General features: G+C 38.5%; 1 long non-coding RNA gene and 1 pseudogene across 1 annotated transcript; both read right to left on the reverse strand.

Moving 5' to 3' along the window:
- Positions 1 to 6,692: 6,692 nt before the first annotated feature.
- On the reverse strand, positions 6,693 to 69,135 carry LOC135274825 (uncharacterized). Its single transcript, XR_010342553.1, has 3 exons — positions 69,016 to 69,135; positions 10,855 to 10,958; positions 6,693 to 7,170 (listed from the first exon to the last, which is right to left on the reverse strand). It is a non-coding gene; the product is annotated as an uncharacterized LOC135274825 (long non-coding RNA).
- Positions 14,922 to 49,977, reverse strand: LOC105707624 (mitochondrial-processing peptidase subunit alpha-like; annotated as a pseudogene).
- Positions 69,136 to 144,179: the final 75,044 nt, after the last annotated feature.

Raw genomic sequence — 144,179 nt, forward strand, 5'->3', positions numbered from 1 at the left:
CAGATGGGTGATAAACAAAGTCAGTGAAGTAATGTCCATACGTGTATCAATCTAGCAGTTGAAACGTGTGGAGATCTTTAATCTGTCAGTGAGTGGGAATGCTGTACACTAAGGTTTACATCAGGACAACTTTCACTGTTGTCTGTTTGCTGACATTGTCTACCTGGCATTGACTCAGTAATAATGCAGAAGATGACATCTTGATCAAGATGGTCAATAACAACGCAGAAGATAACATCTTGATCAAGACCAATTAACACATTCCTTGCAGCTGTTTATTGCTAGCTGCAGTGAAGACAGCAACTGAGGAGGCAGCTGGCAGCCATTGCCTTTTCCAAGCAAAAAGCAGCTCTCTAAACGCAGAAATCAGGTTGGCCTTAAGCCAACAAGGCTGATAGTGCTTTCAAGAACAGAGGATAATGAAGGGTTTTTTTTTTCTTTCACCCTACAATGACTGAATTCAGATCAGTATGTTTGAATAGAATAAATTGGCCAAAAAATAAAATGCCGTTGGTCTCCATGTACCTAGGGCTGGTGAACGGGAAAAGGGAGTGATTTTTGTAGAACCAAAACCCAGTGAGAGCATTTAGAACTGGAAGAATGAATTGCAACTCTGATGGCTACTGGCTATTGAAGGCCTTCAATGCATAAAATGCAGTGCCATCCATGCTGTACATTTTCTCTTTCATTCTTTCTAACAGTCCTACCAAATAGTGACTGTTGGTTTTCCTTTGAACATGTTAGGAAATTGAGGCTCAGAAAAGACGATTTGTTCAAGGTTACACAGCTGGCCAGAAATGGAGCTGGAGTCACAATGGGTCTCCCTGAAGTGAAAGCTGGCACTAGCAACCACTTTTTTTTTTTAATTTTTTGTTGTGTTTTTTTTTTTATTGTTGTTGTTTCTGGGACAGAGTCTCCCCATGTCACCCAGGCTGATCTCGAACTAGTGGGCTCAAGTGATCCTCCCACCTCAGCCTCCCAGAATGCTGGGACTACAGGCAAAAGCCACCACATCTGGCCTCATGACCACTTTAAACAAAGTTAAGACCCTTTATATTTTTCTATAATTAACCAACATGACCAGTAACTTCCTAAGGAGAAGAGGCTAAGTAAATTAGTTTTGGGATGAAGAGAGAGAGGTTTTGAGAAGGTGTTAAGTTTGTGATAAAGTAACACAAAAGCACTAAAAATAGCTCACATGAAAAAATGGGGTGAAATCAGTGCTAGTTTACAATACTGAAGGATGGGAAGCAACTTTGTTTCTCAAAACGGGCTGTATTCATGTGCAGGAAGCCAGCAGCAGCTTTCTTCATCCTTCTTCTCTTTTGACCTGGTTTCATCCATGCTTGCCCCATCTTTACTCCCTTTCCAGACCACTTTTTCCTCCTGACTGACCAACTTCTCCACAGTGTACCAGTTCTCAGTTCAAACAACCAGTCCAGATTGATGAAAACAACAGCTTTACAGTTAGAATCTTCCAAAAGGAACTTTGATCAGCTCCGTTTGAGTTAGAAGCCTATTAAATTCTGCTGCTCCTCCCCAACTTCATCTGGTGCCTGGGCTCACCAACCTGGTGGCCAAGGTCCTGCCTTCTGAGATGTACCAGAGAGTAGCCATCACTCACCTGTGTGGAGCCTTTCCTATGATTTCAAGCTAGTCTACTGACTTATTTGAGCTGACATTAATAATGGTTGAGGGGTTTAGATTCAGAGGCAGACTGAATAATTTACAGCTCTTACCAGTTCAACCATTTACCAGCTTTAACTGTATGGATCACTTACCTACACTGAGTCACAGCTTGCTTCTCTAAAAAGGAGCCAATCATCATAATTACCTTATAGTATTGTTGAGAAGACTCACTGAAATCCAACCTTTCAGGTGTGGTGGCTCATGCCTGTCATGCCAGTTTCTTGGGTGGCCAAGGGCGGGAAGATCACTTAAGACCAGGAGTTTGTGAGCATACTGGGTAATATAGGGAGACCTAATTAAAGAAAATAAAATAAAATAAAAGAGAAAGGGAGAGAGAGAAAAGGAGAGAAAGAGAGAAAGAAAGAGAGGGAGGAAGGAAATGAAGGGAGGGAGGGAGGGAAGGAGGGGAGAAAGAAAGAGAGAGAAAGAAAGAATGAGAGGAAGGAAGGAAGGGAGGGGAGAAAGAGAGAGAGAAGGAAGGAAGGAAGAAAGGAAGGGGGGAAGGTAAAAGAAAGAAAAAGAAAGAGAAAGAAAAGGAGAGAGAAAGAGAAAGAAAGGGAAGGAAGGAAGAAAGAGAAAGAAGGAAGGAAGAGAAAGAGAGAGAAAGAGAGGGAGGGAGTTGGAGGGAGGGAGGAAGGAGGGAAAATAAAAGAAAAGAAATTCAGTTTTAACATAGTATTCACCAAGTGCAGGCAATTACTGTCTTAAAAGTTAGCAGAGTAAACTACTACGAAGGTGAACAAGGCAGAGGACATTATTTCTTTTTAATAGATAAAGACACTGAGGTTCAGGGAGTTTCAGTGATTGCCCATTTTTTGCATATTTTGTAAGTGACTGAACTACAATTAGATCCCAGAGGACTTCTCATATACATGTCTTTACATGCAAGAAACTGCAGCCGAGAAAAATGTCCTTTATAGAGATAATGGCAAATAGTGAGTGGGGATGGGAGTAGGGTAGGATGGGTCTCCAGTGAACTCCTGCCCCTGACTCCAACTATTCCAAGATTCTTCCCAAGGGGAAGACTTTTACATGCCTCCTCTTGTGCCATCCTCCAACTTTGAATGTTACTATAGGCCCTAGGCCACAGGTTATATGTGACAAATCTGAAACAGTATGTTCTCCACACACAAGCCAATCAATTTTTGTGCTTCATCTTTTTCAAATAAAGGTCTTCTGAAGTGGCTCAATAGAATTGACCAAACATAAGGAAATTGGGGTATGAGGATTTTTAAATATTCAAACATTCTTTCAAAAGATTTTTGAAAATTTAATGAAAACAATCAATCCAAATGAAGTATTCCTGTGGTGGGGGAGTCATCCTGTCTCCTTTCCATGAGTCTCCCATCAGTTCAATAATTTTTTTGTGTGTGACCCACATGTTATGAAGGAGGGCAGGAGGAAGCAGTAGGTGGAAGGAAAACTGGAAAATGTGTTGAGGTTATCAGTCAAGCAGACTCTTTTCCCCACCCCTCCAAAGTTTATCACCAATCTAGCAGGTGAGTAAGCTGTATTTTCTTTTTATGCAAAAGGCTATATAATTTACCAGCCCTGGGAGTTAGGAGAAGTTCTGTGGCATCATAACTAAATATGTGGCTATAAGACATTCAGAGTTCTAAACACTAGACAGTGGTAAAGCAAAGGAAGTTAGGGCATTTGAGGGTCTGAGGTGATTTCTCTCTTGGGTTGAAAAAATAATTCAAATTGAGTGTTCCGAGGGTGGTGCAAAGCCAGGCTCAATGCATTTAGTGCAAATAGGTCCCAAGTTGTGGATGCGAGAGAGCAGCAGGCAGGCCCTGGTCTGGGCAATGATCCCCTAGTCAGGCAGTGCCTGTAGAGTAATTCCAATAAGAGGTGTCCAGGACTAACTAAGGGGATTAGATGGAACTGAAGCCAGCCATAGGGGAGGGAGTCTGTAGAACAATGAGAGATACTGAGAGAGGGAGGAACATTAGGGACAAAGAGTAATGTATGCATAAAGGAGAATGATGAGCCACAAGGCTTAATACGCTTAGAAAAGTATATACTTTCATACCCTGATAATTTAGTGTTCTACTGTACTGAGTCTTATCCTGGTTTGGTGATCTTGAGGGTGTTGGCAGATGTTCTCATTCTCCTGGGAACACGGTGGAATAAAACTTGTTTGCTTCTTTGAAGCTAGGTATAGCCATGTGATTTGAATTGGCTAATAAAATGACTAAAGTGATGTGCATCACATATGAACTAAACTTTTGAGACCCACATTTTCTTTCTACCGGTGTGGAAATAGTGGAATTACATGTTGTAGTGAAGTGCATATGATGGAGGGACCATGGTGAGTGAGCCAAGCTCCCCTGATAATCTTCATCAAATGTCATGATAGTTAATTTTATGTGTCAGCTTGACTGGGCTAAGAGATGCCCATATAGCTGGTGAAACATTATTACTGGCTGTGTCTGTGAGTGTGTTTCCAGGAGAGACAGGCATTTGAATCAATAGGATGAATAAAATGATTGCCTTCCCAATGTGAGCACCATTCAATCCATTCATGGCCACAATAAAACAAGAAGGTAAAGAAAGGGTGAATTTGCACTCTCTTCTTGAGTGAGGCATCTGTCCTCTCCTGCTCTTGGACATCAGAGATCCTTGGGACATCAAACTTACACCATTCTCCCTACTGTCCCTGTTCTCAGATCTTTGGCCACACAATGAGAATTATACCATTGATTTCCCTGGTTCTTGGCCCCTTGGAATAGGACTTAATTATACTACAAGCTTTTCTGTCTGTATTAGGCTGCTCTTGCATTGCTGTAAAGAAATACCTGAGACTCGGTAGTTTATAAAGAAAAGAGGTTTAATTGACTCATGGTTCTACAGGCTGTATAGGAAGCATAGCTTTGGCATCAGCTTCTGTGGAGGACTCAGGAAGCTTACAATCATGGTAAAAGGAAGTGGGAGCAAGCACTTCACATGGTGAAGCAAGAGCAAGCAAGAGAGAGAGGAAGGTGCCACATACTCTTAAATAACCAGATCTCATTAGAACTCACTCCCTATAATAAAGATAGCACCAAGAGGATGGTGCTAAATCATTCATCAGAAATCTACCCCCATGACCCAAACACCTCCCACCAAGCCCCACCTCCAACATTGGGGACTGCAATTCAGTATGAGAGTTGGCGAGGGACAAGTATCCAAACTATTTCACTGACTACCTTGCGGATATCATATTTTAAGAGTTCTCAGCCTCCATAACCATGTGAGCCTATTCTGATAACAAATCTCTTATATCTAGCTATTAATCTATGTATGGATGTATCATCTATCTATCCTATTTTTTTTTCTGTTTCTCTGGAGAACCTTGACTAATATAAATACCTAGAATAATTTATAATTAAATTTTGTTGTATCATTCATTGAGATTTGGGGGTGCTATGCTTTTTCAGCATAACTTAGTCCATTCCAACTGATGCTCTTGCAACTGCTAATGTGTTTCGGGGTATTTGTGAAACTCTTTTACATTTTCAAAGCAGTACCTGATTAGTGGGAAACTCCAAGGACTCAGTAGCAGATTGATAACGGAGGCAAAGAGACTTACTATCTTGACAATTACATCTTTATGCCTGGATTAAAGACCCTCTTACTCACTTTATTTACCACCTCATGTCTAGGAAAATTGGACTGGGACTTCAGGCTGGCTTTCTTCCATAAAGCTCTTTCAAGATGGTCTCCTCCATGAAGAGTCTCCACAATGAAAGCTGGAAAAGGTTTCCTTAACTCCAGACAGACAAGCTCAGGGAACCACAAGAGGACAGGTGTTCCCTAAATCAGATCTTATGGCTGCCTCCTTCAGACATTGGACTTAAAATTTAAATGCTAGTTCAAGACCAACCCTTATTTTCAGTAAAGACAACATAGATGAGCATGGAGTTTGGAATCAGAAAATAACAGTTCTAATGCAGAGATGGGTCTTTAATAAGACTGGATGAGCTCAGGGATTTGAAATGGTTTGCTGGGGATTTTTAGAGGCACCAAGGAAATAACTGAGAAGGCAAGAGGAAGCCAGAACAGAGAGAGTGTGGGTCTGCATCTCAGCTTCCGGGTGCTTCTCTGCTTTATTGTGATCTATTGTGCTTCTCAGGAAGATACTGGTAAAGAGAGGTTTATATAGCTCTAATAGTTTGTGACTTAATTATTTTACCCTTACCTGCGAAAAGCTTTTATCGGACCCTGAGCCACCATTTTTTTCACCCATTTTTTGGGAGGAGACAGAAACATGGCTTTTAAAAATCAGAACCTACCTGGGCTTGGATCTAACTTTTATTTTCGTTAAATGACTTTGGTTAAATGAAAACCCAACAAATTTCAACATGCTAGAATATCTAATCATCCCATAACTAAAACTCTGCCAAAACATCTATTGCTTGTAATTGTAGAAAGGGATTTCCAAAGGAGTTCTCTATATATTAAAAATTAGTGTCTCGTTATATATATATTTTTATGTAAATGTATATATAATGGGATATTAATTTATATATCATATATAGAGAACTCCTTTGGAAATCCCTTACATATAATATATATCATAATGGGATATATGTTATATATTATAAAACATATATAATGGGATATTTGAGATAGATATTTTAGTAAGGAAAACAATTGAGACTTTGAAATGGGCTCAGAACAAAAAAGAGTGACTATTCTGTTTAGCTCATCCGTCTCTTGTCCATAGAAATGCAAATCAATTGTGACTGGTGGAATGCAACCGATTATTGCCCCGTGGATAGACCATCAATTTGTACATTCATTTCAGATTCCTAATTTCCTATATATGCCTCTGATTTTTATACCAATTGTAACATTTTATCCATTCCCTTATTAACTAATAAGCTAATAAAGTCTTTGACACCTGTTCATTTTATATCTATATAAAATTCACAATTATATCATGTCTTAAAAATTATCTTAATAGTTTCAAAGACATCTTACTCTTCTAGGTTTGACCAGAAAAATGAGAAAATGAAGAGAGAGAAAGTACATTATATTTTTATAAGGTTTTTAGCTCTGAAGAGACATCACAAATTGCCATTTCACGTCTCTAACTCTAACAAGAATGAAGCATATAAACCCTGGGAAAATCTCAAGTTATATCTTTTGGTTTATAATGAAGATGCCTAAGGCTCAGGAAAGAAAGAGATTACACTAGTTAAAATCTGGGGGAAAAATCATGGATTTAAAAATGTTTTTCCTCTGTGTGTCTTTAAAACATAAATATAGAAGATTTATTGTGTTAATCAAGTGTTTGTTCCTTCTGACCGCCCTGCTTCTGGATCATTTTCCTATAGGATCCCACAGGCCACTGTTTTATGGATGTATTCGTGGACACATCTGGATGAGCAGAGCAGGATGGTCCAGTACGGCCTCCTTAGACAGGACAGCCAGCCAGCCTTGCCGTAGATCTTTCCATTATCCATGGTGTCCCTCTTGCTCAATGATGTGCAGCTGAAGGAATTGTTTGGGAGAAATGAGACCCAAGGGAGAGCAAAGGAAACTCAACATTGTAAATTAAGAGAGACACTCATGGCCTTTCTAACCAGAGGAAAATAAACAGGGTTACAATGAGAACATGAAAATCTGTCTGGAAAATCCAGTATACGCCCAGAAATCTAGTTTTCTTCCAAAAGACTGATAGATGAAGATTTAATCATTCCCCAATATAGTAACTGACACATTAAAATAGAATTTCATAGAATTAAAGGAGAAAGAAATTTAAAAATTATCACATACCTGTAAATGGTAACATGGAAAGAGAAAAAATATGTGGGATAAAACATTTTTTAGAGAAATAAATTGTAAGAAAAAAAAAAAAGCTTTTTACTTTAAAATTTTTTTCATTGTTAGACCAGAGAAATGACAGTTGTATTCTAATTAGTAGTATTAGTAACAAGAATTCTGTATCACTATTTCTTTTAGTTTTGTGTTTCTCCTGTTAAATCTAGGATCTTAAACTATCTCTAAAACAATTGGTCACTAATGGCCTATAAACACATATGTAGTATTCCTGGGGATATTCTTTCCAGAAGGCTAAAATTTCTTATATAGAAAGAATCTTTCACAACCATTGGTTAACGTAAAAATGCAAAACTAAAATAAAGCTCCCATATGTAAAGAAAAACTGAGATTTTATACCTATTCAATAGTAAAGACTAATTTCTTTTTGAGGCTTTAAAATATGCCAGGGCACAGGAGCACTGAAAGGAGTACCCAGTTGTTATCGATGACATTGACATCCAATGTAGGAGAGTGACCTGGGAGTCTAAATACACTTCTGGAGGGCAACATATCAATAGTTATGACAACCCTTAAAGATTTACATCATTTTTTAATCTAGCAATTTTCACTTACTGAAATTTGTCCTGGGGAAAAAAAAGTATAGACATGCCTAAGGATTTAGCAGTGGGATTGTTCAACACAGTTTAGATTACAATTGAAACTAATAAAGAAGAACAGCCCTACAGGATTAGAGTACATGTTACTGTACATCTGTATGATGAGTTTGAAACATCCATCAGAAGTAATGTTGGAGAAATATTTTAATGATATGAAAAGCAAAAGAAAAAGCTGCAGGTTCATCATTTATTTTAAGTGGAATAAAGCAGATGCAGTGTGAGTGTGTGTGTGTCCACAATGCATGTGGACACACACATTTATGTTTATTCATATTTACTTCTATGTGGATAAACATAAAAATATTTACTATATTGAATTCTGGGAGACATAAATACCGATTTTTCAAATTGTTTTATATTCATTTTGAAAAATTTGTAAAAATATTAATTGTAGCAATAAAAAATAGCTTATTTCCATATTGTAATTTATTTTTAAGGTAGAGGGACTGGAAGGAATCTTTGTAAATACCTATAGATGTGCCTAGTACTTATATTCATAATTGAATTGAAACTTTATTCAAAGCATATAAATAAGGTATTCTTATTTTATTTTAATATATGATCTCATGGTGACTAAGAGGTACTCAACGGCTTGCTTAAGGATACTCTAAATAAGTGTTAGAACTGACAGTTGATCCTGGTCTGTCTCCAAAAGCCTTTACTCTCTATTTAAACCTTAATCTTTTAAATGTCTTGGATCAATCAAACTAACAACATAATTATAAGTAAGCAAACCTAATCTGTAAGTAGATTGACTTAAACATTATAAACAGGTGTGATTAAAGTGGATATTCAAATATACCTAATAGACATGTTTCAAGGATTAGGGAGAATGAAAATATTTAGAAACTCATTATTTCACCGTGACCCCTATGAAACCCCTATACACTCCTGGCATACAAACCCACCCAAGTGACGACAACCGCATTTTACCATTCTTACCAAGAATGCAATCATATTAATGTCCGCAGTGTGCTACCATTTGTAAAAATTGCTTTAACTATTGGTCCTTTTATACTGACTGCACTCTGCAGTTGACACTGGCTAAATAAAAATGCAAATGGAAAGTGCTTTACTGGTGACATTTCCAATCCTTGACTACCATCTTCCAGTGGACCAGTAGCAATTCATGGGGCTCACTCACTCCCCTACCCATTTGTCTCCCACTAGCTCTATCCCAAATACACCAGAACTTCGTCCCTTTTATCAAACCCCAATACCTCTCCCTACTTTTCACTCTCAACTAATGACTCTGCCTCCTATTTCGCCGAGGGTGGAGAAAACCATGAGGGAAACTTCTATACTTCTTTCTCTACCAAACTTGCCCATCTGTGCTCTTAGCCCTGACTCCGCTTTTCTTCCTGTTACCATGGATAGAAATTTTGATGCTTCTAGCTAAAGCCAAATTATCACAGAAATAAGGATACTTCACATTTCTCCTCTCTACTACTAGCTAAGACACTGACCCTTATTTCCTCTATTAAAAAAATCAGAACAAAAAACACTTGACCCCACTTCTCCCTTCAACAACTCTGCCATTCTTCTGCTCCCCATCTACAACAAAACTTAACAATTTGTCTCTACCTGCTGTTTCTAATTTCTTCAGCTCATTTTCTCTTGAACTCATTCCAATCAGCACTTTCCCTCAATACTCCACTGAAGATGCTCTTGTACAGGTCACAGCTATATGGGTTGATTCAATCCTAGTCCTCATCTTATCTAGCAATCAGCACCTTTGACAGAGCCCATCATTCTTTGTACCTTAAAGGTCATTCTTCCACTCATCACTCTCTTCTGGATTTTCTTCTGTCTCACACTGGCTTCCTCTCAGTCACCTTCTCTTTCTCTATTTTTCTTGCTAATTTTTGATCTGTAGAATATACTGAGATGCTATTTTTGGCCTCATTTTCTTCTATCTACAGTAATTCCCTGGGTGAGCTCATCAATGTCATGACTTCAAATTCTGTCTATATTCTTATTACCTCCAAATTTATAATCCTTAAAGAGGTTCTCTCTACTGGACATGTTTCCTAAGTTGTCTAACAGGCACTCCACGTTTAGCATGTGCAGGGATGGAACTCTATCACTTGATACACCATCCTGCTCCTCCTGAAATCTTTCCCAGATCGTTAACGTCATCTCCAGTCTCCCAGCTGGGACACCCCTCCTTCTTGCACTTCTCTCATGCAAATACTGTTTGCTCAACCTACAGAACATTTCTCCACAAATCAGCCACATCCCATCACCTCCATAACGACTACCTTGATTCAGATAATCAGCATCACTTAACTGGAATATTTCACTAATCTGTAGCAGGTCATATGGATTCTGCCATTTCTACAGTTCATCTTCATCATAAAATCAAGAGTAATTCTAAAATACTTCTACTCAAAATTCTTCCTATTACTTCCCAATGCTATCCTCTCCCTACCTCCCTAATCTCATCTCTGCCCCTGGCTCACTTCACCCTGACCACCCTGGCTTTCTTCCGATTCCTAGAAGTTCCAGCCTTTCCCTAATCTTGGGGCTTGCCTTTGGGATCAGGAATACTCTATTTCTGGACTATCTCTTCCCAGATTCTGTGGGGCTTGCTTCCTCCCCTCCACCAGGTCTTTGCTCAAGTATGACTCCCCTATTTTAAAGTGAAATACTTTCCCATTCCGGCATGCTCTTTCCTCATTATTATGCTTCATTTTTTTTCTTTAGTGCGTGTACAACCTACCACACTATACTTTACTTACCTATTATCATCTGTCTCCATCTGCTAGAATGAACATCAGGGAGGGTGGGAACTTCTGTTTTGTTCATTATCTTGGCTCCCTTGGCTGGATTGAACATTACCTGGCAAAGTACACACTCAATAAGTATTTGTTAAATGAATACATGGGTACACGGAAAATAAAAACATGTGCATCTATACATGCAATTGATTACAATTGTATAAAGATATTTTAAAAGGTAGCAGAGATTAGAATAGGAACCTAGTAATGGAGTGAACAGTGTATAAACAAGATTTTTACTGCATATGCATATATATATTTTAAGAGACAGGGTCTTGCTTTGTCACCCAGGCTGGAGTGCAGTGGCCACTGCGCCCCTCATCATAGCCCAGTGAAGCCTGAAACTCCTGGGATCAAGAGATTCTCCTACCTCAGCTTCCCAGGTTGCTGGGACTACGGGCACGCACCACCATGTGCCACTAATTCTGTATTTTTTACTGTTTGATGCTTGAATCATGTAAATATATTACCAATTTTAAAAAGTTATCAAAGGAAGAAAAGAGGTCTACTTGTTAGTCTTCTGATGCAGCAAGATCGCCAGAGCTTTGGTAGATTGGATACTTGCCTCACCGTGTTTACATTTATTTACCCAAATCCCTATTGTTTTCTACTTCACCTTCATCATATTTTCTCTGAAACCTTTAGCCACTCCTTGGTGCATTTTCTCTGCTACTCTGACTGCACACTCTCAGTACCCAAATCACAAACTTTCTGCAAGAACATCATTAGGGCCTCTGTCGGTTAACAGTCAATTGAGATTACTTTTCTATTTCCACTTATTTAACGAAAATTGCTACTGCAGCTGAACCAAAACCGCATCAAAGCCGTTCCGGTGGATTTAGCGGAGACATTTATTTCCACAAAACACGAGATGGTTTAGAAAATAAAATAATTCAGCAAAGATCCTATTTGGATGACTAACAGGCAAAAAGGAAACCAACATATATTCAATCCCTACTATGTGCCTGGAGGTGACCCAGGCACTTTGCTATGAGCCACTTTACATCACCAAGATGTCACTGGTTTTAGCCCCAGAAATGATCCTATCTAAACAATTCCTACAGATGCTTCATAATTTAGTTTCGCTGCCACCTCCTTTGAGAGGTCTTTCCTGATGCCTGCATCTGATTTAGTTTGTCTTTCTATGAGAGAAACCTATTTTTAATTCTTAATTGCATTATTCATGTGATTTTTCTTTTGCATTTTTTTCATTCTATGTGCCTTGGAGGCAAGGATTTCCATGTGTTACTTGGTGCAATCTCTCCAGTGCCTGTCACGGTGACTTGCCCATAACAGATGGACCGTGAAATCTTTTTGAATCAATAAGTAAATTAATTAATAAATTAGTTACTATTTTCCGTCTTTTGATTCTGTAAAAAAAAGACAGAATTACCTTGCAGTGGATTATTTTGCCTTGCAATGGGTCAGCAAAACATAGCATGTCTTTAAGAACTGAAACAAATGTTAAAGAAATACTAAAACAAATGCTAAAATCAATAAAAAAAATTTCCCTATCCACAAGGTGCCTGGCACGGATGTAAAAAGGAATTCACAGCAGAACATGGTGCTTAAAAATAAAAAATCCCAGCGTAAAATGAAACATTTTCTTGACTAAGTTTTCAGTTCCATGATTAAAATACCTTTCATATCTGAGAGAGGAGAGGAGAGAAGCCAAAATGTAAATGTCAAGATAAAATTGCTTATGAAAATGTAGAGTTTAGTTTACAACATCCTATGGAGAACAAAAGTGTCTCTCTGACTAGTACCCAGCAGTGGAATTAAGTTATGGCCATTATCTCATGGAAAAGCTTAAAATGTGTCTGACAAGCAGGATCTCTCAATGAGAAGGGGCAGAGGAGGTCAAAAACCTCTGAAGGAACCTCATCAAAATGAGAGTGTATTCAAAAAACAACAAAAAGCCCAGGTGCAGTGGCTCACGCCCATAATCCCAGCACTTTGGGAGGCTGAGGTGGGCAGATGGCTTGAGGCCAGGAGTTGGAGACCAGCCTGGGCATCATGGCAAAATCCCATCTCTACAAAAAATACAAAAATTAGCCAGACATGGTGGCACATGCCTGTAGACCTCACTACTCCAGAGGCTGAGGTGAGAGGGTGACTTGAGCCTGTGAGGTCAAGGCTGCAGTGAGCTGTGATCATGCCACTGCAGTCCAACCCAAACAAAAGAGCGAGACCCCAAAACCAACAAAAATATGTGACACGCGGGAACATGGCAGTCCTTATCTCTGTCTCTTTGTGTGTATCTTCCTCTGTCTCTTTCAAACACACACACAAATACACACACACACACACAAAACACATTCATACACTCGTGCCATTTTCTTTTGGCTGCCACATAATATGCAATGCTCTTGGTATTCTAGCTGACCCTAGGTGACAATTAACAGGAGATGAAAGAGAAGAAGGAAGAGAAGGAAATGGAAAAGTGGAATGAGGAGGATGGACACACACACATACACGGCATGCAAGTGCACACATACACAGTCTCATTTGTTTTCCCAACAATATCCCTAGGTTGAAAGAAAGGATGGGGATTGCTATGATCATTGCAAGGACATAAAAACCGAAGTAGGGAAAAGCTAAAACAATGCACACAAGGTCAACACCTTGGACCAGGAACCTTCTGAAACCTAGGCTACAGATTTCATCAAGATAAGAATGTCAAATATTACATTTTCGCTGAAAAGGATTCCCACTATTTTCCATATGCAGCTGCACTGACCGTTTTAAGTAAAATAATTGTATATGTGCAGAGTTCCTGTATAGCTTTTCTAAAATTTGACAATAATACTAAAAACTTACTTGAAAATCCAATAATGGCACTTTGGTTTTTACCCAAAGCAGTGGAAAACTTATGTCCCTACCAAAATCTGTGTGTTTATAGTAGCTTCAATCCTAATCGCCATAATTTGCAAACAACCAATATATTCTTCTATAGGCAAACGTATAAATAAACTATGATATATCTAGGCATTGGAATATTACTGAGTACTAAAAAGATAAATAAGCTATTGAGACATGAGAAGACATGGAAGACATTTAAATGCATATTACAAGTAAAAGAAGCCCATCTGAAAAGGCTACATACTGTATGATTCCACTACATAATCTTCTGGCAAAGGAAAAGCTATGGAGACAGTAAAAAGATCAGTGGTTGCAGCTGGGCCTGGTGGCTCACACCTGTAATCCCAGCACTTTGGAGGCTGAGACAGGTGGATCACGAGGTCAAGAGATTGAGACCATCTTGGACAAATGGTGAAACCCTGTCTCTACTAAAAATACAAAAATTATCTGGGCGTGGTGGCACGTGGTGGCACACGCCTATAGTGCCAGCTACTGGGGAGAGAATCACTTGAACCCGGGATGCAGAGGTTGCAGTGAGCCAAGATTGCACCACCACTGCACTCCAACCTGGTGACAAGGTGAGACTCCGTCTCAACAACAACAAATTATAAGTGGTTGCCAAATTCTCTCTCTCTCTCTCTCTCTCTCTCAGAAAGATGACAGCTCTTTATTACCAGGGAAGCGGGCGTGCACACGCATGGACCATGCTCCTCGAAGCAGACTAGGCTCTCGCCTTGTCCCGTTTTTCAGAGGTGAGTCCTGGCACCCGACACAGGAACACGGCGGCCTCTGCGGAGGCTCTGATAGATTGATCCCTGCTGCTTCCCGGCTCAGGGCTTGCTCCTCTCACGGAAGATGCGAGGCCCCAGGTGTTGAGAGCCCCCGAGGACTGGCAGCGCTGACCGGCCTCCTCGTGGCAGCTGCGCCCGAGCGCTGGGCACTTCACCTGCTTCCGGGCTCGCCGTGGTCAGGGTCAGCATTGACTCCACGGATTGGCACATTCAGTTCTGAAGGAATGCTAACTGCGTTGGGTGCTCTGGCGACATTGTTTGCACTGTTTCTACAACCAGACAGCTTTTTAGATTTAATTCGTGCCCAAACTAACACACACTGGAAACGGCTCCAGCTGCAGCTCCTGGGTTGGTCAGGCGGGGGAGGGGCTCTACCGGAAGAGCCTGTGTGTCCTGCGCAGGCGCCCTTCCTTGCACAGCAGGGCGGTCTGGTTGTGCTCAGGTTTGCAGGTGGGCAGGTCGGTCAAGTTGCCCAGGGCGGCCACTGCCGGCTTCCCTCGGAGCACCTTAGAAGTAACTCTCTTCAGGTCTTCCGGCGTATCGTTGCAGAGGAGCGTGCACAGCGCCTACAGCAGCTTTCTGGAGTGAGCGGCCAGCACTCACTCACAGCCTCCCCACGTCCTCAAAATATCACAGGCCTGGACTCCAGGTTCATCATGAGCATGGGCGTCAGCTGCGTCTTGGCTTGCTCCAGCTCCACCGCGTCCATGGTTCCGCCCATGAAAATAAACTCCTTTGTGATGATTTCTACCATGTCTCCTGGGTCGGCGCTGGCATGGATGCACAGGAGGCCAGTGTCCTCGTAGCTGTGGCGGTAGAAGGTCGCGTTATACATCCAGCGGTGCCTGTTGAGCACGTTGAGGTAGATCCTGGAGGACATGCCCTTGCCAGGCCCACCAGCCAAGAAGGAGCCGCCTCTGCCCATCATCAGGTTCAACACAGTGAAGGGATGAAGTCCTCCTACAGGTAGGAGCTCACTCATGAGGTGCGTGAGCTCGGGGAGGGGGGTCGGGCCCAGGGTGACGTTGGACATGTCTCTTTCTAGCTTGGCAATCCCCCCCCACACACACACACACCCTGCAGTGTACTGGGCCACAGATCTATCAATATCTACGGCCTCCGCGCTCCCCTAGGCAGGCTGGACCCCCAGGAGGTACTTCCGGGCACATTCCCCCAGAAGCTCATGCTCCACACCCTTGCCGCCCAGCGCCATGCGGTGGGTGGGTGGGGTGGGGTGGGGTGGGGGGGCGGTGTCGTAGTTCCTCAGAGCAGCACTTCTCGATTGATCTTTGCTATGTCTTCTGTGGGGCAGAAATGGTGGAGGCCAGTTGTGTTCTGCCTGTAAGCCGCTTCATGTATCATCTTGGTGGGGAGTGGCTCTGGGTCAGACCGCATGTTCAGGTCCTCCTGCTCAAACTCGACCGCCATCTGCGTCATCTCTACTTCTTCATCTGTTAGCCAGGGCTGCAGAACCACATCAGCCAGTAAGCTAACCACCGTGTCCAAGCCTTTGCTATCAGCAGACACAGCATACATGGTGGTGTCTTTTTATGTCTGGCAGTCACAAGTACCCCCATGCTTTTCCAGTGTAAGCAGAATTTCATCTTTGCTGTCAAATCTGGCAGTAGACAAAAATGCCAGATTTTCCAAAAAGTGATCAATTCCACTTAGATATTTAGCTTAGTATCTTGATCCTGAATTAATAAGAATGCCTACTGAACAAAACTATCCAAACTTATTTTGAGATGCCATGCGAAGCCCATTATCCAATGTGGTTACTTTGGTTTCAAAGTTTTCCCGTCCATCAACTGTAGCAAAACCAGGCTTGGGTACTCCAGGTAAGGGAGAAGAGAGGGGATTGTTGGGAAAGGTGCCACCACTACTAAACTGTCTGTCCGCAGGAGGTCCAAACCTCAGCTGGCAGCAGCCCCAAGAACCCCAGCCCTGCAGCCGCCGTAGCCGCCTTCTTGAGTCTCTACCCACTGCTTCTTTCTCTGTTATTTCAAAAGGTGATTGTGACAGGACTAGGCTGTCAAAGACTGTATGTAGCCAAAATAGGCCGGATGAGATGGCTCACGCCTGTAATCCCAGCACTTTGGAAGGCTGAGGCGGGCGGATCATGAGGTCAGGAGTTCGAAACCATCCTGGCTAACACAGTGAAACCACCGTCTCTAGGAAAAATAAAAGAATTAGCCAGGAGTGGTAGCAGGCACCTGTAATCCCAGCTACTTGGGAGGCTGAGGCAGGAGAGTCGCTTGAACCTGGGAGATGGAGGTTGCAGTGAGCTGAGATGGAGCCACTGCACTCCAGCCTGGGTGACAGAGGGAGACTCAGTTCTCAAAAAGCTTAAAAAGGAGAAGAAAAAGTATATAGAAAAACAGTAATAGATGTCAGGCAGTTAATTAGAAAACACTGCATTTTTCTAAAAGTTGTGATACTTACATTTGCCAACCTTTAAACTTTATAATGTACCATGATTTATTCTCTTTTTCTAAATAAAAATTAATTTTAGTACCTAACAGCAATACATAAAAATCAAGTTGTCTCTGTATGTAGCAGACCACCTTCACGGAGCTTTGTCTTCTCCAACAGTCCACAGGATAGAAATGCATATATGCATTTGAATGATTCCTTTTAAACTTCATGTGGTATGGATAGAGGGTCACATATCCTGCTCTGTAAAATCAGCCCTCCTCAGGAAGATCTATCAGGACATAGTAATTTAGATCATCCCAACTTCCTTTAGAATCTCTTATCCCTGTGTTGTACTTGCCTCTCTTGGTTCTTGACTTTGACTCTGAATTCTCACCACATCTCTGGCATCCACTTCATTTGGGATGCGGCATCTCCTACCCTGACGCTGGTGCTGCCCATTAATTCTCTACAATTTTCTCTACTGTGTCCCTGGTCTCAGTCTCTTTGGAGGTGGCCCACTTGCTAGTTTAAGGCAGAGTATGGCTTTGCATAAGCTCAGTTTCAAAACATAAGTACTCACCAACCCCAAACCCTGAAACTTACCATTCTAAATGGTTAGATGTTAAGTCCTCTTTGTCCTAATAATGAACGTTTATAATCTTGGAATGGCCCTGGTCCACTGCCCAGAGATTATAAGAAGATATATCTGTTCAGATAACAAATTGAATTCTGTTCCTCAGAGTTCTTTAGTAATCTTAGCCTGCGGATGCCCACTAGGGTGGCAGTGGGGGCTGTATTTGTCAGTGTTCTTAGAAAACCAACAGCGTGTGTGTGTGTGTGTGTGTGTGTGTGTGAGAGAGAGAGAGAGAGAGAGAGAGAGAGAGAGGTTTGATAGATTTAATATAAGGAATTGGCTCACATGATTACAGAGGCCAAGAAGTCCCAAGATCTGCAGTCAGATCTGGGGCTGAAGAAATTGGAGATCCAGAAGAGTCAGCAGTATAGTTCCAGTCCAAATCCAAAGCCCTCGGAACCTGAGGCTGTAAGTTCCAGTCCAAAAGTCAGCAGACTCTAGCTCCAAGAAGTGCCGATATTTCAGTCTGAACCTAGAGGAAGAAAAAATGAACAGTGTCTCAGCCCAGACAAGAGGCATTCCCCTTCACTTTGGAGAGGATCAGCCTTTACATTCTATTCAATCTTCAGCTGATTGGATGAGGGCCACCGCATTAGGGTGGGCCATCTGCTTTACTCAGTCTACCAATTCAAATGTCAATCTCACCCCAAAATACTCTCACAGGCGTACCCGGAATTGGCCAAATATTATTTGGTGCCACTGACTTCTAGTAAATAACACAAACCAAATTAACCATCACAAGTCCACTCCTTGTCAGTTGGGCACCCATACACACCTTTTAAAACCATACTTAATATCTAAGTAAAGACAATAATAAGGTCGTAGTTAGACCTCTAAATAAAGACAATAATAAGGTCGTAGTTAGGCTTGGACACGGTGGTTAGCTTACTGGTTGATGTGGTTCTGCAGCCCTGGCTGACAGATGAAGAAGACCTTAATATACAACTATTGTGTCCTGAAAACATACAACTGCTTCTTCAGAAAAGAGGGTAAAGTCCTTGAGTGATATTTACTCTTCTGTTCGATGTCCTATAATTTAAATTTTATGATGTAAAATTAGCAATATTTATATACTTTGATATAACATCAATGCATCTTATGTTGCGTAATAAGGGAATAAGAGAGGAAAGATGAAAAAACACAATCGTTATGCACACATACGCACATGTACACACACACATTCATAATAAAATAAGGAGAAAATAGTCCTAGCAATAACAATCCTCCTTTCTCTAACTGGTCATGTGGTCGTAGCTGGTATTTATAACCACCTTCTTCCATTACTTATTCATTTTTTTTCCTTCTTGTTGAATTTTGTTAATTTTTAAAAATTGTTTAAATTTCCATAGGCTATTGGGGAACAGGTCATGTTTGGTTAGATGAGTAAGTTCTTTCGTGGTGAATTGTGAGCTTTTTGGTGCACCCATCACCCCAGCAGTATATGCTACACCCTATTTGCAGTCTTTTATCTCTCACCCCCTTCCTACTCTTTCCCCAATCCCCAAATTTCATTGTGTGATTCTTATACCTTTGCAACCTTATAGGATATTTCCAACGAGTTAATAAAGAAATGATGGTATATATATATATATATATATATATATATATGCAATGGAATACTACTCAGCCATAAAAAGCAATGAATTAATGGCATTTGCAGTGACCTGGATGAGACTGGAGACTATTATTCTAAGTGAAATAAGTCAGGAATAGAAAACCAAACATAGTATGTTTTCATTTCCACTACTCATTCTGTATTCATTTTGCCTTTAGCAGGCACCTCAGCTGGTCATTGTTCTTTACCTGTAGAGTGACCCAAACCATCATTCCTGAAGGGTGTGAGCCATTAGTAGTCCTGTGTGGATTGGGTTGTGGTAGTTTTCCATTGACCTTGATCACAAGGCATGGTAATACTGAGAGACACCCTAAGGGATCGCCTATATTCCAGACATACTCTTTCTTACCTCCATTATGGGGTAGTAGGCCAACTCCCCTTTGATATTCAGGACAAATCACCACAGGCAGAAGAGTAACTCCCATCTTTGCTTATTTATTCAGAGGCATGAGGAACCCTAAGTTACTGGAGGTGCTAGTCTTAATTTCCTGTTCAGTAGAATCATTGTTGTATCTCCTGCTGGGAGAATTTCTCCCTTTGGAACTAAGACCTCTAGGCCAGCATAGCATAAAGTCACAGGAACAGGGAGCAAAAATTCTGCTAGAGGGTTATCAGTAATAATAGGTTGGCAAATGTAAGTATCACAGCCTTTAGAAAAATGGTGCTATTTCTATATCCATCCTTTTATTCCTGGACCCATGAATCTTGGCTTTGAGAGAAACAGTACCATATATTGGAAACTTATACAGATAATACAGAGCATTGTGGAGACCTGCCCCAGCCCCGCAAGCTACACCACTACCTGGTATTGTAACTGAATCTTCACAAGCCCATTCCACTGTTCCATCAAGCAAGCTGCTTCAGGACAGAGGCTGTTATAGTTTGGATGTTGCCCCTACTCAAATCTCCTGTTGAATTGTAATCCCCAATGTTGGAGGTGGGGCCTGGTGGGAGGTGATTGGATCATGGAGGCAGATTTCTCATAAATGGTTTAGTATCATCCACTTAGTACTGTCCTTGCCATTGTGAGTTCTCACACGATCTGTTTGTTTAAAAGTGAGTGGCACCTCCCCACTCTCTCTCTTGCTCCTGCTTTAGCCATGTGATGTGGCTGCTTCAACTTTGCTTTCCACCATGATTGTAAGTTTTCTCAGGCCTCCCCAGAAGCTGAGCAAATGACAGCATCGCGCTTCCTATACAGCCTGCAGAACTGTGAGCCAATTAAACCTTCTTTTCTGTGTAAATTACCCAGTCTCAGGTATTTCTTTATAGCAATGCAAAAATGGACTTACACAGTGGAGAACATAGCCCAGTGAACTCCATGAGTTTGGGTCTACTGTCACTCTCCGTTTGCTGTGAAGTGAGTTCCTTGAAGAAGCAACTTTGTGGGGAATACTATGATGGTGGATAAGGCATTCTGTAAATCCCCAGATGGTAATTTTGATAGAAGTATTGCCTGCAGAGAAGGCAAATCCATATTCAGAGTTACAGTCTATCGCAGTAAGAACAAAACATTATTCCTTTCATGATGGAAGCAGTCAAATGTAATCAACTTGCCACCAGGTAACTGACTGGTCACCCCAGGAAATTATGCCATATGAGGAACTCAGTATTTGTTTCTGTTGCTGGCAGACTGGACACACAGTGGTGGCTATAGCCAGGTCAGTCTTGGTGAGGGGAAATCCATGTTGCTGAGCCCATGCATAACCTCCATCCTGGTCACCATGGCCACCCTGAAGGGGTGGCTGGGAGAGAAAATGACTTACATTCACAGAATGGGTCACCTATCCACTTGAGTATTTACAGTCCTCCATTGCTGAGGTCACCCTTTGGTGAACATTCACATGGAAACAAATACCTTCATGTCTTTTGCCCAGAGAGTTCTATCCAGATACTACTTCTCCCTTTTTTTTTTTTTTTTGGCCAATAGTTTTCTAATTATGTTTTTTCCAACTCCTTAACCATCTAGCCACACCATTGGCTGCAGCTCACAAGCAGTATAATCACATATCTGACCATTTCTTCTTCTAAGCAAAATGAACAGCCAGGTTCCATCTCTTGATACCAAAATCTACATTAGTCTACTTGGGCTTCTATAATAAAACCTCATAGACGGGTGGCTTAAACAACAGAAATTTATTTTCTCACAATTCTGGAAACTAAATGTTCAAGATCAAGGTTCTGACCTATTTGCTTTCTGATCAAGGGCGTTCCTCCTAGCTTGCAAATGGCTGCCTTCTTGCTGTGTCTTCCCATGGCCTTTCCTTGGGGGGTGTGTGTGTGTGTGTGTGTGTGTGTGTGTGTGTGTGTGGCAAAAGAGAAAAATATTTTCCTCTTCCTTCTCTCTTTTTTTTTTGAGACAAAGTTTTGCTCTTGTTGCCCAGGCTGGAGAGCAATGGTGCTAAAAATGCTGGGAATATGGGATTACAGGTGTGAGCCACCACACCCGGCCTCTTCCTTCTCTTATAAGGCCACCTCCTATTAGATTAGGGTTCCACTCTTATGGCCTCATTTAACCTCAATTACTTCCCAAAAACTGTATCTCCAAATACAGTCATGTTGAGGTGAGGGCTTCAACATAAGAATTTGGGGGAACGCAGTTCAGTCTATTGCAGGAGCATCCAGTCCTAGAACTCTCCCTGACACCTGAAATTAAGCCAAGATGTGACCTAACAACCCTCCACTTTTCCCCAGCGATTGGAAGGGCAAACTGCCACATGCTGGGACTCAGCAATGACCACAAGGCTAAGACTGTTACAGGGCTGTAGGACTATGGAAGAACTGGCTGCAGTTGCCAGGGCCAGGGCCTATAGGTGTATCTGTCACCTTACCCTCAGAGCTCTGGCCTCTGGGTGTCCTTTCCTGCAGGGACCTTGGAGGTCAGATGCCAGATCTGTGACAACTGAAGAACCATGAGAGGAGAGAGAGTTGCTTGTAGAGGCCACATAATCCTCAGGCCACAGACAGAACTGTTGTCTTTTCAGCTGACATGCATACAATTCCTGCTATAACAAATCCCATTTCAGTTAAAAGTAATAAATCTCCTTTGTTTCAGAAATAGTCCTTTGGGATTTCTGCTTTTGCTTTCAGAAAACTCATATGAGAAAAATTGAAACCACATGGTTTGTTGAGAAAAAGATAGGCTAAATAATTAGATGAGACTTGATCATCTAGCAAGCAGGCTAAAGACAGGATAGCGGGCTTGTGTTTCAGACTAGAAACACTTTTGTTTGGTGGGGATACAGCAGACCCAGACACGTTCATTCTTCTCTTTCCCCGGGTTTTGCCATACCTATTTCTCCGAGGTGCTGGTCCTATGTTTAATTGTCTTCGGGCCTCATTCTCAGTGGCAGATATCACATTCCAAGTGTTTACCACTTAAGATTTAATATAAATGTGGCCTCCACAAATAAAGGGGAAAGGACTATTGAAATAAACTTCTAATAATTGTAAGGCCAGTCGCCTCGCCAGGAGCTCGGACACACCTACCCCTCTCCGTGCCTAGAAACTAAGTCACCACTCCACACCCAGCACCAAGCCCCACACTCAGCACCTAGCTCCGCCATGTAACTTTCTCCCGCCCACTTCTGCACTCGGCACTCAAATCTGCACTCAACACTAGGCTCTGCACTCAGCACCTAGCCTGCCATTGGAAAACCCCGCCAAAATTTAAAAGAAGCCCCGCCAAAACCTGCCCAATAGCATTTTGCCCTGTCCAGGTCCCCCTCCCCCTGGGCAGCCCGCTTGCCGGAAATCCCGCCTACCTGCCAATAGCAACTTGTCACGTCCACGTCCTGCTTTCCCACAACCAATCAGAACGCCTCCACTCCTTATGAAACCCCGTGACCACGAGGAGTCAAGCGAGACTTCTCTGGCCCCTCTTGTCGGACCACAGAACTTCGCCCAGGAGCCGATTAAATTTCTTTATTTCAATAACTGGCCTCCGTTTCCTCTCATTTAAACCTTACAATAATAGGCTGATAAGGAAAAATATATGTATATATAATCATATATATGAAAATGTATTTTTTTAACCAGAAACTACTTTTCTGTGTTTCCCATAAATGATACACTACATACAGCTTATTTTTCTCACTTTAAATTTGGCCTCTCTTTAGGCTCTCATTAACATTCTGTTCTATTATCTGTCTTCCAGGGATACAGCATAATGGTTGCATACATGACATCTACCCTGTGACCTCCTAGTTCATAAGAGGCTTTAGCTTCTGCTGGCTGATCTTTGGACAGTTAACTCACTAGATCTAGGTTTTCTGGTCTATAAAATAGACACTAAAATAATACTTACTACTATGTTTCCTCTGAGGCCTACAGATAACTGCTGTTCTGTAATTATTAGGGTACCTGCTATGCAGTAAATGCTTAATAAATGTTGTTATTATTTTTACCTCCCCATGAATGTATTCCCAAGCTGTAAAACAAGTATAATATTTATACTTATATCACAGAATGATGTATAATTACATGGGTCAATACATGTATAGGTATCTAAAACATTTTTGGACAAAGTGTACATTCCGTAAGAATTCACTATTGTTTTTCTCTCATTTCACCTTGTTCTTAGCCAGGCGATTTATTAGTTTTTAACACACCCTGTTTCTCTTGAATAATTTAAAAAGGAAAATATTTATCGTAGTGAAAGGGCTGCTCAGGTTTCTTTACCCAGATCTCTCCAAGGCAGTGAATATCAAACCTAAGACCTTGCAACTAATGACAGGAATTAACAGCTCTTGCTCTGAACATAGTTGACAGAACATTCCTCACACCTAGATCTCACTTCTATCCTCAAATACTTACGTGGGGCACTGCTTACTTCAGAAAAGTAGGTTATACTAGAATTGAAGTGACTTTTCCTTGTTTAAAGACAGTTCACCAAATATAATTAGAAAGATGAATTTAGGAATTATTAACAACATCAAAAGAGTTTTATAGTGCCTCAAGAACTAGAATTGACTTTATTAAATCTTTGCAACTTAGCTGGGTTTGCATTATTAAATCTTAAATTCTGTGACCAGTTGGTTTTAGATTTGCAAAGCTAAGACAGGCAAATTGGTTATTGTTTCTCCTGGAAGGCAAATATGCAGGATTGACTAGATGTGACAGATGAATTCTACTAAATTTACAAGTGTAAGTGAAACTGACTAGTTTCAATGGAAAATCTCAGTAATTTGAATAATAAATGCTATTTTCATCAACTATGAATGAAAAGGAATTTAGAATGTAAATTATTTTAAAGAATCATCATCTCAAGAGCCATGCACTGGTGCACTGGTACATTAAAATACCTATTCTAGACAAACCTTCCAAAGAGCAACTATTATATTTCAATCATCTTGATTCTCTATAGTTTTATTAATGTTCCTGCCTTGATTGAAAGAGTTAGGGAATGGTGGTGGCCAATCTGACAGATGTTCCATAAGGTCAAGGCTGGGGCCAACTCTCACCTAAAACCATGGACAATTCTTCAATGGTTCTTACAAAGCAGAAGGTAGAAAACAAAGGTTAGAAGGGAAATTCGAACAGATCACTCCCTCAAAGAGACAGGCCAGATGAAGTATCAATATTTAAACCTAAAATGCAGAGCTGAGGTCATAGACCTGGAGAGCTAAAGAAGCAGGGAGCAACATTTCAGGCAGGGAGGGCTGACTTCGATAAATTGTAAAATGTGCTTTTGCCTGTGGAGGCTCCTGGTGTTGTAGGTAAAGCTCACATGTTTAATGAACCAGAAATGAAACTGAGACCACCTTGTAAATGTAATCTTCTGAGTGGTAGACATCGTGTATCCATGTTCTAACCAGGATCTGTCATGATTCCATTTCTTTTTTTTTTTTTTTGAGACAGAGTTCTGCTCTTGTTGCCCAGGCCAGAGTGCAATGTTGCAATCTTGGTTTTCTGCAACTTCCACCTCCCAGGTTCAAGCAATTCTCCCGCCTCAGCCTCCTGAGTAACTGGGATTACAGGTGTCCACCACCATGCCCAGCTAATTTTTTGGATTTTTAGTAGAGATGGGGTTTGCTATATTGGCCAGACTGGTCTCAAACTCCTGACCTCAGGAGATCTGCCCGCCTCGGCCTCCCAAAGTGCTGGGATTACAGGTGTGAGCCACTGCACCTGGCCTTCATCTCTTAATTGTGTTAATTTCTACTGCAGAAATCAAGAATTGGTCATAGACACACACATAGAAAAATGCATACAATTTTATCTATTGTTAATAACCTCTCCTGCCATTTTCACTTTAGAAACCATACTTTTCACAGTAGTAGACCCCCACCCAGGCGGCGCTGAAGGTAATGAGAGGCAGACACCCAGATAGCACAACAGAGTGAATCTATCCAGAGGGCCAGTTTCCTATTGAGCTGAGAGCCTCCAGGGCTGACAGCATTCCAGGATGAAGGCCCCGAGCAGATTCTCATCCACGTAGTTATTCTCTCTTAAACAGGTGATTCTTATTAATAAACAGGTGTTCTGCATTTACTCATAACGCAAAAATATACCAAGTAGGCAGCTGTTACCCACCTACCACTAATTATGAACTAAAAGGTATTCTCCACAAGGGAGCCATGGGGGCAGGGTAAACTTAATGTTTCTCAACAGTAGTCACCTGTGTAGATGCCACAGTCCTAAACTATATCTGAATTGTATTTGTTAAATAGAAAAAGAAAAGTTATAAGTGGTAGATATGAGTTAATGTCAATGAATGAGTCATTTTATTGTGCCAATTATTTTTTATGAATAAAAAGCATATACTAGAATATTTGCATAAAACACAGCATATGCAAAATATAGTTTATACAAACTGTATGCAAGTAAAATTCTTTTAAGAACTATCTTGAATATATTGTTATGGTTATCTACTATAGACTATTTTTGCTTGCCATTGTAGTCGACCCATAAACCTATGTGAGGGAGCCTGAGAGAGTAACATCTGACAGAAGAAAGATTTTTGTGGTCTTTGTTGGCTTGGCCTGGAGAAGGGTTTTCTAACTTGACATGGGAAAGTTTTCATGAACATGACAACAGAAATATGACTCCATGACTGAGTGAGATTGCCATCTGTAAGAACAAGACATAATGAGGAAGGGACAAGTCACACAGGAAGCTGAGTTAATTAATTATATTCACATGGAACAGGGTAAGAACTAAATTTATTTTGAAAAATGCAAATTTTAAAGATAGTCGATACTGAACTTTCAGGTATTAACTTTCTGTTGTGAGTTTTAAAATTTCTCTTTGTTACGTTCAAATATCTTTTTACCCTAAAGCTATTTTTTTCTCCATTTCTTAATAGAACACTGGATTCTTCATAGGCCCATGAGATCACTGCTCCTCTGATAAAATGCAGGAAAGGCAAAGAAGGAGGCATATGAACACCTTCTTCTCATTTTTCAGTCCTGTTTGCAGACTAATGAACTTTATGCTCATTTCCCCTGTCAGTATTAAATCTTATCAGTACCACCATCTCTAAATGATTACTGATCTCATTTTTGATCCAGAACTCTTTCCACCAAATACGTTAAAGTTAGTGATTTTCCTTCTACTCTCCATTCTCTCAGCAGGCTCTGGATTCAACAATCACATTTGTAAACATCTGAAACCCTTTGACTTAGTTCTTTCTTTATTCTGCCCCACACAGATTCGGTTTTTCATTTTTTCAACATTTACCTTATACTCTGGACATGTAGTCTCCTCTTCACCCTGAAAACATGCAAGCTTACTTCTGATTTGATGCATATTCTCAGCATTATTCCCCTTTGCTCTTCTTTTTTCTGCCTATATATTATTATTATTATTATTTGAGACAGAGTTCACTCTATTGCCCAGGCTGGAGTGCAATGGCATGATGTTGGCTCACTGCCAACATATTAGATTTGTCAGACAATGACTTTAAAACACATAGGTTCAATGTGTTCAGTGAATTAAAGGAAAGCACACTTAAAGAATTAAAGGAAAGCTTGTTAATAATAATTACTTAATGGCTCAGCTGTCTCAATAAAGAAACAGAAGTTATAAAACGAATCAAGTGGAAATATAAATTGTATATAGCAACATAGGATACAATGTAAGGTTATATGAAGCAATAATTATGCACTGCATTATTGGGTTTATAAAATGCATGTGTACCTGTAGTACTGCATGTGAAAACAATAGCACAAAGGAGAGTGAAGGAAGAAGATGGAATAGATAGGAGTTTCCATGTTTTACCAGAATTTAGATAAAAATTATAACTGTAATTGAAAAACTAATTAGAGAGGCTCTATAAGAAATTTGATCTGGCAGAAGAATCACCAAATTAGGAGAAAGATCAATAGAAAATACCAAATCTAAAGAATACAGAGAAAAAAAAATGAAGAAAAGTGCCCTAAATACCTGTGGAACAGCTTTGAGCATAACAATTTAAGTGTAATGTTATTTCTAACAGCAAAGGAGGAAAAAGAAGAAAAATATTTCAAGAAGTAATGGCTGACAACTGTCCAAATTTGATGAAAATCATTAAGCTACAAGAAGCACCAAGCATCTAAGAAAAAATAAATAAATAAACACAAAAGGAGTCACACCTATATACAACACAGTCAAATTGTTAAAAGCCAAAGACAGAGAAAATCTTGAAAGCAGTGAGAGAAAACACAGGGGAAGAAGAATATATATAATTGCTAACTTTGTCAATCAGGAATGCTAAAAAAAAAAAAAAAAAAAAAAAAAAAAAAAAAAAATTTCTTTTTTTTCTTAATGAAGGTGAAATAAAAACCTCTCCAGACAAAAACTAAGATAATTCATCATTTGGACACCTGCCTTACCAATTTTTTTTTAATTACTAAAGGTATTTTCTAAATATGTAGGTAAATATATAAGACTTAATAAATATGTTTTTTCTCTTCTTCTTTAACAGATATGTTTGTATAAAGCACATTTATAATATTGTTAAATATGTTATATGTCTATATCTATCTATGATACATGTGATAATAACACAAGACCAAGTATAGGGAAAAATATATTAGAGAAAAGTTTTAATAGTTTATCAGAAATTTGTTAGTATTATTTTGAAAGATACTGTGAGAAGTTCATCTTTATATTATCTACAAGAAAAGACAAGTATGAAAATGGCACACTGAAATATTTAACACAAAGGAAAGCGGTCAAGAAGAAACAGAGGAACAGAAAGACATGGGATAAATAGAAAACAAGTAGCAAAAATAGCTGATATAAATCCAATTGTGTCAATAATTACATTAAATGTGAAAGTACCAAACTCTGCACTTAAATAGCATAGAATGTCAGAATGAAGTTTTAAAAATTAAACAATACACTGTCTAAAAAAGAAATATGTTTGATTTTAAAATATAGGTTGGAAGGAAAATAATGAAAAATATATATCATGTAAGCAGTGACTATAAAAGTGCTTGAGTGACTATATTACTGTAAAATTTTTAAAAAAGGAAATATTACTAGAGGCAAAGAGGGCTATTTTATAATGATAAAAGTCTCATTATATCAAAATGATTTTAAAATTATAAATATATTCATACCTACTTCAGAGCTCCAAAATACATAAAGAAAAAAATTATAGACTGAAGAATTAGAATTAGACAACTTAGCAATAACAGTTGAATATTTAAATAAGCTCATCTCAGAGATTAATAGAAGAGCTAGACAGAAGATCAGCAAGTGTACAGACAGCTCAATTCTAGCAACCAATTTATCTAACCAACATATACAAAATATTCTACCAAATGACTGTAGAATACTTATTAAAGTACACATGAAGTATTCTTCAGGATAGAAAAAAAAGTCAGAAAATTTCTAAATAAATTTTTAAAAACTGTCATCACACCAAGTATCTTATCTGATCACAATTAAATATCCATTATAGAACCTCAATAACGACAAAATAAAATGCCAAATATTTGGAAAGCAAACAAACTTCTAAATAATCCAGAGGTTAAAGGAGAAATCACAAAAGAAATTTAAAGATATATGAAATGGTACAAAGTAAAATTCCAGCATATTAAAATTTACGGAATTCAGGAAGCAGTGCTTGAAGGGAAATGTTTACCTTTAAATACCTATATCTGAAAAAATGAGAAAGTTTTTAAATCAATAAACTAAACTTCCACCTTAAGAAACTGGAAGACAGCCAACTAACTTAAAAACAATGAACTAATAAATATATTAGAAATATAGAAAATAAATACAATAGAGAAAATCAACAAAATAAAAAGTTCTTTGAAAAGATAAACAAAATTCACAAGACTTTAGCTAGACCAATTAAGAAAGAACAAAAAGAGACACAAATTAACCAAAATCAGAAATGAAAAAGAAGACACCACCACTAACTTTACAGGAACTAAAATAAGAGAATTTTATGAACAACTTTATGACACCAAATTAGATAACTCAGATGAAATAAACAAGTTCCTACAAAGATACAAATTACCAAAACTGATGCAAAAATAAATTTTTAAAGTTTGAATAGCTTATACAAAAGCTTATACACAAATTTTTTCAGCAACATGATTTCCAACACTCAGAAACTAGAGACAATTCAAATATCCATCAACTGGAGAATGGATAAACAGAATATATATACATACAATGAGCATTACTCTTCAATTAAATAGAATAGTATATTAATGCATACTACAATATGCACAAACCTCAATTATTATACCTATTGAAGTTTAGACTTAAAAAACACACATATTGTATGTTGTATTTATATGGAATATCCAGAAAATGCAAATTTATGGAGATAGCATATTAGTGGTTGACTGTGGCTGCTTATAGGAGCAGGGATTGACCATAAACAGGCTGTAGAGAATATTTGGGGAATAAAGAAAGATTCTAAAAAACTAGATTGAGATAATAATTGTATAACTCCATATAAATTTACTAAAACTCATTGAATTATGCATTTAAATTGAGTGGATTTTATGGTACATAAGTTATACTTTCATGAGTCAGTAAAAATAAGCAACATTGATGATGTTGCATTTTTTCCTATTGCAACTAGTCAGGAGCTTATGATGTCCGGTTGTTTCCTTATTTTGGTTGGCCACTTGTTTCAGGTGGTGTCCGCTAGATGTCTCCATTGTAAACACGTCTTCCATGGTCTGAATGTCTAACTCCTCCCAAATTCATCTGTTGAAATTCTAACCCCCAAGGTGGGGCCTTGAGGGGTAATTAGCTCTGAGGACAGAGCCCTCATGAATACAATGAGCCCCCTTATAAAAGAAGCCTGAAGGAGCTTGTTTGCACTTTCTACCATGTGAAAACACAATGGGAACACATGCATAAACCAGAAAGCAGCCCTTACCAGACACCTAATCTGTTGGTGCCTGGATCTTGAACTTCCTTCACCTCTAGAAGAAATAAATGGCTGTTATTTATACACTATGCAATCTACAGTATTTTGTTATGGCAGCCTAAATAAACTGAGACAATATCTTTTCCATGCATAAATAATAAGTAGTCTGTGGAGCAGTATTTTGATACTATATGAATGCTCTATTTCTAACAAATGCTTGTTATCTTATTTTATCATTTCTTCTTCAGCTTCATTAGCTATCATCCTTCACTAAAATGAGCTCACTCTCCACTCCATTATCTTTGCATATCACTATGGACACCTGTATTCTTTTTTATTCAATATGTTGTTATAATTTATCTGTCTCTACTTTATAGATGTATTGCCCTAATGCTGACCAGGTGGAGTCCCTTCAAGTTAGTTCCTTTTTCTTTTGACATGTCTGCATCAGTCTTTGAGCACTTCATTGCTTTCCAGGAAAGCAAGATGTTCCACATTCATCCTGTCCTTTTCCTGACCCAGCCATTTCTCCATGTATTCCTGGTAGCTTTGGGTGGTTAATGGTGTTTAAAATCAGAAATGATATCTTCTTTATCCTCCCTCCTCTCCACCCAATTGGAACTCTAAAGAGTTGGTGAGTCCATAATAAATATTTCCAATAAATGCTGGTGAGATTAAATCTCATCATAATGATCTGGGAACACTTGAGAGTCCTGTGATGGATGTGTTGGTGAGCAAGAGGAGGCAAGGGGGTGGACTCGAGCTCTAGCTGGCATTGCTTCATCTGGTGGCCTCTGCAGGTCAATACATAGTCAGATTTATCCTCTCCAACTGTAAAAATAATTACCTGCTTCATAAGAGTTCTGGGAAAATTAATTTGCTAATGCCTTTAAAGAGGTTTGAAGATCAAAAGTTCTATGTATATGCTAATATTATTATTTTAAATGGTTCTCTTGCTCCTGACTGAAACTGAGATGGCTAAATCATGGTGTCATTGTAAAACCACTTACAATTCCTCATCACTTTAATGGCCAAGCAGTGCAAATGTGAATGGTGGCATTGAAGCAGCAACAAGCAAAATGCACAATAGTAGGAGTGGCTCTTGAATCTCAAAATTCAGGCGTGCATTTAGTTGAACCAATATCCATGAACTCTCCACTATGCCTATCTACTAAGCATAAACTATTAGGTAGGCACAGTTCCACTTTCTAATTTTATTTCTCTTCATTCTTCTCTGAAGTTATTACTTCTGAACTTGCAAAAATTCCTGCAGAGACCAGATAAAAGTGTGTAAATCCGATAATTATGTTACATTGAAGAGAAGCTGTCATGAGAAAACCTAGTTTTAACCTCTGCTAACAATAAGATCTGACACTAGGTGAGGCAAGTCAGTTCTCTGTGACCCTAGTCAGTGGCTGCATTCAGAAGTCGTGATGCTGTGATTCTGGCTGCTGAGGCTATTGATGTTGCATGAACTGCAGAGATCCACAGCAAGGGCCAGGATATAATGAACAATGAGAGAAAGGGAGGCTGGACTGTGTGAACTATACAGGGTGATACTGCAGCCTCTATTAGTTGATCTTCAGTTGCTCACTACCTACATAGTCATGGGCATAGAGAAATAACTGTGACTTGGGGCTATCAGATGTTTTACTAGTTTGTCTGTAAAGGCGGTTGTGATAATTCTACCCTTCCCAGTATGTACACCTATTTTGCAATGTGATCTTGCCACTTCTCCCATAAAAAAATAGGAAAGAATGTTTTCCCTTTTCAGGAATCTGAACTGACTTTGGGATTTACTTTAATCCAGAGAATGAATTTTAATGAATCTTGTGTGACTCCCAAACCTTGAATTTAAGAGGTGTGTAGCTTCTGTTCTCACCTGTTGGACACTGAGACAACATGCTATAAAGAAATCCAGAAGGAAAGAGCACATGCGGAGAGAGACCCAGCCAAGGCAGCCTGTCCTGCCATTCTGCAGAGCTGAGCCCCCCGTAGTATGAGTGAGCTCTAACAAGACCAGTCCACCCCCTTGTCTCTTCTTCCTAATCCACCAAACCAACTCACAAAGTCATGAGAAGTGATAATTCATTGTTAAGTACTAGAATGGTGGAAAAAGAAAGCTAAGCCAATAACAGAACTATTTATTGAACACTTACTATGGGTCAGTACCTATTCAGGCCTTTCAATGGTAATAACTCATAGAACCCTTTTAAGAAGCCTATGGGATAAGGACTATTTTTACTTGAATTTAACAGATGGTCAAACTGAGTTAGGCAGGGATTAACCAACTTGTCAGTGCTTTCACATACATTAAGTGGTGCAAAGAGGATCCAGTCACAGGTAGGTTTGACTTTGAAGGCTGGGTCTGGAGACAATGCTACGTATAGTAGGCATTTCCCCAGTGGCCTGGGGGCACCCTTATGGTGTCTGATTTTTTCCGGGTAAATGAGCAGCACAATGTTTCACTCACTAAAGTCTGTCCAGCATCCCAATGTCAAAAGAAACCACTCATCCTCCTTTCAAAAGGTCATTGGACTGTGGGTGTGTTTTTAGACCTTTGAAAGACCATCATAATCCTAAATGTTTATTCTGGATAACACTCTTAAGCTATGAGAGGGTGCAAAGTCATAGGGTCCAGACATGTAGTTCTGGGATAGAAATGAGAGCAGAACTTGTATCATCAAATGTGATTTGTTTGGGATTTCGGGACAGGTCACCTTAAAGTAGCAAGCTGGTTAGGAAGGGAACAGCCATGCAGTTTACCAATGTACAGACCAAAGAGGGAGTCAAGGCTGTAACATGATCGTATCTGACAACAGTACAAATGAAGTGCCAAAAGAAATTACCTTTTATACACAGGTAGATAAACAATCTTCCGCCTTGCCTTCAGAAACGGGTCCAGGCATTCAAGAAGGAGAGACGCTAAAAGAGACGTGGCACTAATATGTCAAATATGAACAATGAATTTTTTGCTTAAGGCAATGACAAAATAGCTCCTGATAAAGAATGAAATTAACATCACATGGGAATATTTGCAATGAGTAATGTCTCACTTTTCATTGAAATATCCATGAACATCATCTTATACACTATGAAAAATAGAATTACAGAACTGACCTGGACTGGAAATGTGAAGAAGCTACGGCTAAAGACTGGCTTATTTGGATAAGTTTCCACTATTTGTTAATCGAAGAAAATTACCACGAAGTATTTTTGTGTCTTCTGCAATGTATCTTATTTTAAAATATTGGAATATGCTTTGAAGACTATCTAAACTTCTTAAGGAATTGCCCTGGTTGTGTTTTTTAAACCTCTGACTATTGAGGATGTTACATTAAAGACCAAAAACACTTCCTCAGATAAAAATTGAAGATATGAGAAAAAAAAAATAGATGCATCAGCAAGGGTATTTCCAGCCTACTACATATGTTGTGATTCTGTTCAGTAATAACCAAGCAACCTTCTTGATTCTCCATATGAATATGCCTGTGCAAAGGGATACATCTAGTTCAGCAAGGATTCTATGTGTCTATGACACACGTTCCTTTAGAATCCCATATTCCATAAGAATCTTTGAAAATATTCACTTCAGAGAAGTGAATAAAAGTAATAGCAGCCAGGAGCTATTTAAGCATGCAGAGCTATTCAGTGCTTATTAATATATGCTAAGCAAAATATGAATAATATCTTACAGCTCACAGAACAACCTAATGAGGTAGGTAAATTTTACATTTTTGTAAAAAAAAAGAGGCTCAGAGAATAAGGAAGTTGTAGATGTTCAGAGCCAGGTGCCACTTTGTCTCCAAAGCTCTTGCCTTTCTAGGATACATGTAGGAAACCAGGCTCTTTAGCCCCACCCGAAACCAACACACCAGGTTTAGCTCCAAATATCTTGATCACTACAAGGCTCTCATTTTTCCATGCCTCCCCTCTGAGTCATCAAAACCATCAAGCCCTGTTTTGTTTTAGAGCCACTGTTTAAAAGAGTAGGAATATCAGTAGCAAACTTAGTCTACTGTCTTGGGAGATGTGAAACTATTCTTGTTTCTATATATTGAGGAACTGGCATATTATGTCTTCTCATTTTTCACTTTTAACCATTCACTTTATGTTTTGAATAGAACAACTATTATGTGCAAGGTGCTAGGCTATGTATTAAAGAATCAACAACAGACAAAATGTAAATGATGCTTGCCTTAGACAAAGAATTGCAGAGATAAATACAGAACTAGAAATGTGTATTAAATCTTACAGTAAATTTATGATGCTATAGAGCTGCACTGTCCAATACAGTAACCACTAGCCAACTGTGACTACTTACTAGAATTAAATAAAATGAAAAATTATTCTGTCACACTAGCTACATTTTAAGTGCTCAATAGCTTCTTGCAGCTATTAGCTGCCAGATTGGAATGCACAGATATAGAATATTTCCATTATTGCAGAAAGTTCTATGGAACTACTCTTATCCTTGTCTTTTCTTCATATCATTTATAACTACTCTTTAGCTTACTTATATTTATTTCTGTTTGCTTCATGGCTATCTATTTCACTAGATTGTAAACTTTTCCATGCTGGAAATTTTATTTCCTTTTTGTTACTAGAGGTTTACTCTAAACCATGGCTGGTTTATCTAGAGGTCGACATCCATCTATCCCTTGCTAGGTGCTTCCTTTACCCACCTAGCATGTGATTTGCTGGAGCAATGCTACTTGTTGGCCAAGGTCTTCACAACAGTGTCCCAAACTGTATCTGGGCTCAATGCATGCTTTATTGACTAGCTTAGCTCCCTGGAAGAGTCATCCCTTGGAGTTGGTATTTTCCCCATCTCTCATTCTACTGATACCATCCCCACTCCCTTCTGTTTCCTACTTGTAAGTTGTGCTGCATGACTTGCTCCTGAGCATATGTGAGTTATAAAAGCCCTGCAGGCCCATTCCTGTGCTTCCCAATGGCACAGTGGGTTGCATGAGTGAACCTCATATACATCTTCTTATAAAAGCACATGAGCTGAACTTTCCACCTTAAACTCTTTTCATCTCTTCAAGGACAAATGAGATGACTCTGCTCTGAGAAGCCCAAAGAAGAGGGCAGAGAATAGAAATCAATATGATGCTTAGAGAGATTCTCTAAGTACTTGCACCCTGTGCCTGATGGAGGTTAAATAATGGCCTTTGTAGCTAGCATGGATTGTGCTATACTGACTTGCTCAGTGTTTTTAGTAATTTGGACACTTGGTTTAAGACTTTAGGAAAACAATTTAGAAATACATAAAAACAGCAATAAAGCTGTCACAGCAATCTGACAGAGATAGATTAGATAGATAGATAATAGCTAATAGACAGATATAGGTATAGATATAGATATATGTAGGTAGGGATGGATGGATAGACAGATGATAGAGATAGATAGATAGAAGATAGATATGGGTATAGGTATAAATAAATGGATATAGATATATGTAGGTAGGGATGGATGAATAGATGATAGATATATACATAGATAGATATAGGTATAGGTATATGGATATAGATATGTGTAGGTAGGGATGGATAGATAGATAGATAGATGAATAGATAGATACATAGATTAATTAATGCTCCTGTCCTCTTTTACCCTGAATTAAGAAGAATACACCCCTTTGCTTCTCAGCCTCCTCCCATCCATCCTGTGAACTCCCTCCAATGAGCCTTTGGTAGATAAGCTCCTGTGCTCATATTAGATGCAAACAAGGTAACAGCTAAACTTAGAAAGACCAGAAAGTTATTGGTAAGAAGGGAGGACATTATAACATAAGCTTCAGTAGCAATAAGAAGAAGGGCTTGAATGGGGAAGGAGACTTTGAGGTTACAGTGGGGGTGGGGGTATACATTAGGAGGGAGAAATAGAGGTTTGCACAAAGAAGATGTTATGTTTTGTTGCTTAACAGAAATATTTTTTTAAATAAAGCAGTAAACATTTATGTTTCTTTCCATTGTTTTTCTATGCTGAGCTGTGCTGGGATGAGGACACTAAAAGAGATTTACATGGATGTATTTCTGATGTCCAACAGATAATTTGACCAGGAAAATTCAAAGAAATTTTGAAAGAGAAAGTTACGTGCACAAAAATATGTACCCAAGCCTTACTGGCAGTATCAGAATTCAGAGATATTAATGTTGCCATCAAATAGGAAAGGGATCAAGTAAACTATGGTTCTCAACTGGCTAGAGACAACCACCACCACTGCCACCACACCCTGCTTAACCTTTACTGAATTTCTCCTTTGCACCATTTTTCTAAGCATTTTGCATATAATAACATGTTTTTTTGCACAGTAACTTTATGAGGTAGATGCTCACAGTTGCCATTTTACAGATGAGACTATTGAGACACGAACAAGTTAAGTAAATTAATCAAGCTCACCAAGCCAGAGTCTTATTCAGCATCAGTGCTGTCTCAATCAATATTCCATACGACTGTTAATAGTATGCATGAAGGACACGAGGCAATACATAAGAAAAGAATCCTTTATGACAAGCTATATGAAAATGCAGAACTAACATTTTGTGAATTGTTCTAACCACAGGCACTCACACGTTTATGTGGATATGAGCTGGACCTGGAAAGGAATTGTGTTCTGGCGATGGGCATATGGCCAATCTACCTGAATCTATTGAACTTTCATAATATTATAATATGACTTTTACAAACAGAAGCACGAAGCCAGGGTAATCACACAAATGCTAATTTAAAAGGCTATTCCAATTATTTACATTTCTTCCATATGATTAATTATATATATTTATAAATATACAAGTAAGCAAGGTTTTTCCTTGCTACTTTTCCTCTTTTAAAAATGTGTCACATACATCTTCTTCAAGAGGATTTTTAAAGATGGTAATTAAATCCACGTATAAACATATGGTTATGTCTGGTTACAAAATTAATGTTAATATATGGCATGTAATCATCATCTAATTGGAATTATATAGCATGTGGTGACATAATTATAACATGTAATGATGGGAAGATCCTTATTTAAGCTGAGTGTAATGACTGCAGTTTGAATTAGATGATTCTTAAATTATAATTTCCTAGTTGCTTTAAGAGTCCCTCAGGGACAGGAACAGGCTGAGCTACGTCTATTGTTAGGAAGAAAAAGGAAAACAATTTTAAGTACCTAAGAAAATAAGGTAATCTGAAATGTGATGTTTCCTGTTTTAATCAGACAGAAAAGACAGGGCTTTAACTAAAGCATATTTTTATATTATTTGTTAAATAAAACTTGCTTTCAAGCTGTGACCAAAAAAAATGTGACTTTAAGATTCACCTCATTGGTCCACAGAGAGTATCCATTAATCACAGAATGGGGTACAGAAGGAAACACTGCCATCCTGGTGATGTTCACCCCCATCCACAAGTCACTTTACTCTCATCCCCCATGAGTTTTTTTCTGCACCATGTTACAAATGTCGTGCCCTTTGCAGAAAGTTCTGCTTCTGAAAAGGGCAAAAGATGACATCCTCAAACTCGCAGCAATAATTGGAAGGAGAGACGCAAACTCCCTGTTGCTCTGGAGAAAGTGATGAAAGTTCCCAGGGCTCTGGCTAACGACAGGAAACACATAAGTGGACAGAGTATCAGGTATCAAGAAATGAGTCTGGGAGTAATAAAACAAATTAGGGAAGGGAAAATGTAAGCTAAACGTGGAAGTGTGTCTCTGAGCTGAGTTTAGCGCAACAAGAGAAGAACTCTCTGAGCCGCCCATGTTTAATCAGTCCAAACCCCACAGTTGAGATATTGGACATGAGAAGCGCAGGACCTGCTGAATCAGTAGCTATCAAACATGCAGGTTGTGGAATATTTTTGTTTTGCTTTGTTGCCTTAAAAGCTGTAAGCATGCTTCAGCATTGGGGCTTGGAGGCTTTGGAGTGGGTATTCTTTATTTTTAAGTTGTTTTTGCTGAGTTTTTCTTTCTCTCTTTAAGAGAACTGTGAGAAACTCCATTGGGAAACTCATGATTCTGGCAGAGTCCTGTTTAGGAACTAAACACAAAGTTGCTGAGGCCTTTGCTTTTTCTACAGGGAACTATTCCTGGAGGGTGGTAAGGTGGGCTGTTTCCAGGGGTGTTGGAGTTGTGGCTCTGTCCCTAACCTTCTCTGATAGCGTGGATGAACCACTTTATCCCTCTAAATTGTATCCTCCTGTGTTAGATGAAGGTGTGAATAAGGAAAGCTCTAAGCAATCTTGGATCAAAAAAACCACAGACCTTTCCTGTTAGAAGCCTCCATGATTTGAATTCTAAGCCATCAGAAAGGGTGGCCTTATTGGGAGGGACTGATGGTAGCTTCAGCCTGGATCAGACTTGGGATTCCAGCCTCTGACTCTGTTTAATTCCTAACAACAGTATTCACTTAACCTGCAGGTTTGGGACAAATTAGAACACACCAAACCTGCAGAATAAAGTGGAATGTGGCTTATGGTTATGTTGAAGTAGGAATTGTCATGATTTTATAACCAGGTGAATCAGTCGCAATTTGGGGGCTCTTGTGGGCTTAAACCCACCAGGACAAACCCACCTAAGGAAGTGCAATTATTTATTATTTTTCCTTTGACCATTGTCTCAAAGAGTGGCCCTTGTCCACTGGAGATCCTCCCTCAGGTCCTTATGAATTAGAAGAACCATCATTAACCAAGGTCAGACTCTTATGCAAGCAACCAGGGAAGGGAGAAAGGGTGTGTCCTTCAGGTTCCTTGGGGTGCAAAGGCTGAAAGAATGGGGGCTCTGGGCATTCTTGGTGGGCTGCTGTTCCCTGTTCTATCTGCCACAAAGAGGGTCCCAGAAGCAGAAGTGAATCGGGCTTGAGAAGGTTTAGAGGGAGGTGGAGTATGGCATATGGGTCTACCTCTTATTTATCTAGGCATCCTGGTCCTGCCAGACCTAGCATAGTGGTGTCCCAATTACTATCCCAGATCAGCCCCTACTTATAGAACAGAGTGAACCCTGTGTGCCCTTGAATTCCTCCCAGATTGTTCTAGGAGTTCCATTAGGTCTCTTTCAGGTTCTATGGACACTAACCTTTCTTGCAATCATTTTCCCTTCTTCTGATTTTATCACCAGCTTCTGGGGATCACCAGATTACAGTTCAAAGGCCAGCTTGTCTGCTCAGGAGTTAAGGGGTTCCTGCTCCTGCTTCACCCTTCAGGTATAAGAGGCACTTTGACCCTTCATCATTCTTCACCCCAATGTCCTCTGATCATTTGTTGTAGTGCGACAAACAGATGCACAGAAACACAGGGCTGTACATACTTAGTTCTTTATGCACAGAGCAATGCCATTACTCTTTTGTGCAGTTGTCATATTCTTTTATTATAAGCCTTCCTATCCATCTGACCATCTACTTAAACTTGGGGGCGTAGCCTAGAAATCAGTCTCAGATACATACTTTCCTTTAAGCCTAAAGTATCTCTAGTCTTGTAGGCGAACACCTGGTCTTTGGAACAAGCTCTATGCATGAACTCAGGCATGGAGGCCCCTACTAGACTTCCCTGTGGCTCCCCAACCCATGATGAAGAAAACCTGAGAGTTCCAATAACAGGACTTAGGGCAGATTCTTGGTCTCCAAATACAAGGGTCAGAGCAAATGATAAAACTGCAAGTGGATTGTATGAATTGACATGATGTTAAAATTGATTTCTTCACTGGGTATCAAGGTAAGTAGACTTTGTACACCCACTGGAGGTTGCAGATTTCTAAAACAAATGAACTAGAATGAGTTTTGCAACTCTTGAACTCCCCAAACAGAGTCCCCTGGGCCAGTTTGAGACTATAAAAGCATTGGAGAAGTTAAAGAGAGAGAATTTTGAAAGAGGATTTTTAGAGAAAGCTGTGGAATCTGTCAGTGCATCTCCCTGCACCCCATCCCAGAGCCAAATCCAGGATGGATTGGGGAGAAAGGCCTTCTTACCTAAACTTTAGTGACAGGAGTTTCAAACAGGCACCTTGGAACATGATATGGATTCTGGCTGTAAGCAGACGAGGCAGTGAAGGAGAAAGAGAAAGGGTAGAAGAGAGAAGGAGCTGTAGGAGGGGAAAGGATTTCACATTAAAACAAGTTTTGGCAATCCAATTTCTGAACAGAAACCATGTTTGCTAGTTAAAGTCACTTGTATGTCTGTCTCTGGTCTAAGAATGAATTGAATATTCTGGGATATCCGCTAAGTCAGCTGGAGACAGCAATCAAGTTAAGTTGCTAGACAAACTAAATATGTCCTGACCTTACTTGCAAGAAGCTTATGTTGTGAAACAGGGAAACTTCATGATAAATCATTAGCTTCTTATATACATGGATAACACACTGAGGGAGGATGGACCAGGGTTTGAATTCTGCCCCTGTTGTAGTCTTTAGAAAAATATCTTATCTTCCCCAACCTCAGTTCATCCATATGTTATAGAGAGATTTCAATGCCTCCTTTGTTTGGTTATCATGAGGACTTCATGAACCGTATTAGCAAAGTGCGATCACTTAATCCAACATCTGGCATATAGCTAGGTGGTCAAGAAATGTGATTTCTCTTTCTCTTTTTTTTTTACTTTTATTTTTTGAGATAGAGTCTCACACTGTTGTCAGGCTAGAGTGCGGTGGCGCAGTCTCAGCTCACTGCAACCTTCCCGGGTTCAAGCAATTCTCCTGCCTCAGCCTCCTGAGTAGCTGGGATTACAAGTGCAAGCCACCATGCCTGGCTAATTTTATGTTTTTGGTAGAGATGGGGTTTCTCCATATTTGTCAGGCTGGTCTCAAACTCCTGACCTCGTGATCCACCCTCCTGAGCCTCCCAAAGTGCTGGGATTGCAAGCGTGAGCCACTGCGCCTGGCCTCTCTTTCTCTTTTTACAGTAAAGGAGAGGGGAATTTTTTGTACCAAAGATCTTGCTGGAGAGTGCGTGAGCATCATTGAGTTCTTAGAATAATCTAAGGCTGAAAGGTTATTACTTGGGAATCATTTAATCATGTCAAATAATTAGATGAAACCTATGAATTAGAATGTGAATAAGCACAAATATGAATGTAAAACTCAGTCTTATGGGAAAAGACATCTGTCCTCATAAGCTTTCTCAGTTAAGAAAGAAGGTTGTCTCAGAACTTCTGTTTAAAAGCTAATAATGAATATATAAGGAGCTCAAACTATTTAATTCTGTTTTAAAGGCTAATTGAAATATATAAGGAGCTCAAACAACTTTACAGAAAAAAAGATCTAATAATCTGATCAAAATATGGGCAAAAGATTTGGGTAAATGGTTAGATGTTAAATCTAACCATTTTCTTTCCAGGTGGCCTTGTTTCTTCCACCTGCACAGATGGAGAAACTGTGGTACAGCCAGGTCCAGGCACTTGCCCCAAGCAGTCCCTCAGTGTCAGAAGCAGCTTTTGAATTGAGATAAGCCTATGCACTAATCTGCTAGATACAGACCTGCCTTTTGAGACATATCGAGCCAAGATTGGCTTTGTCTAGTGGGCCAAATGAACGAGGCATTGGAAAATTGCTTAGCAGTGACAGTCACGTCTCAGGAACGGCTGCTGAATATGAACAGAGACTGCCAGACAGCTGCTTCCTGATCTAATGGCCTCCCTTTCTAAGGGCTGTCTTCCACATCTACTACGTGGATCACATTCAAAAGCAGGGCTATGCTTCTTCTGGATACAGCAGCTACCTGGAATACAGAAAAATATTCAGGTCTTTATTGCCATCGTAAATTACTTGAGGCCTTGTGAAAGGCTGAGGATGTCGCCAAGCAGGAAACTGTCAATACACCATCAAAGGCTCCCCACCCCATCCCAGCCCCTAATCTGTGCATTGATTATTGTTCTATAAAACCAGTAAAAAATAAATGTTTAAACTAAGTTTAAAAATGAAGCAAAATAATACCACCTAAATGTATGTCTCTGTGTATATGTTTAATATCAATTTATAGTCAAAAGCTAGAAATTATCTACCAAGGAGGCAACTTATACAGTATTTTTTTGTCCCTAGAGGAAAAACTGCATGCCTTCTCACAGAATAGCACAATTTGCAATGTGATTGTTTTATTTTAGGCCATTTGTGCAACAAATAAAATATTTTTAAATCAACCAGAAACAAGTCATGTTTTGTAGTAGTATTAAAAAGTAGAATCTATTAGTTACATGCCTCATTTAAAAAGACTGAATTGTTGGTGGACAGTTTGAGGATACTAGTGGCATGGAAACACTTGCTCTGGATAGTTGATCACAATTTTATGTTTTAATTCTATACAACATTAGTTGTTATTTTGATTTGTCCAACTCTAATATCATAGAATATTAAATCATTCATTTTCTATTTCTCATTTTTTATTTTGATAATGAGGAAGATTTTAAAAAATAAAAATGCCATTCAGAAACAGGACTGTCTTTCCTATGTTGTTGATACAGTTTTCTACTATATAATTTTTACTACATTCTGCATGTATAACTAATGATGTTTGTGAATCACTCATTGATTCATTCATTAAAAATATATTTATTGAGCCAGGAATTTATGTCTGGAGCTATATTAGCTGTAAGGGGACAAAATGATGAGCAAAATGGTCATATTTCCTGTTTTAAAGAAGCTTATGGTCTTGAGCAGGTGTTAGCAAAGCTTTTCTATCAAGAGCCAGGTATTTTAGTGTTGCAGATCATACTGTCTCTGTTGCAACTACCTGACGCTGCTGTTACAGTGTGAAAGCAGCCATGAACAATATGCAAATGAGTTAACGTGGCTATGTTCCAGTAACACTTAATTTTGCAAAAACAGATGGTGAGCTGCATTTGACCCGAGGGCTATAGTTTTCCAATCCCTGGTCTAGAAAGGAAAGTAAATATTTATCAAATAATCAGACAGATTATTTGCCATGGTAAGTTTGCTAGTTGTAATTCACAAGTGGCTTAAGGGCCATGAATGAGAGCTGCCTTTCCCTGTAAGCATGAGCAATAGACTGGTTCCTAGTGGAAAAAAAGTTAAGAGAAGTATCTCCTGGGAGAGGAATATCTAAGCTGAAGTTTGAATCACGAAGTAGATGTTAATTTGGTAAAGAGTGAAAGGAATAGTGTTGCATGCAGTGGGAACAGCATGTGCCTTATGATGCAAAGGTATTCTAGCTTTAGGGAGTAAAGGAGTGACTCACTATAGTGATTGAAACAAAGTAAATAGGAGGGAGTGCCCTAAAAAATGGATACATGAACAGAGCTTTTCAAAAGACTAGATATTCAACAATGCTAAAGTGAAGGGTGTTTTGTTAGTTCTCCCCAAAGAGCCAACTCTCACCTTCCATTTATAAATCTGGACTGGGAGCCCAAAGCTAAGGTCACTTCCCCCAAACCAAAGCAAGGCTGTATGGTTCAGTCATGTGTCTCCTGAGAGTGGAAACTTGGCCTTAACTGACTTTACTGCTGTGGGTGGACACATGGCTGGAGGCAGTGAAGGATAAAGGAGCCAATTTGGGTGGCAATCAGAAGACTCAGCTAGTCTCGGCTTCCCCATGTGATCTTCATGAAATCATGAATACTCATGATGTAACAACATTTAGAGATCATCCAACTTTGCAATTTTCACCTTGTATTTCCAGGATCCCCAGATTTCTACAAAAATACTCTGGAGGGCCTGGGTAGGTGGGGAAGACAGTGGACAACCAGGGTTTCAAATCATTCTGCTCTATTATGCTCTATGAAAAGATAATTGAATCCTGGATAAGATTCCAAATTCATAAAGGTGGCAGAGGGGAGGAAAAAAAGTTTGAAATCTATTACCCTATAGACACTTCTATTACATTATAAACACCTCCCATGAAAACAAACTAGCTCCTCTCACTTTCCATGGCACTTGCTGCTGCTCACCTTGAACTACACCTCCTGTCTGATTTCTTATGCAAGGTTCTGGACATCCAGGAGAAAAAGCTCCTCCTGGGAGATTTTCTCAGATGGCCTTTGGCTGCATTGGTGCCTCTTGGGAAAACCTGGGGCTTCTGCTGACCGGCCATACATTGTGCACCATAAGCCTGTCTTCTGAAGTAGGTATCAATCTACCCCCTCCTCTTCTTCTGCCTAGGCCTGTGGTCCCATTCAAGGGCATCAGCTGGGTAAATGAAGTAACTCTGCAGACACTGAACTGCAAAATGTAAATGGGACATGGAAACTGAAATGTCCTATTATACCTAACTCAATTATTTCTTTCAACATTTATTTTAGATTTGGGGGTACATGTGCAGGTTGGTTATCTGAGCATATTGTGTGATGCTGAGGTTTAGGGATCTGAATGCTCCTGTCACCCAGGTACTTAACAGAGTACCTAATAGTTTTAAAACCCTTTCCTTCCCTCCCTCTCACCTCCAGAAGGTCTTCAGTTTTCATTGTTCCCATCGTTATGTCCATGAGTACCCAATATTTAGTTGTCACTTACAAGTGAGAACATGTGGTACTTGGTTTTCTCTTTCTCTATTAATTCTCTTAAGTTAATGGCCTCCTGATGCATTCATGTTGCTGCCAAGAACATGGTTTTATTCTTTTTTATGACTGTGGAGTACTCCATGGTGTATATGTGCTACATGTGCTTTATCCAATCACCTAAGTTAATTTTCATGACTTTGCTATTGTGAATAGTGCTGCAATGAACATATAAGTGCATGTGTCTTTTGGTAGAATAATTTGTTTTCTTTTGAATATATACCCAGTAACGGGATTGCTGGGTTCAATGGTAGTTCTGTTTTAAATTCCTTGAGAAATCTCCAAATTGCTTTCCACAGTAGCTGAACTAATTTACATTCCCACCAGCAGTGCATAAGTGTTATCTTTTCTCAGCAGCCTCACAGCCTGTTGTTTTGTGAGTTTTTAATAGTAGTCATTCTGACTGGTGTGAGATGGTATTTCATGGTGGTTATGATTTGCATTTCTCTGATAATTAGTGATGTAAAACATTTTTTTCATGTTTGTTGACCACTTGTATGACTTCTTTTGAGAAGTGTCTGTTCATGTCTTTTGCCCATTTTTGATGGGTTATTTGTTTTTGCTTGTTCAATTGTTTAGGTTTCTTGTAGATTCTGGATACTAGACCTTTTTGTCAGATGCATTATTTGTAAAAATTTTCTCCCTTTCTGTAGGTTATCTGTTCGCTCTGTTGATAGTTTCTTTTGTGCATGAGACCTATTTACTTTAATTGAGTCCCACTTGTTAATTTTTGTTTTTGTTGTAATTGCTTTTGAGGACTTAGTCATTCATTATTTCCCAAGGCAGATGTCCAGAATGGTGTTTCCTAGGTTTTCTTCTAGGATTCTTATAGTTTAAATTTTTAATCAATCTAGGGTTAAATTTGCATATGTTGAAAGGTAGGGGTCCAATTTTATTCTTCTGCATATGGCTGGCCAGCTATCACAGCACTATTAATTAAATAGAGAGCATATTCCCTATTGCTTATTTTTGTTGACTTTTTGAAGATCAGATGGTCATATGTGTGTGGCTTTCTTTTTGGGTTTTCAATTCTCTTTCATAGGTCTGTGTGTCTGTTTTTGTTCCACTTCCATCCTATTTTGGATAATTTGCAGATGCTATAAATCTATACCTAAAAAACCCTAAAGCCTTCACCAGTCAGCCATCAGACATGAGTTCTAGGCTCCAGAAAACTTATTAATGACTTTGGTAAAATTTTAGGATACATATTGATGTATAAAAATCAGTAGAATGTCTATACACCAATTACATTCAATCTGAGAGCCAAACAAACAAAAAAAAAAATGCAATCTCATTTAAAATAGCCACAACCAGAAGAAAATACCTAGGAATGCATTTAACCAAGGTGAAAGATCTCTCTAAGGAGAGAACTGCTAAGAGATGTAGTAGGTGACACAAACAAATGGAGAAACATTCCATGTTAATGGATTGGAAGAATCAATAACATTAAAATAGCCATACTACCCAAAGCAGTCTACAGTTTTTCAACATTATTCCTCTCAACTACCAACATCATTTTTCACAGGATGAGAAAAAACTTGATTTTTTATTCCTGTCTTCAGTGTAGCTCTAGGGTTCGATTTTAAAATTCAAAAGTTACTGTTATTTTAAAGTGGGACAACTTCTACTGGAATCGATAGGGCTGCATTCTTATCTGCCTCCTCATTCTATTGCTTTTTTTTTTTTTTTTCCCGAGACAGTGTCTCAGTCTGTCTCCCAGGCTGGAGTGCAGTGGTGAAATCTTAGCTCACTGCAACCACCACCTCACAGGTTCGAGCAATTCTCTAGCCTCAGCCTCCTAAGAGACTGGGACTACAGGTATGCACCACCATACCTGGCTAATTTTTGTATTTTTAGTAGAGGTGGGGTTTCACCACATTGGCCAGGCTGGTCTCGAACTCCTGACCTCAGATGATCCACCCACCTCAGCCTCCCAAAGTGCTGGGATTGCGTGAGCTACCATTCCTGGCCTCCATTGCTTTTTAATGACATCCCATGTTATAGTTGCCATTCCTATCACAATTTTTCTTATGTGCCCCTTGAATTCAGTTTGTTGCTTCCAGATCCATGTCTTTGGTGCACAGGTCTGCCAATTCTTGCCTCTACTTATTTAAATGCCAACATCAAACAGAATCTGGTAAATAAAGGAGCAAATTCATTCCTCATTTCTGAGGTTGGGCTTAGCTGTGTTAAGCTTGTTGTGTTCCAATTTGGAAATGTACTAAATCTAACTACACTTCTCCCAACATAGCCTTTGGATCTCTATTGGCAAATGTTTCATCAGACAAGCTGCAAATAGTTTTGACTGCTAAAAATCTCCACAGTGGATGTTCCAAGGGCTTTTTAGCCAGAAACTACCTTAGATAAGTGATGGCCAAAGTGCACAGGTGACTCAGCAACTTTAGCTACTTGGTACATTCTAAATTTATACAACCTTATTCTCTAGTTCTTCAACTGAGCATATGGGAGAGAGACACAAGATGTCCAAATAGCCACTCCCATTAAAATCCCCATGTGTATGAACTCATAAAGCCCCACGTCCCTGTTTCAGTCTGGGATTCTGCATTTCAGCTTTGCTGTTGGCAGCAAAACGCAGTCAGGTCCCCACAACTGGTTCCCAAATGTGATGTGCTCTTCTCCTTTGGCCATGGAATTGGACTGGATTGTTATGATAAAAAGTGTGTGCTATTTGGATTCCCGGAAGACAATATTATAAAATATCCACTTGTCAAATTTTATGTGAGTTGATTATACATTTATCCTTTACTCTTCCACTGCCCTCAAAGAATAATAAGAAAAAAAAAACCTTTTTGATTAAGTTTTGAAATAATTGTCCATATGGGTATTCTTTTTAATTTATGAGACCATTTCAAATATTAAAGCTTCAGAGTAAAGAGAATAAAGATGTACTTTGTAGAAAAGCAAAAAGGCACAATGAGAGCTGTAGTCTGGAAGAATTTTTAAATTGCTGCTAATGGGAAAAATGAAATGAGGCATGTTCTTGAGATTATTCTTTAAAGATAGAGACTTCTAATGCCCATAGAAATGTGTATTGCAGAGACCAGAAAAGTGGATTTACTTATTGTATAATAATCTACATTTTCTATAAGTATAAATCTCTTATGTGGTAGCATTCATATTTAGAAAGGCTTCAGTATAGCACTTTTGAATGCAACAAGATATTACATGGCAGAGAAATTCACAAGGGGTTTATTGATGCTAAAAAATCAAGATACAAAAAGGTACACTGAACTAATGAAAAAGTGTCATTTAAAAATTGGAAAGAATATATCAAGCATTTTGCATGCATTTTCAAAATCCGGTCATCCTCTTTACATAATAAGGAACACTAAAGGCCAGTAGTGTGTTGGAGTCAACTTTCACTAAATCATGATGGCTAATTTTTAATTTCTAGGGATCTTGTGAAGTAGTTGCTGAACTTAACCATTATTTTAAAAACATAAATATTTAATAAACTTGCTATTAAATACTTTATAATAACACAAAGGCAATATTCAAAAATTATCAATTTTCATTTTTCTAATATTTTTGTTTTTAAATTTACTTATAATTACTATATGGTGTGAAGATTATAGATTGATATAATACTGTGCATCTCTCCCTACCTTCACATTCAGTGGGACAAACTGTCACTTGAAATAGACCACAGTAAGAATTTTTACACCACCAAAATCAGCAAATAATGTAAACTACAGCTCAATCCATTATTTTGTTGTTTGTCTAGACCTACTTACGGAGAAAATGTTTATGAGGCAGATATAACTTAAGAGAAGGAGGCCAGGTACAGTGGCTCATACCTGTAATCCCAGCATTTTGGAAGGCCAAGGCGGGAGGATTGCTTGAAGCAATCAGGAGTTCTAGACTAGGCTGAGGAACACAGCCTAAAAAAAATTTTTAAATTAGCTTGGCACAATGGCACACACCTACAGTCCCAGCTACTTGGGAGACTGAGGTGGGAAGATGGCTTGAGCCCAGGAATTTGCGTCTTCAGTGAGCTATGATTGTAACACTACACTCCAGCTTGGATAAAAGAGTAAGACCCTATCCTTGCCTTAAAAAAAGAAAAAGAGAATTGTGTTCACAGCTATTAGATTGTGAACAGCACAAAAATTCTTTCAGAAACTATTCTTTCAGTAATCAAAAATTATTATTTGATTCAGCAAAAACATCATATAGGCCACCAAGTAATAAAAGGGATATTATTTCACTAATTAGTGGAATTCTCACGTGTGCCTTTGTTGTTTCACTGATACCTTATTGTAAATGTCAACCAAACTGCAACAGACATTCATTTCAGAACTACAGTCACTCAGTCAATCCCAACCACAGTTTAGCTGTGGGTATAAGAGTAGGCAAAAATCAATGAAACAGTTCTGCAATTAACAATTGGCTATAGGAAATTATACTATAGAGTATTATATATTATATTTATAAAATGTATGCTACACATCTTTTATATCAGTAAAATATATGATAAATTGGTGTGCGTATATTTTCAAAACACTTACTAGCACATGACTGAGTAAGGCTCAGAAACTCTCTTCCCTGAGGTCACACAGTGAGTATTACGAAACTGAGGCTGGTGATAGGGAATAGCATCTATCAGAGGAGGTGAAAAATGTCTATGACCCAGGGGCTTCTGCAACCCTTTCTTTAGAAAACTCACCTCTTGAGCCGAGATCGCACCATTGCACTCTAGCCTGGGTAACGAGAGAAACTTCCTCTCAAAAAAAAAAAAAAAAAAAAAACTCACCTCTTCTTTCTATGCAATCTCCTATTTGTTTTCTTCCGACAGTTTCTGGGAAGGGTTGGTCTGATAAAACCCACCTCAATACCATCCCTCCTTCTTTAGATTATGTAATTAAACATGCATAAGACTAACCAAACCACGTGTATGTGGATCTTTCATCAATTACATTTCCAAGCCCCGCCATTGTCAGCCCTTTGCCTTCCTTTCCTGTAAAACATAGGCACAAATTTTACGTAAATCGTTCTCTTGCCCGCTTCCGCCACCCCCACTTTTTTTTTTTTTTTTTTTTTTTTGAGACGGAGTCTCACTGTGTCGCCAGGCTGGACGGCTCACTGCAACCTTGCCTCCTGAGTAGCTGGGATTACAGGCATGCGCCACCACACCCAGCTAATTTTTGTATTTTTAGTAGAGACGGGGTTTCACCATGTTGGCCAGGATGGTCTTCATCTCTTGACCTCTTGATCCACCCTCTTGGCCTCCCAAAGTGCTGGAATTACAGGTGTGAGCCACCGCAACCGGCCCTCTTGCCTTTTTTTTTTTAGACGGAGTCTTACCTTGTCACCAGGCTGCAGTGCAGTGGCTCAATCTCGGCTCACTGCAACCTCCACCTCCCGGGTTCCAGCGATTCTCCTGTCTCAGTCTCCCCAGTTTCTGGGATTACAGGTGCCTGCCACCATGATTGGCTAGTTTTTGTATTTTCAGTAGAGATGGGGTTTCACTATGTTGACCAGGCTGGTCTCGAACTCCTGACCCCGTGATCTACCCAACTTGGACTCCCAAAGTGCTGGGATTACAGGCATGAGCCACAGCACCTGGCCCTCTTGCACTTTTTAAAGGAATGTCACTTTCAGACAAAACATGCTCTTCAGTAGTTCACTATTATGGGAGTGCTAGCACTTAGAATAGGAGCATGACCACTTATATCTGCAGGTTTTTTCTTGCTGTATAACAGCCATAAAATAAAGATCTTACTTTTTTTATAGAGTTTTAAGCTTTACAATGTATTTACCACCACTGTATCTTTTGATCCTCATAACAGTAGTGAGATATGTACGATAGATCTCATTTAACCTAAGAGGAACTTGAAACTCAGTAAGATTAAAGCAAGTATCTATGATTATTGCCCTGTCATATTGTAACTCAGGTTTTATTTTTCATCATCACAGCACCAAATACCCTGAAGTGGAAATGTAAAAAAAAAAAAAAACATAAGGTTTATTGGCCAAAGCAAGGCAATAAAGAAAATTACAGTGTCCAGATAAATTGAGCAGCAAATGCACATCAGTTCCTCATTACAGACACAGAAGAGGTAGGAAAGGAGAGGAAAGGCATTGGAGACAAAAGTTAGTTCCTTGCAAGTGATTTTTCTCAAAGAAATAGAGATTTCATCTACCTAAAAAATCACATCAGTTCTTGATATAAATTCACAGCACCAATGAGCTAATTATTTCATTATAGAATAAGAAAAATGAAAAGTCATTGGAAAGGTAATACGTATTAATGTTAGCTCACCTCTATGAGCAGTTACCATGTGCCAGATATTTTACCAAGTGTTTTAAGTCAATTACTCATTAACTTCTCAAAATAATCCTGTGAGACAGCACTGTGGTCATTCTAGTCTATAGGTGAGAAAACTGAGTTAAATAAATTTTCTAAATTTTCTCAGGTAAAAAGTGCAGAAACTTTGATTTGAACCCAGGTTTGTCAAACTCCAAAACCTGTACCCTTAACCCCTATGCTAATCCAGAGATAAAGTGGATTGCCTGTTGCTAGCCATCTTGAGGCATTTTAGAGCTGCTGCTTCTGCTTGAAAAGCCTGTGTTTACTTGATACAGGATTACGTAACTCCAAGAGCAACGTAAGCTTAGACTCTAGCTCTGGGCATCAGTGCAGAGCCTGTGCATTGGGGTCAGTGCAGACTAACAGAGGAACCCCAGCTTGCCATGGATTGGCTGTGCTTCTTTGGGCACATGGCATCGTCTCCAAACCAGCTTCTTTATGATAATGACAGGTAAACTTCTGCAAGGGCTCATTGGAATAAATGTATTAAATTGCCTCATACTGAAATGTCTGAGGTACTCAGTAAATGCTACTGCATCCTTTCACATTTTGGTTTTACATCACAGGAATGCTTCACCAGGAACATTCAAATAAAATTCCCTAGATGTGAGCTGGACCCCAAGCAGAATACATGTGCGTGGGAGAGCTACACAGAAAGGGAGAGGGCAGATGTCTATTGCTTTCCATATTCCACATCTCACAAGCATGGAAATGGCACTATATGGGGTGTATGTGTGAGCCCTCAGAGGTAATTCTGTGCATTTATTCTCATTTCTCCACCCAAGGCCTCTCAATGGTCTGAGGACCCATAAGGGCCTCCATGGCTATGAGTTTTAAAGGTTATTAAAACTAAATATCTTTCACTTTCACCATCCTGTCTTCTTTCCAAAAGGAATTTTCCTCTACTTTATTTCCTCCAGTGTACTCTTGATTCTCTGCTTTCTGCTGGGGAATTTAATTAATTCATCCTAATGAAAAAGAGAAATCAATGTGAACGCGAGTTAGCAGGCTGAAATTCAGGCCACTGCTATGTCTCATGTAGATTGTTGCTTCGTTGTTTTTACTTGGTTTATTGACTTTCAGCCTTACCCCCATTCCAGTTCATTCCATATGGTGATCTTCCTAAAACTCAGATATCGTCTTGCCCCTCTACAACAAACATTTCTTCACTGGCACTTCAAGTCATCAAAGGAAATTCCGAACTGCACTGAAAACCTCCCACTGTCCTTCAAGCTCTAATACCTGATCAATTCTTCAGCCTTATCTCACCACTTTAATACCATCTGAGATACTGTAGTTACACTGAATTATTTGCAGTTTTGCAAATTCAAGACTTTGCTCAGATTATTTCTGCCTTTCTCTCATAATTCTTCAAACCCAGATTGAGTATCACCAGTGTCTGGAGAACCTGGATTGAGAGGCAGTGGCTATTTTATGCTTTTTTTTTTTTTTTTTTTTTTTTTTTTGAGACGGAGTCTCGCTCTTGTTACCCAGGCTGGAGTGCAATGGCGCGATCTCGGCTCACCGCAACCTCCGCCTCCTGGGTTCAGGCAATTCTCCTGCCTCAGCCTCCTGAGTAGCTGGGATTACAGGCACGCGCCACCGTGCCCAGCTAATTTTTTTGTATTAATAGAGACGGGGTTTCACAATGTTGACCAGGATGGTCTCGATCTCTCGACCTCGTGATCCACCCGCCTCAGCCTCCCAAAGTGCTGGGATTACAGGCTTGAGCCACCGCGCCCGGCCTATGCTTTTTTACATACTCAGTCACACTCTGTCTATCTCTATCACAGCTCTTACCTGGCAAGGTGATAACTGGTGCTTACTTATCTCTTTCTTTCACTAGTTCAGGAGTTCCTAAACGACAAGAACTGTGTCTTTCTTTCTCTATATTACCAACATTTCTTCTAGAGCTTTGTACGTAGAAGGCACTTTGGAAATGTTTATTAAATGAATACATCTTACTTATTGAAATAAAATACACTCAGACTTATAAACATGCGTAGTCCTAACTATAATGCTGTCCACCTCTGCAACTTTAAAACAATAATGTATAAATAGAAACTGAAAATTGTAAGAGATAAATGTTAGTTTCAGCTCTGCTGCTTATAAGCTGTGAGCATTTGGGTAAGTCTCAAATCTTTTTAAATCTCATCATCAGTAAAAGGGATGGATACATCCACTCGAGCCATCTCAGAGAGTATATCATCACTAGATGTGACTGCAGGATGGATTTGGTCATACCCCAGCCAAGTCTCCCTTTTGGAGTGAAGAATCTATTGTATTTCACCAAGTGATGGGCCAGGTAATAGGAACAGACTCAGGCTATTAGCTGTCACCCCTATAAGGAGTCCCTTGCTTGAGATTAATTCCTTTTCCAAGGAAGGTTCTTATTTAGTGACTTGGTATGCGTAAGGGTACAAAGGTCTGATCCCCTTGACGAGACTTAGCACAACGCTGAAGAGCAATCCCATCTTCAGAGCTTCCCTTGGGGTCTGAGGTCTCTTCTGACACCATCACACAGCTCCACATCTCCCTGTCCCCCATCCTGCTGTGCTCCAGTACCTCCTACAAATGCTGCCCCCAGGAACTCTCTGGATTGTACCTCCTGCATGCTAATTTATTCATCTCCAAAATTCCTTTTATCAAAAAATAGTTATTTTGAAAAGGGATCTTGGGCACATACTTCTAGTGTTACTTAGTACAGATATTATAAAAATAGAGTTTTATGTGGAAAACTGTAAACATAGAGAAACAATAAAGTACATATAATCCAAGTTCTCCCATCCTATAGAAAGGTATGAGTAGGTTACACAAAGCTGAAATAGATGTATCATGGCAAATGATCCAGTAGAATGGTTATGCCTACACTCCCTACCACAACTAAAGTCTTCTATATATATGTAGGGGGAGTGTGCAGGGAATATCTATGTGACTATATAACTATGGAAAAATTACCTTGCTAGAAGGAGGGAGTATGTGAAGCTCAGTAGCTAGAATCAGCTTTTTCTTTCCTTGAGCTATTTTGCGCCTGCTGAGCCAGCTTCCGCTAAAGTACTAAAAGGGGGAGAAAAATGAGGACCATCCAGATTTGCCTCTCTTTGCCAAAAAAATTCTCAAAGATGCTCATCAAATCTCTACCAGAGTCTTTCTGAATTACATAATCATCACGAAGTTTTCTGATGATAACGTCTAACATCTACAGTCTAAAACTTATAGATGTATTAACTCATACAATCCTTTCAATAATCCTATAGGGTAGAAACTATTAGGGAGACTAGATGAGAAATTAGATGGGAAACTAGAACTTAATAAAACGTCAAAATTCTCTCAAGTTCTCATAGCTGGTAAGCAGTTCAGCTGGCGTTGGCACCAAGCCAGAAACTAAAGCTTTAACTACTCTGATCCATGACTTTCAAAGAGTTTCATCAAAAATAAATTGTAGTTATAATGATATGATGTGTTAGTATCAGTAGAGAACATTATGATATACTGTCAGATAAAACTAGGTTATCTTTCAGACAATGCCATGCTAAATAATTGGCTTAAAATATTTTTTAAAAATCTTCATCAAATTTGTGGTTTTAAAACTACAGTGTATATAGAAATGACATATAAATGCAAATTTTAGGGCCCCACACCAAAGAAGGTTTTAGATAGGCCTAGAAATCTTCCTTTTAAAAAGATTCTTCAGTGATCTTTATTGAAATGGGTCTCCATCCACACTTTGAGAGATGTTAATCTAACTGCTAGGTATAGCATTTAAAACCATTAGGCACATGGTCACTAAAATCTATGCTTGATATCATTCTACTAAATATAAAACTGAGCACTAGACACTTAGCTATAACTATTATTAACTTATCTCTACCACATTGTAGATTTTACTTTCACTGTTTTTATTTACAGCAACTGTAATGTCTGTAAGAGAGGATTATGTATGTTCAATATAGGTAAATAGTATAGTACCTACTATGTGAAAGGCACTTCAATCCATTATATCTAACCCTTACGTCAGCATGATGGTTCCTATAAATTAGAAAATTGAGGTTCAGAGACATTAAGAAATTTCTCCACATCACGCAGTTCATAAATGCCAAAATTGAGATTTAGATACTGGTTTAGCATATTGAGTAGCCAATACTGTTTTCCCCAAGACACAGTTTTTCCCAGTCAAGTCTACAAATCTGTTGAGTTGTTTCATGACCTCTCACAGATAACTCAAGTCTAAGTTCTTAAAGAGAGAACCAGGGGTAAAAATATTGGCTTCATCTTATGGCAAGTCGTCTTCAAGATACATATATATTTAGTTCCTCTTCATTTAGAAACAGAAAATTGCCTACATTTAATACAGAAGAGAGAGGCTAAGTATGTGTGTGATCATCTCAAACACTTCCAATTGTTATCACCTCAACAATAGAGGAAAAAGAAAAAGAGTGAGAAGAAAAGAGAACTAGACACATTTAAGGTAATCTAATTATTTAGATTAATGAAGTCAAATGTGCCTTCAGAATCTAGCACTAAAGTTTTGCTGCTGCTTCTTTTTTTTTTTTTTTTTTTTTTTTTTTTAATGGTGGGTGGGTGGAAATGTGCCCTATTTATCTAAACACATCTTGTAATATCATCTGGTGTAGGCACAAATTCAGTCTCCTTGCTTCTGGTCTCTTTTTCTTCGCATTCCCTCAGGGGTAGCTTTCTGGGAATTGCTAATTCATTGAAGATGCTGAAGAGGGCAGGACCCATGCTGATGACTCACATTCTTTCAAATACAAGGGTGGGCCCAAGGACTGCTTTGGTTGAATCCTGTTACACACATCCTCCAGCTCTCTGCAAGCTATTTGTAGAAGCAGACAGAAAGCTCGAGGAGAGACGGTCCTTGTCAGAGATCTGGGAACAGCACCAGAAAAACTGTTTCACCCCATCTCTGACTCAGATACTTCCTGCCCTGGCTGGAATCAGATGCTGCCAAGACAGCTGTGGGGGAAAAAAAATTGAAGAAAACCTAACTTTTCAAAAGTAAGCTTCTATTTGAATGGAAGTTAATCAAGTAGTTGAAATTGGCCAAGATTCAGGTTGTGACTGCCCAATACCACCAGAAAGTGTAAGCTCAGAACCAAAGTCCCTCGTGGCTAAATCCACCAGCCCTGGCTAGGTGTTAGTCACAGCTGGACTCTGCAGATTCTGCACAGGCTTCACCTGGATGAGAACAATCCAGCAGCCAGGTTGGGGGAGAGTGAAATCTAGAATGCATCTCATTTTCTTTTGTATTTTTGGAAGTAGTAAAGAGCCAGTTTCTACAGTATTTATTATTTGTGCTGACTCTAGAGACACTGCTTAATTAAAAAAGAATGTGGACGATTCCCTAAAGCATTAATGGAAAAAAAACCACCCAAAGTCTTACCACCCAAAGATAAGTACTATAAAAAATTATGCACTTGAAGCCGTATGAGAAAAATGCATACTCTTGTTTTGTAGTATTTATACATGTAATACTCATAGAATATTTTTGTACCAATTTTCCATATATGATGTTATTAAAATTTTTATAAACATTTTTTACAATTCTGATTTCTTTCATTTTCTCTCAAATTGTTTTCTCATATAATAATATCTCATACTAAGTGCTCACAATATGTTGTCATATAGTGTTCTAAGTGCTTTATATGTGCTAATGTAAGAGTCACAGCAAAGCTTAATTTATATATGATGGAACTGAGACTCAGAGAGGGAAACTGACTTGCTGAATGTTCCACAGCTGAAAAGAGGGGAAGCCAGAACTTACCAAGTGATCAGATAAAGAATTCACACTGACTGTATATACCTCTTGTCTCTATATAACCAATTCTTCCTTAAAAAAAAAAAAGGTACATTTTATCATCAGATAACTTTTCTCTTACCATAATACTCTACTCTAGGGAGCTATTTGTTTAACAAATAATCGCTGGGATCATACACTAGTCTAGATTCTGTGCTAGCTATTGGGAAAATACAAAGTTAAAGGAGACACAGCTCTGATTCACTCATTAATTTATTAAAGCATAATTGGCTGAACACCAAATGTATCCATTGTTCCAGAAGATAGAGGTATAAAAGGAAAATGGAAGAAAGACTTGTTTCACGGAGCTTATATTCTCACTGGGTGGATAGAAGACAAAAACTAAGCAAACAAAAATATTTTGTGCTGTCAGTGTTGTGGAGAAACAGCAGGGCAGGAGGTAAAATCGTTCTGGTGCTCTTCTCAGTGGGTGCTTGGGGAAGGAAGACCTCACAGGTGAGTGACATTGAAACAGAGACATGGAAGAAGTGAGAGAGTGAAGCACAGGGCTGTCTGGAAAAAAGCATTCTGCAGGATTCCACAATCAGAAGAGGGACATGAACATAAATATAAATAAGTGTTCCATAGCAGGGAAAGCAAGGTCGAATCCACGGAAGCAAGGCCCAGGAAGAGCAAGCTATGAAGCATGGCAGGAGGGAAGGCTGTGCATGCAGGGGTGGTGAGGCATAAACGGCCAGAAAGCAGGTGGTAACCACATTATAATGAACTTGAATGTCAGATTGTCTTAATGCAGTTAGAACCTGGTCTACAGTAAAATATCACCTCACACCTGTTAGGATGGCCATTATAACAAAATAAAACAAGAAATAAAATGAGTAGGTATGATGTGAAGAAACTGGAACCCTTGTAAACTGTTGGTGAGAATGTAAAATGGTGCAGCCGTGATGGAAAACAGTATAAAAGTTATTCAGAAAGTTAAAAATAGAACTCCCATGGAATCTAGCAATCCACATTCTGGGTGTATGTCCAAAAGAAGAGAAATCAGTATCTTGAAGAGTTCTCTGCACTCAATGCTCACTGCAGTATTACTCACAACTGCCAAGATATAGAGACAACCCAAATGTACATTGACAGATGACTGGATAAAGAAAATGTGGTAAATATATATAATAAAATATTATTCAACCATAAAAAGAAGAAAATTCTGTCATTTGTGATGACATGGATGAAACTTGAGGCTATTGTGCTAAGTGAAACAAGCCAGTAACAGAAGGACAAATACTGTATGATTCCACATATATGTGGTATTGATAATAGTCAAACTCAGAGATGCAGAGAATAAAATGATGCCACAGGGTAGAAGGAGGAAGGAAATGGGGAGTTGATGAGTAAAAGGTCTCAATTGAATGAGTATGTATGTGAATGAGTATAAGGTCTCAATTATGCCAGATGAGTAAGTTTTAGAGATATGATGTACAACACAGTGCCTATAGTTGACAATACGGTATTGTGCACTTCAGAATTTGTTAAGAGGGTAGATCTTATCATATACAGACACAAAACAAAACAAAGTAATAAAGTGATGTAAGGAAACTTTGGGAGATGTTGGATATGCCCATTACCCCAACTGTAGTGATAATATATATCCTATGGGAGTTTTATCCAAACTCATCAAATTGTACACATTAAATATGTGCAGTTATTTGTATATTCATTATACCTTCATAAAGCTGTTTTTTTTTTTATAAACAAGCTTCTCTCTCTAGAATTCTGTCATCAAGTTGTTCTCTGTTTTAATAAATCCAAATTAGAAACCTCATACATTTTAAGTTTCGATGATCAGAAACCCAATTTTTAAAAAAGGATTTGGTGTTCAACATTCTTAGGGAAACATGAACTAATAACTGTCTTTGTTCCTGGACTCTTAAAGGCGCAATGGGTCAGGTGCAGTGGCTCACGCCTGTAATCCCAGCACTTTGGGAGGCTGAGGCGAGCAGATCACCTGAGGTTGGGAGTTTGACACCAACGTGACCAACAGAAACCCCGTCCTACTAAAGCTACAAAAAATTAGCTGGGCATGATGGCACATGCCTGTAATCCCAGCTACTTGGGAGGCTGAGGCAGGAGAATCGCTTGAACCTGGGAGGTAGAGGTTGCGATGAACCGAGATTGTGCCATTGCACTCCAGCCTGAGCAACAAGACTGAAACTTCGTCTCAACAAAAAAGAGCAATGAAAGATACTTTATCATATTCAAGACATAGCAATACTTTTTTTTCTTTTTTTGAGATCAGAGTCTCACTCTGTCACCCAGGCTGGAGTGCAGTGGCCCAGTCTCGGCTCCACCTCCTAGGCTCAAGCGATTCTCTTGCTTCAGCCTCTAGCGATTCTCTTGCCTCAGCCTCCTGAGTAGCTGGGATTACAGGTGCACACCACTACCACCCAGGTAATTTTTTTATTTTTAGTAGAGACAGGTTTCACCATGTTGGCCAGGCTGGTCTTGAACTCCGATCTCAAATGATCTACCTGCCTCAGCCTCCCAAAGTGCCAGGATTACCGGTGTGAGCCACCACACCCGGCCCAGCAACACTTCTTAAACACCTTCTTTAGAACTTTCTCCCTCTCACAGCCTTATGCCACATATTTGTGGCTTTGGCCTTTCTTCCCTTCTGGTTGCATGGGACCCCCAGGGTCACTCAGGTGTCTTACTCACATCTGCCTCTCGCCGGCATCCCTTTCTTGTTCAACATTATTTTAAATGACTGTGCTCTTGACTTGGAGCATGTCTCACCCTGGGGTGTAAATCCTCCCTCACTCTTTTTTTCAGGAAGAGATACACTCATCAAAAAACAAAAGCTTTCTTCTCTTGAAGAACAAAATTATTGATTCTGTTTGCAAATTACATACATTTACAAAACCTTTAGCTATAGCTCCAACTGAAATATCCAGCCCCTAAGATGCCTTGTCCCTAAAACTGTAAATTTAATTTATCAGTAGCTGGCACCATTTCCCTTTCATCTTGAGTTGAAACCATGAAGACCAGAGGACTCCTTTTTCATTAGCTCATGCTCCCAGCAGCCTGGCTGTCATGGTGAAGATGAATGCTCTGTTTCATTCTAGAACAGATTCTGGAGACTGTATGTTAGGTCCCCATTCCCTTATGGAAGGCTCTGAAACATTACCCCATTAGCCCTGCCTTAATGCATGGCCAGGATTTTATGTCTTCTGTTGCATTCAAAAGACATAAGTCAATTTAAAAATTATTTTTGATAGTACAATATAGGTCTTGTGAATAAGCAGAGATGCACAATTACATTATATAACACATAGCAAAAGGTCTTGTTAAACCTCTGTCCCTCCCACGACATACAACAGCTCATTCTTTTCCAATGCATTACTATCTCACTCATTCTTTTTAGCCTACTAAGCATAACTTTGATAAATCTGGAACACACATTCCAAAATCCTGTGCCCTTAACAAGGCTTCTTGAAGCTCAAAATTCACTGCAGAGTAGAGTCTGTGATCTATAGTGAAGGTGTCTTGCAAGAATAGCATCCTGTTGAATTCCACTGAAGAAATTTCTTCTACATAACAACCAGCATAACATTAGTGTTCATTTTCAAAAAACAACAATGAAAATGTAAATCCTGCTAACTTTGGTATCAAGTCATGGTTATTTGTAAAGATATTAACTAAATATAATGAATTAGAAGTTTAAATGACAGTTTAACCAGAAAGTTTCAGGCAAAACACAGCAAAAGCAGTGGGAGATTAATGGTAAGGACTGCTAAGGTCATTCTCTTGCCCTGAATCGACCCTCCCCTGAGTGTCTGAGGACTGGGTTTCATTCCAACTCCTTTCAATTGCCTTGACATTCAGCCATACTTCCTGGACCTTCTGCCTTATTCTTCCCTCTCAATAAAACATTTTTGTTTCCAAACCTAAAATAACTTCATTGATTTTTTTTATAATTGTAAAAAAAAGTCATTTTAAGTCCAAATTATATAAAACTCTAAAAAGTAATAAAAATAATAGTACCACTGAGAGATGACAAGTATTAACATTTTGATATACTCCATTCAAGCCAGTTGTAATGGGTATGTTTATAAATATAGACATACATAACATGGGGAGAAATGCCAGATATAGGTGATGGGGAGGAAGGCAGCAAACCACATTGCCATGTATGTACCTATGCAACAATCCTGCATGTTCTTCACATGCACCCCAAAACCTAAAATGCAGTTATATATATATATACATATATATATATAGACATGCTTTTTTAACCTCAAAATATTTCCATGTTAATAATATATATCTATATCATCTTTATTTTCTTTTAAATTTTTTATACTATAATTTATTTGAAATTATAAAAGTAATACATAATTCATTATAAGTGAGACAGTTCAAAGATATGAATAAAAAATTAATCATCTTTGATCCTTTCATTTTTTTTGTCTCCTGAGCTAACTAAACCCTCTCTAAGGGTTTCGTTTCCATATAACAACCAGAACACTATTAATTCGTAAGATATTTTAAAAGGAGCACAAAAAATAGAAATGTAACATGTTTGGGTGTTGTTTTTCACCAGCAACAGCCTTCATAAGAGAAGAAGACATTAATTTGACGTGTTCACCTATATTCTATCGATTTTTGCTATGTATGTTTTAATGTTTATCCTTAAAATAACCAACTTTTGATTTTGTTGACTTACTCTGGTTTCATTATTTCATTATTTATTAGTTCATTAATTTTTATTCTAGTCTTTATTATTTTCTTTCTTCTATTTGCTTTGTGTACAGTTTAATTTTCTTAAAGTAGTTGCTTAGGGTAGAAACTTATGTGATCAATTTGAGATTTTTCTTAATAAATAGTTCTTCACAGTTATAAATTTCCCTTTAGCACTACTTTAGTTGTATGCAATAATTTGTGGTATGTTATGTTTTTGGGTTTTGTTCATTTCAAATGTTGATTTTCAAAGTATTTTCTAATTTTACATGTGATTTTTTTTCTTTGACCTATTGGTTATTTAAGTTTGATTTTTTTAAATTATCCCATATTTGTAAATTTTCTTCTGTTATTGCTTTCTAGATCTATTTTATTTTTGTCAGAGAACATACATTTAGTTACTTCAATTCTTTAAAATTTATTGCTTTTTTTAATATTACCTATTGTCTATTCTAGAAAATGTTCCATGTGCATTTAAGAATGTTTATTCTAGCATTTTTGGGTGAAGTCTTCTCTAAAATTCCGTTAGGTCTAATTGCTTTATAGTCTTATTTAAGTCTTCTATTTCTTTGTTGTTATTCTGCTCATTGTTCTTCCTAGTATTAAAAATGGGATACTGAAGTCTCCAATTGTTTTTGACTTCTATCAGTTGTTTCTCTCTTCAAGTCTATCAATTTTTGCTTCATGTATTTTGGGACTTTGTTGTTAGGCATAGTACATATTTGTGTACAAACACATATATGTATGTATATGTAGATATACATATATGTGAATGTCTAGTTTATAATATATATGTGATTACATATATATAGTTGATAATTTTTGATAAAGTAAATATTATGTCTTCCATTTTGCTATTTGATTTCTAAAGATCTTACTTTTTTTTCTTCCTTTAATTCTCCATATGATCTTCTTTATACTGTATAGATATTTCTAGTATACCACTTTAATTTCCTTTTTTTAAGCTATATATTTTTAGTAATTCTCTTAGTGAATTAAGATGCCCTGGGAGTTACAATTAACATCTTAAAACAATCTAGCTAAGATTAATACCAGTTTAATTTCAATAGTATGTAAAAACTCAGTTATGTATAACTTCACTCCCCGTCTCATTTATATCATTATTATCACATAAATAACATCTTTATTCATTATAAGCTCATCAGCTCAGCTTTACTGTTACTGCTTTATGTAGTTTTCTTTAAGTCAGATAAGACAATAAAAGTTATAAACAAACATATATTTACGCTGTTTTAAAAGTTGACCTATCTATTTATCTTTTTTGGTTTTCCTTTTTAGTTTATGAATTGAAATTATTGCCTCTTTATCTTGTAAGACTTATTTTAGCATTTATTTTTTTTTTGGCAGGTCTGCTAGTAACAAGTTTACTCATTTTGTTTATCTGAGAATGTCTTAATTTCTTCTTTATTTTGAATGACAGTTTTGCTGGATATTGAATTACTGGTTAAAAGTCATCTTCTTTCAGTACGTTAAATATGACATCCACTGCTTTCTTTTCTCCATGATTTTTGTTTATAAGGAAGTTATTAATCTTACTGAGGATCCCTTGTATATGATAGGCCACTTTTCTCTTATTGCTTTGAAGAGTCTCTCTTTGTCTTTGTTAAAGGACCATTTAACAGTGGTATATTTAGAATAGATCTCTTAGAGTTTATTAGGCTTGAATTGATTGGTAAACTTTTGGCCATCATTTCTTCAAATATTCTTTCCTCCCTTCTTTTCCTCTTCTTTTGGAAATTCCATTATAGGTATGTTGGTATGCTTAAAGTATACCAATGTCTCTATTCATTTCTCTTTATTCTTTATCCTGTTTCTTCCTCAGAATATATAATCTCAGTGGACATTTGTTCAAGTTTCTTCTGCTAGCTCAATATGTTGTTGATTCCTTCTAGTAAATTCTTCATTTTAGTTCTCATACTTTCCAACTCAAGAGTTTCTATTTGGCTCTTTTTTAGAGTTCCCTCTCTCCTCATAATCTCTCTTTGGAAAAGCATCATGTTCATAGTTTACTTCAAGTTTTTAGATATGTTTTTCTTTAATTCCTTGTACTTTTAAAATTTTAACTATTTATTGCGTATAACATGTGTGCTTCTTCAAGTACTGTTTCTCTTGAGTACTTTTTTACTCTTTGTGTTCCAGACATTTTTTATTTTGTGTGTCTCCTTAATTCTTTGTTGTTGTTGAAAACTAAACATTTGAAATAGTATGATATGGCAACTCTTGAGATCAAATTATGCTCTTCTACTTTCACAGTGTTTTTTACTTGTTGCTGTTTATTAGAATTGTTTAGTGACTTTCTCATACTACTTCTGTAAAATTTGTATTGTTTTGGTCTTGTGCAGCCTGTGAAATATCTACTTAGTTAGCTTAGTGATCAGCTAATGGTTTGATGAACATTTCCTTACATTACTTGTGTCAATAATGCTCCAAATCTTTGCTTCGGCTCTGTGTGTAGGTATAGGGGATGCCTACAACATTTAAGCAGCCCGTTCCCAACTCTTCCCTAGCTGTCACTTCTGGCTTTCACAGAGCCTGAAAAGCAGACAGAAATAAGGGATTAGGGTCCTCTCAGATCTTTATGGGGATGCATACAGCCCTGAACATGTGCAAGCATGTGACTATAATGCGTAATTCTATGTGTCAACTTGAATGGGCCAAAGTGTACCTAGATACTTGGTTAGACATTACTTCTGGACGTGTCTGTGAGCATGTTTTCAAAAGAGATTACCATTTGAATTTGTGAACTAAGTAAAGCAGCTGGCCCTCCCCAACGTGAGTGGGCATCATTTAATCCATCGAAAGACTGAATAGGTCAAAAGGACAAAAGAAGTTTAACTTTTCGTTCAACCTGACTGCCTGTGTTGAGACATAGATCTCCTGAGCTTGGTACCACTGATTCTCAGGACTTCAGACTTGGGCTAGGATCTACACTATTAGCTCTCCAGCTCTCATGCCTTCAAACTACACCACTAGCTTTCTTGGATCATCAGCTTATGTATGGAAGATCATGGAAGTTCTCAGCTTCCATTATTCACATGAGCCAATACCTTATAATAAATCTATCTATCTATCTATCTATCTATCTATCTATCTATCTATCTGTCATCTCTCCTGTTTCTGTAGAGACCCCTGACTAATATAGTAACTTCCTAAATTTCCAGGAGTATGCCAAAGCTTTCAAATCCCCTATAATTCCCCAATATTTCTTTTAAGCTTTTGATTAGCTTTTCATTAGCTCCAGCTATAATTCTGCCTCAGGCAGCTGCAAAGGTAAACAATTGCCACTGCTTGTTTTCAACCAATGAACTGCAAATAAGGCCATTCACACAGAGTAGCTGAGTCAGGTCAATTAAAGACAAGCCCTAAGAATGAAGCTTTTCAATGTACTGCCAGACAGGTGAAACAGTGACAATTAAGGGAATGGTGCATTTGGGTAGCTCCAAGCCCATTCAGCCCTTTCCAGTGGCTGCTAGGTTACTGTTCTTCAAATGTACCATGGATCTTGGGAGCAGAGCTGAGATTAGGTCAAATTGTAATGCTGTAAAATTTATTGTTATTACTAATATTTGGCCATTACTCTTAAATACATTTCTTCAGATTGTTGCAAGCCTTTAATTAACTTCCAGAGTTCTGAAAAACTTGATTTTGACAGTTTTAAATATATTCTTCTTGCTTTTATAAAGGAGTTTTAAAAGATTTTTCAGAAGTCTTCACTCATTTTTTAATGATTAAAATGGTTAAGACTATACATAGTTTCTAAATACAGTTTAGCTGTGTTCCAAATATTCTAGCATAGAGTCTTCTTCTACTTGTTACTTTAAATTATTTAAATTAAAAAATTCATTATTGAACCAATGCTTAATTTTAGAAAGTATTTCACATTTTTCATGTATATACTCTCGTTTCTTTATTTTAGTTTTAATGTATTAAAGAAAAAGTGTGACCTTGTCACTCTTGACTTTTGCATGTTCATTAAAGTTTTCTTTGTGGATACTTCCATGAACGATTTTTGTAAATGTTTCTGGAAATAAAATTATATATTTTTTGTGCATGGGTACAAAGTTATCATATTAGTCAAAGACTATATGTTGCTGAGCTATATAATTTTTTCATTTAATTCATATTTTAAACATTTATTTATCCTTTTAGTGAAGCAGGGGCGGCCACAAACAAACCTCTCAAACACCAAACAGGAAAGGAAGTGGTAATTTTATTCAGCCAAGAGCTGCAGCAGGCATAGATGCCTCAATAACCAAGCTCCTCAACAAAGGAAACCCTGGCCATTTTAAAAGCTTACAGTCTAAGAGATGCACATGTGAGAGGGTGGAGAGCATGGGGGACGTGACTAGGTAGGGGTCTGAGCAGTTGAGCAAGAACAATGCCTTCCAGGGAAAATTTCTCCATGCCATGTCCATGATCTATAGATAGGGTTGTGGTTAGCAGTAGGGAGTTTAATCCTTAAAATGGCCAGTGGCACCAACCAGTCCTTCCACTGAACTCCTCTGGCTGACTTTTAACTTTTCCTGTTGAAATGCAATGTAGAAGTCTAAAGAGGAAGTGGCCTTAGAAGCTTAAGAGGAAGGGGTCTCCTTCCTTACCCCCCTCTTTGAGAACCTCACCTATAACGTTAGTGAGAGTTCTCACTCTCATTCTCATTTTTATTTTCCTGATCCTCTAAAGAAACTGATTGATAATGATTCATATACTATACTTGTGATGCGGTTCTCTGGTTAGCTACAGCAGTGATGAATCCTCCATTCATCTGAAGGAACGGGGGAGCAAACAAGGGAGTAACCAGCAAGTACCTAATATTATTACAATGCTGATGATGAGAGTCTTGAATCCTCCCAAGGATGAGGGCCAACCTCCAACCTCAGTTGTGCATATTTCAGACTATTTGCTTTCTCTCTTCTCCTTTTTTCTAAACACTAATATTTCTGTTTCTGAGTTTTAGTATGAAATGGGAAAAATGTCATGGGAAAGGAAAATAATTGACAATAAAAATAATATTAGCTAATTTTGCCAAGTACTCATGCATGCTTATGCTCGCAGAATGTCACTTCTTAGATTCTACAAAAAGAGTGTTTAGAACCTGTTTCATCAAAATGCAGGTTCAATTCTGTGATACAAAACAGCACATCACAAAGCATTTTCACAGATAGCTTATTTCACAGATAGCTTGGCATAATCAATGTTTCTGAAAGGGCTATTGAGCCTTTATAAGAAAATATGAATATCCAGCCCTAAACAAGCTATCTGTGAAAACGCTTTGTGATATGCTGTTTTACAGCATAGAATTGAACCTGTGCTTTGATGAAACAGGTTCCAAGGACTCTTTTGTAGAATCTAAGAAGTGGCATTCTGCAAGCATAGGCATGCATGAGTACTTGCCAGAAGTGACATACTGCCCAGTATTTTGCTAAATGCTTCATATGATATAGGTATTATAATTATCCCCATTTTACAGATGAACTACTTGAGGTCCAGAGATGTTCTTACTTAACACAGCTCACCTGAACAAATAAATGAAATGAAATTTAAATGTACATTTATTTCAGCTGCTTAGGAATTTTGAGGAAGTTTAGGAAATGTTTGCGCATACTGTTTGTTCATGAACATTCATGAACACATTTGGAATGATTTTTAACAGATAGAGGAATTAGTTCTGAGCAATCAGAATTTTTTACATTTATGCTTCAAATATTTAGTGAACATTCACTTTGTATCAGGATATCTAAGGTTTGTGCTGTTGAAGACATAAATGCTGTCTCTCTAGTTCAATCCATAGAGAAAATTTTGTCCTTTGTCACACTATGAGTTATTTAAATATGATAATGTTTTTATTTCAGATGTAGAAAAGCAAACATTATAAAATCACAAAGCTGTGATTTTATAAATTCTATGTGAGGTTTTGATTCAATTCACTTTTTAAAAATTTGTCTCATGTAATAGCTCAAGACTTTCCATAAACTGGCAGTAAGCAAAGCAAATAAATTATTGAGTGTAGGGAATACATTTAAAATACAGGGAAAAGTACCTCTGGAAGGCCTTACAAGATATTTCGGTGTTCATAACTTTGCAGGGCTCAAAAGTCAAAGTCAAGAATAAATAAGATCTAGTGGTGATATCACAACAGGGTAACAACAGTCAGTAATAGTTTATTGTGCATTTTGTACATTTTAAATAACTAAAAGAGGACAATTGTAACACAAAGAAATGATGAATGCTTGAATTGATGGACACCTCATTTACTCTGATTTAATTATTACACATTGTATGCCTGTATCAAAATATCTCATAAACCCCTTAAATATATACACCTACTATATATCCATAGAAACAAACAAAAAAAATTAAATAAAAAGTCAGTGTCCATCTATAGTCATAGTGCTCAAATCACAGCCACAATTTTGCTGAAAATTTCCACATCAGTAGCAACTTAGAAGCATGAACTTTAAATCTGATTTCTCTTGGTTAGATTGCCATTTCCCAAACATTCACTTCTCTATATTTCATAAGATTCATCTAATTTCCACTAGAACAAAAATTTCAATGAATTTTTAAGGTGACATTTCCATTCATTTCCTGGGATTTCACTTACCTCTGACATTTAGAAGTTCCTTTGGTAAGAATACATAAACAAGACAATGGCTTACATTCTTTTTTTTTTTTTTTTTTTTTGAGACGGAGTTTCGCTCTTGTTACCCAGGCTGGAGTGCAATGGCGCGATCTCGGCTCACTGCAACCTCCGCCTCCTGGGTTCAGGCAATTCTCCTGCTTCAGCCTCCTGAGTAGCTGGGATTACAGGCACGCGCCACCATGCCCAGCTAATTTTTTTTTGTATTAGTAGAGACGGGGTTTCACCATGTTGACCAGGATGGTCTCGATCTCTTGACCTCGTGATCCACCCGCCTCGGCCTCCCAAAGTGCTGGGATTACAGGCTTGAGCCACCGCGCCCGGCCAATGGCTTACATTCTTAATCCAAGAAAGAAGGAAAGGGAAATACTTGACTGAAATAAATGTCATTACCTTTAAGCTAAAATATGTCATATGGAACCTAATTTTGTAGAATCCTGTGGTTTTCAAAATGCTTTCCTGTATTTCAGACACAGCAACATATTAGAACCTACCAAGTGACAGACACTGTGGGAGATGCCAACTGCTTATCATGGACCTTCATGTCACAGCTTGAACCCATCTTCCCCCTCTCATCTTATAGGACTCAAACTAGCAAATCTCCTTAGGCTACTATGAGGAGGATGGATTAAAATGGGGAAAAGGCTGAAGCAGGGGAAATTAATTAGGAACCTGTTACAGTATAACTGGGGACAAATTATGATGACCTGCATCATTGTAGTAGTAGTAAAAATAAACTAAAAAGGATAGATTCAAGAAATATTTAGGCAATAGACTGACAAAATTGGGTGATGAATTGACCTTATTGGGAGAGTTTCTGTGAAAGATGGGAACAACTGAAGGATGAATCTCAAGATTTTTTTTGTTTTTAATGTCTACAAATGGGGAGAAAGTTGTGGTACTCCTTATTCGTCTTTAGGCATAAGGTTCAGTTACTTGAAGGATGATCAAGAGGAGATGCCTAGTTAGCACTTACGTTATAATACAGAAGAGAAATTTTGTTGGTATACAAGTTTGTGAGCAATTAACACGAAATAAAATTAACCGGATCACCCAAGGAAGCTTTTATATTGATAGGTGAGCCCAGAAAAGACCCCAGTGCGTATAAAAGTGTTTGGCACATATATAGTTGTCAATTGAAAAGTGCATGAAGTAACTAACTAATGAAAGAATGAATAGACTATAGAGATATCTGTTTCTGATGAATAGATAGATGTATAAACCAGTAAGCCCATTCCATGCGTAATAATTGAAGTACTATGGAAATATGTAATATTAAATGTTTCCTCTAATAATTTCTTAAATTTTACAATAAATACAATAAATTAGGCATGGAAGATTATTTTCTTATTTTAATCAAGATATGATTGAGCTCAAGAAGGGTGCTTTTGTCCAAAGCAGGAAGGATGTAATTTGTAATGATAGAACCAGGACTATAATCAATTTTCTTTTTTAATATTGAATGAGAAGTTATTGAAATAAAGGTTATATTTATCTTTTGGAATGCAGAATTCAGAAAAGATAGCAGAGGTAGAGGAGGGAAAATTTGCTCATTGGACTATAATGCAAAATAACAAGAATCAGAAGGCTGCCCTGCAAATTGAAACCATTTGAAATAAGTGGAAGAAGATTAGAGAACCATGGTCCTTTCTCCCTTTCTCAAAGCCAGCAGCAGTATCCCTTTTCAAAGTCTCCCTCGAGAGAGCCCAGAATAGACTCTTATCCTGCTAGATTTACAGAGTCCTGGATCTGTCTCTCATCAGGGCTAACACAGCAAGCTTTGTATTAATCATCCTATTCCCCAAATGCATAACCTGAGATTCCTTTCAGATATTCAGGTTGCTGATAGAAATTTTGTTTGGAATTTAAACTGCATAACATATTGAGGTCCTTTTGCCCTCGTAAATCAGTAGTTTCTCTAGAGGGGTTTTAATTCTCTACATTGCATTAATGGGTGTTTTAACATCTCCAAAAGGCAAATATTCTTAATGTAAGTAGTTCTTCTTTTTTCATCCATCAACTAGAAACTCATTCCCCCACATTGCTTGTGAATGTGTATGCTTCTCTCCATCTCCTTGAGAAATGTGGGATTAGGTGGAGGGGAAGAATGATACATTTTCAGTCGAACCAATCCATCTTCCCAGGGATCTCTATGGGGTTAGGTTACATAGGACTTCAGGGCACATTTTCCTCTGATCCAAGTGGACATTGCATTTTATAGAGAATAAGAGGGACTGATGTTTTCATCATAATGACTGTCAATATGAAGTCACTGTGTTTTCAGGATAGAGCACATGATTGCCTTTCAGGAATCCCAAGACAGGGAATCTCAAGTAAAAAATGAAAGTAATAGTAAATTCATAATAAACTACTGCCAAGGGAAGAGAATATTTTAAATGGAATTCTGTTATTAAGACTATTCTGTTCTGGTGTTAATAATAGAATAAAATTCTATTTCCTTGGAATAGAAAAACCAACACTTTCAGATTATCTATGGGAATATCCATTGTCTATTACACCAAGATTTTAGGACTTGGAGTTATCTTAGTCTCTTCTCTTTCTAATGAAAATCTCTACACTTGATGCTGCTGTCGATACTCATGCCAGCCCTTCTGTTCCCATGGCCACTGCTTGATTTTAGGCACTTCCAGTGGCCCTGGCTCGAGAAAAGGGGCTCAGATTTAGGAATCACTCTCAATTATACAGAACTAAATATCATGAGGTATTTATTAAGAAGTCTTAGCAACGGAGATACTTCTTAAGAACATCAATTTCTTCTATTATCTAGTTCTTGGTGCAACCAACAGGTCTCTGGTTTGTTATTTCATATTCTAGTTTGATCTACTTTCCAGAAGAAGGGTTTCCTTAAGTGATCAAGGCCAGTTATCATAATAGATACATCCTGCAGTGTACCTTAATGTAGACTTTTCCAATTTATTCAAGACTATTGTGATTTGATTCCTACAGACAACTTCAGAGCCTAATAGATAAGGGTAAACTGGTAAAATTCAGTTCCTTAGACTGCAAATCAGTGAGCCGAAAACTTAACCTTGGGCTTTCATCCAGGAGTATCCAAATCCCTTGCTGCAAAGACAATGAACTTCATACCCAGGCAGTCATCACTGAAGCTCTCTATTCTCTATTTCCCTATTGGTAGAAATTGATTTAATCTCACTGATTCTGAATGTCCTCATTTAACAAATAGGTATAATAATATCACATTTAAAGTTTTATATAATTATTTATGATAATGTATATGGACTATCTGGTACATAGTAAATATTATTGATATCTTAATTGTAATATTATTATTAATCTATCAAGGATTTGTAGTTACTGTTACTACAACTAGTATTGTGACTGTTATGAAAACTGCTATCACTGTTATCACTACAACTACTCTTATGACTACTAATACTACAAGGACCAATCTATCTATTTTATAGGGTTGTTATGAAAGTGGTTGTATGTTAAGCTCATACATAAGTGCTTGGCACATTGTATGCAGTCAATAACTGTTCCTCTTCTGCCAAGTGACTAGATATACTCAGATTGATGGTGTTGGATGAGGAGGATGACCTCCATTTAAAAATTGTGAAATCTTAAGGAGATTTTATCTTAATGATTGAAGATGTTCATAGAGCTTTTCTATGACATTGGCTTTATAATGTGGGAAAGGGCAACAATATTTGTGGTATATTGAAAGTTATGGGAGGTCTACAGCCACCATTTTGTTCAATAATCATAAGAAAATCTGAAAGATGTGTTTTGATCCCATTTAACAGGTGAGTATGGGAGTTGAGTAAATTGTCTTTTCCACTGTTTTATCAACAACCTCTTCTTCAGCAATGCCTATAACTGTTGCAATTTCAAACATCACTTTTCTGAAGATAACTCTCCAAACTGAATCTGTAGGTGGGGCATGGCTTCTGACTCTATGCCTGAACAATACTCATTTCCACTAGGAGTCTGACTGTTCTTGCAAAGGGAACATATTTAAAACTAAATTCATTGGTTTTCTTACTAACCAATGCTTTCATACTGGGGACATATCCATTGTTTATTGCACTCAGATTTGAGGAGTTGGAGTTATCTTATTCACCTTTTCTGATGAAAATACACAAAATTATAAAAAAAAGATCCTTTATCTAATCACACATAATCCATCTACTTCCAGGACATCATGGTACATACATTTTGATGTCAAGCCTTTTAGTTTTATACACATAATATTTTTTGTCAATTGTTTATTTTTATTTAGCAAAATAGTGTGAACATCTCAAAAAAATACTTAAAAAGTGTACCTTTCAGAGCTCCAGAAAAATCCCTGGCTTAAACACACATTAAAAGAGTGATTGGAGAGAGATCCAAGATGGCTGATGATTAGCAGCTCGGGCACGTACCTCCCAGTGAAAGCACAAAGAACGAGAGGACGCCACACTTTCAGACGAATATTAGTTGCTCACGGACTACGAGATTCCCAGTGGAGGAGCTCCACGGGTCGCCAGGGCGACTCTTGTGGCCGGCGTGGCGGTTTTGCTGGTGCCTTAGCACGCCAGTTCTTGGTGCAGAGTCCGGATATTCCCGGGCAGAAAAGCACCATCAATCTTAACACCGCTCTTTTGGCCGGCTCAGTGGATTGCTCAGATTTCGGCGCAGGGAATCAACAAGTTGGACGTCAGAGACCCAGTTAGAAAGTCGGTAATTATAAAGACGACAGACGGACAAATATATAATGAAGGGAAGAAACCAGCGTAAAAAGGTAGAGAATACTCAAAATCAGAATGCCTCTCCCCCTACAGGGGATTGCAATTCCTCATCAGTAACGGAACAAGGCTTAATAGATTACACCGGTATTCCAATAACAGAAGCAGGTTTCCAAACGTGGGTGATAAGAAACTTCTGTGAATTAAAAGAACTTATTCTAACCCAATGCAAAGAAACTAAGAACCTTGAAAAAAGGTTTAACGAAATGTTAATGAGAATGGACAATTTAGAGAAGAATATAAGTGAATTGATGGAGCTGAAAAACACAACACGAGAACTTCGCGAAGCATGCACAAGTTTAAACAGTCGAATTGATCAAGCGGAAGGAAGGATATCAGAAGTCGAGGACCAGCTCAGTGAAATGAAACGAGAAGACAAAAATGCAGAAAAAAGGATGAAAAGGAATGAGCAAAGTCTCCAGGAAATATGGGACTATGTGAAAAGACCTAATTTACGTTTGATAGGTGTACCTGAATGTGATGAAGAGAATGAATCCAAGTTGGAAAATACTCTTCAGGATATCATTCAGGAAAATTTTCCCAACCTGGCAAGGCAGGGTAATATTCAACTCCAGGTAATACAGAGAACACCACAAAGATATTCTTCAAGAAGACCAACCCCAAGGCACATAATTGCCAGATTTATTAGGGTTGAAATGAAGGAGAAAATATTAAGGGCAGCTAGAGAGAAAGTTCAGGTTACCCATAAAGGGAAACCTATCAGACTTACAGCAGATCTCTCAGCAGAAACCCTACAAGCCAGAAAAGAGTGGGGACCAATATTTAACATCCTTAAAGAAAAGAACTTTCAACCCAGAATTTCCTATCCAGCCAAACTAAGCTTTATGTGCGAAGGAAAAATTAAATCTTTTGCGAACAAACAAGTACTTAGAGAGTTCACCACCACCAGGCCTGCTTTACAAGAGCTTCTGAAAGAAGCACTATACATATAAAGGAACAACCAATATCAGCCTTTCCAAAAATATATCAAAAAGCAAAGAACTTTAACACAATAAAAAATTCACATCAACTAATGGGCAAAACAGCCAGCTAGCATCAAATGCTGGTATTAAACTTACATATATTTTAATTGGATAAAAAGCCAAAACCCATCGGTATGCTGCATCCGGGCCCATCTTACATGAAACAATACACAAAGACTCAGAGAGAAGGAGGAAGATTTACCAATTGAGCAGAGAGTAAAAATAAACTAATAAACAAAAAGCAGCAGATGCAATTCTCACCTCTGATAAAGTAGACTTTAAAGCAACAAAGATCAAAAGAGGCGAGGAATGACATTACATAATGGCAAAAGGATCAATGCAACAAGTAGAGCTAACGATTCTATAGATCAACGAGATAGAAAATTAACAAGGATATTCAGAACTTGAACTCAGACCCGGAACAAGTAAACTTAATAAATATTTATAGTACTCTCCACTTCAAATACACAAAACATACATTACCACCTCACACCTATTCCAAAGGTGACTATGTAATTGGAAGTAAATCACTCCTCAGTAATCGCATAGCATTTCATAGGTTTAAATTAAATATTGGTTGGCTGTTTGTTTGTTATCTTCTTCCCTTACTCCTTCCTGATTACATCATTAAGTATAATTATCAGTATAAAAGAGGTTTTCAATACCCATTACTAAATTGCATTCTAGCCTGGGCAAGAAAGCAATACTCCCATTCTCTCTCCCTCTTTCTTTTCCTTCTCCCTCCTCCCCATTCTCTCTCTCTCTTTCTCTTCCTTTTTTCTCCTTCCTATTCTCTCTCTCTTTCTCTAAAAAAAAAAAAAAAAAAAAAAAAAGTGTACCTTTTCCAATAGTCAGTGCCCAGTGAAGCCTTTTATATGTATATTCACAAAGTTCATACTGAATACTGTAATTATTTCTTTGTTTTTAGGCAAAATTCCTTTTAACTATTTTTGTTACTTATTGATACATAATATTTGCACATATTTATAGAGTGCATGTGAAATTTTGCTATGCACATAGAATGTGTAATGATCAAATCAGGTATTTAAGATATCCATCACCTCGAACATTTACCCTTTCTTTGTGTTGAGAACATCTCTTCTCTTCTAGCTATTTTGAAGTATGCAACACATTGTTGTTAACTACAGTTAACCTTCTGTGCTATCAAACAGTAGAATTTATTCCTTCTGTCTCACAGTGTACTTTTAAATGGATGCATAGATCATAATTTATCCTCATTTTTGGTCATTGGGAGTATATGTATAGCATGTACTTATTTAGGATGGAGTAAGGATTAGGGTTAGTAAAGCCCCCTGCCTTTCCTTGTTCTTCATTATCCTGTTTGTGTACAAGTATTAATACGCAGTGTTTTTTCTGTGTCTCACCACTGGCTTTCAAAACTTTGTATGGCAAAGAAAAACCCATCCTTGTGTTTATTCCCAAAACTTGCTTCCTAATAGGTATCTGGGGATGTTCCAGTGTCCCCTTACCCCTGTCTCCCAGCCCTTCCTAGTCCCAATGGCCTTTCTCTGATCTTCTCTAGTGATATTTAGATGCTAGGAACTTTGCTTAAGGTTTTCTATGAGATACATTATCTTTTTTTAAATTCTCACAGCTCTGAGAGACAATTATTACATTTATATTCTCTCATGCCTCCCCCTCTCACTGCTAACCTTAGAGGATATACTAATTGGCATACTGGTTTAGGGAGAAGCAGAGGGTTGTGTGTTTCTGTCTAAGCTGAGAAGCTGTTTGCCTTTGAAGACTTTCACTGAATGTGCTAAGAAGAGAAAGCCCTCTGCAGACACACACAGGTGTTCTGCAGTTTCCTAATTTCTGGTGTAGCTGTGGCCTTTTGGGACTTTTTTTTGTTTGTTTTTTTTTTTTAGAAGAAGTTTCACTCTGTTGCTCAGGCTGGAATACAATGGCATGATCTCAGCTCACTGCAACCTCCATCTCCTGGGTTCAAGCAGTTCTCCTGGGTTCAAGCGATTCTCCTGGGCTCAAGGGATTCTCCTGCCTCAGCCTCCCAAGTAGCTGGGATTACATGCATGAGCCACCATGCCCAGCTAATTTTTGTATTTTTAGTAGAGACGGGGTGTCTCCATGTTGGTCAGGCTGGTCTCCAACTCCTGACCTCAGGTAATCCTCCCACCTGGGCCTCCCAAAGTGCTGGGATTACAGGTGTGAGCAACCATGCTCAGCCCCCTTTTGGGGCTTTAAGGGCTTTGGTTAAGGTAAGAAGAATCTGTCATTTCTTCCCGAGGTTCAGGATAGGCAATTATAAATTGTTTTTGACAAGTTTAAACAGGTCAGAGGTGCTTTTCTCAGATTTGGGGATTTCCTAAATGATTTTTTAAAAATATTTTTTAAGTAATACAACATTATACTCATAGTTCTTGCTTTTTAGGGCTCTGTTTGCATTGGAGATTTTTTCTATTTTGAATATCAAGAGCTGGAAAGTTTCAGGTTTATATTCTGCCAGGGCACTCTGAGTAGAACTTAAAAGTTTGGCTTGAGAGATCTAACATAGCTTTCATAGTTTTCACCCAGTTATTCTATAAATGATTATTCTGAAAAGAGGATTTCCCTCAAATGTAGAATCACCAGATAAAATACATGATGCCCAGTACAATTTGAATTACAGATAAACAACAAATAAATTTTAGTATTAATATAAGTATGACTCATGTCAGTTGGGATATACTTGTGCTAGAAAATTGTTATTTATCTATTTTTTTTATTTGCTAAATTCTGCAAACTTATCCAAGTGTTTATAATTAACTGCACTGGTAAAAATGCTAAATAATGAATGTGACCTAATATTTCCTGAGGACTATGTTAATATAATTTCATGTAGTCTTTCTAGCAATACTATGATATGCACATAATCAATTCTATTCAACAGAAAAGAGAATTGAGCCTCAGGGACTTTTTAAATGTTGGCCTGAATCACACTATTGGTGAGTGGCAGATCTGTTAGTTAAAGACAGGTCATCTGACTCCAGAACCCACCGTCATTCCAGCTGCCTAAGGTGTTTAAAATGTGTTAGGAACACTGAGCAGCCCCTGCTTCCCCATGAAACAAGCAAATACCTAGAAAGCTGACCTGAAGTGCCTGGGGCCTACATTTCAGGTTCACAATGTAATTATAGTGCTTGGCATTCAGTGCAGACACACACATCATCATTCTAATTAAGCAACTGTCTTAATTATCAGGTTATCCAGGGAGGCTGCTCTGCCAAGTCCGGAATTTCATGACTAGATCTGAAAACAGGCATTATCTCTTCTCCCAGTGAAGAGAGAGTGATGAAGGCTCAGGACAAAAGGGGGCAGGGGGATGATGCCACCAAGGGACCATACTGGAGAGCCATCAGCAAAAAGCAGCCACACCTGCTTATGTGGCTCTGGGAAAAACTATCTGAGCCCTGGAACTTAGATGCAATAAAGGCCATTGTGTGAGCACTCTTCCCCAAACAGAGAGGCAACAGTTCTGTTATGTTTTGTTTGGTTTGGTCTCCCTCATCTCATCAATAAGTCTTTTTAAAAAGAAGAATTTTGTCAGGTGGGTGTGGTGGCTCACACCTATAATCCCAGCACTTTGGGAGGCTGAGGTGGGTGGATCACCTGGGGTCAGGAGTTCGAGACCAGCCTGGCCAACATAATGAAACCCCGTCTCTACTAAAAATACAAAAAAATTGGCTTGGCATGGTGGCACACCTGTAATACCAGCTACTCAGGAGGCTGAGGCAGGAGAATCGCTTGAACCTAGGAGGCGGAGGCTGCGATAAGTCAAGATCGCACCATTGCATTCTAGCCTGGGCAACAAGAGCAAGACTCCATCTCAAAAAAAAAAAGAAGAATTCAGTACTTCAGTACTTTCTTTAAAGATGATAGAATTGGCTCTTATTTTAGTCTGTTTTCTCCTTTCTAAGTGAGGAGCATTCTTCTTAACACAGGAGCCCAAACTATCTGATCAGAAAGAAGATAATTCAATCTGCTGTTTGAATCGACCTCCAGCAACGTCTTAAATTTTAATTAGCCCACTGCCTAAAACAACCACAAATTGCATGTCTTCCATACACCTTTCACCACCACCATCGACACTGCCCCCTACAACCACTGTAAGCATAGTACATACCATGATATTGAATGCTATTCTCACTCTTCTTTCTCTTAATCTGATCTTACTCAGGTTCTGACAGTTGATACTGAAAACACCTTAAAAGAGAAACAGATTGCCAATTAGCCATAAAGTTGAGAATTATCCGGCAACCTTTTGGTTAGATGTGGACTGTTACTATAGAACCAACAAAAACAAACACGATGAGCACTAAATATCTGCCAGGTGTTGTTCAGAACCCCTTTTTGTCTCATTTGATCCTTGCTGTAGATCAGGAATCGGCAAACTAAGCTTTCACCACTTGTCAGGGGTAAAGCCATGTCAGTCTGGCTCCAATGCTATACTGTTAGCTGCTCTCTTACACTGCCTGCTCCAACGATTTGAAGAAGGAGAATGGTTTCCAGTTAATAAGTTAATAGTTAAAAACTAGTGGCTGGGTATGGTGGCTCATACCTGTAATCCCAGCACTTTGGGAGGACGAGATGGGCAGATCACGAGGTCAGGAGTTTGAGACCAGCCTGGCCAACATGGTGAAACCCCATCTCTACTAAAAATACAAAAATTAGCTGGGCGTAGTGGCCACCTGTAATCCCAGCTACTTGGGAGGCTGAGGCAGGAGAATCACTTCAACCCAGGAGAATCGCTTGAACCCAGGAGATGGAGTTGTGGTGAGCCAAGATCACACTGTTGTACTCCTGGGCAACAGAGAGAGACTTCATCTCAATAAAAAAAAAGTTAAAAATGAAAGAAATCCCTTTGTTTTTTAACTTTTATTGTTAACCAAAACTTGAAAATATATATCCCCCCCCATGATACTTTTTAGAATATTTAGAATGGATATTTGGTGCTTAGCCCTCTGTTTTCCTGGATGAGTATTATTTTGAAACCTGTGTAGTTGTTTAAGCTACAGATCGTTCTGTCTTATACCAAGAGGGAGTTTCCATGCTCTTCCATGTTGGGCTGGCCTTGTAAGTTTATTTTAATATGGTATTAGCATCCATCATCACCATTAATTGCTATTTACTAAGGAATCACACAGTACCTGCATGTACATCAGAGACACACTTGACGGAGCTTACTCTTAGCTAAGAAGCAAGAAGCAGAAATATGAATTAGCTTCTTTCTATGCATGTGAAGATGCTTGTCTGTCTTTACTACTTCCCAGGAATGCTGCCAATGAGGAATGCTCTGGAATGCTAATCCATTAGCACTAAATAACATAATAAAGCTGACATGAATATGAATGACACGGTGCAGTTGACGCATCCTGGTATTAATGTCAAGAGCCTGAGCAGTCACATGAAAGCAAAGGATTAACCACTTCTGCTTTGGGAATCTTGTTCCATCACTTTCTGTGCAAACGTTCACCTATAGAAAAATGAGATTTGGAGTTAGGTTTTAGGAGTCACTGGTGGGGGATCAGTAAAGAGCAAAATGCTTTCCCTCGAGAATGTCCTGGAAGCTCCTAGCTCAATCTTGCTCTTGGTTGGTTGGTCGGTTGGTTGTTTTCCCCCTTAATAATTCTGAGCATCTCACTTTTTCAAATTGCACATGTTTATCCTGAAAAAAATGCATGCATATCTGTACTTATGAAACACATTTATTGGGGAGTTGTCATCTCTTTAGTAGAATAATTAATTTTTCTAAACACCCCGACTGAATTCTTTTGAGAAATGAAAAAGAGTATCAGACTCAACATGGAGAAATAAAGATCTTTGGCCAAAGATCTTTGACTGCTTCTCAGGGATTCTGAGGCTTCTTTCCATGATCTTGTGCTACCATGCATGATGCATAGAAGCATACACATCCACAGCAGCCAGACGCCATCCTGCTCCTTTCTTCTGTGACAATCATGATGTAGTCGAAACTTACAGAGAACTTACTATGGTCATGCATGTGTTAAGGAGTTTGCTCGAATCATAGCTAATGGGACCACAGATGGCCTCTAAGATGCCTGAGAAACATAACCAGCCTCTTTTATGCATTGACATGATAACTCATTTCCGTTTGTGCTGTATCTAACATAAGCATCAGGAAGTTGGAAAAAATATCTTTATTTATCCCAGAGAAGTGAAGAAATTTCTAAGATTATGGTCTCCACAGCCAGAAGACTTGCAATCAAATTGCAAAGCCAGTGATTACTAGCTAGGTGACCTTGAGCAAGTAATTTAACCTCTTTTTGCCTTCCATTCTACATCAATAAAATGGGAAAATGAATATTTTTGAGAATAAAATAAATTAATAGATGTGACATGCTAATAACAGTATTTGGATCATTGTCATTATTGAATTAAAGTTAGCCAATAACCACATGTTAAAGTTTAGTAAAGAGCTATAGACTGGAGGGAATTCTTGATTTTACTATCATGCGCTCATATTTCTGAAATAACCTTTACTTGATCATCAAGTATTATTTTTAAATGCGCTACAGGATTCTGTTTATTAATATTAATGTTAATAATCACATATGTTGATATTACATATTTTGTGATATTCTGTGAAATAATACTTATTCCTAAAAAAGATAGGGTCTGTTTACACACTGCCATAATAATTCTACTTGAGATTGGGTACAATTCAGGATGAGATTTGACTGAAGACTCAAAGCCTAACCATATCAGTCTGTAGATTTCTTTGTGGCATTTATCAAGCTTTAGTACAAATAAAATGCTTATTTCATGTTAAATATCTGGAATTTTTTTCTTTTCATCTTCACTGTAGAATAATTTAAATAACATTGTAATTATCTATTCTTTTTTTTTTTTTTTTTAATTATCTATTCTTTAAATGGTGATATAATTCCCCTAGTGATATTTTTCCCAGGGTAGTTTTTTTTTTAACAACTTTTGTTTGTTTCTTCTACAGAAAGTGGAGTTATGTTTTATAGCCCCTCTGGACTAAGTTTTAGTAATTTCACTAAAAGAATTTCCATTTTATCAAGACTTTCAGATGTATTTACATAAAGTTGAGTAGTACCATTCTTATGACTTTTAAATTTTCTCTTGCTTCTCTTGTTATTTCCCCTATGTTTTTATTTTATGTGCTTACATTTTCTTTCCTTTGTCTTGATTAGTTAGCGGATAATCTATTAAAAATCAGCTTTCAGATAACTAGTTTTACTTCTTTTTAAGACTGATTTTTAATGTTTTAATTTCTTAATTCATCTTTATTTGTCATTTCTGTCTTCCTTATGTTCATCTTGCTGTCTTTTTCTAACTTCTTGCATCAAATGTTAAGTCTTAGTGTTTAAAGATAAGAATAGCAAAGCTTTTGAGTTTTCTTTTGGTTTTAGTTGTATCTCATATTCTGTTTTGATTTTTATAGTTGTCTGAATAAGCCGAGGTTATATGCTACATATTTTCTTTGGTACTAAGAATTTATTAAGAAATAATTTATCAATCTCCAAGTTGGTGGAGTATTTATTTTCTGTTTATATTTAATAGTCATTGAATTAAAATAATATAATGTGGTCTGCATATTTATTATTTAGAATTTACTGTGGTTTACTTGGTGAGTTAATTAATATACAACCAGATTGTGAGTATTATCTGTCAGCAATGTATGTTCTCTCTTCTTATACAAAGTCTGATAACTATCAATCAGGTGTACTTTTTTAAATTAGGGTATTCAGATATTCTATATTTTTGTTTGATTTTTGTTCATTTTATCATGAAATGCAGATGAATTCAATTATCTTACTAACATTCTTATTTCTTTAGATATTAACTATTAGTCTTGTTATGAGCAATAATAAATTTTCTCTTTATTATCACCAGATTTTAGTCCATAATATTATCTTTCTGTGTGTTTACTTTGTACATCTAAATAGACGTACTTTTCTAAATATACGTACATATTGCGTGCTCTATCAGCCTGTAATAAATAAATGATTTCTGGCCCAGCTATGATGAATCAATCAGTGAACTTACTCTGCCTCTCACCTTTCTTCTCTTCTCAATTTGTGTTGTTGGATCATTTCTTTCTTTCTTTCTTTTTTTGAGAGGGAGTCTTGCTCTGTCACCCAGGCTGGAGTGCAGTGGTGTGATCTCGGCTCACTGCAGCCTCGCCTCCTGGGTTCAAGTGATTCTCCTACCTCAGCCTCCGGAGTAGCTGGGACTATGGGTGTGCACCACCACGCCCAGTCATTTTTGTATTTTTAATAAAGATGGAGTTTCACCGTGTTGGCCAGAATCTCTTGACCTCGTGATCCACCCACACCGGCCTCTCAAAGTGCGGGGATGACAGATGTGAGCCACTGCACCCAGCTGCATCATTTCTATCATACATTGTCAAGGCATAGGAAATGTGCATTGTATCCTCGCACTCTCATATGCACTTCTCTTTTAGTGTTTCCCAATTAAAATGTATTGAATATATTCACCACCTCCAATTCTTTTGTTCTTATATCTTCAGCCATTCCTTGGTTTGTTGAAGTTTGTTTTCTATTAGTTTTATCAAGAAGAGATAATGGGTAAATATTTGCTCAGACATTCCATGTTCAAAATTGTTTGTGAACCATATACTTAAAGAAAGCTTAGCTGGATATAAAATCTTTGTCTAACATTTTCTTTCCTTAAGGATTTTGTAGAGGTTGTTCCACTGTTTTCTGCCAATGAATGTTGCTTAGGATAAATCTGAACCTAGCTTGATTTTGGTTTCCTCTTATAAGTGACTTGACCTTTCACCTTGTTTGCCAGAGAAATTCTTCCATTTATTGTAAAAAACCACCAATGTAAATTCAGTATATCACAGTATCTATTCTCCTAGCATTAATATTAACTACTCCCTGGTATATTTTGTGCCTTTTCAATAGGTTGATAGTCTTTATGTGGCAGGAAGTATTTTTGAATTATATATTGAAGCATTTGTCTTATTCACAGTTTGGCTTTCTTCTTCAAGGACTTTAGTAATATGGTGTTAGATATTCTTTGTCTATATTGTATGGTTTCTTATTTTCTTTCCAAACCTTTTAGACTTTGTATTTCCCTTTTTATGTTTGATTTCTTCTTTCTTTTCTTCTTTTTCTTTTTTTTCTGAGATGGAGTCTCACTTTTTCACCCAGCCTGGAGTGCAGTGGCACGATCTCAGCTCACTGCAACCTCCGCCTCCCAGGTTCAAGTGATTCTCCTGCCTCAGCCTGCTGAGTAGCTGGGACTACAGTCATCCACCACTACGCCCGGCTAATTTTTCTGTATTTTTATTAGACAGGAGGTTTCATCATATTGGCCAGGCTGGTCTCGAACTCCTGACCTCGTGATCCACCCGCCATAGCCTCCCAAAGTATTGGAATTACAGGTGTGAGCCCCTGCCCGGCTGATTTCTTACATCCTCTGTGCCTTTACTGTGACTTTCTCTGTGTTTATCCTATTTTGTGTGCCTTTAAACTATATCTTCATTTCTGTAATGGTTTTATTTTCCCATTTATTTCTCTGAAATTTGCCAGCTCACCTTTCATGTCCTTCTGATAAGGACATATATTTATTATCTCTTCTCTGAATTCTGGTATTTTGGCTTCATGGTGCTCCTCATTGAAGTAATTAATTATTCTTTGGGATTTTAAACTTTGTGTCCAACATATTTGGTCCAATTTTTATCTACTCCATGACAAGTGCATGTATTTGAGGTCTAAGAAATAAATTTGTCTCCTAGTTTCACTAAACATGATGTACTAAGCTTTTGTTGTTGTTGTTTTTTGGTATCTTTTAGATGACTTCTAAGAGGAGTAGAAAAAGTTCTGATTAAATACCCATATTCATGCTGTAAGTCTACATTTTGAATTTCTTGCCCTCTAGGATTCTGTTGACCAGTTATCAGCTGACATTTTGATGAGTAGCTGAATGGCTGAAAAGATTAATACAAATTAAAGAATTACTGAAGTCCTGAATGTGATATTATATCTATTATTTATGATTTTTTCTATTATTTTAAATGCAAATATTTCATGGAGGTGTATTTGGATACAAAAGATTATAAAATTACTAATCCTGCATTTTTTAAATCCCCTGCTGAATTGTTTAGAAGCACATCACATAAATATTATCTTCTCTAGGTAGTTGCATATATTTATTTTTTCTTTCATGTTCTAACTTTGTTGAGACAAAAGGCTTTTACTTTAAATCAAAATAATCAGAAATCTTATCAGTTTAGTAATTAGGGATTGAAATGCAAAGCTAACAAAGTCAGGCTGTTTTGCAAGGTCTGATAGTATACAGTAGTTTAATGTTTATTTCTCTGGCATCGTGTCCTCTCTATAAGAGAATGTGTTGGAAGTTTAAGTACAAATAGTTTGTTGCTTGACATGCTATATTTCATCATGCTGCTAATTAGCACAAATACTTACTCCAAAAAGTGAGATCATTACTTTCTCTGGTAGTAACTGAGAGGTTCTTTGTGTTGGAGAAAAAGCCCAGGTGTCCAGCTTCAAATAGCAATTACCACCCAGGTGTCTATCCTAGTAACAACAAAATACTTTGGCTAAAAATACAAGAATAATGGAACCACGTCATTCTTTCTATGTTGGATGACATTCACAAATAATTATTAGTAAATAAAGTAGTTATCTCTTGCTGTGTAAAAAATTACCCCAAAATTTAGCAACTTAAAACAATAAGCATTTATTATCTCACTGGGTTTCTGAGAGTCAGAAATCTGGGAGCAGCTTAGCTGGGTGACTCTAGATCTGGACGTCTTGTGAGGTTTTACTCAAGCTGTTGCCTGGGTACAGTCACCTGAAGGCTTGGCTGGGGCTGGAGGATCTTGTTGCAAGCTCCCTCATCTGGCTGTTGGCAGGAAGTCTCAGTTTCTCACCATGCGGGCCTCTCCATAGGAGTGCTTGTAACAAGGCAATTGGTTTCTATCAGGGTGAATTATGAGAGAGAGAGTTAAGTTGAGTGTCTTTTATAGCATAATACATAATACCATCCCTTCTGCCATATCCTGTTGGTCACATTGACCAACTCTGGTACAATGCAGGAAGGAACTACACAAGAGTGTGAATACAGGAGGTGGAGATTATTGGGGGCTATCTTGGAAGCTGATAATCACAAGGTATTAAACTTGTTCTAGGAAGTACACCAGGCATAGATAATATATGTATGAATAGAACAATTTATGTATTCCTTTTATTAGTCTTGTGATCAATAGAACATGTATTTAATATCTACTATATACCAGCATCTGTGTTATACAAAAGGTATTCTAAATAATACATGAGTTTATTCTTATATTCTGGCAGGAGAGATAAATATGTCAGTAAATAGACAATAATGTTACACTCTAACATAAAAGAGATTACACTAAGTACTGTAGGGGTATTGTGGAGAGAGGTTGCATAGAGAATGTGCAAAGTTGAGCAATTACTCCGAGGTGCATTTGAATAGGATATACAGAGCAATTAGCATTGAGAGCTACAGCCACCCAGCATTTTAGAAGAATGAAATAGCATGCATATAGATTTACTTTTCCAAATATGGGTACAACAGTATCTCTTGCTCTATATGCTCTTATTCATTGTGGCCTAGATATTTTCCCATCAAGAAGCAGGGTCTATTTCTCTGTGCTCTTAAATCTGAAGGTCTCTGAAACTGCCTTCACTAATAGACTGTGGTAGAAGTATTGCCATACCATTTTCTGTTATAGCTAAAACTTTAACTAGCTGGGAAGTTTCCACTGCCTGCCTCTTGGAATCTAGCTTCCATGTAAAAAGATACCCTTGCTGCAAGAAGGTAAGCCAAGTGAAGAAAGCCTGGAGGATGAGAAGCCGCAGGAAGAGACAGAGAGGTCAAGAAGCTCTAAAGTACCAGAAGTGAGTAAAGAAGCTATTTTGAAGAAAATTCTTCCACTCCAGCTGATGCAATGTTGATCAGAAATGACCACCCTGTGGAGCCATTTCTACATTTCTTACCCCCCAAAATCATTAGCAAAATAAATATGATTGTATTTAGCAACTAAATTTTGGGGTAGCCAGATGTCCTGTAAAAGATAACTGAAATAATGAGCATGTCACATTACATATTTAGTAAGCCATATAATGGAGCTAGCCTAAATTATAGACTGGGGCAGGCCAGCATGAAGCTGGCAGAGAATTCAAGGAAAAACAAAACATACTTGCTGTGTTCTGCCAAATGCTGTTAGGAAAGAGGTGGCCATTCTCAACTCTTCTGAATGGCAGTGTGGCATAAGGAGATTCGTAATCACAGATGATCATACTGGGAGAAATTCAGAAAGTAAGTGACACAGTGGAGAGATTGAGGAAGGCAGCACCATTCTTTTGTTTTATTATTATTATACTTTAAGTTCTGAGACATATGTGCAGAATGTGCAGGTTTGTTACATAGGTGTGCCATGGTGGTTTGCTGTACCCATCCACCCATCATCTAGGTTTTAAGCCCCACATGCATTAGGTAGTTGTCCTAATGCTCTCCCTTTCCCTGCCCGCCACCCCGCAACAGGCATGGGTGTGTGTTGTTCCCCTCCCTGTGTCCATGTATTCTCATTGTCCAACTCCTACTTATGAGTGAGAACATGCGGAGGCAGAACCATTCTTTTGGTTTTTTTTTTTAATTGTACTTTAGGTTCTAGGGTACATGTGCAGATCATGCAGGATTATTGCATAGGTACATACATAGCAATGTGGTTTGCTGCCTCCATCCCCCCATCATGTATATCTGGCATTTCTCCCCCTGCTATCCCTCCCCAACATCCCTACCCTCCACTGTCCCTCCCCTAGCCCCCCCAACAGACCCCAGTGTGTGATGCTCCCCTCCTTGTGTCTATGTGTTCTCATTGTTTAACAACTGCCTGTGAGTGAGAACATGCTGTGTTTGATTTTCTGTTCTTGTGTCAGTTTGCTGAGAATGATGATTTCCAGATTCATCCATGTCCCTACAAAGGACACAAACTCTTCATTTTTTATGGCTGCATAGTATTCCATTGTGTATATGTGCCACATTTTCCTTGTCCAGTTTATCATCGATGGGCATTTGGGTTGGTTCCACATCTTTGTGATTGTAAACAGTGCCACAATGAGCATACATGTGCATGTGTCTTTATAATAGAATGATTTATAATCCTTTGGATATATATCCAGTAATGGGATTGCTGGGTCAAATGGAATTTCTGTTTCTAGGTCCTTGCGGAATCACCACATTGTCTTCCACAATGGTTAAACTAATTTACACTCCCATCAATGGTGTAAAAGTGTTCCTATTTCTCCACATTCTCTCCAGCATCTGTTGTCTTCATATTTTTTAATGATCGCCATTCTAACTTGTGTGAGATCATGCTCTTGAAATTCACCATATAAGGGTGATAAAGGCAGATGATGAAAGAGTCACAGCATGAAGAGGAGCAACACACTTGGAAACAATTAATAATTGGAATCATGGCTCTTTGATTAGGAGAAAAGAATGAGACAACAATTGTTGCCGATGACTCGATAATGCCTTGCAATTGTCTAAGACAGCAAACACACAAGAAGGAGTAGCTATAGTGGGGCAAAGGTGGTTAATGAGTTGGTTTCAAATGTGTTGAATTTGAGGTGCCTATGGGATTTTTAATGATTGCAGTCAAGTATTGGAAAAGCAATTGTACTACGGTTTTACTCTGCCATCATTTTTGCCTCTCTCTCACACTTCCTAGTTATTGTTAATAGAGGGCAGCAATCCAAGAGATGTTGGTTGCTACTGAGTTCCCACTAATAGGTTCATATAGATTCTCACATAATAATGGTCCTAACATCCCACCAACCCACTTTTCCCATTTGGTATTTTTTTTTTTCTATATCTAATTACAGGCATAAGATCCTGGTAATGACTGGGTTACATTTTCTGCTAGACAAATTATGGACATAATTATAGGCACATGTTCAGTATAATATTGAAGCATCTGATGCTTCTATAGAGAAGATAATTGTCAATCTTTGTACTGTGATTAAGTCTAAATGGGAATCCTCATTATTTTCCAAATGAGCAAACAGTGAGCCAGCCTTGGTTGGCTGTGTCATGGCAGCAAGTGAAATGGATTTGCTGTGTAGGTTAATTAATCATGTATGAATGTCACAACCCTCAGAAAACGTGACATTAGCTCTAAGTATTAGAGTTAATTAGCAGTACATTGTTGCAACACTCCATGATATTTACCTGGCTTATCTTTGGAAATCTAGCTCCTCACAGCTTTTTTTTTTCCTGAATCTTTCTTCTCATAATGATTCAGATCATTTAAATTTTTGATCCATGAATTCCAATACAGACATGAGAGAGCACAGGAGCAAGGATTTACAGTGAGCTAGACCTGGGTTCAAATCCCTTTCAATTTCATTCTTACAGTGAAAATTTTGACTACTTGCTGTTAATATCTCTCAGTTTCAGAAGATTATTCGTTTAAGGTAGTCTAGGCTAAGCTATGATGTGCGGCAGGTGAGGGGTATTAAATGCATTTTTGACTTAAGATACTTTCAGCTTTATTGGCACATAAACACATCATAAGTTGAGGCACATCTATACAGAAGTCTTTGACTGGAAAATCCTCTAATCCTTCTCTTAACTTTTTTTTTCAATCAAACCATTATCAACAAGGCTTCTAGAAATTTATAGAGATATTTACTATATTTCTGGCCCCTTGCTAGAGCTTTTCACGTAGATTATCTAAATTAATTTAAAAATGTAAGATACGCATTATTGTTATTATTCTAAGATATAGGACACTTAAGGTCCAGAAGGTGAATGGTATTCTGAAGACAAAATTAGAGAATAACCTGGGATTTGAATTCATGTAATTTGCAGTCTTATGACTAGAAAAGATACTAAAGATTCTCTAATTCCTTCTTTTCAGAGATAGGGAAATAATAGAAGTCTAAAGCACTCCAGTGATTTGGCTACATCCAAATGTTGGGGTGTGGCTAAGGCTTCTAAATCTATCATGTCTGTTTTTTTTAAAAAAAAAAAAAGTCATTAATTCTACCCCTTTGCAGTATGCCAAAATTGATTCCTAGTTGACAATGACCAGTAGGGCAGTTTCTGTTTGGAGGTTGCCTATCAGAATACTCTCAGCTTCCACATGAATGCTGATGTTATGTCAACCAGCTATCTTCCTAAAATGATCAAACCACACTTTGCCTTTGCTAAACACATTTTCTCTTAAAATCTTCCCAAATCCGGTTTAGCAAAGGCAAAAAGGCTTCGACAAAATTCCCTCTGGTTCAAAGGTATGAATTCACTGCATAGGTGCAACTGAAAGTTTATTCTACCTCAACTATCAGCCTCTCATATTTCCTTGCTATTTTTGCTTTTATCGTCTGAGCCTATATCAGCTTGGCTCAGCACTGGCAACAATGTCATATTTAACTGCTGTAAATATGTTTTCTTCACTACCAGGCATCTTTATTTACTCTAAGTAAGGCAATAAACTCATGTAGGTTAGGAGTCACCTACATACTGAAAATAAAATGGAAAAACATTCTGGCCAAGAAAATAAAGTATCTTTGAAAAGTGACATGCTATGTTCCTTTTGTTAATCCCCAGTTGGGGGCCTTGTAACCACACAGCTAGAGTCTGCTGCAGTACACACCTATGATGATATGTATCTAAGTGAGTGGGTATAAAAGGGAAAGAGAAAATATTTTCCCCCTAAAGAACAGTAACATACAATCTTGTAAGCCAGTTAGCAAAGCCCTCTGGAGAAACCTCAGTTGCTGGAGTGATATGCTATTTGTGGGAAGCCACTAATTGCAACTTATAGAACATGGTTTTAAATCTTTCCAGAAAAGTGCCTTGCTTATTCAATGTGAGGCATTTAAAGGCTGCAAAGCTGCCAAAAACTCTTGCCTGAGGTGACTGGTATTTTCCTGTCCTGGAGAGAGAGTAGGTCTAACACCTTATAATGATAATTGGACTCAAGTATCCCATGGGGGGAGTGGAGATGTTGGCCAATTCTAAAAAGTAAAATCTAAAAAAAGAAAGCTGCTGTTTGCTTGAGGACAATCTGATTTCAGTGTATATATACGTGTGTGTGTGTCTGTCTGTCTGTGTGTATCTATCTATATACAATCTGATTTCAGGCTCTCTCTATATGTGTGTGTGTGTGTGTGTGTGTGTGTGTGTGTGTGTGTGTATATAAAACTTAATGGGTTTTACCTTCAGCAGGAAGGCTCTGCTAGATACCTGGTAGAAAAAAAAAAGTTAAAAAAAATCTTTTCCAAAGCACTTACTAACCAGAACAATGCCTTCTTTCTGGAAGTCAATTATTACATAGTTTTTGAATGATAAATATAGTTTTCATTAATTGAGAACATATCACACCTCCGTCATTTAGGCCAAGTCTATCCCCTGATGTTTTCCATGTACCCCTATTTGGCTTTCTTGAGTTTTTCAGGTCTTTTCTCGTGCTGTATTCTCTTCCTTAAAGTTTCTCTGTCTAGCTATCTACTCCTTATTCTTCCACACTCAGTCAAAATGTCTAGTAACAGGTGAAGAGTCATAAACTAGGGATTGCCTACCTTGGAGGCTGAACATTTCCTTTGAACTTGTATGTGGTGACAGTTTCCTTCCATGACCCCAATCTGTGTAGATGTCATGCTATGCTTCCCTACAGGATGCTTCACTTTTTCTTTCATGACACTGGGAACAATTCTGATTGCTTTTCAAAGCCTTTTGGTAGGAGCCCTGGAGTGGGAGAACATGTTTGTCTTACTTCCTTTTACCTTCTGTGTCCTCTTCTCTTCCTGTAGGGGCACAAAAACATTTGTGGAATGAATGAATCTTCAGTGAATTCTCACGTTAATCCTTTTAGATAGGAATCATTGCCCTCAATATGCACATAAGAACATTGAGGAAGATTAGAGAAGAAACTTTTCTGGGATTTTTGATGTCATAAATAATATAGCTAGTTTGCAAAGCCATGTCTACCTTTCTCTAAAATCCATAACTTTCCACCCTATGCTACTCTGCCTTATGCTTTAAAAGAAACTCTTACCACATGAACTTAGGAGATAACAGTGAAAACAGAACCAACACATGCAAAAAAAAAAAAAAAAAGTGAAATTTACATGTTCAATGAATGGTTAGCAGATGGCCAGCAGTTTGAGTGTGTTTAACTTGCCTTTTCTTTGCCTTGGTGCCTCATGGGTATTAACTCAGAAACCAGCAATTCCTAAAGATAAGTCATGGTTACTTAAAAGAAAGTTAGGAGGCTGAGGATGAAATGAGGCCAAATTGTGTTTTCCTACTCTGGCACAGAGTTTGAAATTTGTAGGAGCGGCTCCACCAGTCAAGTCAGCACTGAAAGATACCACAAGGGAGAGGCAATCAGTTACTCTGAGTCTAATGGGAAAAGATAATAACTATAACCAATCTCTATTCACCATTTAGTTTGGTCTGTGACTACTTCACCCAGAGGTAATAAGATTATAGCCATGTGGAACTCCTTCAGAAGATGACATCCTTTGAAAGGCATATCGGAATGTGGCATCGAGCTAACTTTTATGAATATGTAGAATGCCTGAGAAAAGCTGAAACTCTACTGAATGATTTGGAGAAGGCAGACATTGCCAATTTCCACACCACGGTGCTTATGAGTAGAGTATGTGGAGACTGGTGCCTATAGCTTGAATCAAGGGCTACTTAGACTTTGTGAGAGAGGTTCACAGTTTCAACTGGGTGATGGTTTCTCTTGGAATTAAAAATGACAGAAATTATTGAAATTATCATTGTCAAACATCTCACTATGCTGTCAACCTCATTTAATAAATAAATACGTATTTAAAGCTCAATTATGAACAAGTTTGTGAGAAAGGGTACAGCTGCTCAAGAAGTCTGTTTTTTAGATAGAGCAGAGCTTAAGCCAAAAGAAATAACGCTCCTAAATGTAAACCAGGCTTTGCATTCATTTGACACATTTAAATGTGAACCCCTAAATACAGTGTCACCCCAAGATATGTAAAGTATGACCCAGTGGTGGCTTGAGCACTGCTTGAGTAAGGCAGGGAGTCCAGGAGGACTTGTTGAGCTAAAGGTGAGAGGAGAAGCCAGGCATGGTGGCATACCCCAGTAGTCTCAGCTACTCAGAGGATCAGGTGAGAAGATCACTCAAGCCCAGAAGTTCAACTACAGCCTGGGCAACATAGTGAGACACCACCTCTAAAAAAAAAAAAAAAAAATGGAGATGATGGGTAAAAGAGGAAATGCACAAGGCTGAAAAATTGGCACAAAGTTATGGGAGAAGCATACATTTCAGGGCCAGGAACTAATTGTTTTCATTGATTAAATAAACACACATTGGGTGCTCCACTGGGGCAATCTGTTAGTGTGTGGTACTTATACATAAATACACAGGAAACATTTGTATAAGTCATTTTAGGAACAGTGCTAAATCCCAGGAATAGGAAAAAGAATTATACAAGGCAATTAATAAATTACTTTTTGATATGGTTTGGCTGTGTCCCCACTCAAATCTCATCTTAAAATCCCACATGTTGTGGGAAGGACCCAGTAGGTGGTAATTGAATAATGGGTGCAGGTGTTTCCCATGCTGTTCTCATGATAGTGAACACATCTCATGAGATCTGATGGTTGTGAAAAGGGAAGTTTCCCTGCACAAGCTCTCTTGTCTGCTGCCACATGAGATGTGCCTTTCACCTTCTGCCATGATTGTGACACCTCCTCAGCCAGGAGGAACTGTAAGTCCAATAAGCCTCTTTCTTTTGTAAATTACCAAGTCTTGAGTATGTCTTTATCAGCAGTGTGAGAACAGACTAATACATTTTTCTTTACAGTGATTTCTTAGTTTAGAGAAGGAATGGGACATGTGGACAGATATTTACCTTAGTAGACAGGAATTCACAAGATACAAAGGGCACACAGCACAGAAAGAACTGCACACTCAAAAACTGAAGAATTTCTAAAGGAAGTTATGCAAGCAAGTGATCCTTGAGGAATATTTTTCTGAATGCTAATTATGTAATACATTAGGATAAGCCAAAACTAGAAATAGGAGGAAAATCTCCAGAATGCTATTGTAGCAATTCAGGCTCCAGTGGGATATGGCTTAAAGAAGTAATATTTGGTATTAGACTGTGATTTTATGCGTATTCAAGAAGAAACTTGCTTTCCCATTCATTCCCTTGCATGGCTTACATTGTGGTTTGTGTGTGTGTGTGTGTGCTCAAACTTCATCAATCCACACTCATTCAATAACTACTTATCTATTTATTAATCATTTATTGTGTCCCAGGAACTAAGCTAAGAACTACTAGAACAAAATGGATGGTGTAAGAGCCCTATTCAATAGGTACCACTAGTTGAATGACTTTTTATACCTACCTAAAGACTTAGCATAAGTTAAGCAAAGCTTGACACTATCTAGTCTCTTATATGATGAGTCAATTCACATCATTGCAGAGTATACAAGGAGAGATACACTACATTAGTTTTCATGCACTTACATATTGAAGTCAAAACTCCAATGTGTAAACTGAAAATTAAAAAAAAATCATTAGCACAATTTCCTCCAGGATTATTTGGCTTACAAAAATAAAAGTGTAGTTTTATTTTAAGTGTTTTTGGGTGTTCTCTCTACTGAAGTCTGGTTGCATGTAGTAGACTTTATCTCATTTGTATATGGGGAAAATCAATCACTATTTCATCATATGTCTAAGGTGTCTAAGGACCACTTGCTGCATGTATGGAGACCCAGAGCACTCTGGGGAGAAGACATGTTGCATTTGACCAGGCTTTGATAAAGTAGCATAAGATCTGGGAGGACCTTGCACAAGCAAGTTTTCTACATTAAAAGAGTGAGAATACACAGATTCCCACCAAAATTATGAATCTCTAGCCCAGTGCTTTGGCACATTAAAAGCACTCCATGAATACTTTTAATGTGGAATTTAATAGAAAAAAAAAAAGCCAAGATTTGCTGGGTTTTACTCATGAACCTGTAATTCATTTTGTTCTCAAAACATTCCTTAGTAAAAAGGCTTGGCCATCCATATACAGCCTTGGCCATCTATATATATTTCTCTTAATTTTCCACAATACATCCTCAGCAAGTGTAAAGTTGTGGAAAGGTGAATACCATGGTGTCCTGTAGAGGAAATAACTTAAATAGGAGGTAATTTTCCAAGATGCTTGGTGACTCTAGACATCGTCAGACCTCACTGTAAAACCTTGCTTTTCCAGGTGGTGAATGGATGTGAAAAGTTTTACAAGCACTTCTCTTCCAAGTGTTGAAGAATTTTAATTTTTTTCTTGTTATAAAATGTTGATGCTCCAGCCATTGAAATAGTGCAATACAAAAATTTGCTGATCTGCTTTTTGTCTAGAGAAAGAAAACAACTTGTTTGGCACAAGTGATTGATTTTTCCAGTAATATGAGCAATAAAGGGACTAAAATCTTAGAAAAAATACCAAATCCAACCCCACCTGCCTGATGTTTTCATAAGATACTGCATACTCAGCTCAGAGTCTGGAAACATTTATAATTTTCAGTTTTTAATGAACTGATGGAAATGCAAAGATATTAATAATCTCTACATTTTACAAGCTAAAGGTACAGTCATCAACTCCTAAGTAATTATGAACAAAATATTTAAACTCTTGCCCTCAGTCTATCTAATGATAATGTAAGCATACCAAACTACCTGCTTCTCCAAATATATATTAACAAGTAATAGTAAAAATGATAATAATGACTCTTTTTTGAATGCTAGTGTTTTCTACATGCCAGACCTTATGCTAAAAACCCTTACGTGAATTAGCTCATTTTATTCTTATCACAACCTTAAAACATGTTCTATGATCTCCTTTTACAGATGGAGAAAACTGAGGTTATTTAGAGGATAAAGAACTTTCACAAGTGAACAAAAACAGACCTAGGATAAATTCATGTCTATCTACCTATAAAACCAGTATAAGTAGGCTCTCAGATTAAATATTATTATTTCCTTCTTTAAAAGACATATATGGGCATATGGTAAGCCATGAAGTAAATGATAGATAATAATTGATGGATGGATGATAGATAGATAGATAGATGACAGATAGATCACACACATACTTGTTTCTTTCCAATTCCAACAGCCCACTCTGTTTTTTCCATGACTCTGAATAGATTATTTCTGTTACTTTGGATAAATGGGTTGATTTCATAGTTTGGGTGAAAACAAAAACAAAAATAAAAAACTTTTATCACGTTTAGATATAAATGAATTGTTTTTGCAATTAATATATCTAATGAAATAATAAAAATTCAAACTTGTTTCACAGTTAAAGCTTCTTTCTTCCCACTTCCACAGGTGAATTCAGATTCAGGGGCCTAATGCTCACACACTTTGGTGTGGAACCTGTTTTTTAAAAAGGGATGCAAATTTTTAAATATTAAATTAGATAAAAAGTTGAATATTTAGTGTGATATCAGCAAGAGGGTGGATTAGGTAGCTCCAGTTTATAGAAGGAAGTGGTACTCACTGTAGTATATGAAAACCTCAGAGGCACTTCAGACCATTGAACATCTAGAGTTAAGAGATTACAGGCCAAGGAATGCAATAGAACATTTAGGAGCCCCAGAAGAAGCTGGAGTGAGATATTTTTGGAATTTAAGACACTTAAAAGAAGCCAGGAAACAACAGACACACATACACACACACAGAGGCCCAGTCAGAATGCACACCCAGAAAAGATCTGAAAAGACATTAAGACTTCAACCCAGGCTAATGCCAAGGATAGGTGGGCCCACTAAGTAGTAACAGTCTTCCACATCAGTTTGCAAAACCTGGGAGAGGTGTCTGCTTTTTCAAATCCCCAATTTTAAACAAAACAAAAATCACAAGACATAAAATGAAACAGGGAAATATGACCCATGTACAGGAAGATCAATCTCTAGAAATAGTCTCAGAAAAAAACATACCCACAGGATTTATCAGACAAAGAATTTAAAACAACTGTTTTAAACAAGCTTAAAGAATAAAAAAAAAATTAATAAACTAAAGGGAATAAGGAAAACAATTTATGAACAAAATGAGAATATCAAAAATGGGTCATAAATTATAAAAATAAATAAATTCTTGAGCTGAAAAATACAATAACTGATTTGAAAAATTTGCTAGAAGAGTTCAGCAGCAGACTTAACATGGTACTGAAAGTCCTAGCGAGAGAAATTAGTCAAGAGAAATAAATAAAAGGCATCCAAACTGGAACAAAATCAGTCAAATTGTCTCTCTTTTCTGGTAATACGATCTTATCTAGAGAAACAGAGAGAGTACACCAAAAAGCTCTTAGCTCTTAGATTCGATAAATAATGTCAGTAAAGTTGCAGGATAGAAAATCCACATAGGAAAATTAGTAGTGTTTCTACACACCAATAATGAGCCAGCTGAGAAATAAATCCAGAAAGTAATCCCATTTACAATAGCTACAAAACTAAAATAAAATATTTAGGAATAAGTTTAACCAAGGAAGTAAAAGACTTCTACAAGGAAAAGTACAAAGCACAGATGAAAGAAATTGAAGAGGACTCAAACAAATGGAAAGACATCCCATGCTAATTGGGCAGAAGAATTAATATCATTAAAATGACCACACTGCCCAAAGCAATCTACAGATTTAATGCAATCCCCATTGAAATACCAATGGCATCTTTCACAGAGTTAGGCAAACCAATCCTAAAAATCATATGGAATCCAAAAAGAGCCTGAATAGCTAAAGCAAACAGATGCTGTAGGCATCACACTCCCTGTCTTCAAAATATATTACAAGCCTATAGTAATTGAAACAGCGTGATATTGGTATAAAAATAGACACATAGACCAATGGGATAGATTAGAGAACCCAGAATTATCTACATTTTTACAGCCATCTGATTTTCAACAAAGGTACCAACAATGTACATTGGGGAAAGAACAGTCTTTTTTTTAAGGGCTTAAGGGAAAATTTAATATCCATATGAAGCAGAATGAAACTGGACCACTATGTCTCCCACCATATTAAAAAAATCAACTCAAATGGATTAAAAGCTCAAACATAATACCTGAAACTATAAAACTTCTGTTGGAAACAGGGAAAACACTTCAGGACATTGATCTAGACAAAGATGTTATGGCTAAGACCTCAAAAACACAAACAACAAAAACAGAAAGACACAAATGGGACTACGTGAAACTGAAAAGCTTCTTCACGGCAAAGGAAACAATCAAGAGAGTGAAGGGATAACAGGTTGAATGGGAGAACATATTTGCAAACTGTTCATCAGACAAGGGTATAATATTCAGAATACAAAAGGAGCTCAACAATTAAAAATAATTTCATTAAAAAGATGGCAAAGGACATGAATAGACATTCATCAAAAGCAAATACACAAATAACCAAAAAGTATATGAAAAAAGTCTCTACATTACTAATCATCAGGGAAATGCAAGTCAAAACCACAATGATAAATCATCTTATCCCAGTTAGAATGGCTATGATTAAAAGGACAAAAAATAATATGCTGATGAGGAGGTGGAGAAAAGGGAACTCATACACTATTGGTGGGAATGTAAATTAGAACAACCACTACACAAAACAGTATGGAGGTTTTCAGAAAACTAAAAGTAAAATTATAATCCAGCAACTCCACTACTGAATATTTATCCAAATGAAAATAAAATCAGTATATGAAAACTATACCTGCACTCACATATTTATCACAGCATTTTTTCACAAGAGCAAAGATATGGAATCAACCTAAATCTACATCAATGGATGAATGCATTAAAATGCAATATATATGTATATATATATGTATGTAACATTTATTGAGTGTGTGTATACATATATATGCATACACACAGATATTTACATATTTACACACATTTACAGCCAACTGATTTTCAACAAAGGCACTAACTGTACATTGGGGAGAGAACAGTCTGCATATATACACATTGTGTGTGTGTGTGTGTGTGTGTGTGTGTGTACATACAATGGAATATTTAGCCATCAAAAAGAATACAATCATGTTATTTTCAGCAATACAGATGAAACTTGAGATCATTATGTTAAATGAAACAAGCCAGGGACAGGAAAGACAAATATCCCATGTTCTCATATGTGGGAGCTAAAAAAGTAGAACTCGACTGGGTGCAATGACTCACACCTATAATCTCAGCATTTTGGAAGGTCAGGGCAGGTGGATCACTTGAGGTCAGGCATTTGAGACCAGCCTGACCAACATGGTGAAACCCTATCTCTAATAAAAATACAAAATTAGCTAGGTTTGGTGGCACATGCCTGTAATTCCAGCTGCTTGGGTGGCTGAGGCAGGAGAAACGCTTGAACCCAGGAGGCAGAGGTTGCAGTGAGCTGAGATCTTGCCATTGTATTCCAGCCTGGGCAATGAGAGTGAGACTCCATCTCAAAAGAAATAAAAAATTAAAATAATAAAATAAAGTTTTGCAGTCCAGCCTGGGTGACAGAGACTTTGTCTCAAAAAAAAAAAAAAAAGAAAAAGAGACAGAACTCATGAAAGTGATTAATAAAATGCTAGATACCAGAGGATGGGAAGAGTACGTGGGGTGGGAGGGGGGATGAAGAGAAATCATTTAACGAGTATAAACATACAGTTAAATAAGCTCTAATGTTCGATAGCAGAGCAGGGTGACTATAGTTAGCAACAGTGCATTGTATATTTTAAAGTAGCTAGAAGAGAGGACTCAAAGTGTTCCCAACACACAAAAATTATAAATACTCAAGGCAATGGACACTCCCAATACCCTGATTTGGTCATTATACCTTCTATGCATGTAACAAATGTTATGGGGTATGTATACCCCATAGACATGTAAAATATGTATCAATTTATAAAAGGATGATTCCAAGTTAATAACTTAGCTTCATACTTTAAGATACCATAAAAAGAATAAACTAAACCTAAAGCTAGCAGAAGGAAAGAAATAATAGAGGTTAGAGCAACAGTGTGGAAGTTCCTCAAAAAATTAAAAAATAGAATTACCATATGATTTAGCAATTCCACTTCTGAGTATATAACCAAAAGAATTGAAAGTAGGGTTTCAACAAACTATTTGTACACCAATATTTGCAACAGCATTATTCACAAAACCTAAAACGTGAAAACAACCCAAGAGCCCATCAATAGATGAATAGATAGGCCAAATATGACATATGCATTTAATGAAATATTCAGCTCTAAAAAGGAAGGCAATTTTGGCATATACTAGTATATGGATGAACCTTGAGGACATTATACCAAAGAAATAAACCAGTCACAAAAGACAAATACTGTATGACTCTAATTAACCCCCAAATAGTGTCATCATCCCAATACTTGCAAGTGAACAGAGAGAGCAAATGATCAGAGAGAGCAAAAAATTGACAGGGTTACCATTCAATGCTGAGGCCTAAGTAAAACCTGGGATACGTAGATCACTCATCTCAGCCATCCCATGCTTTCTAGCATACAACACTTCAGTGGTCTTTACCACACTTTGTCAAGATAGAGAGGGAATTATCCCTATTTGTGTAACTCCTGTTCCACTCTCCATAGGCCAAAGGGGAACCACTAAGACAGAGAGAAATCTTTTCTTAAAATAGATTCTGGCCACTCCACTACTAAATGTTAGAAAAAACAAATACTTGACATAGTATTCATATCTTAAAATTGGCTAGTTACCATGAATAGTGCAAAATTTTAAAAATAGAATCATCAAAAGTATTTATGATGTTTCCTTAAAGGACCATCTCTCTCACAGAAGAGATAAATCAATATTGGTTGCTCAAGATTACAAATAGGTGTATAAAAGGGTCAAAGCTATGAAAAGAATAGTTTATCAGTAAATTTAAAGCAGCAAAGAAATACAAGTTAGAATATATGCAGCATCCTATATTATCAAACACATTCAAGCCAATTCATAACGTGCTGATATTTATCCACAATCATCTAAAAGAATCACTTTCCTGTATCAATGCTTGCTACCTCTAATTTTTACAACAAAACAAGCTAGGTATTATTTTGCCTATTTTACAGATGTGGAAACTGAACAATAGACAGGAAGATTAAAGGCAATGTAGTCAGGAAAAGAATAATGCAAGGAGGCCCAGTCCTTAGGAGGAGTTGTAGCCAAGTTTCAAAACCTGTAGATCTCTCAGGGATCTGCCAGACTTGAATTTGTTTTAAGGTGTATCTGAGCTAGTACTTGCCTAGGAGTTTTCCAAAAGCAATATAAATAATCACTTAAGTAAGGTCTTTACTCAAAGATATTCAAATTACTTCTACAAATAACTATACCGAGGTAAAGATATCCAGGTAACAGAGAAACCAAAGACATCATGAGCAAGAACCAACACAAAAGAGAAGCTGACCCACAGAATATTTAGATTTCATGTGATCGGTCTTTAAAATAAGTGACCACACCATGTGTAGAGAAACAAAGATAAGATTGAAAATGCAACAGGGAACAAGAAATGATAAAACACAATATAGCATATATAAAAAGAATGAAACTAAACTTCTAACCTAAGGTACAATAATCAAAATCAATTACTCAAAGAGTAGGTTTTACATTAGATTACATATAGCCATAAGGAAAATTTTAAACTAGACGATAACTCAGAAGAAATCATCTGGAATATAGCATAAAAAGGACACAAAGGTGGAAAAATTAGAAAAGCATGAAAAGATACAGTAGATTCAGCGAGATCTAGCCTTTACTTGAAAATTATGGTTCCAGAAGAGCAGAAAGTTAAAAATGAGAGGCAATATATGAAGAGATAACAGCTCAGAGTTTTCCTTCACAAGACAAAAGCTTCAACCTACAGATTCAAGAAACTCAGTTGTACCCAAATAGGATAAATAAAAATAAATACTCAGCTAAATACGTGAGAGTGAAACTGCTGAATATCGACTCAAAGAAAAAATCTTAAAAGCAGCAGAGATTTTTTTTTTTTAACAAAAGACATTACTTTTACTGAAAGAATAGAATTACAACTGATACCTCAAAAGCAACAATAGCTGGAAAATAATGGAATGACATTTTCAAGGAAACAAAAGAAAATAATTGCTAAATTACTAGATCTAGGAAAATGCAGCTTAAAAATGAAATTGAAATAAAGACATTTTCAGACAAACAATAATATAAGCATGCAAAAGACTGTACTAGACAATTAAGAGAAGAGCCTCTGACATTAAAAAAGGTAATCCTGCTAAAAGACACAGGGTGATGAAAGAGATAAAGAGCAAAGGAAAATAAATTGGGATGGGAGTCATTCCAAATGCAAATCAAACAATAATGTTTTAGTTATATATGATTTTCTTTTCTCTTTCTCTGATTACTAATAAGAATGAACATTTCTTTTCTGTGTTCATCACCATTCATGCTGCTCCTTTGAAAAATGCCTCCTCCTGACCTTTGCCTTCTTTTCTATTTGGTCATTTGTCTTTTTGTGATTTATTTGTTAATTATTTATTTCATATAAATTATATTGTTTTTACCTATTTTTGTTGTTTTGATCTTAAAAGTTTTTATTTTTCATGAAGTTAAATGTATTAGTTTCCCTTTATAGATATAACTTTTACTTTAATGTTTAAGAAATCTTTTATATCTCAAGACCAAAAATTAAAACTCAGTGATGGTTTGATTTGCAACATTAGAAAGGAGGGGTTGGAGATGAATTCCCAGTTTGCAGCTTGTAAAAGTGGATGGATAGTAAATCTACCAGCTGAGAAAAAGAATGCTAGAAGATTACTAGGTTTTAGGGAAAGGGAGGAGTATTATAAATTTATTGTTGGCCATACTCAGTTTGAAATGCCTTTGAGTGTTCTATGATTGATATATCAAGAAGGAAGATGGTTAGTTACATGGATCTGGTGCCCCTAGGAGGTTTCAGAGATGGAGATGTTATTTATTAATTATTTGTGTGACAGTGGAAAAATAAAGCCATAAGTGTAAATGAGCTCACCTAAAATGAGTGGAACAGTGGTTCTTAACTAAGTGTGATTCAAATGTCTTGCAGAACATTTGATAATGTGTGTAGTCATTTTTTGCTGTCACAACTTGGAGGGGTAGGAGGGGAATGTATCTAGCAGATAGAAATCAAGGATTCTGCTAAACAATCTGCAATGCACAGGACAGCTACGATCACGAACCCCACTTCATAAAAAGAAACTGTCCATCCCACAGCACTGACAGTGCCACAGTTGCAAAGGGGAGAACTCAGGAATCACCTGAGTGTTAGGTATTTGTGTGCCAGGTTGGCGAACTGAGAGGTGAGACAACAGAAAGAAGACGGCATAGGCCATGTTTTAAGCAGCATTTGGTGGCCGTGTAGAAGAGAGCAAATATTCAAATGACATCGAGGAGGAGGAATTACTAATTTAGGAGGAAAACCAGGAGTGTTAAATCATGGAAACCAAAGAGAGAAGGTGATCAGGAATGTCAAATTTTAGTGAGTTTATGCAAGTTAGGAATAAAAAGTAACAATCAGACAGAGATTGTGTAAATGAAGAATTTGAGGACCTTACCAAGAGTTGTTTTAGTGAAGTGATATGGTCAAGAAGGGAGCATAAGTCAGATCAGAAGGTACTGAGGACTGAGTGGGAGATAAGGAAATGAAATTAGCAAGAATAAGGAGATCTTTCAAGACATTTGGCTGTGAATGAAAGAAGAAACAGGTGTGAGATTTTTTCTTTTTTTAGGAGAGAATACTTAAAAGCCAATGGACAAAAATAACAAATACTGGCAAGGATGCAGAGAAAGCGAACTCTTGTACACTGTTGGTGGTAATGTAAATCAGTACAGCCATTGGAAGACTGTATGGAATTTTCTCAAGAAATGAAAAAATAGAACCACCACACAATCCAGTAATCCCATCACTGGGAATTTATCCAAAGGAAAGGACATCAGTATATTACAGGGATGCCTGCACTTCCATGTTTAAAGCAGTACTATTCACAATAGTCAAGATAAGGAATCAGCCTGTGTCCATCCATGGATGAACAGATAAAGAAAATGTAAGTTATATGCACAATGGAATACTATTCATCCATGAGAAAGATGAAATCTTGTTATTTGCAGCAACATAGATGGAACTGGAGGTCATTATGTTAAGTGAAATAAGCCAGGCACAGAAAGACAAATATCACCTGTCCTTACTCATAATGTGGGAGCTAAAAAGTTGATCTCATGGAAGTAGAGACAAGAATGATAGTTACCAGAGGCTGTGGTAGGAGGGATAGGTGTGGCGAGATGGATGAAGCAAGCTTGGTTAATAGGTACACAAATACAGTTTGATGGAAGGGATAAGTTCTAGTGTTTGATAGCACGGTAGGGTGACTCTAGTTAACAACATATTTTATATCTTAAAATAGCTAGAAGAGGAGACTTGAAATATTCTTAACACAAAGAAATGGTAAATGTTTGAGGTGATGGATATCCTAAATACCCTGATTGATCATTACACATTGTATGCATGTATCAAAATTCTGCATGTACTCCACAATATGTACAAATATTATGTATTGATGAAAATCATAAAAATAAAATAATTTAAGTAGAAGCAGGGCTACTCAGAGGCCACCATGCTGCAAGGCCCCCTGTAGGTACCCTGGCCAGTTACTCTGGCTAAGCCATTTCCATCGAGACATCAGCCATGTGAGCAGAGCCATCTCAGACCTCCCAGCCTGACCATCTGCCTACTGAATTCCATGGATCAACCTTAATCAAAAGAGGTGGAAAAGATTTGCCCAACCAAAAGGAGACTGAATTTCTGACCACAGAATTCCTGACCATAAAATTATAAGCTCTAATAAAATGTTGTTTTTAAAGGCGAACAAACAATGACAAAGGCCAATGGCATAGATCCAAATGAGGAAGAATGAGAGAAATGTGCTAGAGAGATCCTGACAGTGCACGGATGTGGAGCATGGGAGAATTCAAGGGCCAGAAGGAAAAGCTGACTTCAGGTAGAAGGAGAAATGGCTCCGCAAGTATAATAGATAGAAGGAAGATAGAATGCGTGTATGTGTAGGTGAATGTACATGTAGATTTAGGATCAATACTTCCAATCTAACAGTTTCTACTTTTAATCTAAAGTAGGAGGCAAGTTCAACTGCCGAGAATTGGGAAAGATGCGTGGAATGAGATTGTAGAGAGTGGAGATAGTTTTAAATATGCCTTGTGTTTGGTAGAATAGTCAGTGATAAAAGAAAGATAAGATCATCCATCTCTCTTTTTCATCTCAGTCACCACCTCTCTCTCTCACTCTCTCTCTCCCATTTCCTCTCTACCTTTCTTTCTCTCTCCTTCCCTTTCCCTCTCCCTCTCTGTCTCACCTCTCAGCCAACCTAAAATACCTAAAAGCCAGGTGATTCTTGAGTTCTCTCTTAAACGTCAAGTATTAATAGCTTTTTTCATCCCACACAGGACATAGTTACACAGAAGACATTTAAGTAGAACATTTATTCTCTGATTTTTCTGCCTTAGGACTGCATCTTTACAGTCTAAGTTTCTGACTTACTATACAGTCATCAGAAATATGTTCAAGTGAATCCTATATAAACTCAACTATTTTAGGCCATTGCAACTCCATAAAGTACCTGAAATGAATGATAACTGGCTACACCACAGGTCTCTGCTTATTTCTGCTCCTCTGCAACCAATGATATCATCCCATGGCTGTCACAAGTGGTAGGCTTAGTGTAGTCAGATTCACTTCAATTCTGACTCCTTTAATTCTAATTTGTGTGAAAGAAATTTGAGAAACTTACTTAAATTCCCCAGGACACTGTTGACTAATTATTAAATGGACATTATGATAACTGTCTTTCACAGGCATTATGAGTATTAGATACTTACATACTTAAAGTGGTCATAATTTCTGATTCGAGCTAATTGTCCTGGCATAATTATTAACACTGTTTTCTTTATGTTCTTTTTCTTGTGCTTTTTCTCTTTTTTACCTTTTGTTTTAAGTTCAGGGATACATGTGCAGGTTTGTTACATAGGTAAACTTGTGTCATGGGGGTTTGTTATACAGATTATTTCAAAGTAAACTTGTGTCACGGGGGTTTTTAATATAGATTATTTCATCACCCAGGTATTAAGCTTAGTACCCATTAATATTCTTCCTGATCCTCTCCCTCCCCCCACCCCCACCCTCTGACAGGCCCCAGTGTGTGTTGTTCCCCTGTATGTGTCTTAAAATTGCCCAGGTTTAAATAGCAAGCTATATGGTTACCCCTTAGGGCCAGCGGTGTGTTTGTAAAGGTTTAAAAACCAGTTCTCCAGAGAGATAAAAATACTATTTCCAGCATTTGCAAATTTCCATGGTGTAAATATTCCCACTGTGGCCAATGTGTTTCACTTACAGAATTCCTGAAAATTTAATAATTGGCTTCTGTGAGCTAGTAAGAGCTGGCTTTAGCACCATTGAAAGTAGCTCTCAAAATTAGCTGCACATTGGAATGACTTATGTAGCTTTAAATACACTGGATTCCACCTGCATTGGTCTGCACTGAGGCCTGGCATCAGGATTTGTAAAAGCTCCCCTGGTGATTCTGCTATGCAGCTAATTAATTTTGAGTACTCTTTCTCTATATACCCAGCCTATGGTAAGTGATCAATACAAAGTGGCCATTTCCATTGGATAGGATCTTCCTGTGACAATTTCTCTTGAATTACTTCCTCTCTTTTCTCTCTGACTTTAATGTAAATGTTAATAAGTACATTTAGGAAACTATTAAAACCAGAATTCTGTAAGACTTCTTGATTTGTGTCTTTCTTCACAGATCACTCCCCATTCGAAAATAAATGTGTTCTTCTTTCAACCTTTGTGCTATTCGCCTACCCAATTTTGACCACTCTTTCTATTTTTACTTCTTAGCTTTACCCATCCTGAAACTCTCTCCTTGAGAGTCTCATGTGATATGACAGCGGGAAACACAAAGTGTGGAGGTCACCCAGATGGATAGCGGGATCAAAATGTGGACAAGGCACCCGAGAATGTCCATGTCATAAACTACTGAGGATAAGAAGAAAGCAGGAATTCTATCACAGGCAGAAAATGGCAAACCACCCGCAAGGGACTGATGCCGTCTATGGGGACAGGAACAACTTGAAATTGATCAGGTATGGATTTGATATTTAAAGAAGTCTAATCCAGTTGTCGAAACATGTCCACAGAATCTGTAGGCAAGGATGCTATTCTAAGAGAAGGGAGTTGGTAATCACTGTTTTTCTGACCAATCTATTGTAAGGGGGAAGGAGTATTACACAAAAAATCTAAAATATAAGATTTTTATTTTCAAGTACTTAAAACTCCCTTCCTTCATTGTAGTGATAGACATTTTATTATGGTAAATTAGTCCCTGAAACTCTGTTCCTTAAGCTTCATAAATTACTTTCCTAGTCAAGCAGTAGTTCCTATACTGCATTCTGGATATTTCCAGAAGATACTGGTTTTAGAAAATAACAAAAGATGAATCCATTGAAGACTAAATGTATGAGGTTGAGATCAGTGTTTCACATTCTCAGTAGCTGAGGAAGCAGCTGCATCAGCATCACTTGGGAACTTGCTAGAAATGAGAGTTCTAGGGCCCATCTCAGACATAGTAAATCAGAATCTTTAGGGATAAGGACAAAAAAAATCTGCATTTAACCAGATTTCAGCTGATTCTGATGCAGGCTAATGTGTGAGAAGTACTACTTTTTTTTCTCTTTTTGCCTCGCTCTGTCACCCAGGCTGGAATGCAGTGGTGAGATCTCGGATCACTGCAACCACTACCTCCTGGGTTCAAGCAATTCTCCTGCCTTAACCTCCCGAGGAGCTGGGACTACAGGCATGTGCCACCATGCCTGGCTAATTTTTTGTATTTTTAGTAGAGACAGGGTTTCACCATATTGGCCAGGCTGGTCTCAAACTCCTGTAATCCCAAAGTGCTGGGATTACAGGCATGAGCCACCATGCCTGGCCTGAGAAGTACTACTTTTATACAGTCCCACTGCATAAGGACTCTTCTCCAAATACATGTTTAATTGTAAACTACTGACTTGTTTTACCCAACCACTACTTGGTTTTCTGGCCCATGCAAGTTATTCCCATTCAAGATAAGGTTAGCTCTCAGGTGGCAAGCTGTGCTATGTCATCCTCCTGTGCAAAGAGGAATGTTCAGTGTCCCTTCTTTAAAGTCCTAATATTGACTTCTGTCATATTTACATTCACATTTTAAGACCTATGTCATAGCAGCTGAGACATTGTTAAAACTTGTTAAAAGACTCAGCTCTAGATTATCAACACAGCTTTGCACACATGTTGATAAACCAAAGATATAAATTCTTCTTGAGAATACCTTTTTCAAGACTGATGAGGGAGCCTGGTTTATATCATAATGGGCATTATAGGAAAGAACAAGATAAGAAAATGGCATTTAGCACTTATCAAAATTTGGTGTTTTCATTTATGAATTATATAATTCAGTTTCAACACAACCTGTGTAGTAAGAATTATTTTTCCCAATGTATAGATAAAGAAGTTGAGGTTACACATAGAGTAATTGCTAGGACCAAAATGAGAACCTAACTCCCCTGTTAATGATATAACATGACTTCATGTTGCCCCAATTAGATTAACAAATAAGGCATTTGAGGAAGAGGCAATTCCAGCCATGAAAAGATTAAATCCAGAACTTGAAAATCTAGTGTACATTCAGTCTTCTATGACTTTTCCATCACCATGCTGAAATCTGCAGGGGACAAAGAGATTTCTAGCATGATCTTCATTCTCAAGGAACAAATCTTAGTTTAAAATGAGCCAGAGGACAATATAAGATCATCAAAACAAGTTCTGAAATATGTGGCACAGATGCAAGGAACTTTGGGACTCTGGAAAGGAGAAAGAGGTCAGTGTGGCCTGAAGGCCTTGAGATGGGATTTGTTGGAGGAAGTAGGAGTAAGACAGGTTTTGGAACTTGGAACTAAGTAATATTTAGACAGCTTGAGGAAAGCAGGCCAGGAGAGCTGCTCCTAGGCTAAGCAGATTTGTAATATGGCAGATCTTGTTCAATTGACAGATGATGAGATTAGGCTATTATTTCCTTCCTTCCAGGGAAAATTTATTGAAAGATGGCCTCCTGCAACTGCTTAAAATGCAACATGCTGCCCAGGTCCTGCTCAGACCACTGACAACTCAGAAGTTAACACTCAAGAGAGGAAACGTGAGTCAAGGCTGTTTGATGACTACCCCATGAAAAGAATCGGAATCACATTCCTCTTAATTCCTGTTTCTTTCTTAACAACGTTAAGTGTAATGTTAGCCAAGCTAATACATAATGTTTTGCTGTATAAAATGTTTTTTTTTTTTGTAGCCAGATGTAATTTTTTTTTTCTGCAAACCTGGGTTACTTTCAGTGTAGCAAAGTGTAGTACATGAGCAAAGGCTTTCAAGTCAAACAGAATTAATAATTAATCTCTGTCACTGAATTTGAGCTCATGGTCTGCTGGACAACTGTGCTGAGTGGAAAGGAAGTATCTGATGGCTAAGTCACTTGTCCAACATCAGACAGTGGCAGATCTGGGATTCAAACAGCCAGACTCCAAATGTGTTTCCTTTAACCACTTTTCTAACTTTTCAACTTGATCCCACACATCACCACTGGGAAAACTTAGGTAAGTCATTTGGGCTTTGGTTTTTTCATCTTTACAGTGGATAGACTGAGACCTTCTTCCCTAATCCCTCTGAAGATGATATTAAAAATACCCACAAAATCCCTAGTCCATTTACCTGCTCACACAGATTTACTGAGTGGGCGTCTCATTTCCATCCCATCGCCACCTTCTCTCTAGTTGTCCAGACACCCTGCTTGCCTGGCCAATGCCATCAAAGAATGGAACCTTCTTTTGATCCACACTTGGTGGCCAGAAGAAAGAGAGAGTCATTCTGGCATATTACTGTTTGATTTTATTTTACCTCAGGGAGTAAAAATAATGACTATCAATTATAGCAACATCAAGTAGAAGGTATGGCATACATTTCCAATGAGCTTAGATTTCTCTCAGATTCTCATACTTTTAAGATTGATTTTTAAATGTAAGCTTTGAAACTTAACCAATCCTTTAGATCTTTACTCAACAAGGGACTCTAAAGAAAATTCCTCAGTAGGAATTAATCATTTATTTTGAAACTACATATCTAATTTGTCTACTATGGGAAGGATATGGAAAGAAAAAAAAACCCAATTCTTTTTCTCTTTTGGAACAGCTGTGTTCCTAAACCACCAGCAGCTGCTTCACAAATTGCCTAGCCATTAAGTAATTATTTCCTCATCATAAGAGCAGCTGGAAGAGATAGTCTCTCTCCCTCCCCAGTGCAACTCCTACTTCCTTCTGCCTCCTCCTCCATCCTGTCTCGAAATGGGCCAGGCCAAGAGGTGTATGGTATTGGTTTTCTTTATGTAATTGAAGATTGGGATTAAGCACTCTGATAGCCGATTATTTTTCAACAGCCCTTAAAGGCAACAAAGGATGACTTGTGATGCTAGATCTCTACGTGATGTGAAATGTTGATGTCTAGGCATCTAGGCCACTTCCCTCATTTTGCTGGCAAGGAATTTAAGTGCAGAGAAATGGTTTGCTCAAGGTCCCATTTAGCAAGTGGCAGGGCTGAGTCCTGGATTCAGGTCTTGCCACTTCTGGCCCAGTGTTGTCTCCACTATCCATGACAATGGACCACAAACTTGCCTCGCCTTTCTAACAGTCATCTACTATCTGCTGACTGAAGAAACAGGTGCAAATGGGTAATGCTTTTTGTTTTGTCAAAAAAAAAGATAATGTTGAAGTTTTAGCAATTGCATATACTTTTCAAGAGTGTATAGACAATATAAAAACGCTTCATAAAACCGCACTACACACTCAAAAATATCAGTCAGTACCATCAATCTACTCCACACACAGTCAAGGAAAGTTCACATTTTATGGGTAAACAAAGAACTTTAGGGAAGGAAAATCTTCCAAAAAATTGTCTGGCCATATTTGGAGTTCAATCAATTCTAAGTTCTATCTCTATCCCCTAAAAATACAGTAATATATTTTGGTATTTTTATTTCCAAGCTTGCTCCTCTGGATGCATTTCATCTTGCTCTAATCCAGTGTTTCATAATGTGTAGTCCATGAAAACGTTGTGCATATTCTAAGGATCTAGGATAGAAATAGAAGGGAGGATGGGGTACTTGTTAAAAGTTCATATTCCTGGGCCTTACCCCAGACATACTTAATCCTAATTTCTGAAAGGTGGAGTGAGGGGCAAGGTTAGAAGTAGTAATCAGTATAATTTTCCTTTTTGTATCTGCCTCTATAACTCAGACAACCACCCTATCTTAGTCTGTTTTGAATTGCCATAAAGGAATACCGCAGGCTGTGTCATTTATAAAGACAGGAGGTTTATTGCAGAGAAAAGGGACTGCTTATTCACTGCTAGTGAGAATGTAAATTAGTTCTGCCATTGTGGAAAGCAGTTAGGAGATTTTCAAAGAACTTAAAATAGAACTGCCATTTGACCCAGCAATTCTGTTACTAGGTATATACCCAAAGTAATGTAAATTGTTCCACTATAAAAACACATGGACATGTGTGTTTATCTTAGCACTATTCACAACAGCAAAAACATGGAATCAACCTACATGCTCAACAACAGAGGACTGAATAAAGAAAACATAGTTATATATACATCATGGAATACCATGCAACCATTAGAAAAGAATGAGATCATGTCTTTTGCAGCAATATGGATAGAGCTGAAGGCCATTATCATAAGAAAATTCATGCAGGAACAAAAAACCAAATACCTTGTGTTCTAACTTGTAAGTGGAAGCTAAACATGGAGCACACGTGTACACAAAGAAGGAAACAACAGACACCAAGGCCTGCTTGAGGGAGGAGGGTAGGAGGAGGGTGACGATCAAAAAACTACATATGGGCCAAGTGCAGTGGCTTATACCTATAATCTCAGCACTTTGGGAGGCCAAGGCAGGCAGATCACAAGGTCAAGAGATCAAGACCATCCTGGCCAACATGGTGAAACCCTATCTCTACTAAAAATACAGAAAAATTAGCTGGGTGTGGTGGCAGGAGCCTGTAGTCCCAGCTACTCAGGAGGATGAGGCAGGAGAATCGCTTGAACCCCCAAGGTGGAGGTTGCAGTGAGCTGAGATTGTGCCATTGCACTCCAGCCTGGTGACAGAGCAAGACTCCATCTCAAAACCAACCAACCAACCAAAAAAACAAAAACAAAAACAAAAAACCAGAAAAACAAAAAACTACCTATGGATGCTATGCTTAATTCCTGGATGACAAAATAATCTGCATACCAAACTCCTATGGTATGCAATTTACCCATGTAACAAACCTGCACATGTGCCCCTGAGTACATGTTTCTTAACAACATGGGTGTAATATTATTCAAGCTAATATTTATGTTGCTTCAGACATTAAGTAGCAGATAACTAGGAGGAAGATGAGGCAAGTTCATGGCCCATGGTCATGACATAGTGGAGAAAACACTCCACTGGGCCTTTATTTCCCAACTAAAACAGAAGTTGGGAAGAAAAACAAGAAGAAGGGTTTGTTTGGCTCCTGAATCTGCAGGCTGTACTAGAAGCACAGCACTGGCATCTGCATCAGGTGAGGCCTCAGGCTGCTTCCACTCATGGCAAAAGGCAGAGAGGACCTGACTTTGTAGAGATCACATGGTGAGAGAGGAAGCAAGAAAGGGAGAAATGGTGCCAGGCTCTTTTTCACAGCTGTCTCTCACGGGAACTAACACAGTGAGAACTCAATCACGCCCTCCCCTCAGAAAGGGCATTTGTCTATTAATGGCGATCTGCCACTAGGACCCAGACATCTTGAATTAGGACCCACCTCCAACACTGGAATCAAATTTCAACATAAGATTTGAAGGGGTCAAACAGCCAAACTATAGCCCAGCCTGTAGACACAGTGAGGTAACTTCAGTGCTTAAAACCCACTCTGCTAGACTGCAGCTTCCATGGGTAACCCTCAGAATCTTTGCATCACCCCACGTGATTTCAGCTTGCTGTGAATTTCAGTGATGTTTGAGCCTTATTGACAGCTAACAACCACTTCTCTTACAAGACCTTCACTGTGGTCCTCACATGCTATGCCCACTCCCACAAGCTACTCTAGATACATTTGGCCAAATCATCCCTCCATGAGAACACCTCTGCTTTGATCAAAATACCTGCTGCTGGTGCTCTCAGAGATGTGAGAAGCTCCAGGGGTCCTACACTGACTTTTGCCATCACCACACTGCAAGATTAATACTGGGATCTGCTCGAAGTGAAGAGAAGGATCCTGTCTCTAGTTTGGGATTGCTTGTTGTCATTTGAGCTCAGGCATTTTACTCCTTGTCTCTGATCTCATGGAGTCCCTTGCACAGATGACTTCCTCAGCTTTCACCCCACTCTTCCTGTCCACTGGGGTCTGACTCAAGTCTGGGAACATACTGTATTATTTGCCCATAGCTCAGTCTCTGGCCCTGACACAACACCCCAAATACCCTCTTCTAGGTCCCCTTTTCCCATGGACAGAACTCTATCATACAGACATATGGGTTTTCTGTAACCTCAAAATTCAGCAGAAAGTCTGTTAATTCTAGTTCTGGTGCCAATGAAATATCCCCCTCCATTCATTTTCACTTGCAGGCATCCATTATTTTGAAAATTGCTTCGTGCCTTATATTCCCATTCCATTCACATATTAATTCCCACATAAATTGAAGTGCATGACAAACTACTAACAGGAAAGGAGAAATAAAACAGAGAAACATAAAAGGGCAGAAACAGAATTAGGGACATGAGAAAACTTTAAACGGAAACCACACAGAAATGGGGAAATAGAACTAAAAATACACAGAATAGACATGTGGGTAGGATAAAGCAAGGAAGAGGCACAAAGCAGGGAAGACACAATCGGGTAATGATAATAATACTGGCTAACATTTAGTGAGCACTGATGCCGCATCAGGCCCTGTGCTATGTGCTTTACCTGCAAAATCTCCGTTAAGCACCATCATAACCCTATCAAGTAAATGCTATTTGAATTTCCATGTTGCACAAGGCAGATGAGACTTAATCTGGCTGGGAACTCACAGTGTGTGGCTGTTAAGAGATTCAGGTACTTCCACACCTGTGGTAAATCTGCTACCCTGATCGCTGCAAGCACTCTCCTATGCTCTGGCTACTCCAAATCCTCCTCTGCGTCATCTCCCTTTCACTGCCCCCCACTTAGCCTGTTCCCCTCCCTGCTTTCACACAATCCAGTAACTCAAAGCTGAGCACCTGGTACAGAAGGAGTGCCCAGTACCTGCTCCTAGGCTGTCCTGCCATCTGCTTGAACTGGTTGAGCCTCAACAATTTTATCTATTTTGACTATCACCCCTGATTAGAAGTTAGTAAATTTTCCAGCTACAGTGGTCCATGAAGATACATTCTTAGCACCCCCCTGCAGTGGATGCCAGAAACCACAAATAGTACTGAATATATATTATGTATTTTCCTGTATATGCATACTTTATAGTAAAGTAATTTATAAATTCACCACGGGAAGAGATGAACAACAATTAATAACAAAATAGAATAATTCAGTTAAATAATTGAACACAAGCACTGCTGCAATACAATGGCAGCCAGTCTGATAACTGAGATAGCCGTTAAGTGACTAATGGGCAGGTAGTGTGCAGATATGCTGGACACGTGAATGCATCACGTCCCAGGCAGGATAGAGCAGGACAGAGAGAGATTTCATCATGCTGCTCAGAACGGTGCGTAATTGAAAACGTATGAATTGTGTCTTTCTGAAATTTTTCTTTTGGTGATTTCAGACTGTGGTTGACTGGGTACCTGAAACCACAGAACGTGAAACTGCAGATAAGGGGGGACTTCTGTACTAAGTGGTAAACGAGGATTTGAACTAGGGCAGAGAGTTTCCTGGCAAGAATAAGGGCCCGATGAAATGCATTGTACAAAATGATAGAAATGATGAAGTGAAAAATGTTAAAAACTTTAAAATGGTCATTTGATGAATGATTTAAAAAGTAAATGGCCAGAGAGGGTTAGGCAGGAACTGGAAAATGAGCAGTGACTGCCCCTCCCATTTTGTCCAATGGAAAAACTGACACCATAGTCTTCCCAGTCATCCCATTGGGCATGCCCTGGCTGGGGATGATCAGCCTTCACATTTCTACTCTCTCCAGCATTGGGGGGATTCCAGAATGATTTCCCACATAATGCTGATAGTTCATGGCAGCCACCATGATGGTAAATATACTAGAAAAAAGAACATCTGAAAACAATGTAAATACAGCAGCAGATGTGCTTAAATTAAGGAAACAGCAATAAAAAACTAGAGGCAGAAAGTGTTAAACCTTAGTTACCACACCAAACAATTTATATACTTCCTACCTACCAGACCTTCCTAACAACCCAGAGCTCTCTGGGTTGTTAAGTGCAAGCTATACATTATGCAGACCTGATAATGAAAATCTGCATTCCATAATTTGCAACCTGCTGGCTATGTTATGCCAAGTGCATGTTAAAGAAGGCATTCTTCAACCTAATTGGATGCAATTTTTCCAGTTCTAATTGTGTTATGAAAAATACCTCTATCTCATTCAAGCACACCAAGATCACTTTGCTTTTCCCCTAAAGCACACATCAGGAAAGCAAAGCAAAACTGATGACTTTCTGTTTTGCTATGCACCCAGGAATCCCAAATAGAAGTCTAATGGTGACTGACAAGCACTTTTTTTTCTGTGAGCCTCCAGGTCAGATGTTGGGAGATTTTTCTTGTTTCCAGGGTTGGGATTGCAAAGAATAGCAAGCTGGCACACATAGATAAGAGTCTCAACCAAGGGTGATTTTGTCCCCCCTCTACCCTACTCCCCAGGGACATTTGGCAAATGCCTGGTGGCATTTTTAGCTGTCCCATCAGGGAGGAGGGTACTTGTATGTAGAGAGTGCAGGCCAGAACTGCTGATAAACATTATACAATGTTCAGCACAGCCCTTCCACAAAAAGATATATTCTGTCCAAGGTATTAAGATTACCAAGGCTGAGAAACCCTGGAGTCTCAGGTAATATTAAAGGACACTGGATTAAACTTGTGTGTGAAAAGTCAAAGAGTTTCATTTGAAAAGACCACTGAATGAATATGAATAAGGGCCTGATGAGATACGTTGTACAAAACGATAGAAACGATGAGCTGAAAATTTTTAAAAACTTTAAAATCATCATTTGATGACTGATTTAAAAAGTAAAGGATCAGAAAGAGTCAGACAGGAACTGTTGACTGACAAGCACTTTTTTTCTGTGAGCCTCCAGGTCAGATGTTGGGAGATTTTTCTCATTTCCAGGGTTAGGATTGCAAATAATGTGTGTAAATGAAATATCTACTGTGTGCTCATCCATGGGAAGCATAGCTGATTTCCACCAATGCCCTTGCATGTGAGCTGTAGCCCCAGAGACCATGATCATCTTCTCCACTTGGAAGGGTGGAACTGATTAGTGCAGTGCATGGGTCCGCCAGGGCAAAGGTAGCCTATTCAAGTCCTCCAACAACAAAAGTGTCAAAGCGTCCGTGGCAAAAAACGTCCTTGGAGAGCATCGAGGAGAAAAAGTCAATATCTCAAATTCAAAAGAGTGGGAGAGTCCAAAGATGAGTGGCAAGGCCAAGGGTCCCGAGAATAATCAAACCAATGAGAACAGGCTGCAGCAATAAGTGGACATATTGCTGTGGGAAAGGCTTCTGCTAGGATATAGCAGGGTAGCTACAGACTATCCTCTTTGGATTCACACACACTCACACACACACACACACATAATCATGTACTGCATGACAATGTTTTAGTCAATGATAGACTGCATAGACGACGGTGGTCCCATAAGATTAAAACAGAGCCACAAAATTCCTAACAACTAGTGACATCATAGTCATTGCCATGTCACAGCTCAATGCGTTACTCACGTGTTTGTGGTCATGCTGGTGTAAACACACCTACTGTGTTGCCAATTGCAAAAAAACTGTAGTGCACACAATTATGTGCAGTACATAATACTTGATAATGATAATAAATGACTATGTTGCTGGTTTATGAAATACATACTATATTTTTATTGTTATTTTAGAGTGTACTTATAAAACAATTATTTTAAAACAGCCTCAGGCAGGTCCTTCAGAAGGTGTTTCAGAAAAAGACAATATTATCAGAGGAGATGACAGCTCCATGTATGGTTTTGCCCCAAAGACTTTCCAGGGGGACAAGATGTGGGAAAAGAGAGTGATATTGATGATCCTGACCCTGTGTAGGCCTAGGCTATGGTGTGTTTATGTCTTCATTTTTAACAAATACTTTAAAAAGTAAAAAAAGAAATTTAAAAATAGAAAAAAGGTTTAGAATAAGGATATAAAAAAGGAACTAATTTTGTATAGCTGCACAATGTGTTTGTGTTTTCAATGATATTACAGAAGAGTTAAAACGTTTTAAAAAAATTAAAAAGTTTATAAAGTAAAAAAGTTATAGTAAACTAAGGTTAACTTCTTCTTTTTTTTTTTTTTGAGACAGAGTCTTGCTCTGTTGCCTAGGCTGGAGTGCAGTTGTGCAATCCTGGCTCACTGCAACCTCCATTTCCCAGGCTTAAGTGATTCTCCTGCCTCAGCACCTCAAATAATTGGGACTACAGGCACGTGCCACCACATTCGGCTAATTTTTTTTTTTTTTTTTTTTTTTTGAGACGGAGTTTCGCTCTTGATACCCAGGCTGGAGCGCAATGGCGCGATCTTGGCTCACCGCAATCTCCGCCTCCTGGGTTCAGGCAATTCTCCTGCCTCAGCCTCCTGAGTAGCTGGGATTACAGGCACGCGCCACCGTGCCCAGCTAATTTTTTGTATTAGTAGAGACGGGGTTTCACCATGTTGACCAGGATGGTCTCGATCTCCTGACCTTTTGATCCGCCCACCTCAGCCTCCCAATAAAATGTAACTCTTAACAAATATAAAATGAACATACGTAAAGGTTTTCTTTATCATTAAGTAATGAGGGAACCAGTAAGGTATTACAGTCAGTATGAGGGAGAATTCAAACAGCACACACATATCCATGCAATCAGAAATGCTGAAATAAAATCAATATGGAATATGTCAATAGTTACTGGACAAATAATACATTTCATTCTACTGGACAGCTTATTTGCATTCCTAGGAGAAAGTCATTTGCATTCGTATAAGCTTTCCATACATTACAGATTTATAAAATGACTCAAAAGCAGTACAGGCCCCTATAGAATTGGGTAACACGGAAAAGCAGCTAAACAAGACACCTAGTAATTATCATTTTATCCATTTCAAAGTATTTTCACAATTTTTCCTGACAGAGATAACACTTTAGGAAAAATATCCTCACTTAATTGAGAAGCCATGTGAGAAATAATGTAACTATTGCCCCCAAACTAGCCCTGGCATCTTATCCCCTCCTAATTGCACACTACCCGGCATCAGGAACCAGGACATAACCTGATGACTCTGTCTCTCCTTTCCCTGTCATACAATACACACGCCACCTGTTCACTTTTTTCCACCCCTTACTGTCCCATACCCATGTAGATGTTCTTTTTCCCATTCTCCTAAACTTCTTCAAAGATTCTGTCTAGGAAGGCTTATCTCAAATATCTCCTCATTGAATAACAATAATGATGATAATAAATGCCACAAATTGATACCTTATCTCTTTAGCTCACCACCTCACCTTCACAACTGTCCTCATTGCAGTTTTACAGATGGGGAAACCGGAGCTGAGAGAGCCTGAGTTATTTTCGTAAGGTCACAAAACTATTATGAGGTGGTAAATGCTTTACTACCATGAAATAAAAAGATTTTCCCTCTCTTAGAGCTTCAACGCTCTGCCCATGTGCTCATTGAGCTTTTTATCACATACCACCTATAGCTGTTTGTCTAATAGCTCTCCCATTTCTTCTTTTTCCTCTTTCTTTGCATAACCACATCCTCCCTGCCTCAAAGTTACCTGTATGTCTGCTCCTCATGAGAAAGCAGATACCACGTCCTATACACGCATGGGTCCATATATAGGGTAAGCTTTTACTAAATAGAACTGAAAGGTGAGTTTTACAACAATATAAACACAAATATATTAATGTCATTCTATTCTCTTTTGTACATTACCTGTAGCAAACTAACATGTAGGTATTCAATAATATTTTCTTCAAATTTGATCTTCAAGAGAAATTGGAAAAGAAAATCAGAATTTCTAAAACATGATTCCACAGGAAAAAATGCTTTTTAAAAATCTTTAATTTTAAAATTAAAGACAGGTTTAGCTATAGGCAAAATAATAAGCATGATGAATGAGGATAGGTGATTTGGTCTCCTTACTCAAACTTTGCTGTCTGAGTTCCCTGGGCTCTTAGAGGCTCAAAGTATCCCGGGCTGGATGGAATCTGATATATTCTGTGAATGTGTGCAGTGTGAGTTGACAATGGATGCATTAGTATGGTATCTCAGAAAGTATTCCTAATATCAGTACCTCTTACCCTCAAAGGACATGTTCATAGCCAAACGCCAGGGACTTAGGTAGAGGAAACATTTGAGAAGAGGAGAGTTTTTATGAAGTTTCCAAACTCACTCTAAATATGTCAGGTAATTTGACCTCGTGTGAGAGAGAGGCAGCTGGTTGTGGGAAAACTCAAGTCTGGGCTGGGCCCTAATGTGTTTCCTTCCTATGGAATGATCTTCCCCAAGTTACGCAAATCTTTCAGTCCCAGTCTTCATGCTTAAATGAAAATGATATCTGCCTGCTGCAATTGCTTAAGGAATTAAATGGAGGTTTTCTCTATTGGCATGTATGTTCATGTCCCAATACACACAGAGGGCAACCATCAGGCAGTGAAGGCCGATTCTATCCCGCCTCTGGTTAGTTAATACGATTTCTGAGCCTGCCAGAATCCCTTCCGATGAAATGAAACTAAGGGAGAGAAACACCCCAAGGCCTGGATGCCTGGAAAGATTTTAGCTAATGAATTTTCAGTTTATTTGTTATAAAAGTGAATTTGGTCTGATTGAAACAAAGTATTCGCAGCTTTTCTGTGCTTTAAAATGTCATTACAAAAATGCAATTCTTTTTAAATATCTGTATTTAGACTTCATTTTCTAACTTCAATCAACCTCAGGCCTTGATCAAAAAATGCTTAGTAATGTTTTGTCTTAGGAAGCATGAATAAAAATGTTACTACCATGGATTTATTTGACATCTGAGGACACATATATAAATAATTCAGAAGGTGAAAGTCATTGCTGAGGTCCATTTGTGATTAATAAGCCTAGAGCCTTATCAATAACATAATTTGAAGACTCTCAGCAATCTCCCACTGAATGTCTCCTATTCTCAAAGTCAGCACATTGATAATGTAAATAGTGGTCTTTTTCCTTTCTAACTTACTGAATTTATTTTTCCTCATATTCCATTCTTTGAAGAGTAATACCTTCAGCCATGTAACAGGAGTTACTTTCTCCTCCTGTCCCTCTCTTCATCACCCTCTCTATCTCAGCAGGTATCTACTCCAGCTCCTTATATCTTTAATTTGTTTATAGAATGCAATCCATTTTCACCATCAGCTTGGCCATTTATTCTTTAATTAATGAATATTTGTTGAATCTATACCATGTTCAGCCACTCTCTAAGATAGTTGGAATGCATCAGAAAACAAAACCAAAACACCCCCTGTCACGGAGTCTACATTTTAGCAGGGACAGTGGGACAGTAGACTTAATAATCAAGTAAATTATTTTACCATGGGAGAAGGTGATAAGTGCTGTGGGGGAGTAAAGAAAAAGTGGAGCTGGATAAGGAAGAATAGGAGTGCTGAAGTAGGTGACAATTCAAATATGGTGGTCAATGTGACATTTGAACGAAGACTTGCAGAAGGTAACATAGTTCTCTATACAGATATGTAGGGGAAAAACATCCCAGGCTAAAGCCACAGCTATTTCAAAGGCCTAAGACAAGAATGTCCTTGCATGTTGGAGGGAGGGTCAGGGCACCACCATGTCTGGAGCCAAGTGACAACTGGAGAGAGTCCTGGGAGATAAAACAGAGAGGCCATTGGGCCAGATGATGTAGGGATTCATGGGACATTGTATGGACCATATCTTTTGCTATAATTAAAATGGACACCCTGGAAAGTTTTGAGATGGGCAGTGAGTGACATGAACTGACTCTGGCTTAGATTTCAAGAGAACCGCTGGGCTGCTGCCTTAAAAATAGTCCTTAGGGACACAAGAGCCTAAGCAGGAATCCAAATTAAGAGTCTGGTGCAATACTGCAGGCAAGTTAAGGTGCCTAGGATCGAACATAAAGTTGGTAAGAAGTATTTGGATTCTATTTAAATTGAAGCTTCCACCATTGTATGATTGCAGAATGCCCCCCATCAGTTCTTCTCTCCAGTCCCCCACCAACTCCTCTTCCCACATATCCTTCTTGGTTGCCATCTGCATGATCTATCCAAACCATAGATCTGATAATACCTCCCCTTTGCCTAAGCATTGCTACAGCTCTCTAAGATGAAGACTAAACTCTTTAGACTGGAACAGAGTCCTACAAGGTGCCGCCAGCTGCATCTCTCCGTGTGTAGTTGCCCTGCTCCTCTCAGACTGTTCCAGCCACCATAAGCCATGGCTCCTTCCTCCAGCAGCCAGCACCTTATGGGGCCTCCACGGCTCTCTTCATGCTGTCATCTCTGTACCATGTACATATTTCTTCACTCTCTAGCCAGAAGAGTCTTGCTTTTCTGCCATATACAGCTTAAATTTGCCAAAAGAGAGGGACTGCCTCTCTTTTATTCAGAGTACTTTACATATATGTACTAATTTCTATTTCTTTTTTAAGACACAGTCTCACTGCGACACCCAGGCAGGAGTGCAATGCTGTGATCTCAGCTCACTGCCACCTCTACCTCTGAGGTACAAGCGATTCTCCTGCCCCAGACTCCCTAGTAAGTAGCTGGGACTACAGGCATGTGCCACCATGCCCGGCTAATTTGTGTATTTTTAGTAGAGATGGGGTTTCACCATACTGGCCAGGCTTGTCTCGAACTCCTGACCTCAAGTGATCTGCCTGCCTCTGCCTCCCAGATTGCTGGAATTATAGGCATGAGCCACTGTACCTGGCCCTAATTTCTAAATTTATACAGAAATTATCTTATTTTATCTTAATTATATGTTTATTTGCCTTTTTTCCCACTATAAACTGTACTTGCCTTAATGGAACAAAATACCTGCTGTTTGTCTTCCTAATATAGAGTCCAATCTATGACTACGTAGTCAATAAAAGGGAATGAATCACTGCAGGACAGTATTTCCTGGTATTGAGCTCTGTGCACCAGAGATCACACTGCAAGCAGATGGGAGCTGACTAATAAAGACAAGCCCAGAAATTTTGGTCTAGCAACATTAGCCACTGATTTGGAATTTATTTCAGGTACGTTGAAAGTGACAATTTGGACCAGGCGCAGTGGCTCATGCCTGTAATCCCAGCACTTTGGGAGGCTGAGACATGGGGATCACAAGGTCAGGAGTTCGAGACCAGCCTGACCAACTTGGTGAAACCCTGTCTCTATTGAAAATACAAAAATTAGCCAGGCATGGTGGTGTGCCTGTAATCCCAGCTACTCAGAAGGCTGTGGCAGGAGAATCACTCGAACCCAAGAGGTAGTGGTTGCAGTGAGCTGAGATCATGCCACTGCACTCCAGCCTAGCTGACAGAGAGAGACTCCATCTCAAAACAAAACAAAAAGAAAGTAACAATTTGATAAGCTCTTTGGGATATTGAGTATCCCATGTGATGGAATCAGGTTTCAAGCAAATCAAAAAACAAATGATAAAGAAAATAATCTACTTCACAGAAAGTATTGCCTGTCAGGGTTAATAATATTAGCACATTGGGGGGTGTGTGTGTGTGTGTGTGTGTGCGCGCGCATGCATGTGTGTGTGTGCGTGCGTGTGTACCTTGATCTTGTTATTGCTTTAGGAAATGATTCATTTTTAGGCCATTTTTTCCCTTTTATTATCATTTTTATTGATACAATAAAACACCAGAAGTATAATAGTTTGTGCATTCTGAACATTGTGTTCAAGATCACTGATTTTTCCAATATTCTAGAGTTTTGTCTTTCTGATTCTTATTGTCAGTTTAGGAGACCATGGATGAGAAGAAGAGCTTTGAATAGTTCATTCCAAGAATTCTAAAGGAAAAGCAATAAAGATTCTATTTCCAATTGATGAGGAAGGCTTCACTATATGATTCTGAAACATCTATCTAGCAACCTAGAGCCAAAGAAAGTTAAATCTTTACCTCATACTTGATACTAAAAGTCATTACTGATGAACTAAATATAAAATATAAAAGCATAAAATAATAACAAATATTAGTGAAATTTTTGTAAGTTTTGGGCATGAAAACTTTTTTTTTACATAGGACATCCAAAGCAGATGTGAAAATGAAAATATTTATAAATTTAAATATGTGAACTGAAATGTTGTTATGCAAACATCATGGATTAGTCCATGTTCAGGGAATTGCAGATCAAAACCACAATATGATACCATCTTACTCCTGCAAGAACGGCCATAATTAGAAAATCAAAAAATAATAGATGTTGGCGTGAATGTGGTGAAAAGGGAACACTTCTACCAGTGGAATGTACACTAGTGCAACCACTATGGAAGACAGTGTGGAGATTCCTTAAAAAACTAAAAGTACAATTACTATTTGATCCAGCAATCCCACCAGATCTATCCAGAGGACAAGAAGTCATTATATGAAAAAGATACTTCTAAATATACAGTCATGTCATCTGCAAATAGAGACAATTTGACTTCCTCCTTTCCTAATTGAATACCTTTTATTTATTTTTCTTGCCTGATTGCTCTGGCTAGAACTTCCAATACTATATTGAACAGGAGTGGTGAGAGAGGGCATCCTTGTCTGTTGCCAGATTTCAAAGGGAATGCTTCCAGTTTTTGCTTATTCAGTATGATATTGGCTGTGGGTTTTTCGTAAATAGCTTTTATTATTTTGAGATACGTTCATTCGATACCTAGTTTATTGAGAGTTTTTAGCATAAAGGGCTGTTGAATTTTTTGAAGGCCATCTCTGCATCTATTGAGATAATCATGTGGTTTTTGTCTTTAGTTCTGTTTATATGGTGAATTATGTTTATAGATTTGTGTATGTTGAACCAGCCTTGCATCCCCGGGATGAATCCTACTTGATCATGACAGATAAGCTTTTTGATGTGCTGTTGCAATCGGTTTGCCAGTATTTTATTGAAGATTTTTGCATCTATGTTCATCATGGATATTGGCCTGAAGTTTTCTTTTCTTGTTGAGTCTCTGCCGGGTTTTGATATCAGGATGATGTTGGTCTCATAAAATGATTTGGGAAAGATTCCCTCTTTTTGGATTCTTTGGAATAGTTTCAGAAGGAGTGGTACCAGCTCCTCTTTGTACGTCAGGTAGAATTTGGCTGTGAACCCATCTGGATCTGGGCTTTTTTGGTTGGTAGGCTCTTAATTGCTGCCTCATCTTCAGTCCTTGTTATTGGTCTAGTCAGAGTTTCAACTTCTTCCTGGTTTAGGCTTGGGAGGGTGCAAGTGTCCAGGAATTTACCCATTTCTTCCAGGTTTACTGGGGCCTCGGAGGCAACGCCACACATCTACAACCATCTGATTTTTGACAAACCTCAAAAAAACAAGCAATGGGGAAAGGATTCCCTATTTAATAAATGGTGTTGGGAAAACTGGCTAGCCATGTGCAGAAAGCAGAAACTGGCCCCCTTCCTGACACCTTACATTAAAATTAACTCCAGATGGATTAAAGACTTAAACATAAGACTTAACACCATAAAAAACCCTAGAAGAAAACCTAGGCAAAACCATTCAGGACATAGGCATAGACAAGGACTTAATGACTAAAACAACAAAAGCATTAGCAACAAAAGCCAAAATAGTCAAATGGGATCTAATTAAACTCTAGAACTTCTGCCCAGCAAAAGAAACAATCTTTAGAGTGAACCGGCAACCAGTGGAATGGGAAAAAAATTTTGCAATCTACCCATTTGACAAAGCGCTAATATCCAGAATCTACAAAGAACTAAAACAGATTTACAAGAAAAAACAAACCCATTCAAAAGTTGGCAAAGGATATGAAGAGACACTTTTCAGAAGAAGACATATATGAGGTCAACAGACATGAAAAAATGCTCATCATCACTGGTCATTTGAGAAATGCAAATCAAAACCACATTGAGATACCATCTCACTCCAGTTAGAATGGCGATCATTAAAAAATCTGGAGACAACAGATGCTGGAGAGGATGTGGAGAAATAGGAACACTTTACACTGTTGGTAGGAGTGTAAATTAGTTCAACCATTGTGGAAGACAGTGTGGTGATTCCTCAAGGAATTCCATTTGACCCAGCAATCCTATTACTGGGTATATATCCAAAGGATTATAAATTGTTGTATTATAAAGACGCATGCACACATATGTTCATTGTGGCACTGTTTACAATAGCAAAGACCTGGAACCAACCCAAATGTCCATGGATGATAGACTGGACAAGGAATATGTGGCACATATACACCATGGAATACTATGCAGCCATAAAAAACGATGAGTTTGTGTCCTTTGTAGCAACATGGATGAATTTGGAAACCATCATTCTCAGCAAACTGACACAAGAACAGAAAATCAAACACCGCATAGTCTCACTCATAGGCAGGTGCTGAACAATGAGAACACATGGACACAGGGAGGGGAGCATGACACACTGGGGTCTGTTGGGGGTGACTAGGGGAGGGACAGTGGGGGGTAGGGAGGTTGGGGAGGGATAACATGGGGAGAAATGCCAGATATAGGTGACAGGAATGGAGGCAGACCACATTGCCATGTGTGTACCTATGCAACAATCCTGCATGTTCTGCACATGTACCCCAGAACCTAAAGTGCAATAAAAATATATACGTATATATATATATATAAAGAAAGAAAAAGATACTTGCTCATGCATGTTTATAGCAGCACAATTCACAATTGCAAAAATGTGGAACCAACCCAAATGCCCATCAATCAACAAATGGATAAAGAAACTAGTATATATTTACACAATGGAATACTACTCAGCCATAAAAAGAATGAATTAATGCCATTCACAGCAACCTGGATAGGATTAGAGACTATTATTCTAAGTGAAGTAACTCAAGAATGGAAAACCAAACATCGTATGCTCTCACTGAAATGTGGAAGCTAAGCTATGAGGACACAAAGATGTAAGAATGACACAATGGATTTTGGGGACTTAAGGGGAAAGGGTGGGAAGGGGGTAAGGGATAAAAGACCACAAATCGAGTTCAGTGTTTATTGCTTGGGAGATGGGTGCAAAAAAATCTCACAAATCACCACTAAAGGACTTATTCATTTAACCAAATACCACCTGTTCCCCAAAAACCTATAGAAATAAAATAAAAATTAAAAAACTGCCTGAAACTCAGTAATTTATAAAGAAAATAGGTTTAATTGACTCACAGTTCAGTATGCTGGGGAGGCCTCACCCGTGGCAGAAGGCAAAGGGGAAACAAGTCACCTTCTCTGCAAGGCATCAAGAAAAAGATGAATGCAAGAGGAACTACCAAACACTTACAAAACCATTAGATCTCGTGAGCACTCACTATCGTGAGAACAGCATGGAGAAACAGCCCTCATGACTTATCTGCTGCCACCTGGTCTCTCCCTAGACATGTGGGGATAATGGGGATTATGGGGACTAATTTTTTTTGTTGTTGTTGAGATGGAGTCTTGCTCTCTTGCCCAGGCTGGAGTCTAGTGGCATGATTTCGACTCACTGCAACCTTCGCCTCCCAGGTTCAAGCGTTTCTCCTGCCTCAGTCTCCTGAGTAGCTGGGATTACAGGTGTGCTCCACTACACCTGGCTAATTTTTTTACTTTTAGTAAAAACGGGGTTTTACCATGTTGGCCAGGCTGGTCTTGAACTCCTAACTTCACATGATCCACCTTGGCCTCCCAAAGTGCTGGGTTACAGGCGTGAGCCACCTCGCCACCACTCTTCTCCATTAGTCTATGACTACATGAGAGGAAGAGTCATGCTTATTTTTCTAACCTATATCCCAGACATGTCATACAGTGGCTAGTACAAAATAAGATCATAGTAAGGGATAAATGCATTAATGAGTGAATAAAGGAATGAATCAATGAAATAACTAATGGACCCTCAACAAGCTGCCTAACATCTCTGAATCTTATTCACCTATCTACAGAATTATTATGAAGACAAAATGAGAAAACACATGTCAAGGCACATTATAGGCATCACTTAACTGAAATTGACATACTGCTCATGGCGAGTCTCACATCCCTCCCTCTCTGTGAATTATACTTGACAGAACTCTGAGTAAGCACTGCTCATGCACAACTGCACACTCACCTCTGCAGACTGGCCTCCACGACCCAGACTTCAGCAACATTCACTTTTTAGATTTCAAAGTTTAACATAACACTGAGAAAGATGACTACCTGGTTGATTTGATTGCCTAATCTTTTTCTGTGCTAAGGGTAAGCAGAGTTCACAAGCTTAAAATCCTCTTCAACCAGGAGTCTAGGGGATAGAATCTTATTCCAAAAGACAGTTTATTTTAATGTCAGGGTGTGTCAGAGACACAGCTGAATGTTTAAGGCCAAGGCCATGTGTGTGTTTTAGCATCCAGCACATGTGCTTGAATACTCACACCCCAACACACACGTAACATACATCCAAAACAAGGAGAAAATAATAAATTCTGGGTGGCCCTGGTGTTTGGAGAATGAATAAGATAAGCCATTCTGATTGCCAACCTTGAGAGCAACCAGGAGACTGTGCCTTTCTGAAGATTCTGACAATTATTTAGGTTAAAAAAAAAAAAAAAGTATTTAAAGGATTACAGAAAAAAAAAAATCCAACCCTGATGCATCCTTGATTATCTTTCTGTCTCTTTCATTTTGAGCCACACCTACAACAAAGTTATTGAATTGCAAAATAGTCAAGGAGGCTTAAGGAATTAGAGGAATATATAGAGGCCAGGAAAAGTGAAGACGGCAACGGGAAGGGTGGCAGATTTTCATAAATGTCTGTTATGGTAAGCACTACTATGCCAGCACTGGGGTGAAGGGGCTTGCACCCCACCCATCCCCACCCATTCCCAGCCAGAGCTGTCCAGACGACAGACTATGTAAATTATGGGGTGGCTTGCCAGCTTTCAGCTGGTGTGATTCAGCATCTGCAATTAATTGGAATTCTAAAATCTTCCCACCTCCCTTTTCTACAGCAAACATACCAAATTTAATTAGCAAGAAAGTAAAAGGGGATTGAGCAATTCTCTGCTGTGTTTGGCCAAGTTCATCAGTTCATTCAAAGCAGCCCAAAACAAAAACAAAACAACAGATGAAGCTTTGTGACCGAGAGAGCAGGTTTGAGAGTGCAGATGGCTTACTTTAAAATTTACAAAGTTTTCACTGAGTGAAAAAAAAAGAAAATATAAAAACAAAAATATTTAAAATCAAACATTTATGACCCAACTATACTTGCTGTCATTTTTTTAAAAAAAGTAACAATTCACGTGATTGTGCTATTTAAGAGCAATACCTGTTTTGAGTTTCTAGTATTTCTTTTAACTAAAACATTATTTTCATGTACTCCATATCTCTATCAATTTATCTTTGTTTATATGTTTTTCTTTTTTCTGTCTTCTTTTTTCTTTCTCCCTCCCTCCCTCCCTTCCTCCTTCCCTCCCTCCCCTCCCTTCCTCCCTTCCCTTTCCTTCCTTCCTTACTCCCTCCCTCCTTCTCCTCCCTCCCCTCCCTCTCTTCCCCTTCCTTCCTTCATTCCTTTCTTCCTTCATTTCTCCTTCCTCCCTCCCTCTCCTCCCTCTGTCCCCTTCCTCTCTTCCTTCCTTCCTTCCTTCCTCCTTCCTCCCTCTCCTCTCTCCCTCCCCTTCCTCTCTTCCTTCCTTCCCCCCTCCCTCCCTCTCCTCCCTCTTTCCCCTCCCTCTCCTCCTTCCTTCCTTCCCTCCTTCCTTCCTCCTCCCCTCCCCTCCTCCCCTCCCCTCTCCTCCCCTCCCCTCTCCTCCCCTCCCCTCCCCTCCCCTCCCCTCCCCTTCCCTTCTTTTTCCTTCCCTTCCCTTCCCTTCTTTATCCCTGGAGTGCAATGGTGAGATCAGCTCACTGCAACTTCACTTCCTAGGTTCAAGTCATTCTTCTGCCTCAGCCTCTTGAGCAGCTTGGACTACAGGTGCACACTACCATGTCTGGCTAATTTTTGTATTTTTAGTAGAGACAAGGTTTCAACATATCGGTCAGGCTAGTCTTGAACACCTGACCTCAAGTGATTCGGCCACTTCAGACTCCCAAAGTGCTGGGATTACAGGTTCCATCTTCTTTCTTTCAAAAGGTCTATAATCAACTTTTCAAAATGTGTTATTATGAGAATTTTATTTTTTTTATATTTTATTTTATTTTAAGTTCTAGGGTACATGTGCAGAACTTGCAGGTCTGTTTCATAGGTAATTGTGTCCATGCTAGTTTGCTCCATTTATCAGCCCATCACCTAGGTAGTAAGCCCCACATGCATTAGCTATTTTTCCTGATGCTGTCTCCCCACCAGCCCCACCAACAGGCTCCAGTGTGTCTTGTTCCCCACTCCGTGTCCACGTGTTCTCATTGTTCAGCTTCCACTTACAAGTGAGAACATGCAGTGTTTTGTTTTCTGATCCTGCGTTAGTTTGCTGAGGATAATGACTTTGAATTCCATCCATGTCCCTGCAAAGAAAGTGATTTCATTCCTTTCTATGACTGCATCATATTGCATGGTGTATATGTGCCACATTTTCTTTATCCAGTCTATCACTGATGGGCATTTGGGTTGATTCTATGTCTTTGGTATTGTAAATAGTCCTGCAATGAGTATATGCATGCATGTGTCTTTGTAATAGAATGATTTATATTCCCTTGGGTATATACCCAGATAAGGGATTGCTGGGTCAAATGGTATTTTCACCTCTGGATTTTTGAGGAATTGCAACACTGTCTTCCACAATGGGTTAAATTAATATACTTTCCCATCAGTGGTGTAAAAGCCTTCCTTTTTCTCTACAACCTCACCAGCATCTGTTGTTTCTTGACTTTTTAATAATTTATTCTGACTGGCATGAGATGGTATCTCAATGTGGTTTTTATTTGCATTTCTCTAATGATCAGTGATGCTGAGCTTTTCTTCATATGTTTGTTGGCTTCATGTAGGTCTTCTTTTGAGAAGTGACTGTTTATGACCTTTGCCCACTTTTTAATGGGGTTGTTTTTGTTCCTGTAAATTTGTTTAAGTTCCTTGTAGACTCTGGATATTAGACATTGAAATTCCTACTGGGTGGCCCTAATTCCCACTGGGAGGCCCTATCTCGGCTCACTGCAACCTCCGCCTCCTGGGTTCAAGTGATTCTCCTGCCTCAGCCTCCAGAGTATCTGGGATTACAGGTGCAGGCCACCCCAACCGGCTAATATTTGTTTATATTTTTGGTAGAGACTGGGCTAATTAAAACCAGAGTGTGGGCATCATGGCTCACACCTGTAATTCCACCACTTTGAGAAGCTGAGACTGGAGAATCATTTGAGGCCAGGAGTTTGAAATCAGCCTGGGCAACATAGCAAAACTCCATATCTACAAAAAGTTAAAAAATTAGCGAGCACACTGGTGCACACCTGTAGTCCAAGCTACTCAGGAGGCTGAGGTGGGAGGGTCATTTGAGCCCAAGAGTTTGAGGTTACAATGAGCTATGATCACAGCACTAAATTCCAGTTTGAGCAACAGAGTGAGACCCTCTCTTTAAAAAAAAAAAAAAAAAGGACCTAAAAACACATAACTAAATAAATAAAATTATAAAAGGAAGGAAATAAAGGAAAATGCAATGAGTAGAAAACAGTTACAAACATAATAGATATTAATCCAAATCTAAAAATACAAGACCGAATTATACCTTGTCCACTAGAAACCCACTTTAAGCCTGAACAACAAGGCAAAACCCTGTATCTACTAAAAAATACAAAAATTAGCCTGGTATGGTGGTGCACGCCAGTAGTCCCAGCCCCTCAGGAGGCTGAGGAGGGAGGATCACTTGAACCCAGGTGGTGGAGGTTGCAGTGAGTTGAGATCATGCCACTGCACTCCAGCCTGGGCAACAAGTGAGACCCATCTTAAAAATAAAAAGAAAGAAACCCACTTAAAATATAAAGACACAGATAGGTTAGAGAAACAGAGAGAGAGAGAGAGAGAGAGAGAGAGAGAGAGATGGAAAAGTATATACCATGATAACAGCAATAAAAAGAAGGTTGGGGTAGCTATAATAATTTCAAAAAAAGCAGAGTTCAGAGAAAAAAATTTCAGAGATGAAGAGGAGCATTAAATAACAAAGCCATCAGTAATAGTCCAATTCTCCAAGAAAATATAAGCATGGCTTTTAATATGAATGTTTGTAACAACAGAGCATCAAAATATGTGAGACAAAACCGACAGAACTCCAAGGTGAAATACAAAAAATCACTATTGTAGTCAGAGACTTAGGCTTCCCTAATTCAGTAATTAGTAGATCAAGTACATGGGACATTAGTCAGAATATAGTTGAGCTGAACATTACTGTCAAACAACTTAATCTGAATCTGAAAACAGCAGAATACACATTGTTCTCAAGCTCCCATGGAACTTTCTACAAGATAGACCACACCTTAGCAAATTTTAAATAGCAGAAGTCATACAAAGCATGTTTTCAGACCACAATGGAATTAAACTAAAAATCAATAATATAAATATAGCTGTAAAATATCCAAATGTTTGAAAACACGCCTAAATAATATAGTCAAAAAATCTCAAGAGAAATTTTAAAATGTTTTGACTTAATGAAAACGGAAATATAACCTATTAAAATCTGTGGGATGAAGCAAAAGAGGGAAATTTAAAGCATTAAATGCATATATTAGGAAAGAAGAATTTTAAATCAATAATCTAAACTTCCACCTGAAGAAACTAGAGAGAGCAATTTAAATCTAAAAGAAGTAGAATTAAAAAAATAATAAATTCAGGGGCAAAAATACATGAAATTGAAACAGAAAAACAATAGGGGCAAATCAATAAACCCAAAAGCTGTCTCTAGAAAAGACCAATCTTGCTTATACTTAATATTCAGAGCTTTTCCCTAAAGCTATTCTTATTTAATATTAGTCTTAATCTTCACTTAGTAACAGTATGGAGGAGAATTGATATGTGGATTTCTACCCTTCTCTGAGGTTTTATTAAACTAGTGTTTACCTACTCTTACTTAGTATTATACCCAAACCTGTGTGACTTTAAGGTCAACCTCAAAGGTTCCCCTCACTTCCAGTGAGTTTTGGACATGGGATGGAGCTGGAAGTCTTCTACTTTCGTGGATATTTTTGTTGTCAACATCTGCACATCTCCAGACAGAAAGAGCAATGAGAAGCTGTTTTCAGAATTTTGCTGATGTTTCTGGTCCCTTTTTATGCTTTCATGGGCTGTAAAATTAAGAACCACCTGTTGTGTCACCTCACAGAACTGTATATTCTGGAAAACCTAGCTTCTCTTTCAATGGCCACAGAGGCAGCATCCACCCACTCTTTCTATCTTTGAGTGCTCCTAGTGCTCCAGACTTATATTTTAAGTCTGTTGAATGAACAATTTTTAAACCTTGGAGCAAGAAAAAAAATTAAGATTTGTCTTATCTTAGCCTCCTAACCCATTTGTTTGTGAACCACGTTAACATTATAAACTTTCGCCCTCTCTTTGTGGGTAACAGCTGTGGACGTTGAGTCACAGAGAGGTAGGTGGTGGGGAAACTAATATTTACTAACCACCTACCAGGCTCTACAATTGTGAGTATTTAATTTTATCATTTTATTTAAACTTCACAGAAATCTATTTGCGAAGTATTCTGACTGCCATTTTACAGATCAAAGAATAATTCTGATAGTTAATACTGAGTGTCAACTTGATTGGATTGAAGGATGCAAAGTATTGTTCCTGGTATGTCCGTGAGGGTATTGACAAAGGAGATTAACATTTCTGTCAGTGGACTGGGAGAGGCAGACCCACCCTCAGTCTGGGTGGGCACCATCTCATCAGCTGCCAGCCCAGCTAGAATAAAGGAGGCAGAAGAACGTGGAAGGACTGGATCGGTTGAATCTTCCAGCCTTCATCTTTCTCCCATGCTGGATGCTTCCTGCCTTTCAACATTGGACTCCAAGTTCTTCAGCTTTTGGACTCTTGGACTTTTATCAGTAGTTTTCTAGGGGCTTATGGGCCTTCACCCACAGACTGAAGGCTGCATTGTAAGCTTCCGTACTTTTGAGGTTTTGGGATTTGGACTGGCTTCCTTGCTCCTCAGCTCAGAGATGGCCTATTGTAGGACTTCACCTTGTGATTGTGTGATTCAATACTCCTTAATAAACTCCCCTTCATATATGCATCTATCCTATTAGTCCCGTCCCTCTAGAAAACCCTGACTAATGCAATAGCTAAAAGATACTAAGAAAGATATCTGTTATCTACACAGTCAGTGAACAAGAAATCAAACCCACCACTAAGTGACTTATGGAACTACAGTTTCTACCCATTAGATGCTGTTGCTAGCATAAGCATCATGGCATCTGTCTGTAACAAGGAAGGGAATTCAAAGCATATCTACCCAAGCATTGCCAACTCTGACCTGAAGAAATTTATTTAATCTTTTCCACTCACTAGAGATTATGTAAGAGTCATTCAGTATCAAAAAGTAGCTTTCTGGGAAAATAATCCAAAGTGAGAAGAAGTGAGAAAGGGAGTTTTAAATCATTCTGTGGATGACACTGGCAGTGATGTGTAATGAAGGGGCCAATCTTCCTGGGAGCCACTAGCAGTTGAAGCTGACTGCCTTCAACTTCAATCCACATATGCAGAACGATGGTTGCAAGGAGAGATGTTTGCAAGGCCATGCATAGCAACACTGGCTTCCTCCCTTGGTGAATGATGGCAAAGACAGTGGGTGGGGAGAACAGTATGTAAAGAATAAAATCTATGTGGCAGCTAAATGTTCAATTCACAATGGGTAATTTCTCAGTGTCACATTCACAGCTCACAGATCCTGGATCTTCTGCTTTGAAGAAAGATTGGGCTTTGGCAGAATTGAGTGCTATTAGCTTAAAGAATGAAGTTCATGACTTAAGAGTTCCCATCACAACTCTTGACAGGGTAAGTACTCTTTTCCAGTCACACCTCTCTTTGTCTCTGGGTTTCAGGAGCAAAAGTTCTGCATGAGTCTCTAAGGTGACTCAGTGCCTGTCAGCCCTGGTTGCTCTTTCAATTTAAGACCTCAGGGTTGAAATAAAGCCAGACTGTGGAGCAAACCCTAATCACTTGGAGTTTGGATGTTTGTTCATGCAGAAATTTAGTGCTGACTCAACAGATAGGCACAAACATGTTTCTTAAAGCAGGGGTGAAAGGCATGGAGGCAAGAAGAAAATCTCAAATCAAGCATTTAGAAAAAGCTTCAACACCCTTCTCTAGTTCTACAAGAGTATATAAAAAAACCAATATACATTGTAAACCAAAAATAAAATCCTACATCCCCCAAATGATTGAATGGACCCCTCTGGGCCAAGGAGAACCTGAAAAACTAAATTCCTGACCGCAATGGGAAGAGAGGTCAGACACACCTCATTATACACCCTCGTTTTTGGAATTTAGGCACAATGGACCAGCATTAACATTAAAATAGAGATCATATAACTGCTAAAACAGACTCTGTGTGGCAACAAGATATCAAATTCTAACCCGATGCTGGGACAGCATCCTATGACACATAGCATGCCCTAAAGGAAATCAAAATATTTTACCCCAAAATACATTTCTCTGACATTTTTAAATGGCTCTGCAAAGCCCTCTCTTGTGGGAGAAATTAGCCTATGTAGAGAATCTCCTCTTTCTAGGTCTTCACTGGATCCAGAAGAGATTTAACTGCGCCTCCAAAACTCTTTAATGTCCAAAGAAAGACATTTATCATTCTTCCTCTCTGAAGCCTGCTACTTAGAGGTTTCATCTACATAACAAGAACCTTGGCTTCTTCAACCTTCCCCATTTTAATTCAAGCATTTCTTTCCACTGAATTCAACTTTTTCCTACAAAGCTTAACTCTTTGCACCAGTCACCAATCAGAAAATCTTTGAAATTACCTGTGACCTGTGAGCCCCACCCCCGACAACTGCCAGCCTCTACTTTCTGGGCTGAACTAATATATGTATTAATTTATGTCTTTGCCAGTAACTTCAGTTTCTCTAAAATGTATAAAACCAAGCTGTAACCCAACCACTGCAGGCACATTTTCTCAGGATTTCTTGAGATTGTACCCCAAGCCATGGTCAGTCCTACTGGCTCAGAATAAACATCTTTAAATATTTTACAGAGTTTGGCTTTTTTCATCAACATCAAACATAACTCTCCAAATAAGTTTTCTACATAATTTTCCAAGTTTTAATTCACTGTTAGAACACAGATTGAAATATAAAGTGTCTCTCTCTGAGTGGTGACATTATGGGCAATTCTACTTTTTCTTTGTATGTGTTTTCCTCAAATTTTCTGCAGTGATATTACTTACAAAAGAATGACAAAGGAAAAAGGAATGGAAGGAAAATCAGATAACTTCAAACCTCACTATCCAGCACTGCTCAATTCTACCTTGATAACCGAAGGGGGGCATCCATTAGTGTATTTTCCAAATACACTTTTGTTGACAAGACACAAATTAAAATGTGAATATAAACTGGCATGAGAATTTTCTCCTCAATTTTAATAGCAAGAAGAAAAACAAGGCCATAAGTAAATGAAAGAGCATAGATACAAGGAAAGATAGGGGCAAAAAACAATCCCAGGAAGAGCATGGTGGAAATATGAGCCTCACCAGCATCCATTCCAGTCTTTATGTCTAAACCAATCAGAGCAGTTTCTCCCGCCGTGTGTAACTGGTTCAGGAATGGGAATCGAATCCAATCATGACCTAACAAACTGGAGTCTACCAGCTTGACAGTGAGGATAACTCCCAGGTTGGCAGAGCAGAGGCCCCAAAAAAGCATGATGGTATCAGGAAAGCTCTGATCAGCTGCTGCATTGTCTGCCCCTCTGTGAGGTAAATAATGCTTGCCATTACTATTTCAAGCCAATATGAGGTGTGTGGTCTGTTACTTACTACTCAACGTGCCTTGTTTGCTCGAAAGCCAATGTACACTTTCCCTTCTTTACAATTTTACCTAAGGAATGAACTTATTTTGCAATCGTGTCACACTGGTAATTTTTTCTTTTGAAAAAAGTGGGGTATTGGTTACTTTATCTTGATGATTTGTGCCCTAGGTAATTATATTTGCCCTTTTTCTTAAATTCCCATTATAAAATTCTACCTCCTGATTTTCTTATGATTGTGCATTGCACATGGTTAAAAATATAACAGTAATTTATGGCCTGTAAGTAAAGAATTATGTACAGAAAGCATACATTAACATGTTAACTTATTAGGACTAATTTACTTAATTACAATAAAAATGTTTATTTATTTGAAGGGTCATGTGTCAATCTTGCTTTGGAAAAAATACTGGCACGCAATCTAGCAATAAAGGAATACACACACACATATACAAATATTAACCACTTAATTAGTACATTTATAGTTTCCTTGACAATCTTAAAATTCTGAATTAATAAAACACAAAAAAAGTACAAAAATTTAAAATTTACTTATGTACCAAAATTAACAAATATTAACATTTTACCAATTTTTATTTAAAGTGCTTTCTATTAAAAAATAGGAGATTAAGTATAAAGTTGAAGTTTATTCCTCCCAGGACCCATTTCTCTATTTTCCTTCCTGAAAGCATCTTGACATTTTAAAAAAATCTTTTAATATACACATTTATTCCAATGAACAAATTATAGTATCACTTTATTTCTCCTTTTCTTCTTTTAATTTTAACTTTAATTTTTTTAAGACAGTCTCACTCTGTCACCCAGGCTGGAGTGCAGTGGTGCTATCTCAGCTCACTGCAACCTCCACCTCCCGAGTTCAATCAATTCTCCTGCCTCAGCCTCCCAAGTTTCTGGGATTACAGATATGCACCACCACATCTGGCTATTTTTTGTCTTTTTAGTAGAGATGGGGTTTCACCATGTTGGCCAGGCTGGTCTCGAACTCCTGACCTCAGGTGATCCACACATGTCAGCTTCCCAAAGTGCTGGGATTACAGGCGTGAGCCACCATGCCCAGTCTCTTTCTCCTTTACTTATGGATGTATAAAAGTTATTTCTATAGTGTAGATACAAATTTTGAATCTGCTACATGTGTCATAAATACATTCTCCCAGCCTGGTCTTCTAAATCTGATTATAATGTATTTCTTTCTTTCTTTCTCTTCTTTCCTTTGTTTTTGTTTTGATAGAGATGTCTTTCAATTGATTTAACTTATTTACCTTTGCATTTGTGTCTTGGGTTCTTTTTGTTTTAAAAAACTATTTTCTATTTTAAAACCATTTAGACTTTCATATTTTCTTATACATTTTAAGAGTATTTCCCTTGGGATCTGTGTGTGTATGAATGTGTGTTTATTCTGAATGTCTTTTTGTAAAGTGGTTTATGACTTTATTGTTCATTATTAACAGAATTGTGGTCTGAGCATATAATGTATATGACATTAATACTTTCAGTGTATCAAAATTTTTTATGGTCTAATATGTGGTCAATATTTATTTTAAAAGTTATATATGGACTTGAATAGAATGGTTTATGTTTGTTGGTTAAGATGTATATGTATGTATGTAAATTGTGCATGTGTAATGGTTTTGTATAGATATGTATATTTAGGTAAAATAAATTTGTATATTAATATATGTGTGTGATATATATGTATAACATATTACATATACATACATAGGTGTTCATGTACAATTATATACATGTACACAAACACACACACACATACAGAACACAGTTGGTAAAAGTGTTGTTCAAATTTTGTACTGTCCTACTAATTTTTTGTGTATTTCATCTGTCAGCTTCTGAGGTGTGAATTGAAATGTTCTTTTGGAATTGCAGATCTGTCAATTTCACCTTTTAATTCTGTGAGGCTTTTATTTCAATACCTATTTCTGTATTTATGGGCATGCAATTTCACATTTTCTATGTATCTCTGGGGATAAGCATCACTTTTATACAGTTCCTATTTATATCTCTTAATGCTCTTTATCTTGAATAGATTTTCTCTAATAGTATTGCTGTATCAGATTTGTATTAGTGTTTGTATTATACTTTCCTACGACTATATTTTCAACTCTCTAGTATTTTGCATCAAGTATCTCTCTTGCAGCAACACATAAGATTCAGATCTTACCCATTTTCCATGTTATTGTTCACCATTATTTTAGCCCTACCAGTTTACCTCTCCCAAAAGTCATTTTAGTTTTTACAATCAATGCTAGTTTATAGTTAACAATTTGTTTGTTCTTTTTTTTTTTTTTTTTTTTGCATGCCAGTCTTCCATGTTAAACTTTCTTCTTTCAGAGATTGTATCTTATTGTCTAGAGATGTCATTGTTTTCCCTATTTTGTTGCAGGCTTTGTGATTCTAAGTCAATTGTTATTGATCTTCAAATCTTGCCTGTCATATTAGCCTACTGAATGGGAGTTGTATCAGAATCCCTAGCAGCCAGTTTTGAATTTGCCTGAGCCAGAGGACCTATGAGTTTCATTACATCAGGAGCTTTTGTTTTAATTTTTTTTTTGGCTTGGGGTCGCTATATCACATTAGAAGCCTGGATTCACAACTCACACCTACTTATGAAAGTGGCCAGGCCAACTTTCTTTTCCCACACTGCACCTTGGAAGACAGTAGCTTCATTTGCCAATGACAATTTCTTGTCTGGAGACTGGAAATTTAGGGAGTCCCTTCTGTGGGCAGCAGTGGGAACCCAGCCCCCGCGTCCCCCAGTTGGAGCCTAGGCCATTCCCTGGTTCTCCTATGAGCCTGCCTAGTGGCTTCAAGTCCCATGCACCACTGGCTTTGAGTTACCTGTCCTTATTTTGCTTTTGGGGGTTGCCTTCTTGGTGGGAGGCAGAGGGTTAAACATCTGTATACACTTAAATTTCTTTTTAAATTCATTTCTTACATGTGTTTGAAATGAGAAAGGAGATTTTCCCTAGAGGCTTAGTCTGGCATCCTCATTAGCCTATAACTCTCCTAGAGCACGCATCTGAATGGAATGAATGTAAACAGCTAAGTAGTGGGAGAGACTCTTATCACTTTGCCAACTGTATAGGTGATTTTGGTTCCCCATTTGCTGAAGAATGGGGATCTAGAAAAATCAGCTCTGGCCTTGACTAATGTTCCCACAAGAGACTGGACTCTTGGGCTATATGCCCACTATGAGAAACACTAGGCTATTATTGTGTAGCACATGGAGATGAAGCTGGCATTAGCCAAGGCCTGTAGGCACTTCCAACCTGAGCATGTGGAGCCTGCAGAATATCATGGCCTTAGCTTCTCCTTGCTTTAGCCAAATTCTAGATGTGCAACAAAGTCCAGGCTCCTGTGTGTGGCATTCAAGAACCTTGATTAGCCCTTTTGGCCCACAGGGAACTTCTTATAGTCCTATGAACTAAATATTTATGTCCCCCCAAGTTCATATGGTGAAACTCTAATCCCCAATGTAATGGTATTTGGAGGTATGACGTTTGGGAGGGGATTAGTCATGAAAACGAATCTCTCATGAATGGGATTAGTGCCCTTATAAGAAGAGACACTCTTTACCATGGAGGACACAGCAAAGTGATGGCCATTTTGCTGTAAACTAGGAAGAGGGGACTCACCAGAACTCAACCATACCAGTACCCTGATCTCAGATTTCCAGTCTCTAGAACTGTGAAAAATAAATGTGTTTGAGCCACCCAGTCTACAGTAGTCAAACTAAGACATCTAGTTTTCTGAAAGCAACATCCTCTTTGTCACCACTGTGCCTTTCCATGTGCTGTTTTCTCTGACCAGCTGAATTCCCCATCCCTGTCTTGGAAAACTTGCACCCATGCTCTGAGGCACACCTCAGGGATCACTACATTTGCTCAGCTTTTCTGGCCTTTCACATTTCACAATTCAACCCAGGCAGTGGTTAGCATTCCCTTCTGTCTACAGCACCTTTGGCCTCTAAAAGAGAGCTCATTGCAAAAATGTATTCATAAACTTTTCCCTGCCTCCCTAACAACAATGTAAGCAATTAAAGGAAAAGAATGTGTTTAACGTCTCAGGCATTTGACATGGTGTCTGGTGCAAGACTGATGCCAATAAAGTTATGTTAAGTGAATAGGAGCACCTGTGTGAGCAAAGACTTCTAATTCCTTTCTGTCTCCACTTGACCAGCCTTTCACACACAGGCCCCTGAATCCCTGCTCCCACCTTAGGCCTGAAACCACAGCCTGAATGTTAGCTCAGTAAACTAGTAGGCCTAATCCTGAACTCTACCTAAAAATGTGGCCCATGAAATGATTTATTGCTTTTGTGTATCTCTGCTTCAGCCTAGGCTACAGGCTTGTCTTCATATGTCAGGAGGCCCACAGAGTATGAACATCCCAAGGTAAATTTATGTTAGAGGGTGAGCAAACTCTTCTCAACAGAAGAAGGAGTGAGGCACAAAGGACCTCATCTTTTCCCAAAGCACAAATTGCAAGGATGGACTCGACTCATTCAATCAATGTTGTTTTCAGTGCTGACTATATTCTGAAACTGTGCCCAGGAATGGAGTGTTGCAGAGAGCAAGGCAGGTGTGAGCTCTTACCTCCTGGATCCTGGAGTCTGGATGGGAATCCATTAAAAGAATTTAACTTCAATCTCCAGATCTCACCAACTGTGACTGCAAATGTGTCATGTAACCTTCAGTATTCAAACCAAAGCAATCTGGAGCAGTCTGCTTAGAAAGATTTCCTAGAATCACACCTTGCCCTCAGGTTTGTTGTTCTCCATGTGCCCTCACGATCTGTTCTCTGCCCTGCTCTGTGCCCCAGGAGGGCTACTTGCTCTCTCCTCTCTAGATTTTAGCTAGCAGCAGCCAGAAGGAAGTGCCTATGGAGTATTTGAGGACAGGAGGAGTGAGAGATAGGGTGAATGGGGAGAGACAGAAAGAGAGAGCAGGGAAGGGGGAAGAGAAAGAGGAAAGAGAGGGTAAGAAAGAGAGGAAAGAGAAAGAGAGGAGAGAGAAAAGGAGAGAGAGAAGAAAGGGGAGAGAAAAGCGGGCTAAGAGATAATGCAGAGAGGAGGGAAGAGACAGAAGACGGGTGAGAAAGAGAAGGGGAGAAAGAAGAGAAGAGAGAGGAGAGAAAGGAGTAAGGAGAGAGAGAGGAGAGGGAGAAGGAAAAGAGAGAGACAGAGAGGTGTGTATGTGGGTGTCTGTGTGTGTATATGTGTGAAGGTCCTTAATTCCCTTAGGCCTTTCCTGATCACTCGTCTTCTGGTCCTCTAATTATGCACATCTGATTCTGTTTAGCCTTTGGGATGGCAGCTCCTTCCCCTTGGACCTATGGCCCTAGTTTAGTAACAGCTTTCTTCTGTTGATGGCCCTGGGGTGCCTGACTATCGCTTGTTGATTGACAGCTGGGCTATCCAGCATCTCAAGTTAGGGTCATTCCTGCCTACAGCTTGCAAAAAGGCTCCTCACTGGACTCTCTCTAGTCATGCTTTTGAATGCACCATCTGTTTCCTGCTGAAACCTTGATTGACATATGTCTTGTGCTTCCCCCACCCTCCTACACATACCCAACATGATCCTTGAAGACTCTCAGGGGAGTCACATCATGCATAGTGTCCTTGATCCTGTCCCATGATCCTTGAAGACTCTCAGGGGAGTCACAGTGCACAGTGTCCTTGTCATTCATGCTGGTGCAGGGTAAACACACCTGATAGCAATAACTCCAGCATAACCTTAGAATGACCCAGATGGCAGACACACCTGAATGGAGTTCGGAGCTAGGGGATCTGGGAGTGGCCAACCCAGAGATTTACTTCTTGTCTACGAGGAACAATGAGCCCCTGGCCCAACCCGTGGAACACGGGCCATACAGGTAATTAAGGCCCTGAGTTTTGGATTCAATGAATGTTGCCACGTGGAGGTCGTTAAGGGGAGGACGTCCCGTGAAAATGCTATATAAGCTGCAGACTGCTTGCAAACAGTTAGTGTTTTCCTGCCCAGCCCGATACTGCTGGGCTGTGCATTTATCTTGTTCAGCCCGTGTCCCTGGACTATGGGAATGTAGACTTGTCCAGCCCAGCGCCACTGTGCCATTTCTGGAGGTAAGGTGGTTCTCCAGTCCAGCCTGTCACTCTGGACCCTCTCCCCTGTATGGAAGCCCCTAGAAAAAACCCCAGGTCTCATTTCCTGGGTCTGGGTCTCTTCTTCTACCTCTTAAACCTGTTTCGTTCCCTACTGAGGTTAATAACGGAGGCTGGGCACGACAACTGGTGCCTCTCACTTTATTGCAGAAGCTGGGCTAGCCAAGCATCTACAATTTTGCCTGTTGATACAGCTTTTTCTACACTTAAAAACTTGGCTTTGATTCCTGTCATGGATTGAATAATGGCCACCAAAAATATATGTCCAAGTTCTCTTTTGTGGAACCTATAAAGGTCACTTTATTTGGAAAATAAAGGGTCTGCAAGGGCCTTTGCTGATGTAATTCATTTAAGGATTTTATGATAGAGTGATTGCCGTTGGTTATCCACATGGGCCTTAAATCCAACAGCAAGCATCTTTAGAACGAAGTGTTTTGGGCATTGAACTCAATCTTTCAAAAGGTAATAGCACTGCTATTTAAATTTGCCCTACCTTTCCCTCCATCCTATAACCTCCCTATATTAACAGGCACAAAGATTGGAATGGCAGGAATCCACTGGCTGGCACATGGTGGCCCCAGCACAAAGGGTGGTTACTGGCTATGGATTTTATAAAACCAAAAAATCTGTTCTGCCGCTTTTCCTAAAACAAAGGAAATTTGCTGGAGAGATGAAGTTGACTCCTCTATGGAGTTGTAAATGACACTATTGCAGTTTAGAAAACGTGCCACAGAAAACCACGTAACTGAGAAAAACATGCGGGAGGAATGAAATTAGTTGAAGTTGGTAAACTTGTTCACTGTGTTTGTTTTTTTTAGAGTCTCACCCTGTCTCCCAGGCTGGAGTGCAGTGATGCGATCTGGGCTCACTGCAACCTCTGCCTCCTGGGTTCAAGCAATTCCTGAACCTCAGCTTCTGGAGTAGCTGGGATTATAAACACCTGCCATCATGCCCAGCTAATTTTTGTATTTTTAGTAGAGACAGGGTTTCACCATGTTGGCCAGGCTGGTCTTGAATTCCTGGGCTGAAGTGATCTGTCCACCTCGGCCTCCCAAAATGCTTGTTCTTCAACCAAATATTTCTTAAGGACCTAATATATAACCGACATTTACTGGTGTGAGCCACCGTACCCACCCAGAAAAACTTGTTTCTAAACAAATGTCAGCTATTCCCTGGGGGCTGCCCTGATAGGAAGGACACAAAGTCGAGAAGACTTTCATTAGGGGTATGTGGAAGTGGGGAATCTTATTACAGATGGTAAAGACTGGGAAAAATGTGGGCAGCACAATCATTCTTCCAACCAAATGTTTCTTGAGGACCTAACATATAACTGGCTTTTTCCAGTGTCTAAAAGACAAATATATGCCCCAGATACATAATTAGAACTGGTCTCTACCCTAAAAAAATGGGGTCAGTCATTTGAACTATGAGTTACTAAACAGCATAGATGTTACGCTAGAAGTCTCTATAGGGTACAGTGGAAATAAGATAAAGGGAGGTGGAAAACTCTGGTAGAATGGCACGGGTTCTTGCATTCTCATGGGGGTGATACATCCCCACAAGAAGGCAAACATTGTTTCATGGGTGGGTGTGGCAGCAAAAAAATCTTAATTACATTATAATAGCTTGTGGCTCTCCAAAGGGCTGCATTATGTAAACAGATATAAAGCACACCTGTGTTACTAAAATTTCATAGTCAGTGGCAGTTCAAAAAGTCTGAATTCTGCTGAGGATTGTCAGTAATGAATAAAAGTGGTCAGGAAGTCTTTAAAGAAGAGGGCTCATCCCCTAGACAATGGAAAAGGGGGAAGAAAAAGCCACAGCATAGCACGGAGCAAACCTAAAGGAGGGCAATGGAATGGCATCACTGGGGCCAGGAGGGAGTGGGATTCTTTATGAAGATCAGTCAGCCTGGAGAGGTGGGTTCAAAGAGACTCCAACAAGTGATAACCTTGGGGAGGCAGATGGACCTGATTCCCCTCTGACATCTCTCAGACCAGCTGAGACTGCTATGGTGGATCCAAGGCTAAGATGTACTGATAAGAGCTGGTTTGTCAACATGCCTTGCTGCCTAGCCTTTCCCTTTGGCTTTGACCCCTTTGACCCCTTTGACATTGATATTGGCTGGTCCAGACCAAGTTAGCTTTAGACCTCTCCTGTCAATGGACTATTCTTTCTGTTTCCACCAGTTCACAGTCTCCTTTGCTTCTAGACCAAAGTTGTCTCTCTCCCCTCTC

Source organism: Aotus nancymaae, unplaced genomic scaffold (genome assembly GCF_030222135.1).
Source record: "Aotus nancymaae isolate 86718 unplaced genomic scaffold, 86718_ANA_hifiasm-v0.15.2.pri h1tg000014l, whole genome shotgun sequence".
Lineage (NCBI taxonomy): Eukaryota > Metazoa > Chordata > Mammalia > Primates > Aotidae > Aotus > Aotus nancymaae.